The sequence below is a fragment of the Onychomys torridus genome, chromosome X, assembly GCF_903995425.1.
Source record: "Onychomys torridus chromosome X, mOncTor1.1, whole genome shotgun sequence".
Lineage (NCBI taxonomy): Eukaryota > Metazoa > Chordata > Mammalia > Rodentia > Cricetidae > Onychomys > Onychomys torridus.
Genome location: NC_050466.1, coordinates 115,557,801 through 115,701,979, shown reverse-complemented (window position 1 = coordinate 115,701,979; position 144,179 = coordinate 115,557,801). Strand labels below are relative to the sequence as shown.

At 38.9% G+C, this 144,179-nt stretch overlaps 1 protein-coding gene across 4 annotated transcripts; it reads left to right on the top strand.

The window, feature by feature from the left end:
• Window positions 1-28,447: 28,447 nt before the first annotated feature.
• Window positions 28,448-133,207, top strand: Pcdh19 (protocadherin 19). 4 transcript variants are annotated; one of them, XM_036174981.1, is made up of 6 exons: window positions 28,448-32,309; window positions 35,148-35,288; window positions 35,961-36,288; window positions 82,990-83,048; window positions 92,210-92,382; window positions 130,940-133,207. In XM_036174981.1, the coding sequence occupies exons 1-6, from the start codon at window positions 30,163-30,165 to the stop codon at window positions 131,527-131,529; spliced, it is 3,438 nt and encodes a 1,145-aa protein (XP_036030874.1). In that variant the 5' UTR covers window positions 28,448-30,162; the 3' UTR covers window positions 131,530-133,207. The 4 variants fall into 4 exon arrangements, with proteins under 4 accessions (XP_036030874.1, XP_036030871.1, XP_036030875.1 ...); XM_036174978.1 differs by having other exon boundaries at window positions 29,420-32,309; window positions 92,213-92,382; XM_036174982.1 differs by lacking the exon at window positions 35,148-35,288 and having other exon boundaries at window positions 29,420-32,309; window positions 92,213-92,382.
• Window positions 133,208-144,179: the final 10,972 nt, after the last annotated feature.

Genomic DNA, 144,179 nt, shown 5'->3' with positions numbered 1-144,179 from the left:
AAGAATGTGAAAACAATTAGGATAAACAATATAAAATAGTAATGTTTCCTAAGGTTGTACTTATCTGCAAGTTATTCATTTAATTTAAGTTACATATAAGGCATCATTAGCTACTGGATGATAGCACTTCCTGTAGGTAAAATGACCTCTGTAAATTATCACATACTAGATCATTTGAAACACAGTATTCTTGTGAGAGTTCAATTGAAAAGCTATAAAAATACTTACTTAGCACAGAATCTGATATATATTAGCTTCTCAACTAATGAATGGTATCAAATAAGTCGTTATTTCTACTTTCCAAAAGTGCTAAATACTGCACTAAGTACACAGATAGTCAACTATTTGTAAAAGGAGATTTCATAAATACACTTAATATACAAATTAGCCATATTTAATTGTAGTGAAAACACCTTCGTATATATTTTATTCCTCTGATGTCCCCACTGGCATCTTAGTCACATGACTTGCTTTTGTTTCCTGCCCTATCCCTATTCTAATTGGTCATTGTGCTTGCTTCAACTCTTTGGACAAAGGGAACGTTCGATAAGTACATAGCTAAACAGTTAGCAATTTGTTTGTATAAAGGTTCATTTCTTTTACATTTTTAGTTATTTATTTTTTTCTTTATTTCTCTGTGTGGGCATGTTTGTGCATGTGGCATACACATGTATGTATTCATGTGTATAGGCCCACCACAGGTCAACTCCGGGTGTCCTTCTCCATAGCTCTCTATCTTTGTGAGACAGAGTCTGTTCCTGGACCTATTGTTTGCTGTGTCAGCTGGAGTAGCAGGCCAGAAACACCATGGGGTCTGCTTGTCTCTGCAGTGCCCAGTGCTGGGGCTATAGAAATGCACTGTCATGCACAGGGTTTGACATTGGTGCTGGGGATCTGATCTCAGGTCCCCTTGCTTGCCTGATGGGCACTTTACTCACTGAACCTTCTCTCCATTCCCTAGAGGCTCATTGCCAATAGATCAAATTCCAGGATACCTCAATAACTCAAACACACATTACTATTATTCTATAAAGGGGACACTGAGTCTGAGGGCTATGGAAATCTGATGGTGGGGTTTCACAGCTCCGTGACAGGTTCAGTACCTGATATATGGCAAGCACTCAAAATTTAATTGAAAATAAAGAATGACTATTGAATTAATGTGTCCTTCACCCTTCTTACTAGATTCTTCTCTTTGGCACCAGTTTCTCAGCAGGGAAGTCCACATCCTTTCTTGGTTTTTTAAGTGCTTCGAGCCAAAGGCATTGCTGAGAGGCTCCTTTAGGCAAAGGCATCCTAGTTGAATGCCATTAAGCAAGTCTCTCAACAGAAGCAATTTGGCCTTTGGGTCATCTGATGCCTCGTTTTTTTCTGATGACTGTTCTGCCCAAGGCAGCAAGAAACAGAAGCTGCTCAGTCTTAGCTGAGTGGGCTTTTGTGCCTCTGGGTAGAGCCTACAGCAGGGAGGAGCCACACTTCCATCTCTGGAGATAGCAGTCTCTGAAGATGAGCTATGACTGAAATTGAGAACTTTCTTGCACTAATGGGGGTAGGGTGGAGTGGGTGGGAGGGAACCTGTTTAACACTATTAGGTTTTGCAGTTTGAGACCTAGAAATAGAATTTAGGTCTATTAAAAACAAAAACAAGGCAAAAACATTTGTTTTCAGGATAACTATGTGTTAGTGGCCTGGGCAAGGCAGAGGCAATTCTGTTTTAAGGATGGTAAGCATGATTTAAAGGGTTTTCTATTGCTTATAATAGGTTTTCATTTTTTGCTGATTGAATTTATTTGCTTTTGTAGCTGATGTGCGAGTGCCTGTTTGGGAGTGGGGTGTGTGTGTGTGTGTGTGTGTGTGTGTGTGTGTGTGTGTGTGTGACCTTTTTAACTTTGTAGCACTTTAATGCAAATGAAATTTAAGGGAGGGGGTGCAAGCAAAACCAACCTAACGACAATGAAATCATTTTCTAAATATGTTTACAATCAAATATCTCCTTCGATAATTTGATTTGTAGGAAATGGCAGAGTGCAGCATTTTATACAGAAGCTATTCAATAATTCATCCTCATCTCATTGATGTGCAGGCCTTTGGCTAGGTTGGCAAGTGCAATAGGTGCTCTGGCACGGGGGAGAAATTCATTTGAGCCCTGAAATCAATGTATGCCTTGTCTGAGCCACCTGTCTAATGCTGCTCTAGCCTGTGACTAGATGCTTTTCAACTTTATTAGACTCCTGGGCACTTCTTTCCAGTGGACTGGGGGACATTTGAAAATCGTATTTTCTCTTCATGTAGCTTTCTTGGGAGGTTACATTTGCACAGGCCTTATGAAGTTGTACAAATGATTAAATTTCTCTATAGAAATGTCTGGAAAAGTGATACTCAAGTGTGTCAACTTTGGGGGAGGCATGAGGAATTGGGGGGAAACCCTGGAAAGTGGCTACTTCAGGAATATCCTCCACCCGCTGAAAACATAAGTCTTTTGGTTGGTCACAGGGTCAAGAAAATGAATACGTAAGTATTTATGGGACTGAGAAACACCTAAGAGTCCCCAAACTAGAACCAATGGTGGCAGATCTCTTAGGAGTTCTCGGCAGCCTGGTCATAGTAGGGAGTTCCAGGCAAGCCAAGGCTATGAAGTGAGACCTTGCTTCAAAAAATGAAGAAAAATAGTGTTTTCTCTGGGATCTTGCACTCTGGTCATGGTTTCTCACAGAGCTCCTGGAAGAAGGGATATCCCTACCTTTAATGTAGAGATAGGTGAAATACTTTCTAAGTTATTTCCTGTAGGAGGAGGAGACAGAATCGAAGGAAGAGGTGGGGAGAATATAACCTAATGTATGCCCCGATCTCAATTAGGGTCCTAGAATCCTCAGGCAGGCTTGTGCCAAGGCTTTGGTACTCCAAGAAGCCAGACAGTGATTATGTCCTTGGTAATAATAGACAGGAGACATGACGTTTGCTATTGCGCTGCTGCTGCTGCTCTGAAACTTCGTGAAGCCATTGATCCAACTTCAATGAACCATAATACTATTGATTTGGTGTCAGATTGCTAGTAGGTACTTGAGTGACAGCCTGAGTAGATATGATGTTACATTTAAATTGTCCTTTTGTTTGCTTTCTAGCTGTCAAAACCCCTTGATAGAATGTGTGCTGCCAAGTGCCCATATAGTCCTTATTAGAGTTCAAGTGCCAAGAGCATGTCTTGCATCATTAAACAAAATGGTGGCTTGTGGCCAAATTCTATTGGTTAAAATGTGTAATATTTGGTGAGACTGATTTTTTCTGACTAGCTCAGGAAGGCATAGTGTTATTCCCTCTTAAACTGGAGAGGACTGACATAAGCCACTCTTTATTCCTTCCTCTTAGTGGTTGGTAACTGAGAGCCAAGTCATCTCGGTCACCTTCCTGGTTATGCTGGGACTGAGGAAAACTTTCACTGGGCAAGGAAATCTAGCTGCTTAAACTGATCTTGGGCTATCGCAGGAGGAATGGAGGAAGAATCAGCAAAACAAGTCTGACACTTTCTCCCCAGGTTCTAGAGACAAAATGCACCTCATATTGGCCAAGTTATGCGAACTAGTACCCTAGTAAGAACGTGAAGTGAGAAAAAGAGATCTATGGACTCCTGAAAAGCATTCTCTGATGGCTTGAAGTCAGTCAATATTTTTATTTAGTGCTTATGTATTGACTCAACAGACAACAGACACCATGCTTTGCCCTAGAGATGCAGGAATGAATTGCAGCATATATGTTGCCTGTGTTCAAAACATAATGTAGAGCTGGATGTGGTGGTTACTCCTTTAATTCCAGTACTTGGGAGGCAGAGGCAGGTGGATCTATTAGTTGGAAGCCAGCCTGATCTATATATTGAGTTATACACTAGCCAGAGATATATATTAGCACTCTGTCTCAAAACCCAAAAATAAAAAACAAAACCAAAAACAAAATCAAACTGAAAAATGTAGTTTAAAATGGATGGAAAGACCAAATAATTCCAATGAAGAATTCTAGTTGTACTGACATATAAAGGGAAGCTATATAGTCTATGAAGTTGGTGGGCCTGCAATTAAATTAAAATTAATTATTAAATGTATTTTCTTCTTCTGTAAACAATGATATTAATAGCTTGTAAGTTAATGAGTTATTGTTTGAATGAAATAAGATTGTACAGATTGAGATCCTAGCTCAGTGCCTGACACTAGTCAGTACTTAGAGTAATAAAGGCTGGCATAGTGCTGGTCCAGGAAAGCCAATGACAAGTGTACAAAGGATGATTAACAACAGTGAAGATTCATTAGCCATTAGGAGACTGTGCAGTAATAGAAGTGAAAAATGATGGCATTCAGGAACAAAGTGGGCATGGAGAGGAAGGGACAAAGGGTTATGTTACAGCACAAGAGATGATGTTGCTAGATAGAGATGAGCATAAGGAAAATTTTAATCATGTTTCTTACTAAGACAATCCAGTAGCTAATGGTGCTGCTCATGAATTAAGGAGCAAGAGGAGGTGATTTGGAATAAATTACATGTGAAATATCTGTGGAACATTTAAGTGTGATACATAACAAACACACAATTGGATATATGAAAACAGAGCTTAGCAGACAATCAGGCCTAGAGATAAAGACTTTAGAGGCATCACTATAATGATTGAAATTTAGACTGTTAGATATCTTACTCTGCTAAGGCTACTATAACAAAATACTTTAGTCTTGCTAAATTCTAAACAGCAGAAATTTATTTCTCATGGTTCTGGGGGTGCTAGCACATTTGATTTCTGCTGAGAACCTGTTCCTCATCACTATGTCCTTAAATGGAATGTCCGGGTTTCCTTGGATTCCTTTATAGCAACACTAATCTCATTCATTAATGCTGTATCCCTGTTCCTTACTCACCTCCTAAAACCCTCACTATTTAATTCTGTCTCATTTGAGGTTATGTTTTAGCATACTAATTTTGAGGGAACTACAAACAGCCAGAGCATAGTACTTGTGGAGAAAGAATGGAGGGGGAAGACAGTCAAAGTCAGTTATGGAGGCACAATTAGCCTTCTTTTATGATCAAGACTCTTCCTGTTTTCCCAAAGATAGATTCACAAGGTCCATTACACTTTTTGTAGAAGTTTTCTGTTGGCTAAACTGATTTCTAAGTGTCCTGTAAAATGTGTAGGTAGCTGGCATTTCAATATGCCTGTGTATTTTTTTTTAACAGATGGGAACAGAGAAGTGTAGTGAACTATCACAGAATTTTCAAAGTCACACAGCCGGTACCAAGCTCAGAAGTCCTTGTACACCTGCTTCTGTCAATTCCTTCTTCAGGACCCTTTTTGAAATGGAGCTGGCTAGTCCTTCGAGTCTGATTATGGCATTGTGAAACACACATGCCTTGATCACCATGCCTATAATGGCATGAATGGTTATTTAGGGTTGTTCAGGGAGGGAGGGAAGGGCAAAAGGTAGGGATGGAATGGAAGAGCTTTTTTTTTTTTAAGCATGAATTGTAACTGTAGACAGAGCATACAAAAAGAAATCTGTGGGAGATGATGGCACTGTGAGGCTGGAAGGCAAAGAAAGAGAAGTTGAAGGGAGGAGAGCTGAAAAAGGGGGGGGGACTTGCTGTTAGTGTAAAAAGGCACCAAGGAAAATACTGCTCAAAGAACCCAGCATGAAGTGAGAATCCCAGTAGACAAGAGAAACCGAGGAGGAGGAGTTTTGTGAGCACATGTGTGCTCAGCAAGTGGCTTGTTTATTTCCCTCTGTTTTTTCTTCAGAGATTTGTTAATGAAGGCCCAGCAGCAGGAGATGTGCAGTCCATTAAAGAATGACAAGGACCGCTAATCCAGGATTTACCTGGACCTTGCTGGAGGTGAAAGCCCCTGCTACTAAGTTATTTCAAGTGAATGCCTTAACTCAAGTCTGGATGAATTGTCTGGCTAGGCCAACTCTTGGAGTTAATACTTCAGTCCATGACAGTAGAAGTAAAATCCTGAACTGGGTTCCCATATTTGTTTAATATAGAGACAGGCAAGAGCCTGGAGTAAAAACTGAAGCCTCTGCTTGTTTAAGGAGACACGCTGAATTTGAATGAACTTCATTTTCTTGATTGAGAAGTCCAAGTGTGACCCCCGAATCACACTGTGAAGTGGAATACGATTTGTGCTGATCATAATCGCCCTCAGGGAGTGAACTTTAACCTGTTTGGCATTAGCCTGTGTAGGACTCACGCCCTACTGATTCTTTACTTTTCCCATCAGCCCCAGTGAATCAAGAAAGCTCAACTCTGAGCACCAGGAGGTTAAATACTGGTTGATGGGAATGTTTGCTTGGTTTCTCTGCTAATCTGAATGCTGGGAGCAGGTGCCTGTCTGGCAGTTCTGAGGCCTTGGACCATCTCATAACAGCTAAGTCATGATCCTCTAGCCCACGGCCTCTCCACAGGATCTTCCTGCTTGGCAGACCTGCCATGGCCTGGTAAACAGGGTTCACCAGCTAGCATCTGCTCTCTGGAAACTAGTCTGAGAGTCTTATCTCAGTCCAACTAACCTGCTGCAAATAGGCACTCAGCTTCTGATAGGATCGGTGGGAATAGGTCTTTGATTATAGAGAAAATTATTCAACTCTAAACCTCCAAATTGTATACCTTCTTCCTCCAAATCTTTTTTTTCATTTTTCTTTTTAAGAAATTTTCTATTCACTCCAATGCTATACACACACACACACACACACACACACACACACACACACACACACACACATGCCTCCTTCCACCCTCCAGCCCTCTTTCCCAAGCCACCCTGCATCCCCACATCCCCCAAATTGAGGCCCATGGGGAGTCAGCAGAGCCCAGCCCTCCAACATCTTTTTAACAATGTTTCCAGCTGTGTGTGTACCATGTGCTCCCATCATGGTCAAGCTGGCATTTAGAGGTTCTAAGCACTAAGTCTAACTCCAAAATAAAAGGTATATTAAACTGTAAAATGAGAGTAGAAAACTCAAAAACTTTGAATTTGCTTTTAAAAAACCAAATATGAAATTAACATTGTTTGGAATATTCATATAATTTATACATGGTTCCAGCTTGGCCCTAACTATAGCAGGGATGCCCCACAGAGGCTATCTGAATTACATATGCAGAGATTCTGTGTTCCAGAGCTCATAACTACTTTCTCCAACATATTTTAGAGGAGACTATGTCAAATAAATATCCCCTATATGAATGTTACAGTCTGGCCCTAGTAAGTCTATGCCATCATTCAAGATAGCTGTATCTCTTCTGGGAAGAACTAAGGTGATCCCAACTGCAAATACTGACCCAAATCAAGCCGAGTGACCTGGTTCCCTTTCAGTGCTTAAGTAGTGAAGTCAGTCTGATTAATCAAAGAAATGGACTGTTTTGACATCCCCAAGTGATCAGATTTACAGAGTTCTTATAGTTCCTTGAAAGTATGGCTTCATCAGCCAAAATCCTGACAGAGATGAAGTAGATAGTCCCTAGGTCCCATCTCACTCTAAGGAGCAATTGTCAGTAGATAGTTACTACGGGAGGTAGATTAGTTAGTTCTTTATTGAAGATATGGTCACCATCTACATTGTATGCTCCATGGAATGGTCTCACACCCACGCACATATGGACAGTACTAATTTGACATAGCTGGTTATCTAAAAAGCACATGGAGATGGGAGGGGATATATTGAGGAAAATACAGTGGTAGGTGAAGGGCCAAAGTGAGGGGTTGATGTGAATATATTTCATTGTATACATGTATTAAATCTTCAAAAATAAAGAAAAATTGAAAAAACTGAAGTGAGAATTGATGCCCATCTGTTGTTTGGTTAAACTTCTTCTACAATTTTTGCTTGGCTGCCTAATTTTCCTAATTTTTGTAGGAAACAGTTCTCCTAATTTGAGTGAAGCCATTACTAAAGAGTAGTAGGTGTTTGGAGCTGAAAGAAAGGATGGATTTTCTCAGTCTTGTGGTATGTTAGATCAATCCATCATTAAGGACATGGGGGGAACAGGGGAAACTATTCAAGGAATAGCCCAAAGGTGTATTTCTTGATTGTGTGTGTGTGTGTGTGTGTGTGTGTGTGTGTGTGTGTGTGTGTGTGTGATGCATTCCTTTTCATTTTAGTGGAGGGGAAAGTATCACTAATGTGATGTACATATCTTCCCACATGAACACATGGAACACCGACAACCTGTTTCACTGAACCAAGTAGAAAGAATGCCTCCAGCAGAAGGAAACTATAGCTGAGAACATTCCATTTATTCAACTTAACCTTAAAAGTCATTGTTGATTAGCTCTAAATAATGATAAACTTATTGGTGAGTCAGGGAAATTAAACAGTACACTGTTCAGTTTTTAAATGAGTCTGGAATGTACAGGCAGCCACTTGAAATGGCCAGAGACTGATCTTACAGTAGCCTTGGGTTTATTTCTATTCTATGGAGACTGCTAAGAGGAGGGTGCTTGGATGATTTGTGTTGTGGGAAATACCTCAAAGTCTATGCTTCATTATTGTGGCTTGGTAAGGTCATTTCTAGGATAGTATATTTTATTTTTCACAAGGGATTTTTTCCAAAACATGTTTATATTAAATAATATAGAATATGCCAGTTTGTTTTATGGAAACCTATCTGTACTTTTGTAGCATGGCTTGTTTCTGTTTCCTTTCAACTGCCCCTCGTATGGCAAGCAACCAACCACAAATACTATTTAAGAATTTGACTTGTATTTTTTTAAAGATTTATTATTTTATTTTATGAGTATGAATGTTTGCTTACATATGCATGTTTACTCGTTGTGTGTGTGTGTGAGTGTGTGTGTGTGTGTGTGTGTGTGTGTGTGTGTGAGAGAGAGAGAGAGAGAGAGAGAGAGAGAGAGAGAGAGAGAGAGAGAGAACTCATGGAAACCAGAAGAGGGCATCAGATCCTCTAAAACTGGAGTAACAAAACAGATGTGAGCAGCCATGTGGATATGGGGAACCTAGCAAGGGTCCTCTGCAAGAGCAGTAAGTGCTCTTAAAAACTGAGCTATCTCTCCAGCCCTGGTGACTTATATTCTTTTTTAACTTTCAATCTATTCTTTGTGTCTTTCACATAATATCTCCACATCATGTCTCCCAATCTCACCCATTTCCCTCACTCCCTGCCCCCCAAAAAAATTTAAAAGAAGAAAGGGGGAAAAGGAAGAAAGAGAGAATCTCATCATGGAAGCTGCAGTGTAACACAATGAGTTACATAGTAAACTCTTTTATCCATAGATTTTCACATGCAGGCATTCATACTGAAGAATCATTGGTTTGGTTGGAGGTCTGGACTCTGCTATACTATTGATTGATGTCGGCCCCTAATTGGGACTTCCTGAACATCCGATTATGCTCTGTGTCATGGAGATCTTGCAGCGCAGACCTGGGTCCTCAGGACTGACCCCTCCCCCAGTGCTCCAGGAGATCACACATGGGGTGGATGTTGGTGTGGGCTAACACATAACCCTGGTTCTGGGCCTGGGTAGTTGCAGGGCTAGTTAGTCGACCAGCTCTCTTTGCTACTTTGTCTTTACTACCAGGGTGAACTCTTCAGCATTGTCCTGGCTTGTTCACCCCTTATACCAATGAGTAAGCGGAGGGGCCATGTCTCCCCCTTTGCTTTCACATCCTCTGGGGCGATTCTCCTACACCTACACCTTCAGGGCCAGCTCTACTGCGTCGCCCAGGTAAGGTGTAGGGATTGCTCTTCTGAATGCTCCAGCTGATGAGGGGCAAGAACAGCTCTTCCCCTCAGGCGTTGATGGGGCAGGGGAGGCATCTCTCCCCAGCCCAAGCCACCACAAGACAGAGGAGAAATGCGCACAGATCTCATATGCTCACAACTTCTGGGCTGGCTCACCCACATCTCTGCCAACAGTGTCGGCTCTATTGTGCTGCTAGGTGAGGTGCATGGCCTGCACTCCCGAGCGTTGCAGCGGGCCAGGTTGGGGGTGGGTGGAGCAGGGACAGCTGTTCAGCTCTTATGACCTCAGGGACAGCTCTCCCTTTGACTTACATTCTAGAGGTCGGAAATAAAATATTTCTCAAACAGCTTCTAGGATTATAAATGTGGGTGCACAATTTCACAAGTACATCCCGGTTTTTATTTTCCCCAAAGGTACAACTTCTACTTGTGTAACAGGCAAGGACGAAGACAAGGCTGCCAATTTACTGATAAGGAAACGGAATCAGATTAAATGGCTTTCCTTGGTAGAATCGGTTGAATAATACCTTCTGCTCCAAAATTCATGCCTACTCAGAACCTGTGAATTAAGCATTATCTGGAAAGACTGTCTTTGCAAATGTAATTAAGGTAATTAAAATCAAATATTAGATTAAGATAGACCCTAAAAGCAATGAAAAGCATTATTGTAAAGAAAAGGAGGTATAGAGACACAAAGAGACCCTGTGATGGAAAGAAGTCCATGTGATATCTGAGACAGAGATCCAGCTACAAGAATGCCACCAAGGACTGATGGGAAGTGCCAGAGCTTAGGAGAGAAGCATGAAGCCAACACTCCTCTAGAATTTTCAGAGGAAGCATGGATCTTATGACAATTTGATTTGAGACTTCTATTACAAATTTGCAAGAAGATTTTGTTGTTTTAAACTATTCAGTCTATAATAATTTGTATGCCCTATGAAACGAGTTCAAGACTTCACACATAGTATCTCCATGAATTAAGATTGTCATTTCTTTTCTTTTTTTTCTTTTTATTGAGACAGGGTTTCTCTGTGTAACTTTGTGCCTTTTCCTGGAACTCACTTGGTAGATCAGGCTGGCCTTGAACTCACAGAGATCTGCCTGCCTCTGCCTCTCCACTGATGGGATGAAAGATGTGTGCCACCACCACCCAGCCTGATTGTCATTTTTAAAGCCTTAGTGCAGTCTTTGTCCTCCAAGATACTTTGATGCTGCTCTATGAATGCTTTCCTTCATATTTACTCATTCTCCTAAGTGAAAAAAAATTATCATTATTATTGGTATTTTCAGTATTTTGTGTTTTTAGGTTATGGCAATTGTATGGTTGTAGGTGACAGGTTGGAATGTTAAGAAGTCAGCAGTGTAAATCTTTCATAGATGCTGTCCAGAGGCAAAATTTGCTGTATCAGGCAATCTACGGTAAGTGGTATACACATTCTTCTCCTTTCATTTTCCCCACTGAGACTGCCTCTAAACAGAGCAGTAATAAACACTAGCTATCTCTGTTGGCAACCTATGATATAATTATGATAATGATGATGACAAACACTTATTAAGCACCCATGGTGCAAGGAATTACTTACTCAGAATACATGGAACTCTCAATCCCCACTGTCATAGTATTTATCCTAGTGCTGGCACAGAATGGGAATTGACAGTTTATGGCCTGTTAATGTTTTTTAACTAATCTGCTTGAACAACAAACCTAGATACTTCTGATTTTATTCTGGGAACTATTTTGTGCCAGGATATCATGATTATACTTTGATTGGAAACTGTAAAAAAATATGGATTCAACTATTCAGATGCTCCATAATATGTTGAGCACATAGTATTTTACTAATCAGGAAGCTGAAGCAGAGGAAGATTACATTCTCAGTGTAGGGGTTGAACAGTGACCCTCTTCTGTTTATGTCCACCCAGAACCTGCAAATTTGATCTTACTGGAAATAAGGAGTGTTCAAATACAATCTAATTTAGAAATATCCTACCATATTTGTTGTTCTGAATTATTGCAGTTGCAAGTTTTTCTGTACTGATTCCTTGAAGCTAGTAGCAGCCTTGATGTTTAAAATGCCATTGATAGTCCTAGGACCATATATCAGCTAGGAACAGTGGCACATGTCTGTAATCCTAGCTTCTTAGGAAGCTGAAGCAGAAGTATCATGCATTTGAGGCCACTCTACCTCTGGGCTACATGGGCAGACATTGCCTCAAAACAGGAGTAACTTCTAATCTACAACACTCAGGAAGTGGAGGCAGAAGGATGAGGCATTCAAGATCATCTCTAGTACATAGTGAATTCCAGGCCAGATTCACTGTCTCTTTAAAAAGCCAAAACAAAAACAAAACAAACAAAATCACTGGAATATAATAAATACATTTGGTTACATGGTGGTTTGAATGAGAATGACACCCATACATTCATGTATTTAAATGCTCGGTCAACAGTTAGTGGAACTGTTTGGGAAGGATTAAGAGATGTGGCCTTGTTAGAGGAGGTGTGTTACTGGGGATGGGCTTTGAGGTCTCAAAAGTCCAAGCTTTCCTAGTCTCCCCCCTCTCTGTTTGTCTTGTACTTGTGGATGCAATGTAAGATCTCAGCTACTTCTCCAATGGCATGTTGGGCCTGCCTGCTGCCATGGACTTACTCTCTGAAACTATAAGTTGCCTTGGTCATGGTGTTATTTCACAACAATAGAAAAAAATAGCTAAGACAGATTAGTAGAAGATAATTTTAAAATTATCTTTTATTTATTTCATTGTATATATGTATTAAACCTCAAAAATACAAAAAAATTTGAAAGATGAAGAAAATTTTTAAAAATCCATAATTTTAGTAATTTATGACTGACATTATGTTAGATATTTTATATGTATAGCCTAATTTAATTTCTGTGATATCCTTATGAAGTAGATAGTATTATCCTGTTTTAGACAAGAAAGAATGGAGAGAGAAAGAAAGACAGGTAGGATTGTTTTCAATCACCTAAAGCAAGTATTTCTACCTCAATGTATACTGTCAATCCTCAGGGTCTTATTTCCAATCCTGGGCTTAATTATATTATATTGTTATAATGAATCAGGTTTTTCTGTCTTGGTGGTTCAGTGTTCTTGAACCACAGTTAGGAGCTATAAATTTTTATATATACTAACAAATATTATCTTAACATGTACATAACTAGCATTATTAAATGAATAATAGTGTTGTTTGATTAAACAAATATAAATCATTAAAAATATTATTCAGTTATGAGTAGATGATAATGATTCATTGTATTAAATCAGTGGCTTCTACAATGAACAAACATTCTTTTGTGGGAGTCTGAAGTATTTTGATTAGGAAAAATGTCCGTATATTCATGAAGATTGGTGATCATTAGTATCTGAATTTGAAGTGGGTGTCTTAAACAATGGAGATTTATTTCTTTCATTTTATGAGTCTAGAATACTATCAGGTATGTCCAATTTTTTTTAACATTGTGACATGACATTGTTATTTGAGAACCATGAAGTAGAATTACTAAAAAATTGCAAAAATCCTGCAGATTTTTTTATGTTTGTGGTTTTTTTTAAGTTTATGGTTTTGTACTGGGCCACATTTATAGTTATCTTGGAATGCATATGTGTGTATGGCTCATGGGCTGCAGGTTGGACATGACAGTAAGGCATATTTCAAGTCTCATATTTCTAGTTATCATGGAGCTGGGTTTATTCTCTTGTCTGAAAAAAATTCTTTTTTTTTTTATTTAAAAGCCTGTGGATTTGTGGGAGGAATACTCTTTTTATGGAATGGGGTTTGATTTCTCAGGTACTAATACAATATACCAAGGTGACAGTAATGAATCCTTAAGCAGGCCTTTTGTACCCTTTACCAGTCATAAAGCTTAATAAAGCTGTGTGTTAGTAACCTAGGTCTGAACACTAGGACATGGAAAATCTAGTGGTTGAATGGCAGGGCATCTCTTTTTGTGAACCTCTGGGGGAATTACTTCTAGAATCCAGAGTCGGTGAACTTTGTAAGACCTAGGTTGTATGGGGAAGTCAACTGACCTTCAGCTTCCTGTTATCTTCCTGTGCTGCGATCTTGCTACTTGCCTTCTTATGTTCTGTCTATACTCCTAGCAACTGGTTTAGGGAAACTGTAGTTTTTCTTTTTGGCAAAATTTAGTTGTGGGTCATGGCAGAAGATAAAAAAAACAAAAACAAAAACAAAACAAACCAAAAAAAACCAAAAAACCGCATTTAGTTGCTTAGTTTACTACACTCTTTGTGATTAGGAAAAGTGTAATGATTCCCTTTTATAGATAAATGACTCCTAGTGCAAGACGGGCAGGCAATTTATTTTAGGCCATTTGTGCAACTATGACAAAATACCTGGGCCTTGGCAATTTATAAATAGCAGAAATAGAAATATATCTCCTAGTCTGCCCACTGGGAAGTTCAAGACCAAGGTGCTACAGGTTCACTATCTGCTGAAGGCTATTCTCTGCTTCTTCTATAATGCTATGCTGTTTGTCCTTCAGTGGAGACAAAGGTTGTGTAATCATATAGCAGAAAGGATGGATAGGCAAAATTAATTTTTAAAAGGCCTGTTTTTTTTTAAATAAATTTGATCACATTTGTGATAATTTTGCTCTTGTCAGACAATTATTTCCCTAAGGTTCACCTACTTCTTCTGACATGAATTTTGAGGGACATACATATTCAGACAATGGCAGTATTATAGAAAGGAGTGATCCTCTGAACTTTGAAGCTATCCCACCAGTAAACTCTAAACAAGCATGTGGATAGCACCAACATGGCATGATTTTCTAGGCCAATTCTTCAAGTCAAGCATTCTTTGAGTTCACATGGAAGACTGGTTGTCAGAGTTGGCCATTTGGTTTCTCTTAGATATGTATTTAATTTTCATTATGCCAAGGCAAGGCCTAAAATGAGATAAGCCAGGCTTGGAAAACAACATATATTTGGTAGAGTCATAAAATCTGACACAAGTGGAAATTGTAGAAGTCCACAGGAGAATTCTATCCCAGGATCTTCAGTTCCCAATACTATGTAAGTCCTTGTGACACACGTTTTTTATAGATATACTGTTGGATTTCCCAGAGTTAATAATTTTTCATTGTTACCACTAAGCTTTATATTAATCCCTGTCTCCTGATTTTTCCTTATTCTGCATAACATTTGGCTAATGGTCTTATTGTGTTCATTTTTCTAAAATCTTCCTAGTCTAATCTCCAGCAAACATTCTGAAGAAAATAATGTTTGTTTGACAGGTCATCTCTTGGCATTTATGAATTCCTGTCAATGCAGCCTGCCTTGTATGAACTGTAGATCCACCATTAAATGTTATTTCATCAGTGAGGCCTTTCCTGAACATGGTGCCATATAATTCATTTTTACTACTTCATTTTTTGTATAACAGATGAGAAAACATGCTCTAGAACCACGTATCAATTTTCTGGCTTTGGCTATCATTAAGCTATGCTATGCAAAACAAGTTGCTTGGCCCCTCTACATCTCAATTTCCTTACTTGTTTAATATACATATTAGTATGCTTTTCAGAGTATAATCCTGAGGAATACAATGCAGAAAGCATCAGGATAGTAGCTGACTGGTATCTTCATCCTCTCCCTTCTCCTTTCCTCCTCCTCCATCATCATCATCATCATCATCATCATCATCATCATCATCATTTGTGTCTAGTCTGTGACTTTCATAGCACTTGTTAATACTTGAATTTTCTCTAAGTTGGTTTGAGTATTTCCTTTACTATTCTGAATGTTACATTAGAAAAGAAGTCGTAGTTGCTTTCGTCATTCTTTCCACAGTGATTATCACACAATAAGAACTTGGAACTGTATCAGGCCCTTTGGATAAGTGAGACAGTCGATTAGCTTAAACGCTTTGGGAGGCCCCCAGGCAGTGGGACTGGGACCTGTCCTTAATCCATTAGTGGCTTTTTGGAGCCTGGGGCCTATGCAGGGACACTTTGCTCAGCCTGGGTGAAGGGAGAAGGGGACTGGACCTGCCTCGACTGAATCTACCAGGCTGAGCTGAATCCCCAGGGGAGACCTTGTCCCAGAGAAGGTGGGAATGGGGGGTGGATTGGGGTCAGGTGGGGGGAGTGGCAGGAGGAGGGAGGAAAGGGGAATCTGTGGTTGATTTGTAAAATTAAATTTTTTAAAAAAAGTAAAATAAACCAATCGGTGGTGGCATACGCCTTTAATCCCAGCACTCGGGAGGCAGAGGCAGGTGGATCTCTGTGAGTTCGAGGCCAGCCTGGACTACAGAGTGAGTTCCAGGAAAGGCACAAAACTACACAGAGAAACCCTGTCTCAAAAAACAAACAAAACAAAACAAAAAAAAAGTAAAATAAATTTTAAAAAGAAAGAAAAAAAAAAGAACTCAATGAACATTTACCAAATGAAAGAATGATTACTTAAGGCAGTTTGCCTAAACAATTTAAATATTATAAACCTTGTTCCTTCAGCTCCTAGTACCATAGAGTTTCCTTAAATAAAAAAAAAACCTCATAGATCTCAACCAATTGAGCATTTTACTTCAAGGAAGATTTGTTATAAACAAAATGCCAGGGCAACACTTGTGAGTGTCTGTGTCAGCCTATCCTTTTTTACTACGGTATCTGCCTGCTCCAGCTATTTTCAGCTAAGTCTACTAATGTGACTCACTTCTAGGCTCAGGCTGAGAGCAGCAGTCAATCATCTAAGCCATGTCTAAGACTTAGTCTAGAGTTCAAAACTATGAAGTTCCAGACATATTAACTAATTTAATATACTGAAAAGTCCCTTTATCTTAGTCCCTTTATCTTAGTGTGAATTTTATAGTAGATTAAACCCTCGTGTTATTCTAACCTCCAATTACTAGATATTACTTCTTTTCCTTTTGTCACAGGTAGCCAAATCTGTAAGAATCATGTTATATGCACTGTTCTGTTGACTTGTCCTATCCTCCGCTTCCATGAAATATTTTGAGACTTAATTCCTTGGATACAATGCCTTAGACTTACAAATGCCATTATTGCTATCTGCTCCTGCTACCTTGCATCTGAGCATCTTTGCTGGGGATATCTTTCTGTTTGCTGTGAATGTGTTTCTCTGATTGCTTGATAAAGGAAGTATAGTGTAGGCAGGATAAGGAGAGAGGAGAATTCTGGGAAGTAGGAGGCTGAGTCAGGAGATGCTGCCAGGCGCCACCATGAGAAGTAAGATATAAAGTACCAGTAAGCCACAAGCCACATGGCAACTTACAGATTAATAGAAATGGGTTAATTTAAGAAATAAGAACTAGATGACAAGAAGCCTGTCATGGTCATACAGTTTATAAGTAATGGAAGTCTCTGTGTGTTTGCTGAGTGGCTGCGGGCCCAGGCAGGACTGGAGAAAACTCCAGCTACACATCTTAAATTTTTCTGTTCATAATTCCTTTTTAGCCCAAGAAATTTCTATGTAACTTTGGGTATATAGGTATAGCTAGGCATATGAATCAGTTAGTGATAATAAATTACAAAGATATTTATTTCAAAACAATTTGGTACATTGATACATAATTTTACCATTTCTTAAAGATGAAGAATGTTTGTGTACTGAGGTGCTTGGGTTGGGGATTTAGCTCAGTGGTAGAGCGCTTGCCTAGCAAGCACAAAGCCCTGGGTTCGATCCCCAGCTCAAAAAAAAAAAAAAAAAGAAAAAGAAAAAGAAAAAAAAAGAATTAAATCTTGATAGAACCATGAAGGTCAGTTCAAAGCCATCCTTAAATAAACTGTTAAAGGCCAGGCTGGGCTTCATGAGGTCCTTTCTCAAAACATACAAACACCGACCAAACAAGTAAACAAAATGAATTAAACTTGACTAGATATTTGATACTGAAGGATATATCTTTATGCATTTATAGCTTTTGAATTTATGTTTATTTAACATTTTTCAGAATTTATTGATATTTTTATTTTATTAGGGTCAATACTGAGAATAATATTGCACACACATACAAAGTACAGAATAGCAGAAATAAACCTAGGGACAGTTCAAAATTGTTGAAAATTCTGTTCTGATCATAAACCAAAATTAGTTTAATGATTTTATGGCATTCAAGTCAGGAACTCAGGAAATAACTATTAGAATCAAACATTCTAGGCAATCATGGTAGCACACATCTGTAATCCCAGTACTTGGGAAGCTGAGGCTTCATTTTGAGGTTAACCTAGGCTATATAGTTAGTTGAAGGCTAGCTGAGGCTGCACAGTGAGACCTTGTTTCAAAATCAAACATTCTATCATAATAATAGAATCCAATTCAAAGAGATACTACTTTCATTTATGCTGAGGAATTATGGTAAGAAAATATTAAAAACCTTTTGTTTTCTACAAATATACCATTACATTTCTAAAATCTGAAAAAAATGTATGTATGGTTAAATCAATGCAACTCATAAGCACTGTTGTTCTGAATGTGAGCTGATGTGTCTCAGGAAGCATTCTTTTGTGGTCCACTGCATACTAGTGCATGTATAAAGTGTACATGATGTGTATTAAATGTGGAAGCTATAGTCAAATCTTGGGATACAGCAGGCATGTGCTGCCTGAAACACCTCAAATTCACTATACATTTTATTTTCAATTAATTTTAGGTTTGTATACATTCAAATATCTTGCACAATTTTGTTCAAATATCTTGCTAAATGTTTCACACCAGTGACATTCAGTCACAGAACCCCTTATAGCGTCACAACCCAGTTTAAGAAGCTAGGTCTTAAAATATCTGGGTGTCAGTGTGGCTACTGAATCTCAGTAGTCATTGTTCATTATGCTGCATTGGTGTACAGTGTACTGGAATTTGACTTGTGAAAGAAGTGAGCTACTCTAATTTGTAGATAAAGCAGACAGAGGCTGAAGAAGCCAACATTAATACTTTGACATTAATCACAAATCACAGAAATGATACTCAGTTGTTTCACCGCACCAAAGTCTTTGATGACACCACTGCCTTCCAGAATAAGTTCCTAATTCTTCATTACAGCAATCACTTCTGTATAATAGCCTGCACCTGCTCTTACAACCTCAGCTTTTCTTATCTGTTGTATAAACCTTTAATGAGATCCTTGAGGGCAGAGGTTTCTTCTTCTTTACTAGTAACCTGATATTTTGAGATTTGTATCTGTCAAATTGCATCATGGTGTTCTATGAACAGGACTGCTAGAGCTCAATAACTTTATGTTTTATGCTAAGCATGTACAATATGTAGTACTTTATGGCAATCATTTTATAGGCATTACCTCATGTAATCCCACAATTTTATGAAATATGTGATATATTAATTTGCCTAATGCCAGTTAACCAGAGAAAGGGTAGAACCAATACACGAATCCTGATCTGTGTATCCACAGAGCTTGTATCCTTATGACTGCACCACAACACTTCAATAATGTTAGTAGAGTAAGTGCTTGAGCCAAATTATATTCTTCATTGTTTCTTCAACACATGACTTATTGTAGCATATATGCCTTCATAAATACCCTTTAACTCATTGGAAAGGCATTCCCACAGCTTCTCTGTTACTAACCGCCCCTGTGCATCAATACTGAACATTTCTGCTCAGATAAATATATCATCGTGTTTGTGGTTCTTCTTTTTTAATATTGGCAGGCAGACTTGAAGCATGTGGAAGGCAGGATCCATGTCTCCAACTAATATATCTTGCCAGCACATGGTATCAAGTGTAGGCAGATCAATTAATATTTTCTAATATTAATTGAATATTAATTCTGGCTTAAAATTGAGATTGACCATTGAGTTTAAATTTATAAATAATTACAATTGACTGACTATCTACATCACACACAGATGTATCAGAACATGAAAACCCCTTAGTGTATTAGTATTGGAATGAACATTTGAAAGAACAGGAAAGAATTTGTAGTTAGTCACCATCATAACCATCATCCTTACAAAGCAATCTGTTTCAGAGAATGAATTATCTTTCCTTGTCTACTATCTATCTTAGACCACATCATGGGAACTTGAAGAAATCAAGAACTACTTGCCCACGCTGAACAAATTTATTTTGCATTTACAGAGTAATTTTCATTTATAAAGTGGCTTTACAACAATCTAATGTCCACTGGAAATCAAACAATACTGAACAGGAAACCTGGGAGGGCCTTCAAAGGCTTCCTGCCAAGGACAGGCTGCCTCTGGTAGGAAATCTTTGGTTAAAACTTTAAGTTGAGCTCTATTTCTCATGAGAGGATCAGATTTCATTGATCTCCAAGTTCCAAAGCTGTCCACAAACCCGTCTGTCCTGGATGTTGACAGCTATTTATTTCTTGGGGCAAAGAAAACTAAATTAAGTATCTTAATTTTACTCTCCTTAGCTAGGAAAATCTAACTTCATATTGGAACAGGTTAGTGGTCCACTATATAATATTCAGAACCCTGAATTGTAATGGAAGTGGGGCTTGCATGTTTCTATGTGTTGCCTGGAATGAACAAGGAAAGATTTGAAAGCCAGGCACAGTGACACATGTAATCCCAGTGCTAGGGAACTTGAGGCATGAAAATGCCAAATTTAAGGCCGGCCTTGACTATGTATGGAGTTCCTGTAGAAAAAAAAAATCATAATAAAAAATAAAAGAAAAAAAGATGTTAAACAGATGTTAAATTTGGTGTTATGAATTCTCTTGAGTCTTGATGGTAATTGCCACTGCTAGGGTCTTACTCCGGTGGTCTCAGACTATTAGATTAAGTATGCTTTATCACTGAAAAAAAACTGTTATATATTATGAATCTATGTATCTATATAATGTTTAATGAAGTAAGTTATATTCTTTCTATATTAGGAAGAAAAGTCTGGAGAAGATCATTGAAGAAAAGCTCCTTTTTCCCCTCAGAGATTGTCCTGATCTCTGCTATGGAGCATGCGATTTGATTACCTTGCTAGTCTTTGCTTTTATTGCATGACTAACAAAATTATTAATAGCTATAAAATTATTCAGGTCCTTAAAGATGCAGTCACTATCTTCTTATCTATGGTCCTTCACTTTAGTAGATTCTAGGTTGATTAGAAGTTGCACACTAGTTTTAATTTTTTAAACACATTTTCTATCAATTTAATTAAGTCCACTCTTGTTCCCCTACACTGGCACCAGAATAAGGGCTTGCCCGTCTCTCCCACCACATCCTACATGAGTGAAACAAATTGGATCCGGTTTTTCTCCTCAACTTTGGGCTGAGTCCGTCTTTTCCACTTTACTGTTTCTTCACAAGTGACCCTGCTCTTGACCCTGTGTTTGCAATCTGAGAGCTAGATGGGGGTGGAGAAAGAAGAGGATGTTCTGGAGCTTAGCAGATGGATCCCAAGAGCACAATGGCTTACCAGCCCTCCTGTGATTGTTGCCAAAACGCCTTCCTGTTTTCAAAAATGTCTCGCCCCCCTGCTCCTTTGTTTTGTTCTGCTAGGAGACTGCAGCTCTGATTTTGCTAAGAACCGAATTTGCCTTTTCAAGGAAATGCAACTGCTTGCTTTGGTGGGTAGCTTGAAAAAATTTTTTCTGCTTTCCCTCTCAATTCTCCTTCCCATCCCACCCCATGTGAACACCACTGGTTGGCTCATCAGCTCACGAAACATTGATTTCAGAAGCTGACTATTTGCTTTGGATTGTTTGGCTGGGGCTGCAACGAAGTCATTGATGGATCTCATTTTGAGCTATCATTCTGTCCACTCTATTCGGTCAGCCTTCCAGAACTGATTGCCTGTTCCCCCAAATGAAACTGCACAGCCAGACAGCAAGGATTTCTGAAGTTCCACGATTTCCCAAGGCAGAGAACATGGGGAGCTACACAGGCCTCAAGCTGGGCCCACTCCCCACTAAGATCATTAGTTCTCTCACCAACCCATCATTAGGCAGAAGACTTAATTTGTTCACTGCTGCCTAGGCTGCCATTGCAGGGTAGTTACTGTTTGGTACTGATGTTGCTACATTTTGTGATCTTTGCTGAAAGAAACCAGTGAAGCTCAAGGCAGTGGTATAGGACACTCTCCCTTTCCCTCCTAACTCCCAGCTTTTAGAAGAAAGGTCTTTGGCCTTCTATGGCCAATCTGACTCCAGCTGCAGGAAGCAGATACAAATTAATATGCCTTTCCCCCAATCCCAGTGTGCCAGGATGCAAACTCTTGGACCCCAAATTGGAATGCTTTCCCAGCTGGCAGGGCACTGTTTTCTTCTCACACACAAAAAAGGTGCATAAATTCCCTATTGCTGGAATGCTTTTTCTGTCACTTCTGCTCTGTTTGTCCCCTTTATGGTGCTCCCTCTGCCTTCTTCTGAGATCTCCCTCTTTCAGTTTACTTGCCACTGCCCCAGGGCTTGTCAACCTGAACAGATACTGTGCTTGGTGCTGTTAGTGGCATCTGTGACATGCCTTTGGTACTTACATTGCTAGCCTGGGTAATGTAACTGCAGCTGTCAAACTGACAGTTCTTCCGGTATATGGTATATTATTATTTTTCTTTCTTTCCTTCTTATGTTAGCATTAGTCAACTACTAAGTTTCTGAGTTTAATGGAAAATCAGTTGGTGGAGCATCTGGAACTCCTGGGAAGCTACAGGCTACAGGAGACTACTTCTAAGTTGTAGGAGAAGCTTTGGAAGGGTCAAGGGAAAATTTAGATCCAACCTGGCTATCTAGAATTAAAGAGTATACAATAACCTGAGTGCCTTGCTGAAATCATCTTTTGCCCAAGATACGTAAAGAAGCTCAGGAGGTTGACTCATCAGTTTGATCTTTTATTCCTCTTCTAAGTTGTTTTTGTTCTTATCACTCATTTGAACGAAATGTGACCTGGTGCTATCATGTATGATCCACATTCTTTCAGCTCCCACGCCCTATCTCAAGTCTTTAAAAGATCTGTTTTCTCCAGTTATGTTAGCACTTTGAAAACAAACTGAAAGAACGGACATATGTGCATATATGGTTTTCCAAATATATATACATTTGGAAAGCTGATCTTCAGGGCGTACTTTGTAGAGCTGATATTTTGATCAGCCCTCTTTCAGCACACTAAACAATTCCTTTCTGTAGTATCTCTGCTGCAGTTCTACTTTACTTCAATCGCCCTAGTAGAACTAGAACTGGCTTAAAGATAGAGAAGTGTAGGTTGAGAACCAAAAGCTCTGCTCCCATAAGGAGCACTAATCTAAGTGTGTTACACAGACACAGGGTCTCTGGGATCCTCGAAGTAGGTTGTGGCATCATGGATTTGGAGCAGTGATGAAAATTGTTAAATAGAAGAAAAATGCGTTTATCTTAAAAGAAAACATCCCTGGTTTTTAACCCCCTCTTCTTGTAAACATGCTGATCCCGTTGTCAATTTTTTTTGGTCTCTAATTTGAGGACCCTCGCTTTCAAGGTGCCAAAAGCCTTTCCTCTGAGAGGCTGTGGAATGTCACTCTTACCCTCCTTCTTAGTAGGGATGAGAGAGGCAGCAGTGAGCAATCTGCCTTTGAAGGGAAAGCTATCTGTTTTGAAATGTGATGGTGCTGGTGGGAACAATAACAGTTGGCATGAGATTGCACCTAGGAAACTGGCATTTGGGATCCACTTGGAGAGAATTCACATGAAAAGACAAAGGCTATAATGCTGAGAGCCCAAATGGTGCTGTCAGAACTTCACAGGTGATCACTGCAGGGTAGTGCAGAAGGTGTTAGGGAGCAGTGTCATTTATTGAAATGTATATGCTGATTTAGCCTTTGCTAATTAAATGGTCCCCGTGATGTGTGTTTATTTAGGGACAGTTATGAGTCTGGCAGCAGCAGGAGTTTGGTCCTTTGGGAAACAGAATTCCTAAAGAGAGAGTGCATAAGGCTTGAGGTCAGGGTTGACTCAGCTTCTCCAAGGATGCTGGCCTTGTCAAAATGGGAAGACTTGGAGTGATTAACAGCCTTTTAGTCTCCATTGTCCGTGACCTTTTCTGTGTTTCTTGGAAAAGGCAGGCATCAGGACCACAGTGAGCCATTTTAGCACTTAAGAACGCTTTCTGTATTTTGTTTATGTGCTGCAACTCCTGCTGTTATTGTTTTCCTTTGTAACAGGGCAAGGGTTGGTTGGGGCTTGGCAACAAGAGAAAGGAAAAAGTACAACAGACCTCAACGTCTTTTCTTGCCCCCCCCCCCGCCCCCATCTCTAGTTTTTCTGGTGTTCCAAAAGGGTCAGAAACAGCATGCATCATAGTGGAAACCACACCTCATTCCTGCTCCACAGGCCCACATCCCTGACTACTGCTCCTGTTGCCTTTGCTTCAACTGCCTGAGTCAGTGAGGGAGAAGGAGGGGAAGTCACTACAAATTGGGCAATCATTTGGGGTAGAAGGGATTAGAATTTCAGGAAGCTGTCAACATAATGAAGCCCAGTTTAGTTCTTTCTCAAGGAATATTTATAGTGTATAGAACTCCATGCTGTTATTCAATTAATGCACTGAATTTTAATCTTCACAGGGACAAGGTCCATCTTTAGAAAACTCCCTAGTCTCTAACACAATGCTGGGCACACAGCCAGCACTTGTTGATCTTACAAGGAAAGTGGTTGAGTTTTGTGTAATGAGGTCATCTTGGCAAATCACTGGATTGTTCTGCAACTCTGCTTCCACATCTGCAAAGAGTTTTTACCTCCCAGGGTTACTGTAAAGCTTCAAGAGAGGATGACTTTAGTGAGGACATTTTCCAGTCCCCCCCCCCCCCCCCCCCCCGCTTACTCCCCTTTCATTCTTTTATTTTATGTATTCTAGACAGTGTATGTCAAGTTAGAAGAGAAGATATGTAGTCAGGAAAAGTGAGATTGACTTTGGCTAGCTTTTAAGTTGAGCCTTTTTCCCCCTAAGAGAATGCTGCCAGGAAGCCGGTCAAATTATTTGGGGAATGGGATGCTCATGAGATGAAACAAAAAAATCAAGCCAGAAGACATCCAGTTTTCTGCAGCAAGGTCAGTGATGAAAAGAAGGAAGAGGTAGAGAGGCGGTGAGCAAGGGAAACTGGAGTCGTTTGAATGCTATTTTGGGGGAAGTGAAAAAAAATTTGGAGGGGAAGTGTTACAAAAAATTTTGTAAACGTATCTCAGAATTCTCCAGGTATTCAGTCCCTCATATTCTGGTATCTTAGTTTCTACCATCAATTTAAACTTTTCTGAACCAAACTTATCCTTCTGGGTCTTGGGGCAGCAAAGGTTACACTCACACATCAGCTTGATTTAAAGGTAAGGATCTCCCCATTTTTGTTTCTTCTATTACCATTATTGACTATTTTAGTGGCGTGCATGAAATTCTAAGGACAAAACCACAATTCCTTTACCAATTTTGATTCTGGCTCCAGTAGCCTAAGGAACTGACTTGGCCTAGAAAGCTGTGGCAGGCTGTGCAGCTAGTACCCAGAGCCTCCTGTGAACAGCAGTTAGATGAAAAAATGCCAGGAATAGTCACTAGATGGCGCTCTTGTGTCTCTAAAAAGGCTGAGGAGGCAGGGCTCCCTTCAGGGTTGAAGTAAACGGAAGCTAAAATGAACAGAACTTTCTTTCTGTTTTTATTATCTACATGCAGATGCTTTTATTCAGCTAGCTAATAAATTCCTGATAATGAAGGTGGTTTGGGGTCCCTCATTTAGTTAATAGCATTGTTGGAATGCAATAATCTCTGGCACATATTAGGAAAAAAACGAGTCAGAAAGCAAAGGGTGTTAGGATTATCTATAGACATAGAGTGGGGGATGGAAGAACTATTGTGTGTGTGGGGGGTGGGGGTTGTAACTATCACTGTGAGCTTGAGGGTGGAGGAGGTGATGGGAAAGAAGGGAAGCAGATACATACGCCCCCTGCCTCTCTCAGCATTTGGCCTTCTGTAAAAGCAGTTTGGTAACTGAAAGTGCTTTGGTGCTCTGCTTGGAATAAGAGGGGTGCCTGGAATGTGAGCAGTGAGCAGGAAGCCGGGGAAATGGTGCCATTGCGTTAGTGAAGGAAGAGGTTTGTCTTTGCAAAGGCAGAACATGTCTTTACAATGTGATTGCAATTACAAAGGTAATGACAGTCTACATGAATTGAATTCTCCTATTTATCTTTAAAAAGACAGCAGAATATAGACATTCTATTAGCACTCCCTAAGGTAAGAGGTCCGCAGTCTTCTTAGCTTGGTGTGTGCATCTTTTCAGATGCCACGGCAATGTTAATCATTTTACCTGAGTAATTCTTCCATTTCTCATTACCTGGGGGATTGTTAATGGCCGAGACTACTTCTCAGACTCTTTGCTCCCGCTCAATCAAGCTGTGGAGGCGCCAGTTTACTTTTATTGATCAGTGGGTTCCTGACAGCCTTCGCCACAAGGAAGCAGCATCATCCTTTTTTAACTTAAAGGGGAACAGATCGCCTTAAAGTTTACAGCTAAGAGCTTCTAAGCAATAGCATGAAAACATTTTAGCATGCTGCTAATTGTTCTGTTTAAATAGTCCCAGCAATGTTTTAGAAAGCTGCCAAACACAGAACTCACATCCCATGATCATATAGCAAACCCATTTTAAATTCCTTTTTAGACCTTTTTAATTAGACCAAGCTGTACTTCATTCCCACTCGCTGACATCAAAGGTAAATAACTATGATAAATAAAATGGAACCCTCCCTTTAGCAGCCCACGAGGTGTGCCCGCGCTGCCTGCCATGTTGTCATTCTCTTCCACTACTTGCCCATTTATTTCCCTAACGGTGTCTGCAGAAAACCAGGCGGGCCACGGGACTCCCTGAAGCCACCCGACTCCCTGAAGCCACCCTCTCTGCTGTCTACCCGCAGCTCTAAATGATCAACATGAAATGATTCTCACTGCAGATGCCTCGATTTTCTCTCTGATGTTCTGGGCTGAATTACATTGTAATGTGAAGCAAATCCCCACGAGGCAAGCGATCGGGCTCTTCCCCCTTGGCCCTGGCTACACTTTCAGAGGGTCCGGTTTCAACCTCACTGGCAATATAATTCTTTTTTTGTGGGAGGAAGCTGTCCTCCCCCTCCCCACTCCAAGGTAAAGGCTGCTAAACTAGCTCCTTTTGGATGATACATTCTTTTAAGCAGCTGGGTTGCTCTCGGAAAGAAGATGGCAGTTTTGAAAAAAAAAAATCCATTATGTGTCTAAATGCGTTTTTCCTTTTCTTGTTTAATGATTTTTAAAGGGCAAAAGCGAGTCTCATTTTGAGCCCATAGGTTCGGGCCAAAGTAGCTGAGCTAATTATGAGTTTGTTCAACCGAGACTCTCAAATAATAGAGACTACTAACTCAGAAGGAAGGTTTGCTTTTCCAAGAATTGTGAATTCAGAAGCTGTTCCCCATCCTCAAACTGTAATTCAAAAAAAAAAAAAAAAAAAAAAAACCAGGAAAAATTGTTCGTCGAAGACGCTTTTTTCAGCTCGCGATCTTAATTAAGAGTCTTGGATTTGGGAGGGGAGGAGTCCCCTTCTGTCTCTAGTGTGCCTTTGGTTCAGAAGGCAGCCTAAGCTTGATGTCAACCCCGGCCGGCCACACGGACCTCCCGTTTCCCAGCATTGGCACACACCGCAGCTGCCACCGCCGCCCAAGGGGAACTGGCAACCCCGGGAGAGACCAGGCCCCCAGGGAAGGCTGAGCGCCCACCACACCAGCGCGGGCTCACAGCTGCCAGGGAGCTTGGCTGACGTCGCGCCCACTCCACAGCTTCTATCCGGATCCAGGCTCTCCTGGCGCGGTGCGGCTCGGCGCGGCGCCGCGCGGCGCGGTGGCGTCCGCTCCGCTGGATTTCTTAAACGTAGTTTATTTATAGGGAGCTAAATTATCCGACAGGGTTGGGTGAGGGGTGAGAAAATGTATCCAGAACCCTTGGAGGCTCATTCTTTGAGCCACCGATCCCATTTGATTAAGTAGAGACCTGAGTGAGTCAGACCGGACCAACAACCGAGTCCCCAGTCTCTCTCTCTCTCTCTCTCTCTCTCTCTCTCTCTCTCTCTCTCTCTCTCTCTCTCTCTCTCTCCCTTCGCCGTGTGTGTGTGTGTGTGTGTGTGTGTGTGTGTGTGTGTGTGTGTGTGTGTGTGTTGGGGTGTTCCGGAGAGTGCAGCATCTTCCCAGTGAGGAGGGATAGGGATAATGGTTTAGGTGGATGGCGGCCTTGCTCTTGGCAAAAGTGAAGACACACTGTCCAAAAGCTTGATGAATGACCATCGCGGGGGCGCTTGCTCCTCTTTTTTCCACTACCAGAGAATAAGAGAAAACAGAAACAGAAATGCAGAACGGTGAGACAAAGGAGAGAGAAAGAGCGACAGAGGACAGAGAATGTTGCATTTAAGACAGAAAGATACGTGAGGGAGATAAACAGCAAGAAATTCAAACCCTCAGCTTTTTTCTGTAATCTCTGCAAACAAGAGATCAAGAGACGCTCAGTTCCTAGGTGGACTCAGCTTCAAAGGCAGCACACCTCAAGTCTGGACCCCCTCCCTTCCTAACTGCTTGTCCCATGCTAGTCAGGCGTCCCCCGACTCCCACAAGGGTTCTGCAGGGCAGGGTACTCTACTCGATCCGGCCGGTGTGTAAGTTTCCGGATGGCCCCGCCTCCCCGCCTCCCCCCGTCGCGCCTTGGTCCCGCCCCAAGACCGGAGCCCGCTGGGCGGCGCGCTGATTGGCTAGTGCCTGGCGTAGCCCCGCTCGGCTGCTCCGGCTCTCTCTTGCTCTCTCCAGACTCCGTGGCCAGTAGTTTGCGGCAGCGGGAGGAGGAGCAGCAACAGCAGCAGTAGCAGCGGCGGCTGGCTCAGAGGGGAGACGGACAAGCCGGCGCAGACGGCAGCACCAGCTACCGTTCACCATGCCTGGCTTGCCCGGGGGGCCCTGGCATCCTCTCCCTTAGCCCCTCGCGGGCCCGCGGTGCGCTGTCCTCTCTGGCATTCGAGCTGAGCCGATTCATCTGAGATCCGAAACCTCCCACCCCAGTCCTATTTCTTCCTGCTCTCTCATACTCCACACTCACACTTCCCATCCACACACTCACTCTTCCTCCTTTTGGCACATCCACGCACATCCCGACTCAGAGAGACAGACCTCCCTAGTGCGCTAGCGCCAGGGAGGGAGGAAGCCCTAAGCAGGGCAGAGGGACGGTGCTTCTCCTGGAGGAATGGGATCCAGACGCTCTCGCAAGTAAACTTTGGAGACGACAGAAACCGTCGACCCTGGCAGCTGCCGAGGCGGACCCCAGCGACATGCAACTGAACTAAGGAGGGCTTCCTTTGGCGGCGGCGGCGGCGGTCCTTGGAGCGACACCCCAGCCCAAACCCGGGGAGCCGAAGAAACCCCGAGTGCCCGCAGCTGCAGTCCCGCCTCTCCTGGCCGGTATCGTAGTAGCTTCCTTTCCTCACCTTCCCATTCCCTGTACCCTCCCCCCAGGGCAATTGGAAAGAGCAGGACTTTGATTTTTTTTTTTTTTGGACAAATTGCCATCTTCCCATTTTCATAAACTTGAGGCGGAGGCCTGGGCTGCGTCGGTAACTTTGATTTCCGTGATATAAACGCAGCCCCTCAACCGCTCTGTGGGAGGAGCCCTGTGCCCACCTCGGATCCCGGGCAGACGCGCCCCCCACGCCCTCGGACTCCAACCTCAGCGCCAGGGACAGTGCTCTAGCATCTCTCCCTTCCCCCTTCCTCTGCCCGCCCCGGGACAGCCCTCCAGCTCAGCCAGATCCCTGGGCTCCCAAGGATCTTGTCAGCAACTCAGACTTCTGCCTACAATCCCCTCCTTCTCTCCCCAACAGGCCTCGAAGAGGCCAGAGTGGCCCCCCCGGAGCCCGGAGGGCGCGTACCGGGCGGGAGCTCCCTCCGCAGTGAGCTGGGCGCGCTGGGGGGAGGTCCTTGCGCATGCCAGGTGCACAGACTACGCGCTCGCCTGCCCCAGTGCCGGTGCGCTGCGGCTGGTCGGCCAGTGCCTGAAAGGCTGAGCTCCCACAGCTTTAGGCGTCCGCGCCCCAAGTACAGTCTCGACTCTGCAGCTTGTGGCCGTCTGGGGCGTGCAAGCGCCACTCGATCCGCAGCCCTGCGCCGCTGCGGCCAGTCGCTCCTGGCTAACTTTAAAGGGGGAAAACTGAGTAGCCGGGCTGGAGGGAGGGGGCTCGGGGCCGCGCGGCGCTCCCTCGGCCCCACGGAGCCCCCGGACCCCCAGAAAGCCCCCACCGAGTCCACTGCAACCTCAGCATTGGAGCCCGCGCGGGTTCATCCCGCGCGCCGCCGGGCCGCCCTGGGCGGGACTCCTCCCGCGGCCTCCGGGGCCACGGGGCGCGCGCAACAGGCGGCCCGAGCCGGCGGGAAGCTGGAGCGCCGGCGGCGTCGGTCTCGGAGGGGTGTGGAGAGGCGAGGCCAGGCAGAGCCCCGCGCAGCCATGGAGTCTCTCCTGCTGCCGGTGCTACTGCTGCTGGCGGTACTGTGGACACAGGCGGCTGCCCTGATTAACCTTAAATACTCGGTAGAAGAGGAGCAGCGCGCCGGGACAGTGATCGCTAACGTGGCCAAGGACGCGCGGGAGGCGGGCTTCGCGATGGATCCGCGGCAGGCTTCTGCGTTCCGAGTGGTGTCAAACTCAGCTCCGCACCTGGTGGACATCAACCCCAGCTCTGGTCTGTTGGTCACCAAGCAGAAGATCGACCGAGACCTGCTGTGCCGCCAGAGCCCCAAGTGCATCATCTCGCTAGAGGTCATGTCCAGCTCAATGGAGATCTGTGTGATTAAGGTGGAGATCAAGGACCTGAACGACAATGCTCCCAGTTTCCCGGCCGCACAGATAGAGCTAGAAATCTCTGAGGCAGCCAGTCCGGGTACGCGCATCCCACTGGACAGCGCTTATGATCCGGACTCAGGCAGCTTTGGAGTGCAGACCTATGAGCTCACACCCAACGAGCTGTTTGGCCTGGAGATAAAGACGCGGGGTGACGGTTCGCGCTTTGCTGAACTCGTGGTGGAGAAGAGCCTGGACCGCGAGACACAGTCGCACTACAGCTTTCGCATCACAGCACTGGACGGAGGTGACCCACCACACTTGGGCACAGTTGGCCTCAGCATCAAGGTGACTGACTCTAACGACAACAACCCGGTGTTTGGAGAGTCCACCTACTCAGTGAGCGTGCCTGAGAACTCACCTCCCAATACACCCGTCATCCGCCTGAATGCCAGCGACCCAGATGAAGGCACCAATGGCCAGGTGGTCTACTCCTTCTACGGCTATGTCAATGACCGCACACGTGAACTCTTCCAAATTGACCCACACAGCGGCCTAGTCACTGTCACCGGTGCGCTAGACTACGAAGAGGGACACGTGTACGAGCTGGATGTGCAAGCCAAGGACCTGGGGCCCAACTCTATCCCTGCACACTGCAAAGTCACCGTCAGCGTACTAGACACTAATGACAATCCGCCAATTATTAACCTACTATCAGTCAATAGCGAGCTTGTGGAGGTGAGCGAGAGCGCCCCCCCGGGCTATGTGATTGCCCTGGTTCGGGTGTCTGATCGCGACTCAGGTCTCAATGGACGTGTGCAGTGCCGCTTGCTGGGCAATGTCCCCTTTCGGCTGCAGGAGTATGAGAGCTTCTCCACTATCCTTGTTGATGGACGGCTAGATCGTGAGCAGCACGACCAGTACAATCTTACGATTCAGGCTCGAGACAGCGGTGTGCCTATGCTGCAAAGTGCCAAGTCCTTTATTGTGCGCATCACTGATGAGAATGACAACCACCCACACTTCTCCAAGCCTTACTATCAAGTCATTGTACAGGAGAACAACACTCCTGGCGCCTATCTGCTCTCTGTCTCTGCCCGCGACCCCGACTTGGGTCTCAATGGTAGTGTCTCCTACCAAATTGTGCCATCACAGGTGCGAGACATGCCCGTCTTCACCTATGTCTCAATCAATCCCAACTCTGGTGATATCTATGCGCTACGATCCTTCAACCATGAACAGACCAAGGCATTCGAATTCAAGGTGCTGGCCAAGGATGGCGGCTTGCCCTCGCTGCAAAGCAACGCCACAGTGAGGGTCATCATCCTCGACGTCAACGACAATACCCCAGTCATCACTGCCCCACCCCTGATCAATGGCACTGCTGAGGTCTATATTCCTCGAAACTCTGGCATAGGCTACTTGGTGACTGTAGTTAAGGCAGACGATTATGATGAGGGCGAAAATGGCCGAGTCACCTATGACATGACAGAAGGTGACCGCGGTTTCTTCGAAATAGACCAGGTCAACGGAGAAATCAGAACCACTCGCACCTTTAATGAGAACTCCAAGGCTTCCTATGAGCTGATAGTGGTGGCCCATGACCATGGCAAGACGTCCCTTTCTGCCTCTGCCCTTGTCCTAATCTACCTGTCCCCAGCTCTTGATGCCCAAGAGTCAATGGGCTCTGTGAACTTATCCCTGATTTTCATTATTGCTCTGGGCTCCATTGCTGGCATCCTCTTTGTCACTATGATATTCGTGGCCATCAAGTGCAAGCGTGACAACAAAGAGATCCGGACCTACAACTGCAGGTAGAGCCAACTTTTCTTTTCTTTCTTCTGTGTTTTGAATGAGTAAGGTGTGTGTATTTGTGTCTGTGTAAAACCCTCAGTGCGTTTGTTTCCTACTTAAATGCATGCAGCATACTCACAGTGCTTCTTTGTGGAGGGTGAAAAGTTTGTGACAGTCCAAGTTGATCAATTCTTTTGATCTGACAATTTGCTGGAAGACAATCATTTACTGTTTGAATGGATTCTGTCACATAATGATGATGAGCAGAAAAGCAATTATCATTTTAAAATTTGCACAGCTGTCTCCAATGAAGTTGAGGTGGAAAAAAATGAGAGAGGTGGAGGGAGGGAGAACCAGAGAGTGAGAGAGGGGGAGGGGGAGAGGGGGGAGAGGGAGGGAAAAGAGGGAGGGAGAGCTACAGAGAGACAGATTTTTGTATTTTTAGCCAAAGTTCTATGTATCACGATTTGAGGGCTTGATTTTCCTGGAGCACAATGTTTTGCAGACAATGGCTGAAAGGAGATGGAGTACTGACAGCTGCCTTGTCCTGCTGTAGGGTTATACTCAAGAGAGAGCTGGGGAGTGAGAGTTTATGATGGGAAACAGAGAGTAGGAGGAAGAGAGAAAGCAGTGTGTGGGGAAGCAGGTCATTAGTGGTTTTTAGTGTATTCTTGGCTTGTTTTGTATCTAGTCCCCAGACATCTGGCTATACAAAGTGAAATTCGGTCAGGCATCTGTATATTTTCAAATATCTGCTTGGTTGGTGTGTGAAGACCAAACATCCCAATGTGAGACAAGAGTTTGCATCCAGATGTTTCTGTAAAATAGCAATTTCTGGACTTGGCTATGCTTTCCTCTAATGTGGTACTGTGCTGTGGCATTAAGATCTGGTTGCTACCAGTGGATGTCACTATGGGCTATTGTGTTACAGTTTCTCTGAAGTGTGAGTGGGATGTGTGTGTGGGTAGGAAAACAAGAGCAGAGGAAAAAGAAGAGAGGAGAGAAATGTAGACACTTGAATGGCATGTAATGTAATATTTTTTTTAAAGTCTTGATTAACACATTAGAGGTTCTTGTTGAAAACTTGCAATTTGATAGAAGAAATAAGTCTAAGAATTTCTAGAATCCTACTTAGGATAATGCATATAATTTTTTTCCAGCAGTGTCTCATCGAAACAGTTGAAAAAAGTTATTTTTATTTTCTTTACTTTGCTGAAAATGAATGGTGCTGCTATTTCCAGCCAAGGTGTGTGTGCTTGTGTGTGCTTTCAACACACCTACACATCCACTGTATCTTGTGCCATCTGTGCTTGCATGTTAATCGGTCAAAATATGTTCCTGTAGGTCCGATTTGTATCTGACACCATCTGAAACACACACTTCTGTGCATCAGAGCTCCCTGAATATGGAAGAGCCGTGCAATTCTTGTTTCCCTTTTACTATTCTCTGCATTACACAAGTTAGTAGACAAATGCTAACCACACATGCATATCAATCAGGTGCCATAAAAGAGCAGCTGCAATGCCTCATAAATGCTTTAATCCTGTTACTAGTGAGATGGCCGTGACTTGTCTTTCCTTCAGTACCAAGTCACTTCAGATGGGAGAAATGGAAATTAATATTGCTGTTACCTTTGAAACCTGTGACTGCCAATGGCGATCTTAATAGGAGAAAAATGCAGGGTCAATAAAATGTTATTTCTATGGAGATAATGATAGAGGGGACTCTTTTTAAGCCATTTTCTCAGAATAAAGTAGATGCATAAGACCCTTCCTACGATGAAAAAGAAATCAGCTTGAAATAAAGATATTGAAGGCTTTGCCACTTCTTGGTGATATATGACTAGAAGTAAGAGCTCTTTCTGAGAGCTTGCCAGGGAGATCATTAAACAAGGAAGAAAGCATTTGAATTGGGGGAAAAAGTGCAAATCTCAGTGCTCTCCAACTTCATCCAAATGTGGATTTTGTTAAGCACTCCTCACTGCTATGGCTTGCAATTAATGAAGTACAGTTTAATTAAATAATTGGTCAATACAGAATGGGCTGTGCAATGAATGCCTCGGCTGAATAATTGGATGGGGCATTGCCAAACTTACCCATCGTGGGTAAACAAAATGATTAGAACTTCCCATTGATTCAGTAAACAGATTAGAAAAGAAATGTAACCCTAGTCCGGAGGTTTGGGGGATTTTATCTGTTCCTCAGCCTCTGTATCATCAATTTGCCATCATTTCAAGTCAGACTGGGCAGAGAGCAAAAGGGTGAGATGAAATAAATTGCTTAGCTCTAGGTAGATACCAGGGACAGAGTAATAATTTGCCTTGGTAGATATGGGTAGATACACAAACTCCCTATCTGCTCAGACTTCTTAGAATCCTAAAGTTCAGGAGCCCACCTTTCTATACATGTGATTAGGCGGAGGTGTCTAGTTCTTTGCTCCTGCAGGGCCTTGTGAGATGATCTGCAATTGCTGCTTGAATTGGGCTCCCCCCCCTTTTGTATTCTGACAACGAGCTTTGTGGAGTGAGAATACAGACACACTCTTTCCCTTGTAAAGTTCAACCTGTATTATTTATTAACCTTATTGTTTTGCTGATTATTGCTTAGAGATTGAATTCTCAAACAATAAGCTGAATTCATTATGTGCAAAGTAATACATGACATTGAGAATCTGGCTACATTTTAATGTATTTCTTTTGACAAGTCTCTTAATGGTTGGTGTCTTTGGTGCACGTTCCTGGATCTGTGTCAGTGTTAATTAAATTGAGCTTTTTATGTTCCAGTTGCAGCACAGCTGCTTGTAGGTACACCTGAATGGAGAAGGATGCTGAATGCACTAACCTTTAAATTCCTTTGCAGTAATTGTTTAACCATCACTTGTCTCCTCGGCTGTTTTATAAAAGGACAAAACAGCAAGTGTCTGCATTGCATCTCGGTTTCTCCCATTAGCGAGGAGCAAGACAAAAAGGCAGAGGAGAAAGTGAGCCTAAGGGGAAAGAGGTAAAAAGGCATTTCCCCTCATTCAAATGGGTTTGGCTATCAGATTTCTCTAGGAGAGGAGGGGGAAGGGCGGAAAGTGGAAGGGAGCTGGGCTAAGGCAGGGAGGAGGGTGTGGATGAGCAGAGCTAGGAGCTGTTGGAGGTCTGAACATCTACCCTAGTCTAAAAGTGATCACTTTAATCGAAGAGGAAGCTGATCCATGGTGTTTGCCACACTACAAATTCCTGGAGGCAGTGGCGAGGGCTTTTCTTACTTCCCTCTGTCTATCTCCTTTTATGTGAAATTGGCACTTACTTTTTACTTCACCCACTATGTCCTTTGGGTTCCAGGGAAGCTTCAGATTTGAGCATTTTCATGCTCTCTCCCATAGGCTCAACTTTCCCCATCCCCCACCCCTGCTCACTGGCCACTCACAGTGAAAAATTCCAAATCTAAAGTATGAAAATTTCTTTAGGAGGGGTGGTGGGAGGTTAGTGCATTATATGAAGACTTCATGGCCCTCAGCTTGTTTTCGCATGCAAAAAGCACAGGGAGAAACCCGATGATGTAATGCGCCAGAATAAGGAGCTGGAGCAGAGATGGGGTGCAACCCTCTGGGGTGCTTAATGTTTATTCATCAGTATATGGTCTGAGAAGGTGTTATCTATTCGTGCTGCCTTTTCTGTCACATAGAATCGCTGAATACTCCTATGGGCATCAAAAGAAATCAAGTAAGAAGAAAAAAATTAGTAAGAATGACATCCGCCTTGTACCTCGGGATGTGGAGGAGACAGACAAGATGAATGTTGTCAGTTGCTCCTCCCTTACTTCGTCCCTCAACTATTTCGACTACCACCAGCAGACACTGCCCCTAGGCTGCCGACGCTCTGAGAGCACTTTCCTGAATGTGGAGAACCAGAATACACGCAACACCACTGCCAACCACATCTACCATCACTCCTTCAACAGCCAGGGCCCTCAGCAGCCAGATCTGATCATCAATGGTGTGCCCCTGCCTGAGGTGAGTGCGGCTAAGTAGTTTTGTGAGGTCTTCCAAGAACTCCTTCTGAAGCTGGTTGCTCTACCATGGGCCATTCTGGAGGCATACTACCTGTCTAAGCCCATTTCCATACTCAGCATTTGCTAATAGCGCCTTTTGGGACAAAGAGTGATTTAACACAGAGGGCTTTTGTTAAGGGGTGGTGTTGGGAGTCTGAACTCAAATAATCTGAGCCTTGACATGCCTTCATAATGTCCCAGTATAGCAAAAGAGTGCCCCACCTGTTGCAGATAGGCAGTTTCCGGTTGCCAAGCAGTGTTGAAAATGAGGGAAACCCAGTAATGCTTCAGTTCCAGTTTCCTCTCGTGGTTCATAATCCTAAAGCCACTCCCAACTTTGCTGTTTTCTTCTCATACTCCTGTGCTCTACCATCTTGCTGAACTATGGTTAAAAGGATACAAGCAATCAAATTTAAAAAGTCAGATTGCTGTTTCTTAGCAGTTCTAGTAATAATGTTTGACAGTTGAGGATGTGGAAACTGTCACTAATATGAATATTGTATGACGTAACCATGTATTTGAATTAACTCTTTCTCTTCAGTTGGGGTGTTTTCATGGAGGAGTTTTTAAAAACACAATATGGTCAAATGTTTGTTGGTTATGGAAATACTTTGGGAGAGTAGGGTGATAAACCAGTGATGGTGGAAGGGGCAGCAGGAGGGGGAACGAGTAGAGGGCTAAAATCAAGTCCTTAAACTGGGTTCATTTTCTGTGAATTGCTTAAATCCCTCTTTGGTTAGAAATTTGACACACTGGGAGACATGCTCTCTTTCTAGTCACTACAAAAGCTATTTTGTAGATTTCAAGTACACTTCAACAGATTTTCAGTGTATCTTTACAAACATCATCTTATTAGAAAACCACAATCAGATATCTTGATATATTTCTCTTTGATGGAAGATGAAACAAAGGTTCAGAGATGCTGAGAAACTTGTTCAGACTCAGAGAGAAGATCACACAGAATGGGAGGAGTACATCACCTTGCTTTGTACTTCTTAGTGTTTGAGTGGTACTTTCTGCCTTGAGAAATGATTCATACCCACATACCTAGGCAATTATGTGGACATAAAATGGACTTAATGTTTTTTCTTTTAATCAGTTTTGTAGGGCAAAGGATGCTTAGGACCATTTACACTGTTACATTGTGTCTTCTAGTTCCTCGAAAATAATTCCTAACAGAATTAATAGCATGGAAAAGCAGTATTTTTAACGAGCAACTCATAATATTCCACTGTTAACAAAAGCACCAGCATTTAAAGTACCTAACTCCAGAAACAAAGAGTTATTGAAAGTCTAGTATTATTTCACATAAACTTACTTCTAAGTATTAATGACCCTTAATACTGCTAGGGCCTTAACCATAGACTGCTTGGAGAGATACTGTGGACCACTAATAATTCAGTCAGAGATTGACAGGTAAGGGTTTGTAGTGGAATCAAATAGAGTATGATTTTGAATCCTGGAGTCACCTTTTACTATGGAACCTCTCTGAGTCTCTGTTTCCTCATCTAAAAAAGTGGGCACATCTGTTGTTGAAAGTTTTTCTAAGGAGAAATAAAACATGAATTGTAAAGAGTGTGTATGATTCATAGGTGTCTCTAAAAATGTAGAATTTCTTTTTTACTTGAAAATTAGAGAATCACCATTGGCAACAAGCTATTCACTTGAGTATGTCTCTCCAGGCTCTTATAACCAAATAGGAATTTAGGCTGGCTCTGTGTAGATAATACCTATAAGGTGGTGTAAGCAGACCATTGATTTGTAGTGATCATTGAACAATGAAGATGAAAAGTGCTACTATTGTGTATTTCATTGCTGGTTTGCTATTGCTTGGGGAAATGGACAAAAACGTATTGAATCCTGAAGATTTAGTGATCATTTTACAATCAATTCAAGTTCCTGAGAAAAGGGAGCCATGATGTCTATTGAATATGTGGAAGAAGCAGGAGTTAGCAACTATAATTTCTTGATTCATCTAATATCTTGGTGTCTTTTTGAGTTTATCCTAAGGTTAGGATAAAACAAAGAAGTTCAGAAGGCTAAAGTCTCAGTTCTGATTCTTTCACTGATATCCTCTTTGTCCAACAAAATTGGTATGCAGGTTTAGGTTGAGGTTACATGCACATTCCCAGTACATAGTCCTGGAGAGTTCATAGATAAGCATCCACCACGATATTTAACCTGTATCCAGCATGAAGTTTTGAATAGGGAAAACGACACTTGTCCTTTTCTTTCAAACTAGAAGCTGCTGAACATTGACTGGAAGAACAGGAATGATCAGTGCATTTATTCAGCTGGTAATTGTTGAGTGTACGTTCCTTGTAAGGTACTGCTGTAGGGTCTGTAGTTTCAAAGACAAAAAAACCAAACCAAACCAAACCAAAAAACAACAATGAATGAACTTTCTAGTGAGGCCAACGTATAAACAGGTAGTTTGCAATATGGGATGTTAAATGTTACTATATTGTGCAGTGGGATTCCTAGAATAATAATGTTCTGATGTATGTCCTACCTTTATACTCTCCTCATTAATTAACTAATCCATCCAAGACACAATTCATTTATGAAGCAATTATAGTACTGAATGATAAGTGCTATGATGTAGTAAGTAGATGATTCTTAAGTCATTACATTAAAATTATCCTTTATATTATTTCATGAAACCATATTTTGTTTGCTCATTAACTCAAACAACTATCATTTATTGCATGGTTAGACTGTGCCAAATATTGTATCTGCTGTTTGCTAGTGATGCAAAGATAAAACACTTGATCTTTGACATCAGACAGCTTAAGAGAAACAGACAAATAATACAGTTTCATTTCTGGATAATGTGCCTTTCCTAAGCACATGTGACATTCTTACTTTTCAAATTGGGATGAAAGGTGACTGCATATTCGATTCTTCTGTTGTGTTACCTTTTATGGCACACACTCCCTTTACTATTTGTATGGTCATAGGGCTTACTGGAAATAGTAATTAGACAAGTGAGTAGATTCAGAACTACTGTGCTTACCTACCCCTTGCTTCTTCCACTCCACTGAACTTTGAAATGGATCGCCATTGCATTAAACCAAATCACTAAGTGTTTTACTAATGCTCAGTGTCCCCAGCTATGTAACAGGTAGCTTGGATATTCCAAACACATGTAAGAGGAAAGAAACTTCTGCCCTCAGAATGTTCAGTTCAGCTGGGGAGCCAAGATCACTCAAAGGGTTTAACTGCCAAGCAGGCAACAGAAAGATAGCTTTTGACCACCTGTTCTCTTGTATGCTACTTAGTACTTCTTCCAAGGCAAGCCTGATGATAGTATTTTTATGCAAATTTGCTGCTGCACTATATAGGCTTGGTGCTAAATTGAAGATGGCTTTTGTTTGGGTGATGGGGTTCAAACCAAGAGCTATGTACATGTTAGCCAGATGCTCTCCTAATGACCCTTAGCCCTGAGGGTGACTTTTTCATCCATAAACCTAGCTGCCTTTGAACACTGTCAGATCTAAGAACATAGAAACAGGACCTTGAATGTGCTTCAGTAGTTTAGGTAAAGGGAATGGCACACTGGTCTAGAGAATTGGAACTTAGCTTCTAGTGGTGCATAGATAGCCTCCTATGGAACTGGATATGAACAGTTTCCTGTCCTCTGCTGTTGCTTGGGATGCCAGCTGTGGCAATTTTATGGTTTTGTGTACACATACAAGGGGGTAAAGTGGAAGGTGTCTTTGCTGTTTGCAGAAGGCCTTTTTTTAGAATTAGTGATGCTGTGCACCTTTTAAATATTTTAACTTGGAAGGTGAGATTCTCATTCCTTGGCATTCTAGTTTATTTAGTTTATAGACTTAATGTGAAAATGAGGTGTGTGTGTGTGTGTGTGTGTGTGTGTGTAAGACAGAAGAAAAAGAAAGGAGGTTGAAGAAGAAAGATATTAGGTTTGTTAGTTTGCTAATATTTTTTTGAAAATATCTGAATTTGTTCTGTGAATACCTTAGTGTGCCATGTTTTTTCTTCTGATGTTTTGTGAATGGAAGCATGAATAGTGAGTGCTGGCTTCTAGAAAATATTTTTCCTTTGCACATTAGCATTGTTGTATTGCTGTTTTGGTCAGTAGGGGTTCTAGTCATTAGAGGGAGCAAATAGAACTCATGGTTTTCCTGTGAAGAATGGAGATTTGGGTAGAGTCTGTCTCTTGACTTTCAGCATGGGTGAAGTGGTCCAAACACATTTAACCTTTGTGAGACTTGTTAAAATTTGAGTTTCTGATACTGGATGATTTGGAGAAGACAATTCTGCCTGGTGGATAGTAGGCAGAAACTGCCAAAGCTTCCGCATAGATGCAGAAGAATTCTGTTTTGATTTACTCTCAATCTTGATTTTTTCTCCTTGTGTTTTAGGTTGAAACTTTTTGCTGGCAAAATGTAGCATCTTTGATGTGAAGCATCCAAATGTGTGTGTGTGTGTGTGTGTGTGTGTGTGTTTGTGTGTGTGTGTGTGTGTGCAGTAACGTAGCAGAGGAAGAATCTGCAGAACAAGGATCTGTGTGACAGGCGGGAATGAATGCTTCCAGTTACTCTGCAAAAATGTTTGAATGCATGGCCATGTTATGGAAAATACAGAAAATAAAACATCATTTAGGCCTTGAAGAAACATTGGGGAAAATAATGAAAGAAATAGCTCAGCATGCTTTGTTCCTTAAAACAAAATAAAGTTAGGGATTTGCAACGAGTTGAGAAAAATTTGGGGCTATGGATAACCACAAGCCATTTAGACAGACAGCAGATCCAGAAAAGTGATAACCAACCTAGTAACTACGATGAAGCTAGTTTGGATAGTCTGGATACCACACAGTTTTACTTGCAGTTAAAGCAAACCAAGAAACCTTTCCTCCAGTGAGCTTTAGTTTTTCAAAAACATTTCCTGGTTATGGGATCTTGGATTCATTGAAGTCAAAGGTCAACAGAGTTCCCGAGGCTACAGGATGAAGCAGTGGGAAACAATGCATCCCCACAAAGCCTTTGGCTTTCTTCAAAACTCCAGGGCTCTGCTTCTACCAGAGGATATTCTTGGGCCACCCATTGCCTACTGTATGTTTACTGGCCCAGTTCACATCTAGCTGAGGCAGTGCGTTTCCCAGCGGGCAGCAGCTAGCAAGATGTGTTCCAGAATAAACTGTTCCTCTGTCGTCTCCACGCAACTGCTGCAGAACTGAGTTAGTTTACATTAGTATTTGCTAATTTATTATTATCATTCCTTATTGGCAATTAACTGGTTACCTGAGAGATCATCTCTCTCCCTGTACACCTTCACTGAAGTTGAGCTTAGCCAGAGCGCTTGCTAATGATCCTGAGATTTTTCTCCCCAGGGGTCTGGAGGCAGGACATTTTCCAGAGAAAGCTCTGGGGCTTTGGAATTCCTCTTATCACAGGACCATTGTGGTCCAACCTGCTTTTCTTCTGTTAGTCAGACTTGCAAAGTGAAAGTCCTGTCCCATTTCCTTCCTAAGCTTGTCCCATCAACGGCTGAGTCCATATACGGTAGGTGGTGTTGAAATTAGGCATACCAGGACTTAGAGGAATGAAAAAAGATGGAGTTACCTCCTAGCAAGACTAGATAGAGTCTTTCATTTTTGGCGCTGCCCTAGATCTGAGGTACCTGCTTGGACTTTCAGATGTTGACCCCTTTGCTTATGAGTCTTAGCTTCCATGGCTTAGGGGAGGCCAGACTTGGTTGGATAGAGTCTCAGATGTGGATAAATACAGGCATCTGTGTAAGAGTTCTGTGTCTGAGAGGTGGGAGGCTGGTGCTGGAGCGGCCATTTCCCCCACGGAGAAGAGGCTGGGTATCTTGACATGTGACTGGCCGGCCTTTAATGTGTGCTTGCTTCATTTACTTCAAACAATTGAGAGGGTTGAAGTGAAAGTCCCAGAGGGTCAGTTGTTTGCAGAGGGAAATGCTCTTCAAGTTTCATTTCCTGTTGAGTATGAGGAGTGATTTTTTTTTGTGCGGACTGCTTAGTGGGGTCAGCAGCTTCCAGTGTGTTCCTGCCTCCTTGGGTCCCCCAGAGGGACTATGAGCAACAGTCTCGTCACTGGTGAGATGGGTTTTGTCAGCTCCAGAAGCTTGGGTTCCCATGGAGAAGCCCTTTTGGCTCTCATTTAGTGTTTTGCTTTAAAATTTTGGCTGCCCCCCCATCCCCCAGCTCCATAGAATTCCTGGAATAGTTGTCAGAAGGGACAACTGCGGTCAAGAAAACGCGGTTGCCGAAAAGGCAAATGGCCTGGGCTTGGTGGCACAGCTGTGTCATCACAGCTCCAGGGAGCCTGAGACAGGAAAGTCCCAAGTTCAAGCCAAGCCTGGCCTACAGAGTAAATTCGAGACCACCCTAAGCAGCTCACTGAATCCTCATCTCAAAATAAAAAGTAAAACAAAGGCTAAGAATATATTTCAGGTGCAAACATGAGACCCTAGCTTCAGTACCCAGTACCTCCCTCCCCAAAGCAAATGACTTGCCCAGGCGCATATATTTGTGGCCAAACCAGACAGCAGGTAGCTTGAATGTAGTTCTTCAGCTTCCAAGTGCCTTCTCTGTCAGGACAGAAAATCAACAGTCCTCTTAGGAGCATCTAGAGATAAACCTCTGTTGGTAGGTGTGTTCCTGAAAAGCTGACAGTCAGTGTTTGTTTTGCAAATTAGATCCTTTGTTATCTAACCAGGGTGGCCTTCTGTATTTAAAGAAACCCATGGTGGATTCCTTCTTAGGGAAAGGGCCCTAATATAATATGAACAATCAGCTTTGAACTGATTTCCTTTGTAAGTCTGGAGTTTTACATATTTTGTTTGCTTAAAACAGGCTCATTAGGTGGCAAGATTGACATAAATGTTGAAAGCCAGGCCAAATTCCTTATTCCCTTGGAAGGTAACAGCGACCCCTGAATTCTCATGGGTTAATTCCTAGTTGGATTTCACTTAATTAAAAATGCAATAATATAATAGTTAAAATATATAAAGTGAAGACCAGACAGATACATGTCATGTAGATTTAATAAATGTTTATACTTATTTACTACAGATTTAAAAAATTGAAATAAAAATGTAGAGCTTCCCCAGTTTAGTCCAGCTACACTCTTCCTAAGCCTATGGCACAAACCTGCCTGGAATGTTTTTAGTTCTTTTGACCTTCTCTTCTTAAGTTTATTCCTTTTCCCTCTATGATGTAAACGCTCCTCAGGTTAATGAGGATTTCCTGGATTAGGTAGAACCTAGAAATTACTTTGAAATATGAAAGGATTCCTTTATAACTTTTGTTTAAATTGAGAATTTGGGAAGGGAGAGAATGGATTTTCAAAAGAAATGAGACCGCTAGACTGACAAACAAGTGTTAGGAGCAGCTACCTTGAGACCTGTGCACTTTTGGGATTTTAACAGACAAGAAGTTTGGTGTCGAGTCTGTGCGCTCCTTGAGCTCAGCATTAGTAGCCCAGCACCAGCGTTTCTTAATGTCAGATGCTTAAGCACTGTCTTCATGTGCATAGTCTTCTGATGCTCCATTAAGCCTCTGAGTGCCAGGGTGGCCAGTTTTCAGCTTCTCCCACTGGGCCCCATCTGGCTGTTGCTGTGTGGCAAGCTGCTCTCCTTCAGTACCACCAGTAACTGGCTTTGGCGGGCTCAGCTTTCTAGATTGTTTGAGCCTAAATTTGATTTCCAGAGCATGAAGGGCACCTCTTCTCAGATTGTAGTTTGTTCTTCTGAACAAAATGGATTCCCTGCGTTAAGATGGCAAGGGGAAAAGTTTAATAGAAAAATTAGATCCTTCTCTCTCTCTCTCTCTCTCTCTCTCTCTCTCTCTCTCTCTGCAGAGAACAAATTTTGCTTCTATCTGCCTTTATGGTAATTTTTGTGGGCTAGGCTGATCATAAACGCATCTATGATTTTTAGATCATCAGAGCCATCTTCTCCACTCACTTACCCTTTGCTAGCTGCCTGTGCGATAAAGACAACGCTACAGCTCACTCAAATGTGAGGCCAAGGGTATACCTTTCTGGAATGACTTTTAATTCAGAATTCTGAGTTAGACACTGTCAAATAATCACTGCTGCACATAAAGCTCAGCTTATGTATATCCTAGAGTGAATATGCTTAATTCTTTGGAAATTATTTCCTGAGGACTGTTTTTTTTTTTTTTTTTTTTTTTTTTTTTTTTGTTGTTGTTGTCTCTTATGAGTTTGTCTTTGTTTTAGACCCTCCTCTTTCTCATTAGTTCTCATGGTTTGGTTTGGAGAAGTCTGACTGGTTTAGACTGCCAAAATGTATAGGCAATTTGCTATAAAACCATTTCTGATGAGGATGCATGAGTAGGCAGACTGCCTGTAGTCACAGGCATTGGTTTAACCCTTGAGCAATTTTTGAATAACTAAAATCTCTGTGTTATAGCAGCAGTATTTGGAATTTGACACCTGTGAGGGGTGTTTGCATTTGACTACAAGTAATGTTTATTGACTTACTGGAAGACAATGGTGAAGACATGGGCACACTGTACTCATATGACTAGCACTGGCATCAACTGTGATGTTGCTGGACTGATCACTTCCTCAATTAGTGCTTTTCCAATTTCTCAAGTACAGATTTTTAAGTGACAGAGTATGTTGATGGTCACATTCATTCCTAAGAGCTTAGGAGAGAGAACATGTTGACATCAGTATTAAATAATGATTTTTTTCTTTTCATAGTGGGGTTTTAAAGTTGCAAAACAATTTAAAGTAGTTATATCTTTTTAGAAACAAATGTCAAATTCTACAGAAGAAACACCAATTTTCTTCATGGCTTGTGAGACTACTATTGGGGAATGTGTTCTTAGACCTCTAGGTCACTCTTTTTAATTTTGCCTCTACTGGTAATTCTTCAGAAATGAGAAAAGGGCGGTGTGCTTCATTGCATTAGTAGTGTGGTATGGGTATACTTGAAGTGGAAAGAAAAAGAAATTGCTTTTTCACAAACTGTGCATTGTGTGGTGACTTGCCAGAGAAAAGTTGTTAAAAGCTGGTGCGCTATCAAGGCTGTGACACTGCGTATTATTGCATGATCTACATCTGATTATCAGACATCCTCAAGAAGAGATCATGGCAAGTGGAGAAAAATCCGGAACTGCAAAGGTTTGTGACTATACATATTCTCATAGTTAGGGGCACCTGATCAAAAATATATTGGAAACTTGCAACATTTTGTCCTCTTAACTCTCTGAGCCTGGAAAACTTTATCGGTACTGTTCTTTCTAGAGTGTGGCTGACCCGGAATCACTGTATCCCCAAAGATAATGTAGCAATCTGCAGTCCTGTGATAAGGGAGAAGTACACTAGTAAAACAAAATTCAGAACCTCACAAAGAAGTTTTGCTTTCTTGAAACATTATTAGTAAGGAATTCAGAATCAAAGACATCAAGAATTTTGAAGAAGCCAAACAAATAGTAAATTATACTAAACCTGAAATAACATGTAAAGGGACCGAGTCAATGTATCTCCAGTTTCTCATTCATCTCATCTCTGAGGACAATTGTATGGACTTGTACAGTATTGGTTTTAGGGCTTCATAAAGCTTCATAAACTGCATTAAGGTTTGAGTTTATTGATATTAATGCCCAGTTTGTTGGTTGTATTGAGGGTAAGGAGCTTAGCTATGGCTAGTGACACTGTAGGCATGACTCTGTAGCTTTTCAATGAGGATAGCATGTTCTCTGTGCAATCGGTGTTGAGTATCAAGCACAAAACTTTCATCATTCAAGTATGTCTTTCAGTCCAATGCCATTTCTTTCATAAAGGCAGCAACGAATGTCCTCATCTTCTTTCAGTTCGCATGCACTTGTTCTAAGGATAAATAAGAGATGGACTCTTCTTGCCTGACCAACTAAGATTTTGCAGAGAAGATAAATTCGTGCACATATAAATTCTGCTATGGTTATCACCCTACCTAAACATTCATAAGCTGGAAGTCAGCGGGCTCTCCTTTCAAAGTTAGGTGTTCTTGAGAAAGATTGTGTGTATCTTGATAAATTATCTAATCGTTTATACTAATGAAGGCCAACATGATAGAATAAGCAGCTTTTTATTCTGTTCTGAGGTCAATCTAACCAAATTATGTAACTTCTAATACAATTGTTGGAAGCTTCCACTTGGAAAGTTTTCACATTTTAATACCTTGCAGCTGAGATAAATATTTCAGCTACAATTCATGTTTAACAATATGTTTCACCGATTTTCATTCTTTGTGGGATTTGTTGGCATGACAGGCAGTTCAGCTTGGCTTTGCTCATTTTGTTGTTTGCTATAGATTATCAGCAAAGAGCCAGGATTCAATAAAAATGTATTTTTGTTGTTGTTATTTTTAATTTCAGTTCATAGGAGGAGGCTAACTTAGCCTCACAGAATCAATATGGGGCACTTGGGGTTTTACTTGAGAGCCAAAAAAACGAGGTAGATTTTCTTGCAAACTGGATTTGATTCCAGAATTATTAAATCCAATTTATGTTGGAGGCTGGTAGATTGCATTCAGCAGGATTTGTGGCATTGTTTTCATTAAGACAATCTTTTTCTTAGTCAGTGGCTACTTCAGGGGTAGGGGAAGTCAGTGAATATCAAACTGGGAAGTGGTGTTTCTTGGGAGGCAGGTCAATTGTGTGCCATTCCCTGTGTACAGTGTCTGCTGTTTATTGACTATCTTTTGCTACTGATGAATTTAGACTTTAGTGGTTAAAGAGCCCTGCTCTTACAGGGTATTCACTTGTTCTAGATAAAACCTGGCCCGCTGTGATGATTTGCTTCTAGAGTCTAGTGAATAGAAGTACTGTTTAGTAGTTAGGCTCTTTTCAAAAAAATATTTTGGCTTGAAAACATCTATCCATTCAGCAGCCACTCAATATTTGTAATCATCTTCCTTTACCATTCTTGTACTCAGCTCTGAGAAATAGAAAGAATAGGAAGTACTTTCCCTCATAGCTTAGATGATTAGGGGTGATACAAAAAGAGATGTTACTCAATGGTGCTATGTAGTTAGTTGACAATCAAAAAAATATTATCCATTATATCACAACATAAATTTTTGCACAGTTTAAAGAGTTAAAATGAAAATAATAAAATTATTAGAAGCCAAATATCTCATTTTGAAAATGAAAATGAAGTGGAAATAGACACAAACCCAAAACACCTATAGCTCTGACTCACTATCTAGAATTTAGTAAAGTCTATGTCTCAGCAATTCATAAGTTAAATTAAAAACACATAAGCTGAGAAAATATTTTAAGTTTATACAGCAATCAAGAAAGTGTATTCCATTTTTGTTTTATAGCTTTATTGGAGTTACTTGGTAAATTGAAGTCTTATACATTTAAGGTAAATAACTTGATATTTTGATGTCTATATACACTGTGAAATGATTTCCATAACCAATCTAATTAATGTATCTGCCATCTCATATAGTTGTCACCTTTAAAATAGTGAGAACACTTAAGTCTTACCCTCCTGGCAATGTTAATATAGGATGCAGTGTTGTCAACTATAATGGCTCTTCAGCACATCAGACACTAAGAATTCATTTTTATAGTCAAAACTTCATACTGTGTGGTCAGTCTCTTCCTATTTTCCCCACTCACAACCTCAAGTAACTATCATTCTATTCTGCTTCTATGATTAAAAACTACATTCATTAATTCTTCAAATATTTGTAGAGTGCATACTACATGCTAGTCACTACTCAAAGCACTGGAACTATAAAAGTGAGCAAATGAAATTTTTGGCTCCCACAGAGTTTACATTTTTATGAGTAGAAGCAAATAAATAAATAAATTTAGATGGTGACATGAAAAAATAAGAAAGCATAAGGACTGTTTTAGGATTTTATGACAGTTTTAGGAAGTTCAGGGGGGACACATCTCAGATAAAGAGACACAAACAATATACCCTTATATCAAAAGAGCTGCTACAATCAATAAAAAGGCAAACATTAAGATATTTTTCATTAGAGATGCTATAAGATGGCAATAGATGTGAAAATATTTCAGTTTTTGCAATCAGATAATAGCCATGTCATTTGAAAATATTTCAATTATGTTAATCAGACAATAGAAATGAAATGGCATTATTAATTTTTAATTGCAAAAATGATGCATGCATATTACTTAAAAGATCAAGTAATAAAGAAGTATATGAAGTATTAAGTTAAAGTCTCCACAACTTTATCCTCAACAATTTATTACTTAAACCAATCACAGACAATAATTTAATAAGCAGTATTTCAAATTTTACTTATCAAATGAACAAAGATTAAAACAAAACAATACTCATGGGTGCCAAGGACATGATTAGGATATACTGCTGCTATATAAAGTATAATCAGTGAAATTCATGTCTTTCTTGAGGGCAATTTGGCAGTGCATATTAATAGTCTTAAGATATCTATTTCTAATTTTGTAATTTATCTTAAAGAAAAAATTTAGATTTGCATAGGAATTTATGGTGTTACAAGGTGTTAATCTCAGTATAATTTACAGAAATTGGACATTGGAAATATTCAAGTTATCATCTTGTGTGAATGACTCAATATATACACATACATTAGAATAATGTGAAGGGCATAAAATGATTTCTATTGAATGATAGAGAAAAATTCTCATGATCTACATTAACTGGAAGGAAACAGAACAGAAAAGAGAACAATGCACACACATTGGCTCCAATTGTTTTGAAGCAGAGAGAGATGTTACCAAGCATTAATTTATCTGAACTGAACATACACAGGTCTATTGTAGGATGCTGGAAATCAGGTTATAATATTTATACTATGCTAATTTTCAAAATTTTCTACATTCAATTGAACATGCAATTTTTTTAGGGAAAAGCCAATTAGTTAAAAAAAATAGACTGTACAGTATTAAGACCAATGAGATGACATAGACAGATTGTATAAGTTATTTTGAGGAGGCCTAGAACAAATATGTTTCTTATTTTCATTTTCAATCAAATTTTGGCAGTTTTTCCTCTTACATTTCTTCTTTTGGAGGTTTTTCTCAAATAATAACTGATATAAAGGACTACATTTACAACTAATGATTTTCTTTAACAGTCACCTTTAAAATGTGGGAAAATAGTGTTAGGAAAAATATTTTCCACTTTTTTCATACCCATATGTATATTCTTGTAAAACTAGATTGCTCTAGGAAGCTTTAGGCATTTGGTTTAAATGTTTTAAGTTTTAGCTTTAAAATAATAGCTGTTAACTACAGCCTACAGCATTATAAGGACCACTTTAGGCAAAGACTTTGTCGCCACTCAATGAGTACCCAATGGATAATTTGTGGGTGTGTTCTTTTTAGTATTCTGTGTTGTTTGATTTCATGTTCCTGCTCCTTAATTCTGAGACATACAGACTATTCTAAAATGATAGGTCAACAATTTCATACAAAAGAGAGGGAATTAATGAATTGGTGGTCATTAAGATGCTGAAATTTAAGAATCTGAACAATTTTCCGTAAGGTAGAATGGGTTCAACCATTTTAAGAAAGACAAAATCATTTGATTGCTTCCCTAACTAACTGCAGTTTTGAAGGCCAGAAATTCAAAACACGGCTTCCTTGTGAACAGTTTTTCCCCCTCATATGGAAAACCATACACCTAAATGTAAAATGTTTACTTTGGTGGATCTCTATAGATGGACTTCAAAACTATAGAGATATTATGAGAAAAATTCTCATGGAACAAAGAAACCACATACAGATGCTACACCCATTACCCCAAAGCTGACAGAAGAGAAACCTGCAAGGCACCACCCAGATTCTGAATGAAGTGTTTGACATTTTTTTTTTTCTGGAAAACACTTGCAGCCTAAAGATGTAGACTATCCAATAGTCTTCCTTAGAACTGTACTTCTTTTATGTGCAGCCATTTAACTAAATGACTCTAGATTTGAATTGTAAGTTTGTTCTTGTTATGACAAGATGCATTTTATTGAAATAGTGATTCATTTCACTTTTCATGTGTGATGGCACAGAAGGGACTATAAATTTAGGAGCACCCCTCCCCCCATTTGAAAGTCTCTTAAAGTAAAATTATCTTCACTGGAAGAAATATTGAGAATGTTAAACATTATGAAGTGATGTAAAGAAAAGTTTAATATTTTTCTTTGTGATGAGATGATGAAAGATTTTGGATTAGAAGAGAATTCCAGGAAATTAAAATATTTGATTGCTTTTAAGCCTGGTTTTGGAAGAAGTTACTCTAGTAAAGCAAAGGATAAAAGCTGTAATATTATGTAAATTCACATCACCAGTAAAGTAAATATAAAACTCTGTAATATGATGACATAAACATAAGGGAATTTCTTTATTCTCTTCTTCTGATTCTATTTACGCTTGTCACTTACATGTTGATATCTACATGATAGATACGAAGGCCCAGTTCTAAACTTGTTTATGGATCCTGGATAGATCTAAAGGCCTTGCTGTACCACCTATCCTTCACCCTCCATGGCTGCTGTTGCCCAAGAACAGACATGTTGTACCTGAGAAATTTTGTATACTAGTGCTAACATAAGGGAGATGAACACATATAGGAAATTATGGATACACAAGAGCCCCTTTCAACAAATGGTGATTTTTAATGTGTTGACATCTTTGAAGACACATCTGTTAATAACATGAGGGAGTATGAATACATTATAGTATTTTGTTTTTATTTGACAATTATTAAGGAATATGTTGCTCTCTGGGAGGAAGTGGGTTGGATCCTACTATCTTTCATGATTGTTTTTATTGGTTACTCAATATGAAATCAATTCATGTCGATTGTGAAATAAATGAAAATTTTAGTAATATTTGAAGACGTTAAGTTACCCATAATTCTATTCCAAAGTAGACACATTGACATTCTGCTCAATTCCTGAGACAATACAAATGTCCAGCAAATACAAATGTTGTTTAATTATTGAGAAAAATTCAATGGTTTTAATGTTGAGGTTTTTTCTTTTTATCATTATCTTATATTGTGAACATTTTTGGAGGCTAGATCATATTTATTCACTGAATTTCTGAGTAAAACCATTGAACAACTGTTTTTATTTATTAAGAAATCACTTTACACAGAGCTGTAAAATCTTTTAAAAATACACATGTGCATTTTATAAAAAAATGCAGATTATTAGAATGGGGGAAAGCTGCTTTGCTAAGATATGGAATCCAAGAGTTATTATTCATCATTTCCAAAGGACAAGGCAAAAGTATGAGTTTTGTAGTGCACACTGTAGGAACTTTTGTATTTAAGTAGAAAATATCTCTAAGTAAATTTTATAGTCATTGAATTATATTCTTATGTTACACAGGTAGGGCTTGCTTTTATTCACTCTTTAACATTTAACCTTGAAGCTATTTAACTTTTTAAAAATTTATATTATATGGATAAAACCGTGACAAAATCCTTATACCGAAATCATGTTGTGCACTGTGTTTCCTTAGAATAAATTCCATAGAAGTGAAGTTGTTTTGATCTAAAAGTTTAAAGAGTTTTGGTTTCCCCCCAGAAATGTATATGATCTGATTTTATCTTAGTCATAAAGCATTATTATCATCTTTATTTTTCACTGTTGGGGATCAAACCCAGAGCATAGATCATGCTAAGCAAGAATTCTACCACAACCACATATAATCCCCCTAGTCATATAATTATATTTTAACTATCACTGTTGAGATTGGGAAACTGGGGGAAACAGGCAGTCTTACATATTCTTGTTTGGAGTTAAATTGGTACAAGTCCCAGTGAAAGACAATTTGTCAATCTCACTCAAAATTGCAAATACACATACCCTTTAACTTAGCAATTTCAGGTTTAGGGAATTCATTATACAGACATGCTTGACCATGTGCATCATGATATATACATAATATATAAATATTATATCATTATTTATAATATATACAATTTGAGATAGAAAAATAGGAAACTGTGTTTAGTGGTAAAAAATAAAAAACAGTGTTTTATATATTGATACACAAATCTCTTTAAATATAATGAATATAATAAAGATTTAGGAAATGTACAGCATAGTATAAATTCATTTTTAAAAATAGGGGAAAAAGAAGATAGATTTTGCTGGTTTTCATATCTATGAAAATGTATGTAAGAACAAATGGGTAATTAATTAGAGTAGGTACCTATTGGAAGAATAAAAACAGAGAGAATAGGAGATAGAGTGGGAGGAAGAATGATTACATTCATAGATGAAAATATGTATCTACTACCAGCAGATGAGAACAGGTGCAGAGAACCACAGCTAGACATTATGCAGAAAGAAAGCCTAAATTGGAGGTCTTCATCAAATCTATCACCCTAGAGCTGAGGGAATCCTATGGAAGAGGAGGCAGAGAAATTGTGAAAGGCCTTCTCAGTCAACTAAACAAGATGTGTATGAGCTCACAGATACTGAAACAACAAGCACAGGGCCTACATGGGTCTCCACGATGTCCTCTGCATATATGTTACATGAATTAGCTCAGTATTCTTATGGGACCACTGACTGTGAGAACAAGTGGATCTTTGACTCTTTTGCCTGTTCTTGAGAGCTTTTTCCTTGTGTTGAGTTTCCATGTCCAACTGTGATATGAGGGTTTTTGCTTCACCTTATATTTTATTTTGTCATATTTGGTTATTGTCTCTTAGAAGCCCATTCTTTCCTAATGAGAGACAGAAAGGGAGTATATCTGGAGGGGAGGGGTGATTGGGGAGAGGAGTAGAGGGAGGGGAAACTATGATCAGGATATATTATATGGAAAAAGAATTTTTCCTCTATTTTCAATAAGAGGAAAATGAGAAAATGTGTATTTCATTTAGTTTTGATTTTTATTTTTGTTTAAAAATTGCTTTGTTGTTTTCTATTTCTAATAACATATCAATGAGGAATAATTTATATATATGTATATATATATATATATATATATACATACACATATACATCTATTTAAGGTAAATCCTTTGTCTTGTTAAATATAAAACATTTTATTCAGTTTGTTGTGGGACTTTTTACTGTGAGATGAACCCAGAGCACCATGCTAAGCTCTATCACCTAACTACACTTTTTTAGAACGTACACATAGACAACATTTTATCCTCGAGTCTGTGATTTCTTCCGTTGCTTTTACCTTATTCTCAATTCATATGCAGCATTTCTTCAAGTACTTTTATAAAATTTATTGTGCATATGTACAGAATTAACAATTAGAGCTGTTTGTGAATGATCAATTAGTTGATTCACTGATATTTATTACTCTTTACCCTCCATTTTCTGATGCTTCTAAAAAAATTATTCCTTAAGTTTTTCTATAGTCTAGGGACATTTTAAAGCTATCCATATGTTTTGAATGGATCTCTTGTTGTAGTCTTGAACTGCCACCATACTGTTTTAATTATTAATACCTTATCACAAATTTTTAATAGATCATGTGGAAAATTTCTTCTCATTCTTGGTCTTTTAAAAATACATTTTAGTTTTTCTGTTTTAATTCTCTCAGGTGAAATTTGAAATCATGTTAAATATTAAGAAATATTGTATTAAGGTTTTGACTTTAAAATGCCCGACAAAACAAATAATTGGGAGTATCACATCTTTTATTTAGTCATGTTTTCTTCTAATGGCATCAATACATTTACATAATTCTCATTACTTTTTTGTTAACAGAGGTGTCAGAGTCTGGAGGAACAGTCCTGATTTATGTATCAACATTTTGTCTTAAGTACTTCTTGATTTTAGACATGGCTTGCCATTTTAGGTGTTCATGCAATAGTTATTTTTGTTTATTGAATGTCTGTTTTTAGAAGTTAAAATCAGTAGCTGAGTGACTGTACAGAAACTATATTCCCTTTGCTTCAGCTTCCTCATTTATAAAATAAGAACAATAGTGACTACCTCATAGGCTCACAGATTATTATTTTTGTGTGTGTGAGCGTTCAATGTGAGTGTTGAAGTGGCGTGCACCTAGTAAGCCTTCAATAACTGTTTAGTACCTATATTTGGCAACATTTCATTTTTCCCTAGGAAGGTATTCAGTTTTTTACTCTCGTCTTAAATGAGGTAAATCAGCAATGCACGTTAGTGGGACAACATCATCCACTTATGAAAATAAGGAAATTTCCATTTATTTTAGTAATGCAAATAAATTCCAACCCAGCACACCTTTTTGTATGAGGTAGAAAAATTTCTTTTTAAATAACAGCATTTATAGTGGCTCCTTCAGGGTTTCTCATTGTTCTTTACTGTAACGCTTTTTGATAGTTCAGTTTAAAGTTGGAGAAGGTCCTACATGAATTAAAGTTAGCTAGATGGGCTGGTGAGAAAGCCAAAGGCCCTTCTCTGATGTTATCCCCCTTGTATTTTCTTTCCAGAATCAGTGGATATCAATTTAGGCCTTAATATGGCATTTTCCAACCTTTCTCCTATGTGACTCTGTGCTGGGCATCTCCATTAGCTAGGAAGCTCTGGAGATGGCAATTTCATGGACCACTGGCTTGGGGTTGTGACCTGCACTTTAATGAATACTGCCTCAAAACCTTTCTTCTCCTGTGACCTGCTGGTTCTGCAGACCTGGGTTCTGTTTCAGGGCCACTGCCTTTTCTTCTTGCTTTCATGCAAGTGACTTGCAAATGAATTTTAAAAAGCTAGTTCATGGTGAAGAGCTTGTGTTCCCAGGAAAATGCTCTGTCCCAGACACATCTTTCTTCACCCCAGGACATGATATTCTACTAGAAATACTTCATACCATGTTCTTAGTTCCAGGATAAAATATGGCAGTGGCCAAGAGCAGGTACTCGAATTTCACTTTGGCCACTTGGGGACCAATTTATACTTTAGGGAAAGGCCAGGAGCTTTGGTGGAGGGAGGAGAGCCAAAGCTTGATTCTCTTCTACAATGTTTAAACTGGATGAAGTGTGTGAGTCTTGAAAAAAAAAAAAACACTCTTACTACAAGTAAATTGTTGCCAATGAAATAACAGGTAGCCGAATAATAATTTTTCAAGATCATTCATCAGCTGCAACACATTCACCATACTAATGGAAGATGTTAATAATACCAGGCACTATATACATGGAGACTCTCTGTATTATCTTCTTAATTTTCCTATAAATCTAAATGTGTTCCAGGAAAAAAGAAAGAAGCTTCATGTATCAGAGATACAAGTGTTTTCAGGGAAAATATATTTTGGATTGTTTTAAAATATTCTAGCCAAAAAAGAATTAAGGGGGAGATAGATTTGAAAATGATTCATGAAACATTAGTAGTTATCTAAAATGAATAGTGAGCAAATGGAGTTTTAGGTGAATTAGTCTGCTTCAAGTATTTTTTTAAGCAATATAAATAATCAAAATTGTTTAAGCCTAGCAAGCTCAAGGCCCTGGGTTCCATCCTCAGCTCAAAAAAAATTGTTTAAAAATACCTTAAAAATAGGTAGTTTGTTGTAACTATTTCCTACCTGGGTACTCTATAGTCCTAATACAGCAGTTTTTTTTTAAATGGTTATTTTCCCACCAGATGCAGCTGTGAGTACCAACCACTTTCTGTTCATTTAAGTGCAGGCTGCCTTTTCCCTCTTCTCCAGCTTACAGTGTTGTAATCCGTGCACATATGATTAAAATGCTATCCAAATGCAGCTCTAGGTTTCCTTTGAATTTGTGCTGGCTTTGTGTACTGGCTAGGTTGTTGCTTTGCTCAGAGTAAACCTCAGCTGTGCTGTAGCTATTTTCGACGACAACTTTCTAGTTGCTTGTGTGTAATTGCCCATATTACATCATCCTAACTATTGTGAAATGTACAAAATGCAAAGCTTATCTAATGATTCACACCAGGTGGAGAGCTCTTTTTGCATGTCCTTTTCAAATCAGTTCCTTACAATAAACAGATCACTCCACTTGATTCTTGTTTTCTTGTTCAGGCCAAAGGTAATTTAGAGATTGATAACAATGTACCAAGAGAGAAGTGGATTGTATACATTGTGCCCTGTAACACTGACAGTCTACCTGAAATGTTCCATAGACCGTGTTTTCTCTTAGTGAAAGCAAAGAGCCACGGGGAGAGAAACTCCTTTTATAGTAAATCAAGTCAACATAAACTCAAATGAAGTTTAATATTGCTGTCTTGAGTACCGGAGGGGGAAATAAAAATCTATCTTCAGGGACCAGAAGAATTTTGGTCTCCCTGAGGTTTCAGTTTGCCAGAGTTTGTTGTCTTTTACTATGATGGGTGCATGCCATACAGAAGGTTTTAAATGTTTCCTTTGGTGCAATGTGGTAGTCCATTTCTAAGTCAGGCATGTGAAGTTCCAGTAAGTTCAGATATTCTGGCTTTGCCGTAAGATTGGTAAACATTTGCAGGCTGGGTAATATCATGTAATTACTCACCTACTAGATAGAAAATGAATTTTACAATAGTGTATCTTTGGCCTCGAACTTTAGAAATTGCACAGAGAGCCCCGTGTAAGGCAATTGTCTTAGAGATAAGGACTCAAAACAGGCAAAATTTGAAAGATCAGATATAGATCATATAATTCTTAACCCTTTTTTGTTGCTGCAAAATAAACTTTATGAATACTGTATGTGATCATTAGACCAAAGGAGAGTACCTAGAACTCAATATTAATTGGTTTGGTATCAGCTGGTAGCCTGTTTGCAGGATACAATGAAATTGTATTACCAAGATAATGTTTTATCAATTCCTTGGTTTGCAAAATTAATAAACATAGCATAAACACTTGCAGTGATAAGTTGTTGCAGAGAGAAATGTTTCAATTTGGAATTTGAAAACAAAATTAGAGGTGATTGAAGCAGAAAGTAGGCTGTGGCATAAAATTTCTGCCAGCATGTCTTAAAGTGCTGAAATATATCTGGGTGTTGGAGAGGAAGGCTACCCGGAAAACAGAGACTTTAGGGGAGATGTTTCACAAAGCTTTCTTAAGGGTTGAATCAACCCCACTAAGTTTTTTATGCTGATTGAGTTATGTTGGTTTAGCATGGGTATATTTATTTTTTAATTTAATGCTTTTCTTCTTTTAGAATCTAGATACTAGTTAAACAGTGGTAAGCAAAACTGATACGACTCTGACTTTGTGGAGTGGGAAGATAAAACTCCACCAATAAAAACGTTCAATATCATGAGAAAAATGTATACATTCTTATGAGAGAGAAGAGTAGGCTGATCCCACTCAGTCCAGGGAATTGGGGATGTCATGTCGGAGCTCAGCCTTCAAAGGTGAGGCCAGAGGTTTTAGGCTTGCGAGCTGTGATAGAATGGCATTGTGGTTGCTCAAGTGTGGATCTGGAATGAAATCTTTGGCCTCGCCCCATGAAGTGATTCTCTCCTCCTGTAAAATGCCCTGAATCAAACACATTGGTTATGAAAGTGGAAAGGAGCTGAGGCAGGAAGGTTGTGGTTCCAATGCCAGAGTCTACCATGAATTCTGCAAAAAGCAAATTTATTCCTGAAAAGCAGCCGTGCAAAGAAATCTATTTCAAGACAAAGAAAGAAGCAGCCTGCAGCCAGCTTCAGATGGCTGATTTGTAGCGACAAATCTTCCACTCTCCGCTTGGTGGTCTTTGGTATTGACACTCCTATGCCTCACCCCATGTTGGTGGGTGGCATACAGATGCAGCTCAGTGAATAGGCATATGTGATACATGCAAGGCTTAGCTAGTCACATTAGTGATGTGGGATCAGAAAGGGGCAACAAAGCATTTATGATTATTTCCTTGACTGCTCTTGATACTAATCCAAGAAACTAGTTTTCAACCCCTCACCTTCCAACCAGACACACAAACTGCAGACTCCGAAGAAGAAAGGCTTCTTTTCTTCCCTATTTTCTGCTTCCAGTCTCAGTTTCTTGTATCCCTTAACTTTTTTTTTTTCTGTGAAGTTCTGCTTGAAAGTCAGCAGAGGGCGCACAAATGCACCAAAACCCAGCCTTTATTCCCTTGGCCACAGTAATTTTATTGTCTTTATCTCATCTTTACATTCCTCAGAGATAGGAATGCATTCTTTCTTTCTTTTTCTTTGTAATATTTCCATCAAGGACAAGCAGTTTCCCTTTGTTTTGTAAGGGTGGGTCAAGGGTACTGTCTAGATAACCAGAGGGGGAAAAAAACTGTTCCTGAGATCTGGGATGAACTCTATGCATGTGCATGCCTCCCTCACCCTCCTTGTGTGTATGGTGTGTGTGTGTGTGTGTGTGTGTGTGTGTGTGTGTGTGTGTGTGTGTGTGTGTGTGTGTGTGTGTGTGTGAGAGAGAGAGAGAGAGACAGAGACAGAGACAGAGACAGAGACAGAGAGACACAGAGAGGGGGGAGGGAGAGGGAGAGAAAGATCTTGGGAGTTACTAGTACCCTACATGACTGGTTTGGAAAGGACTTGTTTTGCTAGTAGCAAAGCGGAGGACAGTCTGGGCTCCTCTTTGCTTCCCCCCCAGCTGTTGTCCTGCTAGCAGCTGCCCCGCTTCCTGACATATCCTAATAATGAGGTTGATGTGGCCAGGGGGAGATTCAGCTTTTTCCCAGTATGACTTCCTCATTGAATCTGCCCCTTGCTGCACTCCACAGAGGATTGTCTCCTCTTAACAGTGTGCCCTCTTCACTTTGCCCAAGGTCAGAGTATCCAGCTGTGGTCTGTCTGTGTCCAACATCACGGGCCACAGAGAAAGATCTGCATATGTCTTTGCCAAGTCTATGGATGATATGTGAGAGGCAGGAGAGAGGTAGTGTAAGTCCCTACAAGGGTGTCTTTGCATGGCAGTAGTGATGAAAATGGAGACTTGTTTGTGTCAACGACACAATCAGAGAAGACAGCCAGAGCTCAGCTTCAGGGAGTAGGGAGGCATGCAGCTCAATGCAGTCCTCTGACAACAGCCCCCACACTTCACATCCAACTGCCCCAAGCAACACTCTCCTTCTGATGTCTTAACCTGACTTTTGTTCTTGTCTGCTCAAATGGTTCTGATGCCACAAAGAACTGCCTAGCTGGTGGCTGTTACACTGTCTTGCACGTCAATACAAGTCCAGGATGCTTTGTAACCAATTAGTCTCATAATGATAGTTACATATGAGGAACAGGTATGATTTAGTTTATCATATTCTGCTTACATATAGAATCAAGAATTGTTATGGCTGCTCATGAATAATGGTCATGTCATCTAAAGTCAATTTTTTTTTCATATAAAATTTCTTACCATGACTGAGCTCGGCAAAGAACTGTATTGGAGAACAGATTATTAAAAAAAAAATCGGAACTATTTTCCACTATGTTTCTCAACTTTTCCCTTTGGGGCTCTAAGGTATCTGCTCTTTCTCAGAGGTCTACTTGGGCAGACCACATGCTAGATTCTGCACCTAAAAGAAGCACTATTGCTTTGTGTGCCAGCAGAACACTAATAAACACAAAGGGCATTTACCAAGTAACTGTTTGTGATGGAGTACTTGCTGCCAGCTTGCTCATTTTTGGATGGCTTTTGCACAATTCAAGCAGTATTGGGAGTTGGGCCCAGGCTGCTTCTTGGTCTAAATGAACAACTTCAGAAAAGTGTTTGTATAGTCAGGGTCATTTTGGCCTTTTCAAAAGACCTGCCATCCTATGCTAAATACTCATCCTGCTGGATTATGTGTTTTTAGAACAAAGGAAACTTCCAGTGACCAGTCTGGTTAATCACCAAAGCTTATTCCCTCTTCACTACTAGTCTGTATTGGGTTTCCTTCTACTCCAGTACATTGCATTTCCAATCACATCAACCCCTATTAGGCTGTCTTCCATTCATAGTAGATTAGATTCCCTTACACCTCACTGCCTAGCAGGATTTTTCTCTCCATAATGTATAGAGTATTAGGTTCCCTTACATGGGTTCCTGCTTCTTCAGTTGTGTTTGGTGTTGTGTAGTATCAAATTCTTTATCTCATCAACAGTCCCCAGGTTGCTAATTACACACTTGCATATTCACTTCTGTTGCACATTCTCTGATGTGCAGCTCTACACAAGCTCTGACCTCACACTTTAGTACCTCAGGCAGTTATGCCTGCTCACAGATTCAGTTTACTACAGCTGTGTGGAATCATGCATCTGTGCATCAGGGTCTATGCTGAGTGATGCAGCATTTATAAAGGAATGCAGAATATCCTATGTTCTCAAGGAATGTAATCTCCTGGAGTGAGGCAGGGCAGAGCAGTTCATAAGATGAAGAACTCCTATATGAAGGGTAAGTGTTGTCTTTATTTACTTTCTAGAAACCATTTGGTATTTGGCATAAAGCCTTTTAAAAGGCAGCTTGTTCATTATAATGACAACCCCGTGTCTCATAATGAAAAGAATTAAGTAGTACAGTTGAGTAAAAAACATCTAGGAGAATCCACTGAAGTTACTGATGGAGTTGGGGTAAAACTGTTGAGTATTTAAAAATACTTTCTTAACAGTCTTATTTTCTTAGGGACTTAACACAGCGTGAGCGCTCTAAAAGATAGTTATCAGGCAAAGAGAAATAATTCATGTGTGCACTGTTCTCTAACATGCCTCGACATGCTTTGACATAAAATATTGTGCAATTTTATTCATCCCTGGAAGTTAAGGATAAAGAACTAATACAAAGTGGAGTGAGTCATGGTTTCCCACAGGCACCCAGAAGTGGAAGAAGTGTTAGCAGTTGTAATTTTAGCTCTCAAGAGTCTCAACTTGGGGGTAAGCTCACAATCTCACCTTTCATAGCAGTGTGACTGTTGTCTGATTCCTTCCTCATGTTGCTTCCCATTCCTTGACCTCTGTGTCAGGCCTTGGTCTGGGTTCCTTACTGGGGCATTCCAGTAATTACCACCAATGAACCTTCCTTTGCTGTATTTGCTGTAGTTAAAACAAACAAACAAACAAACAAACAAGTTTACTGGCAACAAAGGGATGTGTTTTGTGTCTCTTTCTGCCAGCTCAACTGGAGTGCTTCATTAATGCCAAATTTCTAATTTCATGTGCACTGTACTCATAGCCTAGTCTGAAGTTTGAAATAACAAATAATGATTTAGAAAGAAACGTAGCAGTAATTAACGTTATTTGACGTAGGCATTAAATAAAAACATAGATGTTGGTTGATTATTTACTGCATTTATTTATTTATTAATGATTTATTATTTTATGTGCATTGGTGTTTTGTCTGCATGCATGTCTGTGTGAGGGTGCCAGATTCCCTGGAACTGTAGTTATAGACAGTTGTGAACTGCCGTGTGGATGCTAGGAATTGAACCCAGTTCCTTTGGGTGTTCTTAACCTCTGAGCCATCTCTCTAGCTCCTACTTTATGTTTTTATATATTTTTTTTTTGAGACAGGGTCTCATTATGTAACCCTGGTTGGTCTGGAACTTACTAAATAGACCAGGCTCACTTTGAACTCAGAGACTTGTCTACCTCTGCTGAGATTTAAGTGCTGAGATTCGAGGCATGCAAGACCACCCAGTTTACTATTATTTTTTTAAAATATTTTTTTCCTGATTTTTCTTTATTCTAGAGAATTTTATACATGTATAGAGTGGAAAGTAATCATATCCACACCTCAGTTCTCTCCTCCAACACTTCTGTGTTATCCCCAAGGAGACCCCTCCCAAGTTCATGTCTTTGTCTGTTTTGATAATTTCCTGAGTTTATTCAGTGCTGCCCATATGTACATGTATGTGGGGCCACCCACTGGAGTATGGGCAACCTATCAGAGGCTACATCCTCAGAAGAGAATGAGTCTTCCTCTTCTGACAGTTCTAAACCACCATAGCTCCTCATCAATGGCTGTGGCCTGGGGAACATGTCCCCTGTTTATGCCAGAATTTTGGCTGGTCTGTTCTTGTGCAGGTAACCACAATTGTTGTGTGTCCATGAGTGCGATGGTCACATCAGTCCATAAGACAGTTCTCCAAAGCACTCCTTCCCAGTCTCTTGCGCCATCTTTTAAAATCCCTGGAAAGAAAGGAACCAGAAAATTAGTCAGAATGGAAAGCAACCACTTCTTCAATATATGCAGCTTTTATATCTACTCAGATATAGTGCATGTCCAAAACACAGAGTATAATATCCATATTTCCTAATCTAACTTGTTTAGTGTAAAGAGATTTTACTAGGATGAAACATGACACCAACATTCAGAATTCATTTTCCAAAGGTCTGCTTCTATTTAGAGCATTTGGACCATATCATTGTTTCATTAGAATAACATGTTCATCCTCAAATAAAATGTCATTTTGTTTGACCATAGACATCACCAGTAAGATAGGGAGATTTTCTTTTTGGAAACTTACTTTATTATGTAGGCTTCACATGCACATCTCAATATAAACCTTCCCCTTTTCTGAATGTTGTTCCCAAACCGTCTCTGAGCTCCTTTTGTGCAATGCTGTATCTTCCTAATCTAACAAATACTACAACCATGATGCACACTTTCATAACTCAAAATATTTCATATTTGATTCTCTTTTGAATCCAAGACTTGTGACCCTAATATATGGAGTATAAATTCAGAGAAATATGTAGTTGCAAAATACCCTCACTATTTCTTGGATATGCCTTCTTTAACAGCAGAATTTCCCACTTTTCTCCTTCTGTTCCTTTTTTATCTATAAAGACCATAGAGTCAGTCAGTGTCTCAAATCCAGCCACCCCCTTCACATTAATAGCATAATAGTGAACATTCTGTACATTGCCTGTGACTCACATAATCACCATGCAAAATGCATCATTCATAAATTGTTTAGTGCGACCTTTTGCACAGTAGCACTAATTATTATTATCACAGAAGCCCAGTAAACTAGACTGGTAATTATCAGGGATTTATTTGAATGGACAGCTAAGCTATTCTTGGCAAGTTAGTCAAAGCAGTTGTCATGACAGCCATACAAATATGTCTTTTGAATTGGGTTAATTAGGGTAATTAATATCTGTTATTTGTCCCCCTTTTCCCAAGGTATTGTCTAAGTGTTATCAAAATGGGGGAGGTAAAGTTTGAACAAAAGTTTGAATCCTTCTATGGAAGCTACTTTTGAAATGAATGAAAGCTGCCCACCCTTCAGAGGTGGCTCCCCTAGAGAAAGCCTTATTTTTGTTGGATCTCTTCCTACTCCTGGATGTTTCGGAGTCAGCAAGCACAAGCCACAGTGAAAAGGGATGAAGAGGAGGTAACCAGTCAGTTCCCTGAGGCCACTGCTTTCCTTTCACTCAGTCACCAGTGAGAGCTCTCAAGGGACCATCCCTCTGGCTTCCACTTTTATCATAGCCCCGCTTTGTTCTTGTCTCGTCTAGAGCTGTCTTGCCTTACTCTGCAGTCTGGCCACAGTATCCGTTTTCTTTCCTCATTTTTTTCCCTCACAAGGAAGTTGTGAGGTTTTCTCACCTGGGTTTCTGCCCCTCTGAGGCTTTCCAAGTTTTAATTTTGTTGGAGGCCTTTTGTATGTAATGCCTTGGGGATCATCTGATGTTGCTTGACAGTGGGTTTGCTCTTTTTTTTTTTTTTTTTTTTAAAGAAGCAAACAGGATGTAGCTGTGAAGATCTTCCTCCCTTTGTTCTCCCTTCCCAAGTAGATAGACTCAAAAGTCCAAGTTTCTTCTCTGCATCTCTGAATGTTAAGTTGTTTTCCTGCTGTTAGTGCAAAGACAGAGGAAAGAGAGATTAAAAAGGAAATCAGTTTCCTTTAATGAGGTCATTCTTTCAGAGGATACTATTGTTCATAAAAGGGATTGGAGACTTCTGGTAATGGTTTTAAATAGCAAATTTATTTCTTATGTCTTTCGTAAAATAAGAAGGGACATGAGAAGTGAAGAGAACTGAAGACATTATTTCAATACGTAGCCTGTGTCACTTATTTTTCATGTATTAACTGAATTAATCTTTACAACAACCCTAAGAGCCTGGAGACGGCTAGTATCCTGGTTTGATATTTGAAGAAACTAAAGCATGTGTAAGCTGTGTAATTTTTCTGATGTCTCACATAATCAGGACTTGAGTCAAACCAAGTCTTTGGTCCAGAGTACTTTGTCTATACCAGCTTGAACACAACTCACCCTGAGTTTCTAAGATTTTGCAAATTCCAGGTGACTTGTTCATGAACAGAAGTCTTTCTTCCAGTGCCATGCTAGAGTCTCATGAGCAGGAAGAGGCAGTCGATCTTTCTGTTTTATATATAGGTGCCCTGTTAGAAAAGACAAGGTAAAGTGTTGCTAAGAGTGTCTTGGCAGTACTCACAGAGTGCACAGGTGGGGGTGGTTAGGTTCTCTCTGAGTATCCATGTCCTAGTAAGTCACTTATCATGTCCATGTGCTTACATGTTTGAAAGCTGAAAATAGGAAAGAAAGGGGAGGGATTTCTAGGACCGTTTCTATGATGTATTTTCACCAAATTAAAAATAGGTGATTGTATTTTGCATTTAACATTTAAAAATTTAACACGACCATTTGCCTAATACATAAAGAACATTCATTCTTTTGACAAATATTTATGGAATGCTTAATTTGTGTGAGGATCTGTTTTCAGGCCTGTAAATGCAAGAAATAAATCAACATAGATTTCTAACATCACACAAACATTCTAGTAGAAAGACAGGGACATTATAATCAGTAAGGGAAAAACAATGCGATTTTGGAGAAAAATACACTACCCCCAAAAGGAAAAATACAACCCCCCAAAAAGGTGATAGTGAGGAGTAGAGAACAATTTAAATGGACAGTTAGGGAAGTCTTCAGTAAGTCTTAATTTTGTTTCTTATCACTTTGCACACACTCTCTCTTCTGGTTAGTCTGATGTTTCCCTCACTTATTAGTGCCACTCTTATATACTCTAGTGTCCTACTAAGCCCTTTTAAGGACAAAAGAGATGTTACCTTTAGAAATACAAAGCACAATTCAGGAAACGATCAAAATGATCACACAGATAATTGCTTGCAATCATTCTAAGTGTGATAAAAAGCCATAGCAAAAGGCCATAGGTAGACCACCCGACAGTCAGGCTCACTGAGCTGCAGGGGGAGGACTGTTGCAGGATATGACTGCAAAGAGGCAAGCTCTAGCCAGATTAGGCTGTGAAGGGAGATCCAGCAATTTGTGATTTCAGTTGTATGGTTGCCATAATTGCACAGAGATACCATAGACCTTTAAACTAGCTAATCACTGGCATTTTATTTTAAACATGTGCTTCTTTACACAAACACATAAACACATAGCCTGTTTTTGAAGCAAATGAGAGTCCTTTGGATGTGGTGAATTTTGGAGCTGCTAGAAAACAGACTTAGGAGGAGGGTAAGCATTAATGAAGGTAATGGCTGAGTTTCACAGTAGAGTTACTATTTGTTTTTTCTTGTTCTTTCGTTGTGCCTCCAAAGCTTCAAAACCTTTTAAAAATGAAAAAAATTACAGCACAGAACACAACTTTTTTATTTTTAAGCTGTGGAGAGCAAAGTATTTTAATGAGGAAATATATTATTCTCCTACAAAACAAGGGCTAATAGTCTGGAACTGGTACTTTGGCTCCCTAAAAAGTCCAACAAGACAAGCCAATTATGGACTCTGAAACATTTTTATTTTTAGTTCCTTGTAATAGCAATTCATTCTCTGTTATGGTACATTAACTGGGAAACCAGTTGAAATGAGAATTTTGGCACCTTTAGAATAATTGACTATATTTACTGAATTCTTAATAGTGCAGAGAGGTGAGTGGGCGAGACAGAAGAACAAAAGACTTGTCCAAAGGACCTGCATATATATAGAAGTTTGACTTTCAATAAAGGCCAACAAAATGGGTGTCTATGGAATGTAGTTCACCTGCTATTTTTTCCTTTCAGTTTATTAAGTAGGCAATAGATTAGTTTTGCTGCTTTCTGTTTTTACTGTGATATGGAGTTGTTTTGGTGAGCAGGATTAATTAATTGTTTATAAGTGAAGATCTGAAAGTCTACATTTGGGCTTATTGATGACATATATACTGGCCTGTTCACTTTCCTTTTCTGCAGAATTTCTTTTGTTTGACAGATTGGTTACTTTGCCTTTTGGTCTCCCTTTCCTTCAGTGTCTCTACTTGCCTGTCTGGTGATCATTTTTGGAATTAGTCTCTGATGCCAATTTAGAGTGGAGTTGGTAAGGAGTCTTTGGAAATGTAGATATGCTGTAATGGAAGGGACAGCTAAAACAAATGCAACCTTAGGTCTCATTAATGAAATATATATGTTTATGTTTATGGGGGCCATCAGCCCCTCTGAAGTCTTTCCTGATCAGAATGCATCTGGACAATGATGTTCATTTCTGGATGCTTTCTTTTAAGTGGAACACTCATGGACTATAAAGAATGTTAAACAAGGTCAAGAAATGGGGAAAGGGTCTTTTGTCCACTGTGTGATTGGGGGACTTACTCTTCTCTTGTGAAGTGCTCTATATCACATTTCTTTATTAAAATGTGAGTGCTCACTACTGAAGATAGAGGTGTTCTAGGAGGGTAGGACTGGTTGCTGTTGTGCTGTTGTCCATCTTCTTGACACCTGCTGCAGGTTGAATGTACTCCTCAACATTAATGTGCCAGAAGCTTAATCCTCATTGCACTCCCATGAAGGGGTACATCTGAGAAGTCCTCAAATCACAAAGGTGAAGCTCTTGTAAGTGGATGCATACCTTTATTGTGGGAGTGTGTTCAATACTACAAGGATTCTTTTCTTATAGAAGGACAAACTTGTCCTGCTGTTGCTCTGTCATCATGTGATACCTTCCATTATGATATGGCAAGAAAACCTCAATCAGGCACTGCCATTCTGTTCTTAGATGTTTCCGCCTCCAGAATTGTAAAGAAATAAATTTCTGTTTTTTATACAATTTCCCAGTCTTAGGTATTCTGTTGTACAAAACAGAGTAAGACAACACCATCTGCAGACTTACAGTGGCATGGTTTAGGGGCTAGGAAGGAAGTAATGACTTAGGAAAACCTTAGATGTTGACTTGTTTTTCCTTTAGAGATACTGAGAACTGTACAACATAAAAGATGTCATTTCATACATGTGTATAATAGTGTTTGATCATGTTCACCTACTTAATTAATGCTCTTATTTTCCCTGCCCCTTTTCCCATCTCTCTAGTAGCTACATGGGAGAAAAATTCAAGGTTTCTTAGTGTCATATTTTCCTTTTAAAAAGGCACATGTAGTAATAATGGCAATAAACCTGAATTATAGAAGAAACATTAATTCATGAAAATAACATTTCAAAAGGCAAATCTTATTAAATAATTAATTGCGACAGAGTCCTTATTCTTTTTAGAAAACATAGAACAGTGAGCAGTCACTCATACTTTTATTTATTCATTCTCTATCTTTTCATGTCTTTTTAGGCACAGCAGTAAAACTTGGGAGAAAGAAGAAACAAAAGTAATCCATGTTTGCACAGCAACACACTATGTACATTTTTGACCAAAGGCCTGTAATGGACATAAAGATTCTGTCTTCAGAATCTTCCAGACTCTGCTATTCATACAGAGAAGGCTCAGGGACACCCTTCTGTCTAGACATTGTGTTTGTCAGTGAGACACAATTTCTCTTGCATCTTGTGACTTTGCCTTGTTTAGGGCATTGTATAGGATGAGGTTTGTAGATGTGACACACAGTTCATTGGACAGTGACAGAGTGATTAGGACTCCATCAAAAATGGAATGCACGAGGGGGCCCCAATAGCACTTAAGTTTCTTTTTGGAGTAAAGACACAGAGCTAGCCAACCAAGAGAAGAACCGAAGGGGGGAAAAAAACTATAAAAGCCTAAACCATATATAAAAAGAGAAGAAACTGCTGTCTCTTTCCCAACCTAATACAATATTATTAACAGGTGGGGCTTATAGTAGGTAAAGTTATGAGAGATCTACTTTTATGAATGTCATAGCTGTCTTTACTGGTAGGGATAAGAGCCCATCTGACCCACTGGGAAAGTGAAGGCCTGCACCTACAGGATTCTGCCAGAAAGGGCTCCATTCCCCTCTTCAATCTTGGGGGCTAGAGTAAGTTTTAAAAGAGATTATTCAAGCTAGGGTCTACTTGTCTCACGACTCATCCTTATGCAAAGGCTGCAAAAAGAATTTGAAAGTCAAGAACATTTGACCATTAGAGAAAACCTCTACTGGATCAAAAATAAATCTCTAAGGTTTAATTAGCCAACCCTTTGGACATTGATTTTTTTTGCCCTAGTATGGAATTTAACTTGTCCTCCAAAGATTAAAGAAGAGTCAGCCCAAATCCAGCTGGATTTGTGGCTCTAGAGAGGTCCTTGATTTTGTTAAGCATGGCTTATGCTTTCTCCCTCCTCCATAGTTATCTAAGTCACAAAATCAAGAATTAGACCTAGAGCAAAGCACTCTTCTTTCAAACCAAAGGTCATTCCCAGTTCAGTTCTTGCATAGGTTGCACATATCTGAAGGAAGTTTCCATGGTGCATGCTTTCTAGGGACAAGGACTTCTTCTCTGTTGCTTTCTTTTTCTCTATATGTACTGTAATTGTGGATTTTATGTTTGTTTTGCCCCTGCTCCCAACTCACATATTTGCACCTAAGACCTAATACAATATTATTAACAGGTGGGGCTTTTAGTAGGTAAAGTTATGAGAGATCTGCCTTTATGAATAGGATTAGTGTCCTTATAAAAAGGCTTAAAGGATTATCTAGTCTTTTCTGCCTTTCTGCTTTCTATGATGTGAGGACACAGTATTTATCTTCTTTGGTGGGGGTACAGCAACAAGGTACCATTTGGGAAGTAGAGAATAGCTCTCATCAGACATGCAGTTTTCTGGCACCTTCATGTTGGATTTCCTGGCCTCCAAAACTGTGGAAAACAAGTTTCTGCTCTTTGTGGATTGTTTGATCTTAAGCCTTTTGTTAGAGCAGTGTAAACATACTCAGATACCACCCACAGAAGCACCCACAGCATTGCATTGTAATTGCCTCTTCATTTACTCTCAGCTACATGACATTAAGTGTGCTCCTTAAGGGCAGTCCATATCCTTAGCACTGACCAAGGAGTCTGCACCTACTCTTAACAGGATCTGTTAAATTGCATAGACTTTTTCAGCTTCAAGCTGTCCTAGCTACCATTTGTTCTGCAGTCATCAAGGACATCCAGAAAGCAAGAAGCAAAGCTTTTTGGTTGTGAAATCTTGGAATGATTTATCTCTTTTTGCTTTCTCTTCCACCCACTGATTGCTTCCATCTTCCCCTTTGTACCAGTGGATGCCTATAGTTTGTACAAATGCAGATCTTAAACACAGTGTAGGAACTCCTGTGACTTTAATGTCTTTTGACTTGGGCTGGTGGCTTTGTCATCATACTTAGTATTATATAGTACAGTCAAATCTGATTAATCGAGACTAACTTGGAGGAAGGCCAGTCGGAAGTATAGATAGAAAATAAATGCAATCTTATTTCTTTCAAGTTCATAGAGTAATAAGAAGTAGATTAACAAAGTCCTTGCCAGGATGTTTTGCCAAGTAGAAGTCCTTGGACCTGTTTTAATGAATAAATAAGAGCGATGTGCAATTAACATATTTATTATTTGTAAATTGCTTCTAAAGTACTTTAATTTATTCTCTTAAGTAGTTTAAACACTTCCCCTGTAAACTTGTTTACATCACAATTTGCCTAGTAAACCTTCTAAAAATTGTGTAAGGCAGTCTGTTTCTATCTGAATGATCATCAAATATGAATGAGTGAAGACCCAACCACAAAGGTGTGACTCTCATATGGTGAGTCACGTAAGCCTGTGGTGGATGCTATTAGGAAGTGGGCAGAACAGACTCTTCCTTTCCTACCTAGTTGTTAGTTACCCACAGTTACCTGCCCAGTCCTATTCTGAAAGGAAAAGGGCTTCCTGGATGCAATATTTAGCATCAGTCCAGCCACTGCAGCTAGCTAATGCCGGACAGTTTCCACTGAGGCAGTTAAAATGAGAAAATTTACCTTTTTGATAATCTCCCTATGATCAAACAACCCCCAGTGGGCAAAACTAATAGAATATACTATATTTTGATTGCAGTTTATCTCCAGCAATTATAGATGAGCAATTTAAGTGGCAACCAAGCAAGTTGTTTTCTAGAATGAGGGTGTATTTCAGAGAGCTTTATCATTCCACATCTCCCAATCACTAAGCTAAAGACAGTTTGTTTCCTTGGGTGGATCATATATTCTCTTTCTACAGTTTCTCTAGGCACAATTAGTTTTCTTAAATGACAGAAAATTGACAAAAAGTGACTTATAAATATCATTTGCACTAAATTTTACTTTTTTTCCCCACAGGAAATTTAGCTGAGAGGACTTTGAGCACTAGGTTTTATTCTTCTGGGGCTCCACTGGAGAAATAACAGGAGAGAGCTGGGCAAGTGGAAAGAGATGAGCTATGATGTCAGTGTTGGAAGAGATGAGTTCAGTACTCAGGCCTAGGTTTCTAGTAACTAGTTGTGCTGCATTTGGGTGGTTGGAAGATCCTCATAGGCTTGTTATCTTGTGTTCAGAATGCTGAGGGCGGGGGATAAATCGAGGGGTATAGAGAGGGAGAAAAGAGAGGGAAGAAGAGAGATAAGATATTAGATAATTGCTAAAGTTATATTGAATTCTAGTGACCTTTGAATATATGATTTTTGTCTTGGTCCTGAGATGGAAAAGGAATTCTTCAAAGTCCACAGTAGACAGCATATCATTGTCAGGATGCAGTGATGATTTTAAAACCTTTCCAAATGACTGCATTTGGCAACCAAGCAACTGAAGGCTCCATCATGAGCTGAACAAATAATTAATATTGCATAAAGAATATATTTCTTTAACTTATGAAAGGTAGATTTCAAAAGGGACTATAGATTGAAAGCAAAAGCAGCAAATCCACCAACTGGGCTTCTATTTCCCATTCACTATCACTTTAGGATGGGAACCCATGGCTTGGCTGAGGTATAGCCTGCAGTTCTTTTTTTTTTTTTTTTCCAGAGCTGAGGACCGAACCCAGGGCCTTGCACTTGCTAGGCAAGCACTCTACCACTGAGCTAAATCCCCAACCCGTCACTATAACTTTAGAGGGTGTACTCCTCGTTTGTTAGTAACAAATGGAGGTCACTAGTTTGTTTGTTAGGCTTATAAATGATACTTTGAACAAATGAATATGATGGAAAAACAGGGATAAGGAAACATAAACTTCAGGTTTTGACTTAAGCCGTTCCTCCCCCCTGTTTAAATTCTTGTGAAATGTTCAAACATATACCTGTCTCAGAAATGAAACAATCAATCTGGAAAGAGCATACAAAACTTAACATTCCCAATTCAATCCCAGGAAGAGACAGGTGAGAGATATTCCTATTCCAGATGGTGGTTAGTCAGCTGACACCAGTCTGTGAGTGCCTTCTCTGTGCAAGTAACTCTGACAAGCCCCGAAGACATAGTCCTACCCTTGAAAATTATCTTGCCCAGTGTGGGTAGTATGTAAATGAACAACACAAGGTATTGTGTGATCTGAGAGAGGTGAGTATGGTCTATAGGTCACTAAGTGTGTCACATTTCAATACTGGAGAATGCTGAGTCACAAGCTGACAGCTTTCCTCTATATTCTTGCTGCCACTAGAACTTCCTTTGGTGATATAAATGGTCTACAAACAGAATCATAGCCACTAGCTGCATGTGACTATTGAGCTCTTGATACCGGTTACTATGACCAAAGAAAGAAAACATAAACTTAATTGCATTTTTGTTCATTTAAATTCAAATTGCTGCAGGCATCTATGCTATTATATAGTGCAGCTCTGAAGGAGTGGGCTCATAGTTGGTCCTGAGTGGTCTCTGGTGCAGCTGTCCAGTCCTTTAATCCTGGTTTCCTACCCACAGACTATACTAGCCTTGCAATGGCTCATTTCCAGCTGACAGCTCTGAATTATGCATGCTAATGTGCTTTACTTAACCCTGGGATGAGGTTTTTTTTTTAAAGAAAAGATATTCTGTGACAGTTAAATCATAACAAAGGAAGGAAATGGGGCAAAAGAAAACTAGTATATAACAGCTTTTAAAATGTCTCAAAACTTGCCTTTCACATGATTTTTCATAGTGTTAGGTCATTTCTGCTCTCTTTAAACTAGTTCTCATTCTTTCTCTCCCCCCTTCTCTCTCTCTCTCTACACACACACACACACACACACACACACACACACACACACACACCACACCACACCATATACCACAGTCCTCTATGACAAGAGAGATTGAAAGATTGTTCACCGTATTTTTTATCGATAGAAGAAATAGTACAAGAATAAGATAATATATCCCAGCAGGAAAATGTAAAAAAATGTATTCACATTCTCAATGAGAATTTAGTTAGAAGTAGAAATAAATATTCAAGAGAAAACAAGTTTATGAGCTAATAAGAAGACGTGACACATGTCTGTGGAATCACAGCTTTAGAGAGCATTTGCACATGCATTATTCCATTCGACCCTAATAACAACTTTATCAAGCTGGGTGGGACAGGCACTTTCTTTTTCCAGTTTATAGTAGATTTGTAATTTAGGAAACTGAGAATTAGAGAGAGTCCATGATGTTAACAAGCCTAACATCTAGTAAGAACCATCTTTGCCTTTATTTCAAAAGCTTTCTGTTAGTTAAAAAAATGTTCTATGATCTTTTCTAAGCTTAGAACCATCTGTGTAAACTGTCTCCAGGGTGACTTTTGCCTTAAATGTAGCTGGTTATACCAGGGAAAAATAATTTAAACATCTAAACACAACATATACTATTATTTCCCTCATGAAAAAGAAAAAGTGTGTGTGTGTGTGTGTGTGTGTGTGTGTGTGTGTGTGTGTGTGTGTTAAGAAATAACTGCCACATCTATTTGTACTGAGTGAAGCCCAGACCAAATGTCTTTTACTAAGTGGACACAAGATCTGGGCACAGTATAACATACATGTCACCTTAGCACTCGGGAGACAGGGGGAAATGAGTTCAAAGTTGGCTGTGATTACATGAGACCATGCTGCAAATCAACAAAATAGAAATAGACACAAATATCAAGCTATCCAGAATGAGGAGTGGGTGTACTAGTTAAGAATGAGTAAAGCCAAGGAGATCTAAGTCTCCTTGGAAAACAGATCTAGGAAGAGCTGGGGAGGGAGGTGGCTAGACAATGCAGACAAAAGAAAGGAGACATAAGGGACCTGGGCTGATGCGAAGTTCTGACACAGCACAGTTTTATGTTTCTGACAGTGGTTTTTTTTTTTTTTTTTTTTTTTTTTTTTTTGTTTTGTTTTGTTTTTTCTTTTGGCAGTTGAGTTTGGAATGCTTCCTGGTTTTTGCTGCTGGGAATCTGATGATAGAGGGAGAGTGAGGAGGCTCTCTCATTATTTCTTAATCTTCCTTCGGGAGGAAATTGACGTAGTTGTGTTCACTGCCCTTGGACTTGTCATATTTAAGCAGGCTGGGGATATTTTTTTTTCTTCTAAGGAGTGTACTCAGTCAGCCAGTCCTAACTACTTCCATTTCATTGCATTTTCCAGGATTTTAATGAGGTGTGGTCTGGTGGTGTGAGCATGGGACCTGGTGTGAACAGTCTCAAGTTGTAGTTGCAGATGCTCAGCGCCTCTTTCTAGTAGAGGGGGAATCTCTTCACTTCCTATGTCATGCCATTAGTAGAGTTAATAATATTTATTTAGCTCATAATGGTAACAGGAGGATTAGCTAGTTCATGTTAGCAAAAAGACTTTCAGGAAAAGAATGGTAAGTTTTATGCATTGTGTTCATTTTCAAATGCTAATTCTTATTAATAGGAGGCACCTGCTCTATTGCAGTCACTAAGCACCTCACAGAAGGCTTGCTGGCAGAATGAGAAGCAAAATTCTTCAGTCTTGTGCCGTGAACTCTGTAAAAAATGTAGCTACTGTCAGCCCTAGTTTCCAATGTGGGTATGTGTTTTTTGCCTGTCTAAAAATAATTTCTCTCCTTCATGGTTTCTGTAAGGCTTAGTAATTCCCCTCTCTCCAGCAACCCTTTATATTTACCATTACTAGTGCAGAATGACTATTGTGTCTCAGCTGTGGGGGGAAATGATCCCTTTCCATGAGAGCCTGTTAAACCCTCTGGAAATCATCTGATAAAAGGTTCCATATAAATACAAGGTGCTTTAGTAATTGTTGTGCTTTTGGTTCTTTCCATAACTACATTACAGATTGCTAATACTTTGACAATTTCAAGCTGCTGATAAAATTAGCCATTTTGTGAGATGCAATAATGGCCTTCTGCATGCATGGCTGGCAGAACTCCACATCAGATGGTAGCCTTTTGCTGAATCTCTGTCTTCAATTCAACATGTGTCAAATTCTATGTGCCCTCCTCCTTCTCACCCCTCTACCATACAGAAAATGAGAAGGTCTGTTAAATTTGGGAGGACAGGTAGGGGGTTTTTGAGAATGAGTTAACATTTCCACCACAACTTTTGAATGTGCTTATTACTTCTCATTTACAGCTCATAAAGTTTCTCCCCCTAATATCGATTTCCTGCAATGCTTTCTTTCCATGCTGAAAACTGGAGGCTACTGTGGGTTTCATTCAATACCTAATAATTTATATAGAATGACGTGCCTTTTATTTAAACTACAGTCATAATTAGGAGGCTGCCAATGTTAAGCAACCGTGCAGCCCCAATTTTGAGAAATGTTTATTGTGCCTCATTAAATTTGAAATTAGTACTTGAAAATTCAGAAATAATCTATGTATATGCTTGTGGCAGAAAATACATGTGAATGCTCTATGTGTACATGCTTCTCTCCATTCATCCTGGTATGATGAGAGTCTACTTGGTTTTCCATAGCAGTAATTAGAATATCTGCAGCAGAAGAGAGCCGTGGAGGGTCTCATTGACCCCAAACAAGAAAATGATCTATTGTATCTAATTAGAAAATATCAATATTAGAAACTAATGTACTCGCTCTTTCTAAGATGGGAGATTGCTCCATTGTTTTGTGCCAGCATGGTCACATATCACAGACTTGAGCGACAAGCTGGTACAAGGGAAATGAGTTTAGAGTGAGTGCTGTGCCAAAGGCTGATCCTCTTTCACTTTTAAATAAGCTTGTGGAGGCAACTGGGCTTTAAGTGATGTATAATATAAATAATGGGATTGGGGTTGGAACTGAATTTGGGGGTGTTGTTTTGGCTCACAGAGACAGGGCCACCTGCCACTTACCTTCCAAATATTTTGAAAGTCTTTTCAGCTGACAAGGCTCACTCCATAGAAATTGTACTCTGTAGGCAGCCAGGGTTCCATAGTTGCTAAGTAGCAGGGAATTGAGGAGCTGGTAAAGGAGAACTTAATGGAAAAGAATGGACCACCTCAGGTTCTGAGAGTGCTGGGCCTTCTCTGAGCCAGAGGAATTCAGGATCCAATGTAACTCATACTGTGGATCCCTAATTGTCATTGCTGGTGGGAGGTCTTATATGGATTTCGTTTTCTTTGTGGTTTTTGCAGTATTGAGGATCAAATGGATTTATTATAAGCTGTATCCAGTTTTTATCATAGCTTTTGAAATTGAAACTACTGTATAAATTATAGCAAGTTATTTTAGTTTACATTCTCAAGATGGTTGTCATTGCCTTCAAGTGACAATTGAAATGCTTACAGAGTTTCCAAGGAAGGAAGTTACTCATTCCTTGATCCCTTAACACACATGACTGGGTCCTCCATCTGGGTCTGGGGAACCATCTTAGTTAGTGTGCCAAGTGTCAAATTTTTTCCTTTGTCTAACTGATAGACTACACTCTACTCACATCTTCGTTAGAAGCAGCCAAGCAATGTCACTCTGAGTAAAAGCAAGTGTGAAACAGGCAGGTTACTTCACTGATGATGTTATGAGTCTTACATTTGTTTTTCGTTTCAGGATTAGGTAACAGCAGGAACAGTGTTCCTGGTGGTGTTCTTGTCATCCTCGTTGTTAAGGCATGTTCCAGCTGAGTCGGTATTTAAACTGATTGTAGTTCTTATCCTGTGTGTTTGTTTTCTTGGCTTTTAGAGGGATGAAGGGTAACAGTTGGCACCTGCTTGTAAAGGACTTTGATATTTGTAGATGAAAGCATTCTGTGCTAGTACTTGCCTGCAAAATAGCTTTAATGTGTTGTAACTCCATATTTGGGATGGTGCTTCAACTCCAGGACTTTCTCACATGTGGTTGGTTGATAGCTACCTAATCCTTGAGTTGAGTTTTGTTTATGTGGGATGATGTAGTTTGCCTTCCATGACTTCATTTTGTTTACTCTTAAACCTGTGTCTACTCATACTGTGGCCTTATTGATTTTGTACTTTTATGTACAGTAGGCATTAAATGGCTCCAGAGAGCATTCTATAGGCAGATCCTGTATCAGAGTGTATTATGTCTCATCAAAGACTTAGTGATAGTTTCAAGAACCTTATGCAGAAGCCTGTATTTGCTTGTCTGATGGTACTACATTCAACCCAGTCTTTCAGCAGGACTTTTGCATTAGAATTGCACAGATTACTGTAGAAAACTAACATGCTACATGTGAAATAGTCACAGACATTGAGAAAATGTATAATTGCATGTTCAATATGTAATCAGCGTGTGAGACCATGACAAGCATATGAGATGATAAGTAATGGACATACATTAGACTTGAGAGAAGGTAGGAATGAGGAAGGTAGAAATGAGGAAGTGAAGGCCTTTTATTGGATGACTGTTTAACTAAGGGTGGATTTGTTCTGATTTAATGCTAATAATAACAAGGAATCACTGCAGGACTGGAAAACAGAAGTGTTGTGATGACAGTAGTGGGCAAGAATGATTATCCAAACAGCATTTTGCAAAATGGGTTGAAGCATAAAACAACTGGAAATGAAGCAGCAGTGGCAGGTGATGCAGACTGTGGAGATGGTACTAAAAGAATCTAATAGTACTAATCATGATCTGGCCCTAAAATCTTAAAAAATTTATGATTGGTAGGAGAGAGATGTTTCTTACATTTATGATGTGTGTTATGCACACGTAACAACTGCAATGGCCATTTTTTTCTATGTGAGTCACCCACCATGATCAAGTTGTTAAGATGCTATTTAGTTCTATAAAATACTGATGTAATTCCTTAGATTGCATGTACAGTGCTGTGTATACAGTTATAGACATGTATGTGCAGGTAGCTATGTGCCAGTCTCACTGTGTGTATTTTATCAGTCTGATGATCCCTGGAAAGGTCTGTTAGCTTGTGAGCTCCTGGAAGACACGGGCTGTTTCTTACCCTTAGTGTTTGGAAAATAATTATTGAATGGATGAATTAATGAGTTAATTCATAGGAATCACTTTGTTTAGAAGCCTAGACATTTTGAGCTTGGAAGGGAACACTAAGATCGTTTTGGTTATTCTCACTTTGAAGGTGGATAGGTTAAATTCTTTAGGAACATAATGATTGATCCAAGGTCATCTGTGAGTGAATGACAACCATGGGTAGAAATTTAGGTTCCCTCTTGAAAACACACTGTTCTTTATAGTCAAATTGTGTGTGTGTGTGTGTGTGTGTGTGTGTGTGTGTGTGTGTGTGTTTGCCTGCTTGCACACCTGCTTGCAAATACGGGCATTTGTGTGTCAGAACTGGACCTTGGGTATATATAAAACATGAGATTTACTGTGGTTAGTAGTTGTCTTTCCTAGTGATAGGAACTCTGGGATGCTGTCTTTTATTCTGCTTCCAGTAATTCCTATTTTAACTGTTGCTGTGTGGATGAATGAGTCTTTGAATACACGTTCTAGCTGGAGGCATGTTGGCTTTATCGCTATGCAGAACTTACATTTTTTCATTTTTATGTGTTAGGCATAGGAAGCAGGAAAAAGTCATTTTTCAATTCATTAAAAAACATGTAAAAGGACGGTCATTTAAATATCTAAAACAGTATTCAGTTTTGTAAAAGGTTATGGGTCTTTTCATCATTGATCAGTGGACACAATTATCATTATTGGAAGTTAGCTGTTAAGAAAATAGGCAGCAATTTAAAATCATTTTGCTGTGCATCTGATTTGGGGTTTTAGTTTCAAAGTTTGTGTCACTAAGATGACTTAGGAGTTAACCATTTCATAAGAGTGAATTACAGTTGCTATGCTTTTCAGTTTGGTGGGAATTGTAAGGTGCAACATAAAAGACTATTTATTTTTGAAATACAAACCTTTAGGTCTGAAAATCTCTGTTTTAACCCAAGCATCTGAAACCTTTTTATAGCTTGTTGTAGTGGCCTGGGGATTTGTGCCACTGGGCAAAGAGTCTAGTCCTGGATATTTGCATTTATTGGGCTTCTTTCTCCTTAGGGTTTAGGTCTCTTCTAGTGATAAATGTGGTGCTGAGAGAGCCGCAGTCACTCTTCCAGAGACTAGGGCACAACTCAGTGAACTGTAAAAGTAATCCAAAATGACAATTAAAGTAGGGCATTCTCTGCTACCTTGAGGGCCTGACAAAGTGGAAGTATTTGACTTCTGATGTGCCAGACTTATTAACATAGAAACATATCACCCACCCCCAAAGTCTCACTCCAAATTTCCTATATCCAGAAGGATACTGAGGAAGAAGTAGCAAACAAAGAAGGTGCCCAGGCAGGCGAAACACACAGCAATCACAAAACCCAAAACGCTGCACAAAAGTCCATCTATTGAAGGCCATGTAATTTCTATTTTAGAACCTGTACATCTCCATGCTCTCTATTCAGAACTTGTTAGCTCATTTTTTAGACTATGCTCAGACATTTGTTTCCAAGAACATGGCAGAGTAAAAACATCCAAGGAACAATGGCAAATGAGTCCTGAAAAGCAGCAACACTTAGGGTTCCCCTTCAAGTTAAAGCTGTGAGCTACCCAAAATAGTGTTTTGGGGTCTTTGAGGGTAGAGTTTAATCCTGCACATCACGGTATTTTATGTTTAGATGGGTACTCCCAGATAACCAAGAAAAGGTAAAATCATGCTTTTTATACTATGCAGGGGAATTTGGTGATACATTTCAGAAACGAATAGGAAAAGTTAAATTAATAATGTAGTTTCAGTTCTTAAAGGGGAAAATCCCTAACCTCTGGATATCTCAGCTATCCAGAAATATTCATTCTTTAATAGCTGTAGAAAAACCAAGGTTTTACTAACTCAGGACCAAGAAGTCTGCTCTCATTGAATTTCTAAGGGAAAAAGGCTTCTAGTTAGAGAAAGAATTTGTGAGTGTGTTGGGTGATTTTAAAAGTGACATATTTCCCATCAAGACTAGAAATTAAAGTTTGCTTTTGACCCATTTTTAATGTCAAAATTACATTTTCAGAAACAAATGTTGTTCTTGTCTCTTTGCTGTGTTTCTGTGTTAACCTGGCTATCTCATTAGAGATGGGGACATTTCCTAGTGAAATTAATGTGACATTTAGAGAAAAATCTCTCTCTCAAGTATTTCATGTTATTTGCCATTTAGAATACTTAGAGATGGAATTGGAATAATGTCAAGCAAATTTTGATTAAATAAGGCTAACCAGGAGCTAATATATTCACACACAAAAGTAAAACTCTTATTATTTCTTGAAAAGTCTGTTCCTTCTGTGGTTCTTTGTCCAACATTGAGATCACCTTGGCAGATAAACTTACAGTAGTGCTATCATATAATCAATTGGTAGCACAATATGATAACTGGCTTGTATGAACAAACATGGGACATTTTGCCAAAGGCTGTAGCTAGTTCTTTGTTTATGACATTTGAACTTCAATATGGAGATGCATTTGATTCATCAGGGAAACTTTAAAATGAATTCCACAACAATTATCGCAGCATCTTTCATAGATGGTACTTTTGAAAAAAGTTCCTGAGATGATTCTGATATGCACTTAGGGCCAAGAAATACTCATTTAAGATGTGCAAGCTGTTCCAGTTCATTAAGACAAGATGGTTTCTTTCTCAGGGTGCTCTAAGTATCACTCTTTACTCCACCAGATGAGGAAAAATTGATTCTTTTAGTGTACAAGAATTAGATTTGAGTACACATCTGGACCCCGTGTGAGACAGAATGTCTTTTGTACATATATGTGTATGTGTGGCAGGCTTGCATGTGTGTACAGGCCTTATACATTGAGGCATGCTCCTCACTGTACTTGGAACTCAGGGTTTCAACTAGTTAGCATGATCTGGGTATTCTCTGTTTCTGCTTCCCAAAGGATTACAGGTAGGCCGCCAGGCCCACTTGGCTTCTATGTGGTCCCAGGGCATACAGAGTCTAGTCTTCATGCTTGCACAATAAATGCTTTACCTGCTAAGACATCTCCTCAGTCTCAGCTAGAATTTTTGATGCTAATAAATATAGATCCATAATATAATAGGCCTTCATGGCCAGTTAACTCAGTTGTTCTGAATGCAGTACTGAAGCCAGTAGTGGATTCTGTTCTCATGTAAATGATTCTGTTGTGTAAATTGTTCCTGTAATTGCAACCAAGCTACTTCTTTAGGGACTGAAACTGACTGTAAAGGCAAAAGACAACGGATGAGGTGGAATAGCTCCATTCATTCTGAGAAAGTTGGTTCAAGAATCTGTTTTACTAGGATGCAACATGGTCCATCTGCTGCTTTGGATAACGGAACATTCACATTTGGAGTTCAGGATTCACAAGACTGGGAAGTTTACTCCTTAAGTTTAAAGAAGAGGAAAGGTAGAGGAAGACGATCAAGTTCAATGATATTTTTCTACCTTGAATGTCATATCATACCTGCTGCATCTGTCAGTGGTTAGCCAATTTGTGAACCTTGATGAGTGAGGAGAATTCTTAAGATCATTATAACCAAGACTTTTAGAGTTTTCTCTTCTACTAATTCATTGACAGTGAGTGGGATACCTCATGGTGAGATAGATTATTCCCTTAGGAGTCAAAAATAATACAGTCATCAGAGCTAACATTTGCATGGTTAGTACTCTCTGCTCAAACATGTGGCTTGTTTAACTTCTTGTTAAATTGAGTATTGCAATGACTATAATAAAACAACCCACATGTAACACCATTTTGCCCGTTGTGTTGCTAAAATGAATTAAATCGAGTGTTTCTTAGTTAAGTGACTTCTGAATAACTTATTAAAGCAAATGCTGAGGTTATATTTCCAACACAGTCTTCTCCAGCAGTCACTTTTGTCACAATCTCAGCATTCACTTACTAATCAGGGAATTAGAAATGGACTGGCCATTTTTATTTTTATTCATTTGAACTATTTCTTCTGATATCATCAGAAGTTACTTGTGTTTACACTAAAGTTTACACTAAATGTATCTAAACATTTAGACAGAAACAGTGTAAATAGATAGTATACAGTCTGTCTTCAAGTGAGGTCCATGTAGGGAACATGGCCATGTGTGGACACTGGTGGGTTTTTGTTTCCTTCCCGGTTCTCTCTCCTTTGATCCTCCCAACTGTTTAGTGCCAGCTTCCTACCTATTCTCTAGATATCTGGGGCCCTTACCAGGACGGTTGGCTCGTTAGTGTCCATGTGGTAGCTGGATCTGCTAGTACCTGCCTCATTTTCTTCTCTATCAAACTGTGAATCTTTGAATGTAAGGACTGCATCTAACAATCTAGTGCAGTCAGTGTCTGACAGGTAGTCATCCGAAAAGAATCTGCTATTTTGTTCTCTAGACAGCTATTGTATTTCCATTTCCAGGTGCTTCCAGTTGAAGGAATTGCAGAAGGCCTCTAAAGAATGGTGGGAATTGCTGAATGGCAGGATGAGGGACGAGATGTGTTTGGGCATTTGGAGTTCATACAAAGGTTCAACAAGAGCTGTGCTTTTAACATTGGGTGTAAGATCAAGTTTTCTAGGACAGTGACTTTAGTATAGATGTTTCCTTGGTTTCTACCCATTCTAAAGCTCCCCCCCCCCCCAATCTGTCCAGACTCCTGGTGCTCAAAAGCTGGTTTCCCATCTCTTTCATCTTTCAGGTGCCCTGCACTTGCTTTTGTAAAACCCTTGCTCCAACCAGCCACTGTGACCAGATTACAGTAGAGTTTTAATGATAGGAACTGAGACAGGGCTTTGCTTGCAAACTTCATGTTTCACATGAAAGACTTTGGTACCCCCTGTGGACTGCCCTTTACCCTGTTTTGGGCATAGTACTTGCTTGCCTTTGTATCTGGGATAAAATGAAAGCTATCCTGTGTAACTGATGCTGAGCAAATGTCTTAAAACAAAGGGAAGTGCAGCGTTTAAATCCACAGTAGGGGATTACCTTGCCGCATTTCCATATCTTTGGAATAAATATTTTAACATGTTAATTATCTACTTATAATAAAAATACCTTTGAACTTATAGTCAATTTGATGCGCATAAAATGGTCTCCACTGGGGAATGGGAAGCAATTAGTTTCTGTAACGATTGTGAGTCATACTGTCTCTTGTATCTAAGTGGTTACATGGTCAGTAGCCAGCCATATTCTAGAGAATGTTTGTATCAAGTCCACCCTTGTCTGCAGAAATAAAATGCTGCTTTTGGAGGGCCCTTGGGGGCCCCAAAGAAGGCATTCATCAAACTGTTGCCCCATTACTGCTTTGCACAGTAAAACAGTCCTTTTAAGTAGAACATTTGGACTCTTATTATGAATCATCTTTTAATCTTTTTCTTTCTCATTGCAGACTGAAAACTATTCCTTTGACTCTAACTACGTGAATAGCCGTGCCCATTTAATCAAAAGGTATGTTGGTTTGCTTTCACCTTCCTACTGCTTAGCTTGATTTAATATAAAAATACCCAAAACATTAATTTTTAAGAACTCTGCTCCTTTGGATGTTATGATGAATGCCTACGTGCTTATGCTAGGAAGTGTGGGAAATTTAGAGAAAATATAGAAAGTAAGGATCACTGTTAATTCCCTTACACAAAGCGAATCACTGTTGGTATTTTATCATATTTATTTCCATCAAAACATACGCAAAATTGAAAATGAAATTGGGATAACATAAAATATTTATTGGTGATTTTTGAATCAATGTTAGAAAGATCAGAAAAATTACAAAACTTTCAAAATCATACTGATGTCCAAATTTTTGTTGCTATTTAGTTAAATAATAGGAGGCCTCAACTTTTGTTCTCTTGTGGGGCTTGTAGTATGTTCTAAGATTGTTATTATTTTGACAGTTTTTAAAATTTAAAGATATCTAAACGACAGATGAAATATCTTTTATAATACTTTCTAGATGAAAGAGGGAAAGAAAAATTTCCAACTTAATACTTGTCAAGGCATTTTGAAATGTTTTGGTTGAAATCTGAAATTTGTATGATTAATTGGTTATAGCTTAGCTATATTTTGAGTACAAAGCAGAGGTGAATATTGACAAGATTCCACCTGGTATGGTGGGTCCTAAATTATTGCAATTGGGAGGAAGATGAGATTAGGAAACCTTCTATCAAGGCAGAACTAAGCAAAGGAGAGAACTTGTTGTGCAAAAGTAACCCAGAAGTTGACCATTCAGATGATGCCTTTATTGCTGTTTCATGTAAATAGCCCCTTGAGTGGTCCAGTAGTTATTCTGTAGTTAAAATTGAACACTGAGTTTTGTTTGTTAAAATAATAGCAATAAAGCAGAGGAAAAAACAAGGTATAATAGAGCTGTAGTGGGAAAGATCTGAAAATTCTACTATTTTGCTGACTGTAATCCCATATATTTATATCGCTGTAAGAGTGGGATTCCAAGCAAAAAACAAAATCCTTGCTTGTTGTACAAGAAACTTGAATTCACATCTGATTTAATTTATGATGCTGCAGTAACCCCCAAAACTATGGTAGATTTATCTATATTGGCTTAGGATAGCTTGTGACCTTAAATGATGTTCATTAGTCATCGTGAAATGGCTATCCTTATATTACCAGTCATAGTATAACTCAGAAAATTTTGGAGTTGCTGGGAAGAATTCTCTGGACAAAAGGTAAGGAATTGAAAATTATCTAAGAAATTTATTTTAGGAAGAAACAAAAAGCCTCTTTGTATGTACTGATTAGAGGGGCTTTGCAGGAAAATACTGCTTTGTTTTCTGCTACAGGACTGTTATTTTCAAAGCTTCTTTTTGAACTGGTAAAAACAGTGGCTTGCTTGATCCTTGCAGGTCTCTGGAGCTAGCTCATTCTGGGTACCTGGAAATTCTCTGACTAGGTTAAACTGATAGCATGAGACTGATTTTCATAGCCTAGTAGAAGGCTCAGACTCCTGGGGACCCGCACATCTTAGATCAGCTCCAAATATCCAACTTACAAGGCAGACTTATGAGATAAAGTCTTATATTAAAGCATTTAGCTTTGGGGATACATGTATTTCCACAACAGCTTTGAGACTCACTGGAACATCTGATTTTGATTAATCACTTTACTTGTATTTTTTATACACCCATGCGCACAAAAGCTATATCCTGGACTGAATGAGTTCTTGGAGGAAATATCTCCAGATGTGGTCTGAAATCAAAGATAGTAGTTCATTTAGCAGAGACCACCTGATTAAGAGGAAACATCTGAAAGCTAGGGAACACACACAATTTTATCAGTTTCTTTTTATGGAACTGTGACAGTTTTGGGAACCCATGAAGGTCTTAGAGTGTATGGGGCCAGTTGCATTTAGAGAAATGACAATCCCTAAAAAGATACAGGATATTTTGTGTGCTATCTTTTTCAGGAGAATAACCATTACAAGTGTAAAATTGGTAGGAAATGATAGTGGTGACTAATATTAACACTGATCCCAAGGGTTCAAGCCGTGGGAAGTGATCAGCCAAGACGTTTAAGAGATGTGTATGTTTTCCTGAAGACCCAAGTTTGAAAAAAAGCTCCTGGACAGGAAATTCTGATCTTGTCATCAGTCTTAATTTTATTAGCAAATCTCTGAATTTTTGAAATGTCTGGCAAAGTTCAGCCTAACTCTTAGAATTTGTTTACTATACATTTTTTTCTCATCTTATATTTAATCTCTAGCTATCCAAGGACACTTCTTGGAATGCTGTTTTGGGATTTCTTGGCCAGGCTCTTTTTTAAAATTTTCTTTATTAAGATTTTTTTTATTCATTTTACATACCAGCCACAGATACCCCTCTCTTTCCTCCTCCTGCTCCCCTCAAGCCTTCCCCGCCTGTGGGAGAACTGCCCCCACTTTACCCTGGGTACTCTTGAGGAGAGAGAGATAAGAATATATCAGTAGGATGATAGGCCTAGCCAACAAGAAGAAAGACAGAAATACAGGATAGTTTTGGGAGGACCTTGGGTCAATACCCATCGGCCGAGAACTTTATTTAAAAGATATTTTTATAACAATGCCAAGGGGCAAGGCAAAAGACCTCTCCCTTGCTAGATTCAGCCAGCTGCAGACCCTTCCAAACACCTGGTAACCATGCCCGTGGTCAAATTATCCCCTTATGCAACCCTGCTGGGTAAAGCAAGCTCAGATTCTCTGACCTTGAGTAATTTGGGCCTCCACACCTCCCAACCACCCCCTCATTCCCTCCTCCAAAAAGGTAAGGCCTCCCATGGGGAGTCAGCAAAGGCTGGCACATTCAGTTGAAGTAGGTCCAAGCTCCTCCCCCTGCATCAAGGCTGTACAAGGTGTTTCACCATAAGTAGTAAGCTCCAGAAAGCCAGCTCATATACAGGGCTAGATCCTGATCCTACTGCCAGGGGCCCCTTAAGCAGACTGAGTTACATAGTTGTCTCGCTTGTGCAGAGGGCCTAGTCCAGTCCCATGCAGGCTCCATAGCTGTTGATCTAAATTTCATGAGTTCCCACTAGTTTGGTTCCATTGTCTCTTTAGGTTTCCCCATCATGACCTTTTGATGCCCCTTGCTCATATAATCCCTCTTCTTTCTCTTTGACTGGACTCCCGGAGGTTGGCCTGGTGCTTGGCTGTGGAATCTGCATCTGCTTCCATCAGTTACTGGATGAAAGCTCTATGCTGACAGTGTATTCACCAATCTGATTACTGGGGTAGACCAGCTCAGGCACCCTCTCCACTTAGTAGTAGACTTAATAGTAGTCTAAGCTGGCTTCATCCTTGTGGATTCCTGGGAACTTCCCTAGCATCAGGTTTCTTCCTATCCCCATGATGTCTCCCTCTATCAAGATATCTCTTCCATTGCTCTTCCACTGCATCCCTCTTCCAGCTGGACCATCCCATTCCCTTATGTTCTCATTCCCCATTTCCTACCCTCTGTTGCCCCACATCCCCCAGTTTACTCAGGAGATCTCATCTATTTCCCCTCTCCTGGGTGATCCATGTGTCTCTTTTAGGGTCTTCCTTGTTAGCTAGCTTTTCTGGAGCTGTGGGTTGTAGTCTGGTTATCATTTGTTTTACATCTAGTATCCACTTATGAGTGAGTACATACCATGTTTGTCTTTCTGAGTCTGGGTTACTTCACTCAGGATGATATTTTCTAGTTCCATTCATTTGCCTGCAAATTTTATGATGTCATTGCTTTTTTTTTTTTTTTACTGCTGAGTGTATATGGTGTATATGTACCATTTTAAAAATCCATTCTTTGGTTGAGGGGCATCTAGCTTGTTTCCAGGTTCTGGCTAGAAACTGGCATTACAAATAATGCTGCTATGAACATGGCTAAGATCAAAACCACTGATGACAGCTTATGTTGGAGAGGATGTGGAGCAAGGGAAGCACTCCTCCACCGTTGATGGGAGTGAAAACTTGTACAGCCACTTTGGAAATCAGTATGGTGGTTTCTCAGAAAATTGGAAATCAGTCTACCTCAAGACACAATGATACCACTCTTGAGCATATACCCAAGGAATTCTCAATCATACCACAAGGACACTTGGTCAACTATGTTCATAGCAGCATTATTCATAATAGCCAGCATCTTGGCCAGAATCTTACACACAGACACTTTTTTTCTTTCACACTTGTCTACATTTGATAGCTGAGTACTGAGTGTCATCCCTGGTCCTTTTTTGTAGCAGTCAGGATTTCTACATGAAATAATAATTTGGATGGGACAAGATGCATTTCATATTTCTGGTATAAGAACAAAGGAGTTAAAAATACTACTGAAAAGACTCATCAAGAGAAACATGGGAGGAATAATAATTATTTCTGGTCAGTTTAGGGTTATGGTCATGATTAAGTGATTTGATAGGACAGTCAGTACCTTGACATCTATCTTCTATTTTCTCATTTTCTGTATTGGCATCCATGTGGGTAGTATCAATAGAAATCTAAAGGGGAACAAGGTTTCACAGACATTAATCAAAATGGAAAAGCATGAGGAGTCATCTGGAAGGAATAAAGAAGGTCTATGGCATATTCCCCATAATTTTCTGTATGGAGGAATTCCAACATTATATCTCTGAAGTTTAATATTTTTCCATAACATTATATGCAATCTGAAGATATACAGGAGGTGTTTTCTGAGAGAAGCTCATATTATCAAACTAAGTGAGTTGGGAATTTTTCTGAGTGGGATTTCCTTCCCACTATGTTTGTATCCTTGCTATCTTCTCAAAGTAAGGAATGCCAGCAGTGCTACTTTGCCGCAGCTGCACCTTTCTTTCCTCAAGCCTGCTCTCTGTGCTGGTGGCAAATATCTGCTCCTGTAGTGCTATTGGATCCATATCAAGCAGAACATGAGGCTGTAGCCCAAAGAAAATCCAACAGTAACTGAGCAACACATCAGAAGCACTTTAGAAAGGAAAATGAACCCTGGCTTCTAAGCTGCATGGTGGTTTTCTTTACTACCAAAACTGTCCCAGAGTTCTATAGCATCTGGTATGGTGCCATGTATATAGTAAGTATTTGGTATATGTTTTTCAGATAAATAAGAGAAAGGAGTGGAAGGAAACATCATCATTTTCCCATTAAAATAAAACAGCAGTAAAGCTTTCTTTTAAAACAGCAATTTCTAAACAATCCTGTGCATTGGCAAAAGCTGTCTTTAACTCCATCCTTAGAGAAGCTTCCATTTTAACAGGTTCCAAGGTGATTAATGGCAAAGATGGTCCAGAAAACACTCTAGATTACACATTCCTATAGCCAGTTACAATACTCTTTTGACTTTCTCTTCTCCATTGCAAATGGCATTCTCTATGTATGTGGGATCATCTATTGGAGATATGACTGGTATCCTTTCAGGTTCTTCTATCTTTTGCAAAAGTCATATTTTCAAGGGCACATACAGGTTAGTATTAGTGTAATGTTCTTTCATCAAGCATGTAGACTCACTCTTGTGTAAAGAACCCTATTCTAGGTGTTTTAAACTGAACTTGTTCCTCTGCTGGGCACCAGAGCCGTAATAGAAACATTTGCATTTACAATACCATTGGAAACAGGTGCCCCTAATTTATTGTCCCACAAAAGTTGTTTTACAAGTCTCTCATCTCCCAAGAGGTACACAGGTAATAAAGCAAGTGAAATCAGCAATTTTTATGCCTGACATAAATTGTTATTTGTTTTGGGTGAGTAGCCATTTACCAGGCTGTTTTACTGTTTGCAGCATCTTGCTCCCTGGTTCTTAAACTGCCTTACACAAATCCATTCATTAAGCCACTAAATGTCCTTACAAGATCACAGTAAGTGGTACTTAGTTTGTCAGATGGGCAAACTGATCTTTAAATGAGTTAAATGTCCTGAGGTTTGAGAGGGTAGTGGCTCTACCTTTGATTTTTCTTCTCTTGCTCACACCAGCAATTCCTTAGATCCTAGTAGCTAATCATTCACAGTTTTAATATTTTATGTTATTTTTTAAACCTGAAACAAACAAACAACCCCAGAAGCCCTGAGGTAGATTGTAGCATTATGATGCATATAAAATAGATGACCAAATTTTTAAAAAGCAGATCTAAAACCAATTAGGAGAAGCGAGATAGAGATCACCAGCTTCCAGGGAGATAAGATAACTTGGTGCAATTAAACATTATGCTTAGCTTGAAGATTTTGAGAAGCCAAGACAAAATGAAAAGTGCATCAGGTCATATAGTTTTTATCCTTCAATAAAGCAAGGACACATATTTGACAGGAAAGACATTTTTCTGTTCCCAGATTTTAGAAGAAAAAGAATGATGGACAATGGCTGACAGTAGTTTACAGAAGATAGGAACATTCATTAAATAAATATAAAATTTTTATACCAATCTCATAAAATACCATAGCCATACATACTATTTAACTGTGATGTGAATGAGGCATTATAATACAGAATAATGATCATATTAAATAATGTTAATTTCATTGGACACCTATGTCTATCTGGCTCTTCATGCAAAGTATCTCACTGAGTCCTCAAAATGGTCATGTGAGGGAGACTTTATCAAGGCAAGGAAATTGATGATTAGATATGGAGCCCAGAGCCATATAAACAAAGTGGCAGATTGCTGGTTATCACTTGCCTTAATGACTCCAAGTTCAGTGCTTTCTCTTGCACACTATGTTACAAGAATACTGGTGAAAAAATGTAGAACAGTTGTTTTAACTGAGGGTGATTTGGCAGTGTCTCCCTGAAGAAAATTTTCATTATCAAACTTGGTGGGGGTCATCACTAGCATCTAATGGGTAAAGGTCATTAGGCCCATTAAACATCTCATAATGTACAGGATGTACACAACAAAGAATTGTGTGACCTAAAAACTCAATAGTGCCAAGATTAAGAAGCCCTATTATAAGGGATGGCCAATTACATTTGTCTTTAGACTATTTCATTCACCATCATATATCTCAAGCAAATTTTGGCAACTGCTGAAATGCATTTAATTTAGACTTGAGTTCTTTGGCTTAACACGGCAGTTTTTGTGCTGAGGATTTAAAGAACTTTTCATTATGTTTCAGAACTAGATGATATAGGTTAAAAAGCTAATATTTGTTATAAAAATGGAATAGCCTGTAATATCATCTAGGCAGGTCATTTTTTCTCTCTCTTGAGGTATATGAGTGCTTGTAAGCAGGGCCAATTTTTGTTTCTAAAATATAAACTTTGAATCTACTTAAACTTTGGATTAGTATATACAGGAAGCCATAGAGTCTGTGCCATGAAGCTAGAAATAGTGAACCACTTTTAAATCATGAGTTTCCAATTGGTCTTTTTGTCCATGAAAGAACTGTAGGATTTTCTTAAATAGACCTGCGTTCTGATAGCTTAACTGGACTGAGTTATCTCTGTGACATAATTGGCAGAGTTGAATTAACTGGCCTGTTGAGTTATTGGATTTTAGTGACTTTGATGCTAAGATGTATTTTCTGAAATAATTAACTAATAGGACAGTGCTTTGCATAATCAAACTCTGCATTTTGTTAAAATCATGGCTTTCCAGTTACTACCCTCTTGATCTTTTACTTGTTTATTGTGTCAACAAGCATTCAACATCCAGGTTGGTCATGTGTTAATTTTCTGTGTGCTTCATTTAGGACAAATGTGCAGAGTGACAGTGTATCCTTGTGTCCACGGCATAGCTTTTTACCATATGTAGTGAATGTTCTTATGTCTCTGAAAGAGACATCTGTGAATGTTTAAGTTTTAAGACTTTGATTCATGTAGTTGTGGAAATCTTCAGGAATTCTGTGCTCTGTTACCAATAAGCTAGAAGGCCAGAGAAGAAGACAGTATAATTTGAAAGCCTGAGTTAGAGACCCAGTTGTAGAGATTCTAGTTTGAGCCTGAAAACCTGAAAATGAGGGGCACTGAATATGAGAAAATATTGATGTCTCAGTTCAAGCAGAAAGGATATTCAACCTTTTGCCTATTGTTCTTTTCAGGTCTTCAATGGATTGGATGAGTCCCACCAACACTGGGAAAAGATACATGCTTTACTCAGTTCTTCAATCTAAATGCTAATCTCTTCAGCTAACCTGCTCAAAGACACATTCCAAAATAAGGCTTACGTAGCTACCTGGATCACCCTTGGTCCAGTCAAATAGACTCATAAAATTACTCCAAACACGTTCCAAGCACCAACAGTTTCCTCAGCTGCTGCCAGTCCTGCTTTTCTTTGAATTGGTCCCTCAAAACTGACAAGGGAGCCATGGGGCATGGCAGTTTAGGTTTGTAATCCCAGGATGCAGGAGGAAACTGATGAAGTTCAAAGGCCAGTATGGGCTATGTATCAAGTTCCAGGCCAGCCTGGGCCACAGAATGAGAGCCTGTCTTAAAAACAAAACAAGCAATCAAGCAACCAGGAAACTGACCTGGTTTCTCCAACTCTGATCATCCTTTTAATTTTAATTACACTACCTCAATTTCTGCCATTCTTGCTTTTTATAGTTGACGATTAGTAGCTATCTCTAGAGAAGCAATTTACATACTAGTTAAGATTTTAAGCACTGAAACTTGACAAGCTGGGATTGATCTTAGATGTACTACACTTTTTTTTCCAGTGGTGTGACCTTGGGCAAGTTATTTAACTTCTATTTATCTCTGTTTTCTCATCTACAAATAATAATATTATTAACACCTTTTTCTTATACAGCCTGAATGGCTTAAAAGTTAATGTTGACCTCTTAAAACAATAACTCATGAACAGTAATTTCTCAGAAAAAATTGACTATTTCCATTTGACTTTAACTGTATCAGAATAGAAAAACTGCAATGGTGACATTCTTTAGAAGTGGTTTGAGATTTCTATCTTCTTCCACCTCACCTGTAGTGAAGCACTAAAAAGAAGCAAATGAAAGTATTAGCTGGATCAGCATCCAATATTGATAACCTCTCTGTGTTGTTATGTTCCATTATCTTCAAACAGAAATGTCTCTTCTCCATATTTTACTGTTTTGGACTATCTAGCCATTGCTGGCCTCCTGACAGAGCTGACATCATCCTGGCTTGGAAAGATTTTAAAAATCAGATCTATCACAGTTGTAAATTAACGTACTTTCTTCAACCCAGCAGCTCCACCTTCAAGGACCTGGAGGGCAACAGCCTGAAGGATAGTGGACATGAGGAGAGTGACCAGACTGACAGTGAACATGATGTCCAGAGGAGCCTGTACTGCGATACTGCTGTGAACGATGTGCTGAACACCAGCGTGACCTCCATGGGATCTCAGATGCCTGACCATGGTAAGGGATGGACAATGTTAAATCGAAACTGTATGTTCCAAAGAACCCAGAATTTTTCTAGACATATGGCACTACTTTACTGCAGTGCACATTATGGAGGTATTCACTTAGCTCACATGTTAGCAGCATCTAGGGAGTTTTGAGGCATTATAACATCTATCAGGATAAGTCTACCTCCTTATGTAATGTTGGGGCATGGGCATTTTATAAGGTGATTAAGGTGACTGGATTCACATTCTTTTTTTAAAAAAAATAATAACTGCATTGAGCACATAGGAAGTAAGCAGATGCTTTCTCATCAGGAATAAATGGCTTTTATGCCACAGTCCATGTATTCAGCTAATCAATTAAATTGCATAGAACACAGCTCTAATGAGACCAGAGGGGTGGGATTTATTTCTCTACTAGTCTGGCAAACTTTCCCCAGAGACCCTGTTCTTTGCCCATAGATTATGTAGTCTTTCCTGAGGATAGAAATTGCTAGACTTTCCATTTCACCTATAGGACTGCTATTCCAAGGCCATAAAGCTACTGCAGAAATCCATGTCATTGGATATAGGGGAGATAGGCTAAGAGAATATGACAGAGTCAATACAAAGCCTTCTGGTATTATGAAATGAGTGAGTCGCAAAGCACATGTCAGGAGCCACATCATCATGTATGCAGAGAACTTATAAGTATGAATCCAGGCACAAGTACTTTTAGGAAGAGATGCTCTTTAAAACTGTGATAGGCAGAAACCAGAGTATGAAAACACTAGGCAGAGTTCAGCGAAGGCAGATTGTTCATATGGACTTGGGCACAAATGTCATTTTCAATATTTTACTGATGTAAACATAGTATGCAAACAGCCTGTCTTTTCTAATTAAGAAGTATGAATTCAATTTGGTGTTTAGGCTCAGTGAAGCTTCAGAATGCTTGGCTATGTCTTGAGAACAGCTAGCCTCATGCTCAGCTGGAAGCCCCACTGTTAAAAGTCTTAAAGATGAGAAAACAAAATATGGTGATTGCGTGCTGGTCTTCAGCTGTCTCATTTCACTGTAAACATCATTAAACTCTTTTGTTTTGGTTTTCTAAATGAATCCAAAAAATGCATGATTCACAAAACAAAATGTTTTTCATGGAAAAAATTAGCCACTGTAGATTCTATTAAATTGTCAGATCCATTCTCTCCTCAGGAGACTTAAGTGTCAAAGTCTATAATATAGAGAGGTCACTACCAATTGTACCCTGCTTCTTTCCTTAATTGGAGAGTGGTGACATCTGCAGAGATAATATACTTTCTGGGAAACCTCACTATATGACTGAGGATGAAAAATTAAACATTTATATAGCTGAAACAGAGGCAATTTAATTCTCAGAGGATGCAGACAGATATGTATCATTTCCTACTCATGTGTATCTCAAATAAATGCGTTCTTCATTTAGATCAGAAAGGTTTTCTGTTAGATGCTCTCTAAAATGAAATGACTCCAGGAAAGAAAATAGTTGTAATTGATTCTCACTTTATGCCTGGCTAGACCAACATCTGTTTTAATTTTTTGTCACATTTCTGGAGGAAAACAATATCAGTGTGCTGCAGCTAGATGTTCCGAGTGTTTCTTACAAATGGGTTGCATTATGTACTGTGTAGATTGAATAACATCAAGAATATTAGAAAAAAATATGTAACAATATCCGAAGACTCTCTTACATACAAAAATGATGATTTCACACACACTCATGCATGTAGACATATTTTTTCTTGGTATATACCATTTTGACAATACCTTCACATTTTTTATTATTTTATTTACATGTTTTTATTTTCATTTTTTTTTTTTATTGTTCCAGTGATGGCTACATTTTGAGCCAATCCTTGACCTGGTCCTTTCTAGTTTGAGTGACAAAAGGAATTGAACTCTTGTTTATATCTCAGTCTTTACCTGTGATACCCCACAACTTCTGGTGATTCTGTTAATGATGTGTAACTGTGTATTCCAAATCGACTTTAGGCTTGCCACAGGAACTGTGTCACCAGCTAACTTGGGTTGATTGTATCACTCCAAAAAAATAACAGCTATTCCAACCATTTAACATTTTATAGCATTTGTTGTCTCAAACGTGCATTCATGTAAGTGCATCCTATTTTATCCTCAGGCTCAGTAGTTGAAAGACACTCACTGGGTGAATTTGCTACACATTCCTGATCTTGAACTCCTCAGGCAAAATTCTGAATCTTTTAGTTTGTGAGAACCAGTGCAACATCACACCACTGTATTGACAAGTTTGGTTCACCTTGGATGTCATAACTGTGGGTCTTCCTTACAACATTTCTACTTTTAACATTAGTATTGCCCCCTTTTCTGTACATGTGGGGAAATGTGTTTGATGGGAAATCCCAGGATTATCAAAAAATGATTTTATGCAACCATTATTTTCTCCTTGAGCAGGCAGGAATGGCTTTTTATATGGTCTCATATTGTATTGTCAATATTTTAAGAGGTACAAATTATATTTGGTCCACTCTTTTTGAGATACACTGGAGCCCTAGGCTTCATTGTACTGCCCCAAGGTTCTTCAGTATTTTTATAACTTTGCTACAGTATAAGAATGCTCAGTGTGAATGACAAGGTGATTTTTTTCTGTCTTCAGTAAAGGCCCAAATGTCTTAGTTTTCAGTAGCTTTTCTATGTAACTTTTCCTAGGCATAGGAACCCCAGATCCCTATGTTCAATGAAGGAAGGAGACTAAAGGAATTTCAAATTCAAAGGTCAAAACCCTAGTCACTGGCAAGTGTGGATTGCATTTTGATTATTTCACATAAACGTTTTTGAGCTGGGTCAGAATGGTAACAAAGGGATGGTAAGAGCCTCTGCTTTCTACATTACATTCAACCCTGGCATCTCTCTTAACAAGTTTGAAACCAGGTCAGGAGGTGGGTGAACATGCTGAGCTTAATTACCTGGTTGCTACAGAATTCCAGATTTCCTGGCATCCCAAGAATTAACATGGCTTATGTAGGTTTGTCCCTAGTCCTGTGCATCTTGTGGCTTCCCAGAAAGGAAGATAATGGAACATTTTTAACATGTGCTTTCTCTTGACACACTGTGCTGTTTAGAATATTATCTCTCAATTGCTCTCAAAGTACCTTGAGAACAAGGAAGTGTTGTCACATTTGGCAGGCTTATCTTCTGACTTGGCTTCTGAGGTGATTTGATGCTGAGCTTGGGAATCACAATCACATCTCTTAACCAATGCTTTCCCTATCTGATTTTATTCAGTAAATTTATAGCCTTTGTGAGAAGATAAGAATATTGACCCCTTTAATGCCTGAAATTGACAAGTAGGGTGGAGAAAGATGGCATTGGCTCATGGTTTTGCTGCATAATTAAGAGCATTGCCAGATTGAATCTCTCCTTAGCCAATGTTTCTTTGACATGAGTAGTGCTGGGGTTAGTAGACCTCTTGCTTCCCTCCCACCTTTTTTGCAAGGTCATGTATGGTGATGTGGATATTGCATTGTGCTTAAATGTGTAATATGGACATGAAACTGAAGTTTATGGGGATCATAGCTTAGAATCACACACTAGTTCCAATCCCAAGTAATTTGTTTCAAATCACACTCAATTTCATTCCTTGTGATTTTAGTTATTGATTATAAATTCATCTACTGAAAAGATGACTGCAATTGCTTTATTATGCACCTAATTTGGAGTTTGCTATAAGACTGAGTTAGTTTCCTTCCCATTCTAATTGGTATCAAATAGAAGCAATGCACAGAAATTCACAGTGATGTTTATCTGTGTTTTACCTCCAAACACACCCAAATGCAAGATAATCATTGCCTTATTTTGGAAAGTGTTACATTCTTCTGTATTTTACTTAGCTTATTTATGAAGCTTATCACTTAAATATCACTCAACATATTTTCTGTGTAAAACATGGATCAGAAGAACTTGATGTGCATCTAATATGACCCCTGCTACAAAATCTTGATAAAAATGTCCCACATTATTCATTCCATGCACAGACTAGTGTCAACCACAAGTATATTAAGGTGTTTGCACCCTCAACACTCTATCACCAATGTAGAATTTCATTTTCTTAGCCTTTTAATGAAATTATAATTCAGTGACTGAACATCTTTCTTTATCTCTTTATCTATCCCCTGACTTACCTCTCACCTCACTAAATTTCCAAACACTCATTTCAATTAATCTCTTGGCAAAACAAGGAGTTCTCAATGGAGAATAATTTGTGACATTGCAAAGCAATGTGATACTGGGCTCCAGAAATTGTAGCATGGACCAGATGTTCATAGAGTAATTGAAAATTCCATTTTTTCAGAATAGCATTTGCTGTCAAAAAGTTTTATCTTTACTTCAACAAAGAGGTTGATTAGATCCCCCTGGATCTGAATTAGCATCTTTGAGGCTAGATATACTGTTTTGCAATTCATGTGGTTATTTCTTCCCTAGTTTTGTTCCTATAGAAACTTTTAGAAGTATCTTCATCTTCTTGCAAATGCACCCATTGAAATGTTTAATTACTTGGACATAGGATCATGTTTACAATGTTGCTACATATGTATCTTTCAGCTTCATTCATTCTGCCCCAGGTAGAATAGAATTTTGATATTAAGAAGGAATAATACATAACAAAACACTTTAATACTTCATTCAAAATAAAAAAAATCACACTATATTTATTTATTATGTATTTGAATGTGTGTGTGTGTGTGTGTGTGTGTGTGTGTGTGTGTGAGAGAGAGAGAGAGAGAGAGAGAGAGAGAGAGAGAGAGAGAGAGAGAGTTCAAGCATTTCAAGCATGTAGTGACAAACATGTTACATGTTCAGGTCAGAGGACAGGACAACTTGGGGAAGTTGATTCTATTCTTCCACCATATGGGTCCTAGGGATTGAACTTGATCCATTAGGCTTGGTATTGATCCATTAGGATAGGTAAAAATCTATACCTATTGACCTATCTTGCCATTTGTCACTAAACAATATTTTTGAGGTGTATGGCAATGTTACTCTGCTGTTATTGACTACCAAAATACCATATTTTTACTTTGCCTTATTTAGGGTCTCTTGAGATTACCTCAATGATAAAATTGTTAATATTATGCCAATACAAAAGACCAAGGAATCTTATTTTATGAAAACATCATGAAACATATTTCTTGATATTCTAATTTTACACAATAATATTAGAAACATTTTAAAAATATACTTGCTCTGAGGTTGAATTTTCTGATAGATTTATTGCCTTGCTGGCTTGTGGGTATTCAATGCCTTGTTTCCAGTGTCAAAGATAACATTGAAGTTGGGAAGAGAGTTGAGAGGTGGAGCTTTTATTTATTTCAACCACATTTTTTTGTATTAGATAATCAGATCCTTACAAAAGCATTATTTATATTTTATTGACAATACAGTCATTGCAATGAAAAGTTGGTCTTAACTAGTGGAAACATCCATGATGTTAGCACTTGTTCAATAACATTATTTTGGAATAAGCCTTTTGATGAAAGAATTTATTTTTACACATTTTCATCAGTTTTTCTATACAAGACTTAGGAATAAAACCTGCTGTTTATCTTCTTTCAGATAGGAAAATGAATTGCATGTGTGTGCACATGTGCGTTCATGAGTCTATATACATGCACATAAACACACACACAAATGTTTTTAACGTCTGGAGTTTTTAGTTGTTTCATACTCAAGATCATTTGAAAATTTACTATTTATACAACTTATGATAAAAGATTCATTATTCATCTAAAGAATGTCATGTGCTATCTTGGTTACCTTACATTATGAATTTCAGTGTTACTAAGCACTAGAGAATAGAGGCTATACAAAATGAACTACTCAGAGTTTGATTCTGTAGGAGTTTATAGACCAATAGCACAAATGGTCCAATGTGGAATAGACTGCCATATGATCAGTGAAGAAATCAATTATTTGAACTGGAAAGCAACATGCATTTTAAAAGATACTTTGGTATAGTGGGATCACATTGGAGAAATAGCAAGAAGCCAGACCCCAAGATTGTATGATAGATAAAATTATGCTCTATTTGGGTGATTTGCTAGGTGAGTCTTTTCCAGATGTTTCATGCAAAAGTAAGATCTGTAGGCCAGGAAGAATAGATATACTGCCAATAGGGTAACAGACAAGAGCAAAGTAATAATGTCGGCTTCTTAAAATTTTCCCACTCACTACCTTATTTCACTTCTAAAAATGTTTAAAGGACTTGAAGTATATGTGTAAACCAAGTAATTATACAAATAAAACAGTTCCTGTTACTAAATCACAGAGAATTTTGTTTTAAAAGCATATCTTACCATTTATTAAAAATGAAAGGAAATTTGCATATGAATAATATGAATGTAATTATTTATTTTTACTTAAAGAGTTAAATATTGGATGAATATTTTATACTGCAGTATACAGAAAATGTATCCCTTTCAGAGTTGACAAAGACTTTGATTTTATAATCATCAATAAAGAGAACACTACTTTGCATAAATACATGGTACAAAATGGCAGAAGTATGTTTATGCCCATTTCAGAATTCTTCAGTATTATGCCCTAATCCCAAGTCAAAATTCATTTAATAATTTTTAAAAAAATGAAATTCAAGTCAGCAACTCTACCATCAACTTTCAAAATGAAATATTCTAAGGCAATATAATTAAAAATATACTAATTTGATATACTCTGAGGAATGATGGTAGAAAATTGTTAATTAGCTTTGTTTTATATGATTAAGTCATGAAGTTTCTAGAACAGTGTAATAAAAACATAGAATTTCATACCATTTGATATTATGACCAAGGTGCTTCAGGTAGTGTTAGTTGGTGTTGAGTGATATCATGGTATGCACAGTACGAAGTGTGCATGTTGTCTTTTAGGAACCAGAGCTGCAATGCTATTGCAGGATTTAATGTGAGCTAGCACTGCCTGAGACACCTTGGAATCAACATGTGTTTGACTCAAATTGATTTTTGGTTGTTGTTGTGTGTCCAGAAACATTTTATTATTGTCATTTTTTTAATAATCTCCACATTCAGTTACATGAACCTATATAGGATTGTGACCCATAGTATAAGATACTATAATATTGATTGCTTTACATGCTCAAAAGATGCACTAAAATAAGAAGATCATTATCCTTTTTGAAACTTTCTTGTTGTGTAAACTTATTTCTGTCTACAACAACATGACTAAGAACCATAATAATCTACCATGATAGAGAAGCATGAGTCTAAACATGGTATTTCAATATTTGTATTTTTCTGGTTCTTTCCCCTTTACTACATTTACTATGAAATAAATATGGGGAATTAAGTATGGTAACAATTTTAGAAGCAATTTAAAGTATATCAGAATTATATATCATCTTTTTATTATGTGGACACTTATGAAATGGCTTTTCTTTTGCCATACATATATTTCTTTCATCAAGAATTACGTTTTCCCCTGGTGTTTATAATCTCTGTCTTCACTTTGAGCCAGGGAATGCTTACTGCTTACTTGATACATCCACATTAAAAAGGTAAATTTTCTGCAAGGAAATGTTTTTACTTTTTTTTTTTCCTGTAAGACTTTCTACACAATAAAACTCCAGTTTGGAAAAAAATAAAACAAAACAAAACAAAAAACAAACACCAAGTGCCGGGTCAGACAAGGGTTAAGTTTGCCTTTAGGGCTATTAGAAGCATTGCTCATTAGAGTTCTATACACAGGCTCTTGTAGAAGGTTTTGGAGGTCTTAAATACTCTAGACTTTGGTCATACATGACTTTCTAATACTTGAGGTGGGTGGAAATGACAGATTTTTTTTTTTGTAACTGGGAAGAATAATATCTAAAAAAAAACAACCAATTATCTGCTAAGTGTAGAGAACATAAAATTGTTCTTCAAAGTTACTTGAGAAAAAGTGTCAATGAGGGGCTGTGGAGATGACTTTGTGTTCAAGCATGATGGCCTGAGTTTAAATCTCCAGAACCCATGTAACAATTTGGGTATAGTTTCCCAAACCTATAGCCCAGTCAGTGTGGCAGGGGCAGAGACACAAAGATTGCTGGGGCTTGCTGGCTAGCAGCCAAATTCCAGGTTTATCTGGAGACCCAGTCTCAAGGGAATAAGGCACAGAACACCTAACACCTTTTTCTTGTCTCTATGTTTGTGCACAGGTGTGCATACTATCCTTCTTACACATGTGTGCACACCTACCCCGATATATATATATACACACACACATATATATACTATATAATCAGTTAACTAAATAAAATAAAAAGAATGCCAATGGTCTCTAGGGTAGACTATGGGTAGGTGGCAAATTCAAAATGGTATTGTGGGAGATTTAAGGTTTTCTGATGAACTCTGGACATTACTGAGAAGTAAGCAGGTCAGAGATTTACTTTGAGCCTCTAGGTGTGTACAAGCTGGCATATAGCAGAGGTGACTTGAAGGGCACTGGATCTAGGAGGTGCTAAAGGAGTTTATCAGAAAATGAACTCTGAATTCACACTGCCATACTGAAGAGGCTTTTTGAGAGACACTTTGTCTTTTAAGGGTCCCTGTAATCAGAAATAATAGTTAAACTCTGTTATCCTTCACAAGTTTTGGCAACAGTAAGACTGCTAAACAAAAAATAATAGACCTTGTTTAATTGTAAATTTTGTTGCTTTTAATCTTAGTAATACCTACTTCAGTTGCAAATGAAAGTACTTGGAATTCTGTCTCAATTTAACAGGAAAAATTTCAATATAGCTGATATTGGAGCCCTATGCACAAGTTTATGGGCTCCTAGTCCAACTGGTTAAGCCATAGGGGCTTTCTAAACAGTAGCCTAGAATCTAGTCTGTAAGTCTTGTGGGAGTATAATTGAAATCTGGTTTGAATAAAAGGATAATTTATAATGCTGTTCCTTTTAAGAGAAACTCCATAAGGTTATGTTGCTCTAATTACCTGGGAAAACTTTGTAGCCCTGATTCATTATAGCAAGGCAACTTCCCAGGAGTTAGTTTGCAAATTCAAATTCCATGCCAGAGATCTATTTTCCAACTTCTCTGCTGCCATTCTTTCTATCTCTATATTTTTCTCCACTTCTAATAGATGACTTGCTTTCCTCTCTGCTCTTCGGTCTGTAAAATTACCAACCTGTGTGAACAACAGATATTTCCATTTTAATACATTGAAAAGAGGGAGAAGCGGAATGATGTAGGTTCCAAGATATTTAGACTGGTCAAACTGTTCCAAGCCATCACCACCTGCTGTTTTTAATCATTAATGAGGCTGTCAGTTAGCTTTAATCTGGGAGATGAACCAAAAGAATGGTTTTGATTTTAATTTAATTGAAAAATGAGCTTATTGAAACAAAAAATGCCTCCAGCTTCTAAGAGTCAGGTTGTACCCTTCTGATAAAGCAAGACAAGTTAGAGATAGAAACTGAACTATCATTGATATGCAAAAGTAAATAATTTTAAACTTGGGAAACTTTTGTTATTGCCATGACTAGTGAAAATTTAGCCCCCTTAATTCAAGCATTTATTACATCCCACAGACACACTGCATATAAATATCTGTTCCATTTTTCTTTCTGGGAGACAAACTGATGTACAAAACAGTCGAACAGCTGTATTAATGTCAGAATACAAATTGATGACAAAGTCCAGAGTGCAATTCAAAGTACAAATTATTTTTCTGGACTCAATGCTCATCAAACTGTTTGTACATTTCAGAAAAGTTGAGTGATTATCTGTGAGTTCTCTTTTAAGCCTGAGTTTTTGTATACTGGGTGATTTTGCTTAGTGGCAAAATGAAAACTCAGAAATACAATGCCTAAGCACCAAGTGAATTTCAAAGAACTATAGGCATATCTGTGTGTAGACTGTCAATGTAGAATGTTTCATTATACCTCTCTGAGCTTCACCAAACACTTTCAGATTTATAATTGATTTAAACTGAAATTGGACGTAAGGGAATCCTTCCTTCTTTGATGTAGAAAACATTAATATTGGGCCCCAGTTAACTTGAGTGTAGGTACATCAAATCACACTAGTCTTCTGCTAACACAGCAAGTGAACACTTCCTGAATTCAGCTGCTAATCAATCTACTCAGCTAATGAGTCTGTAAACAGACTGAACTACAAGAGCAGGCACCAAGAAACCAACATTTCAAACTCATCATCTCCTATTTATCTTTTGGTGTTTACTTTGTGATGCCAATTAGTGACCTTTAAACTATCTGCTCAGTCTTTTTCAAAGAAACACAGGTTACATTAAGGATTGTGTTAGTATAGTGTTTTTCATTGTGAAGGAAAATGACCATTTAAGTAAAGCTTGAGTGATTATATTTTTCTGTCTTGTCTTTTGGACTGAATTTCTCTTGATTGCTTGAGTGAAGCTCAAGTTGTGTTTTGCTTCCTGTGGGACAATGAGCCAATGAATGCATGTTGTAGTTTTGGAAAGAGTAAACATCTTTAAAGTTGAAATGCTCCTTAACTCAAAAGTGATAGGTTTTCAGATGGTCTCGTCCACCATTCAAAATACTGTATTTGCACATAGAAGATGGAAGATAGTATTATTTATCCCATCTAGTTCCATAATTCCACTCCATTTGGTATTTCCAACACTTGAAAATAAATATATCATTAATGAAATAACAGTGTGAACATTTGAATCATGTTGGACCCTCTGTTTTTGCTTATCCATCTCCAGCACCTCTAACTGGTTTCTTTCTTTTGTATTCTAAATAAAAAGCTTCTAAAATAAATGATTTACAGATTCTGTGGGACTGAATATCTAGATGAGTAAAATCTCCTAAATGAGATTTATAAAGCTAGACAATGTCTTACTTGATTTAGAAAAGGAGGACATCTTCGAGGAGAACAATATTAATCATCACACAGGACCCTTTAGAGCTTAAAATTCTTATACCAGAAATGTATTATTTATCCTTTACAGCAACTATAAGTGGTAGAGAAGCATAGAATTAAAAAAAATCCAAAGAATGAGAGCCATTTAAAGTGAGGAGTAAAGTCAGACCCTTAGTAGACTGAGAAATGTACAGAATGTTAGAATGAAATGATGAGAGAGAAATGAATTAAGGCACACATATCTGTGGTTGAAACTAAGATTGATAGGGATATAATGAGATATAATCAAGATTTCCTTTAATATATGTGATGTAACTGCTTTTCATTGGAGTCTTCTAGATAGACAGTGACCTATAAATATGGGTTTTACCTGTTGTGACCTGCTCTAATGAGTGAATACAAATACTTTAATACTACTCCATGCTGGGAAGTAGTGATTAAAGGCACATGCCTTTAATCCCAGAACTCAGGAAGCAAAGGTAGGTGAATCTCTGTGAGTTTGAGCCCAGCATGGTCTACAAAGTAAGAGTTCCAAGACAACCAGGGCTTTTACACAGAGAAACCCTGTCTCAAAACAACAACAACAAAACAAAAAACAATAATAATAAAACTCCACAATATTCAAGATCAACATTGCCAGCAGTGCCACATAGCATAGTGAAAATGAATACAGACTTTGGAATATGACAAATCTAAGTTCCAGGTTAACCTTTGACAATTGGTGTCTGTGGGCCTCAATTTAGTTACTCATTTGCAATATGGGAGAATGACAGAAATTACCTATCAGGGTAGTTGTGAGATGATTCAGGTAAAACACTTTGTCTATTTTCTGCCAAATAGTAAGTGTCCAAAGCATAAACAGTAGATTGAGTCGTGAATTAGCCTCTCCATTTTGTTTGACATCAGCATCTCTGTCCTTCAAAACTCCTTATCTGCTTGCTGATGTCTGGAATCCTTTGAACAGAGCTTGGCACATTGCATTTTATGACTATATTTCAAATTTCAGGCATCCCACAGGAGGAGAGTAAATTCATGTTTTCAGATTCATTTTAAGGTGTAAATGATTTCTATTAGATATTGTTCCAAACTGGGGGTTAGGTAGAGATGTAAGGAGGATGATTTATAGACATTGAATAGTCTTAGAGGAGAGAAATGCATAGAAAAGAGAAGCCAGATAACCTCACCAGTTTACCCAGAGCTATTGATGTCCAAAAGAACATTTGATAGTTGTTACTTGGTTTACTCACAGTGAAATGTGTAGATGTTAGAAAGCTCCATTCCCTGTCCAGTCATTTCTGTGAAGCAGCTTCTTGAAAGATTATAGGATGTCCATGAAAGATTTGAAGTGAAGTCTGGCCTAATTTAAATAAGAATTTCATATATTCTGGCATCCTGGTGACATAAGCAAATCTCTGGTAGTGGTACCTCTACTTAGCCTTTTCTAGGTCAAAAAATGTACAGCTAAGATCATCCATATTGGTCTTGTCTGCTCTCCTCTTGCTTCATTGCTATTAAGCAGCTGGTAAGTAGCAGATACCATTGTGATTCTTTTGTTATTGCTGTTCCTACATCATGGTCAGACTTTGACAAAAAAAAAAAAAAAAAAAAAAAAAAGAAAAAAGAAAAGAGAACACATCTTTCATTTCTAGTTTTCTTCTAAAAAGTCAAATAAAGAATATAAAAAATCCCTTCTGTTCTTTTTCCTCTTCTAACAATGCACCGAAAAATGCCGAGCTCCTACCTGAAAGGTCATATCTCCTTGCCATATGAATGAGCTTACAGCAGATCCATGGGGACACTGTAATCTGAGAAATGATGGGAATTTATGTACCTTTGGATTTCTGTCTTTTTTATAGTGGGAAAAGTGAATTTGTTAATGATTGAAAAAAAATAAAACCAAAAACCTTTCAACCTCAGGCTCTTACAAAGTTTTAAAATCTTAGGAGACAGCCATTCATTAAATAAAATGATAAATGAAAAAATAATTCTACCCTTGCATTCCTTATAGTTGTTTGTCTTGTATTACTTTAAGTTATATGGCTTAGCCTTACTGGTTCTATGCTATTGAGTCTAGCTAACAGGCTGCAATTTTGCAGCATAAAGTGTTTTGGATTATGAAGGACCTTATGATGTATTTACATTTGTCAATATGCAAATGTTGAAAGGAGGGACAAAAGAGAACTGTGTGCAATTAAGGCTATGCACAAAGAACTTAGAACACAGGGATCACCACCATGGTTTTTAAAAGGCAGATTCATTGTGAAAATAATTTTCCTTTCATTGTTTGACATTCCATGACAAATGTAGCTGAAAGTACATAACTTCTGTAGACCTAAAAATCTAAATCCATGTGCTATAAGCAAAATATTAAAGATAATTATAGGTACCTAAAATATTTTTATAGCACGTAGCTCAGTAGGAACAAGGGCTTGCAATTTCTATATTATTTGTTTATTATGCTGCCTTGGATAAGTCACTAACCTCTCAAAATTTCAGCTTATATGTTTATGAGGTATAATGATGAACAGTATGGCTAAGATCAATAACTATGGTGATGTTTATATGCATCACACTTCTTCTTAGGACACTGTAATTGTGAATCAGATTGCTAGATTGCCCCCTCCCCTGTTCTCTTCCCTTTCATGTCCTGTTGACCTGGGTGCTTTCATCTCAGTGTGATCACATTTACCAACAAGGGCACTGACCTAAGAGTCAGGGACATCAGGTTCTCATTACACTTCACAGATTAATAGCTGTGTGACTATAAACATGTTATATGCCTGCTCAGATTTCACATCTGTGTAATGAAGGCTATTGGTAGAATTTTCCAGGGAGATAGGTGGTGAGAATTGAATGAGATAGTAATGTATGACAAACATTTAGCACGATGCCTTTTTATTAGTAGGTACTCAAAATGGAATTGCCAAAAGTGAATCATTCTTGATTTCATCTCCCCTATATCATCCATGTGTCTTTCCCACTTTATAGTACAATCAAAATAGTCCTGTGAGTAGCCTTGCTTGGTCTGTGCTGATCTCTTCTTTCCATGACGCTCTGCTTCTATATCTATGTCCATGATTTTTGCCATGCTAATTCACAGCTTGCCTGTTTTTTAAATGCAGGAAGAGAGAGGGGCTTGACAATTGTTAAAGGCCTTCCACTGGTGAGCTTTCTTTTATCTGATTTTGGGTTCAGGGCACAACCTTTTCAGATTCCTGAGCACATAGCCATTTGCCAGTGGGTCTGTAATGAGTGCCATATTCAAGCTAACAGATGGTATGGTGTGCTTGCTTTGAGGGGTAATTGTTCTTTCATCTTAATTTCCTCCCTTTGGCATTCATTTGTTGGAATCAGCTCAATGGCAATGTCATAAAGCTTGGGGTAAAAAATCAAATTGAAATGGCAGGTCACTTGTCTATCAAAAAATAGTTAAGCTAAAATCTGGTGAAGGTCTACCAGAGAAGAGGCTTTTAACCCTGGTATTAGGGAGCAAATAAGTCTTAAGGGTACAATGGACTTAATTCTCAGTTCATTCCCTTTCCTAGTTGTTAAATGTCTCTGTTTTCCTTAAAGATTGATGAATCCCCCTGCTTGGCTAAAAGGTCATACCTCTTATAGTTCATCTATTCTTCTGAAACTAATACTTCAATCCCTTTCTTCTATGGTCCACTGCTTTTTTTTTTTTTTTTCGGTCGAGACAGGGTTTCTCTGTACTGCTGTTTTAACTATAGTCTCCTCCTTCCCTTCCCTCTATATACTTTTACCTTGATATTTCTTGTCTAGGTCTTTCTCTATGCCTCCTGTCTTCAGGTTAGCCTTGCTATGCTTTTTGTGTTGGCGGACAACTTCTTATACTTCACTTTTGTAGGAAATGGAGAAACAATCAATGGCACAGAAAATTTTTGCTAATTTTTCCCAAGTCAGTTATCCTTTATTAAACATTTTTTGTGACTTCTTTCATATGGTTGAGTTAATTCCCTTCGTACTTCTTCCAGTTTCCCACACAGGTCACAGGGGATCTCAAATGTGCACGTGTTCACCAATTCATTCTAAATACTACCAAACATTTAAGCCATCTAGCAATATTTCTTCCCCAGGGAAGTTCTCATCATGTCATTCTACACATTCTAGTTGTGAAATGATTGACCGTGACACAGAACATAGATCAGAAGAAAGTTTCTGCTTCCTACATATGTGACTCCAGGGTATTATTTTTCTACTTGAAGTCTCAAAGGCTACTGGATTGGCAGGAAGTTTTCATCATTGGTATAAAAGGGCTGCCTCCTCCAGTTTGGAAGACATGTTGCTTCAGGAAAATGCAGCAGCACCTAGCATGATGCCAAAAAGATCAAGGAGTAAGAAGCATTGCTATAAAATGAGGGAAATAATGGGCTTGCTTTAAATATCCCAAGGGGCATGTTTGATAGTACCAGGTGTATCTACTGCATTGGCATCCTTATAGTTCCTGGTCTTTCACTTTCTTACATTTTATGTGGCACTTGCCTGCTTTGTTATCTGTGTCACTGGCAATCCCATGTTCCACAGCATAATATGCCAGTTGAATCACAGCTTAACTCTTCTTGCTTTCCTACTCTATGCTTGCTGGTTTCTTACTCCCATTGGTGTCTATCCCATTCCCACGCCACATCAAATGCCTACTAAAATCAGTCTTTAGTTTCTATTCCTTGTCATTTCCTCTGACTTGGGCTCTTTTGGATCAGACTGCTCTATTCTTTTTTGGCCTATTGGAGTACAGCTTTCCTGAGGCACAGTCATTCTAGATTTGCTTTTGTTTTGTTGAGAAAAGATCTCATTCTGTAGCTCAGGATGTTTTTTTTTTTTTTTTTTTTATTTGAGATCCTCTGCCACAGCCTCTCTAGAGCTTTAAGAATACAGGCATGGACTGCCATGCCATGCTTTTTTGTGTGTGATAGTATATATACTGGTAACTTGCAAATGACTATTTCTCAATGATGATGCAAACATATTTTTCACCTTGTTAAAATATACCATGGTCACCCTGGATTTCTAAATAGCCATTATTGTATTTCCCCTCCCTTTTTTGTTTGTTGTTGTTGTTGTTGTTGTTGTTTAGATGGGGGAGGGGAAAGTCCTGTTTAAGCATGTGGATTGAAGTTCTGGATCTGCACTAACTCCCTGAATGATCTCCAGGACCTTTTTGTCTCTGAGCCCCTCATTCCTTTATCTGTATTGTAGGGTTGGTAATTTAGAGGGGCTCACTGTTGCTAATGTCCTATTTAGCATACTAGAATTTATTTAGCATGAAAAGGCTATTGGGGGACTCTAAGTTTGAACTTTTCTCTGTTTCTAAAGGACAAGGCAGGTCAGAAAATCTGACTCTTAGTTATGAGTCTTTGGGGTCTAAAACCCTTCCATTATTATGAAGGATATGGAGATAAAAAAATGTAGGTTGTGTTAGACATTGTGAGAGTCTTCCTCCTTTTGGCTTTCATTTGCATGTGTTTAGCTTTCAAAGTGTGTATATTGGTGCAAGTGGTCCTCTTTTCTGTGTACATCCAATTCATGTTCTCATCTTCCTTCGCCATTTCTGAATAGTTGGCAATTTTCAACTTAATTAGGTCTTTCCCCTAAGTGAAGAACACAGCTGTTTCCTCTCTGATGCTTTGGCAGCTGCCTCTAACTTTCTCAAAATGGAATGATTAGCTCTTTCCTTTGATTTCTTAACTGGCCATTAGTTCAGGACTACTAGCCCATTTCCTGTATCTTAGACCTACCCAAATCCTATGGCCAGAGTTGCTCCAACTTACCTTGAGGGCCTTTAAATCTTTCTGGGACTTAATCCATATGGTATGTGGGGCTTTATCAATCCTTCAGAACTGCATTTACCTTACTATTCTTAGTAATTCCACTGCTTAGCCTTTGGAGATACTGATCTATGAGGAAAACTTAGCCTTGCATCCATGGTTTGGTTTGAGTGGAGAAATAGAAGGAACTATTATATATATATATATATTCGAATTAAATAGGCCTCTCTACTTTGATTTTAAAGAGCCCTCTTGCCTATCTTTCTGTTTTAGTTTTATGTACCTCCATTTTAGAAAGTGATTGCTGCTTTCTCTAGATGTTGTTTTTTAACCTATGCCCCTGGCCTTTAATTTTATGATTTCACTTTGTTGGAATTTCCTCTTATCGTGACTTTCTCTTGCTTTCACAATGAAAGTCAACTTCTGTATTCCTCCTCACTTCCTTTCTCACATTATGCCCCCTGCTAATCAATGGTAAAACTTTCTGTACTGTCAGCTTACTGCTGTGTAATGATATTTTATTTTTGCACCCCAATAAAGCTTATCTGGGGATCAGAGGAAGAAGCCAGTCACTGTATTAAACATAGCACACACCTTTAATTCCAGCATTCAGGAGGCAGAGATCCATTCAGATCTCTATGAGTTCAAGGCCACACTGGGACCAGAGCCGAAAGTGGTGGCACATGCCTTTAATCCCAGTGCTAGTTAACCATAGAGGTCTGGAGGGCTGGACAGACAGATAGAAAGTGATAGAGCTGGGTGGAAAGAGGAAGTGATGAAGCTGGGCAGAGAAAAGAAGTAGGATGGCAGAGCACTGAAAGTCATATAAGGCATGAGTATACAGAAAGTAGCTCTCTTGGGCTGAGGATTTCCTAGTGGTAAGAACTTGTGGCTTGGCTTGTTCTATTCATATATTCTCCAGGCAAGCTTTATTTGTTAGAGCACAAATAAAATATCACCACAGTGCTGCCTTTCCAAATGTGAGTGGTACAACCTCTTTGGTTTGCCTGATCCAGGTGCCTCATTCAATTTAATTCTTTGTAAATAGCATATTAGGCATCTTGTCAATATTTCCTGTCTGAAGTCTATTTTTTGAATTTGAATATATTCTGCATATGTGTTTCCTTCCATTAAATGACGAGATCTGTAACAAAGACAGTGCCTAGGAAGAAAAGCAAGCATGAATGAAATAGCATTTCTCACATTTTCTGGTGTATGCAAGGTCCAGTCTTTGACACAATTGGATGGATCATGTAACTATATCTGTGTGCCTGCATCTTGCCTCTACTTGAGAGCCCAAGCACCAAATACTGTTTGTACTGTTTAGGTTTTCATAGTTTCTCCTACCACTAATGCTTCTGCTCAGAGCCCTGTGTTCACATCCTTTATTTGCTTCTTTCTTACTATCCACATAAAAATTTACTTGTTCAGTGCTCAGTTTCTTCAAGGTCCTAACCATTTCCAGGGACTTCTTAAACAAATTGCTCTCTCCTTTTCAAATAGTACTTGCATCTTAATGTAAATCCAATACAAAAGAATGACCTTGGTGGCATTTGGGTCATTGGTGTAGTCTAATGTGATGATGTCTTTAAAAGAAAGTATTTCTTAGCATCCTTTTCTTTGTATTCCACTGGTAGTTGGAAAAATAGTGAAGGATGAGACCAGTTTGGACTCATAGCTCCTAATGAGTTAGAGTTTTCTCTATGTGTCTGTAATTGCACCTAAGGTGTATTGAATTCTTCTACATTTCTAGACTTTTTTTTAAAGCTCACTGTTTTCTTCTTTTTTCTTTTAATCATTCCATCAACCTCAAGGTCAGTCTTGTTAGTCTTTCTCCCAGATTGGAAAAACATCCAAGAAGTCATGGTTATTTTAAGTAACTTCCATGACAGTGCCAGGAAGTCTCAGAGCTTGGATTGCGAGGCAGTTTTGCTCCGCAGTCCACAGTCTAAGACTCTTTGCTAGACTGCCCTTTGAAGGAAGGTTCCCTTTCACACAACTCAACTTCACTGAGAAAGGCTGGCTTCTTCTGTTCTGTGGAGGTGTAAACTTTCCCTTTGATGTGAAACAGGTTAAGTCTTGAGTGCCTGTAGTAAATATGGGTCATGCCCCATTTTTTCTTGAGAGAATTTTGCCTTTGGGTAAATGATTGGAGCAGAAGTGTTTGCCTTTTTTTTTAAACCCCCAGCAGTTTGCAGTCTTCAGCACTTCCTGTGGCTTTAGGCTCTCAGCACACACAGTGTCAAGCTGGGATCAAACTTACACCTTATCTTTTCTTTACTTTAGGCCTTAATGGGGCTGTGGGGAGGGCTCCTTGGCATTGTTGAGCAGGAATATGACAGCTTTCAGGTAGGGGTTCCATGAAGGGGAGAACAGACTGGCATGAAACCCTGCTTCACTAAAGTAATTTACTCTGTCATTTTTAAGATAATGATAAAATGAATTCTGAAGTGGGTGGTCGTGTTTTTTGGTAGTACTGCTGTTCCATCTGGAGGAAGTTATCATTGGCTGCTGCTTATTTAGTAGCAGATAGAAAGCCTCATGCCTTTGGGCTGCCACAATCATGATAATGAACATTCTGTTCAGAAGGGGAGCATTCAGACTCTTTCCCAGTCACCCTTATCATGACACTGGGAATTTAATACATTCATTTATTCTTCTTTCAAGAAATAGGATTAAATTCATATTGGAGCAGGGAGCAGTCTTAGTCTTCTTTGCATGATCTTCAGGGGCTGTGCAGTTCCAGCTGTGTAAACATGATTGCAGACCTTAGGTATTGTCTAGTGGGGGAGGATTGCAATTTGGGTGAGGCCACCATGGCTGGGATGGAGCCAGACATTCTTCCACCCACTTTAGTCCACACCCTGCAGGGTCGGCTTGCTCAGCTCCTAGAGTCAGAAGTGAAGATGGGGCATCTGGAGTTAATTACACTGTTATAGCTTCATGTCTGTGAGGGATGAGAACTAGGCAAGGGTTAGGAAAAATCATATCCTCATGATACTGCACTTACAACAGTAGGAAACAAAGAAATGGCAGGTATTGGACAAAGTATGGAAATGTAAAATATTAAATATTCCAAAAAAATCTAAAAATGCCTGTTAAAACTGCAGCTCAATTTACATTCCATTTGTTCTTCCTTGTGGTCACAGGAATGAAGGGTGAGTAATATTTAGTTGATTGGAGAAATTTTTTTATTATTATTATGTGTTTTAATTTTATATATTAGCCATGGGTTCCCCTGTCCTCCCCCTCCCTCCCCCACCCCCACCTTCCCCCCAGTCCCTCCCCTCCATTCCCATGTCCTCCAGGACCAAGACACCCCTGGGGACTCATTTAAACCTGGTGGATTCAGTACAGGCAAGTCCTGTCCCCTCCTTCCAGGCTGAGCATGTGTCCCTGTGTAAGCCCAAGGGTCCAAACAGCCAGCTCATGCACTAAGGACAGGTCCTGGTCCCACAGCCTGGGTGCCTCCCAAACAGATCAAGCTATTCAATTATCTCACTTATCCAGAGGGCCTGATCCAGCTGGGGGCTCCACAGCCATTGGTTCATAATTCATGTGCTTCCATTCGATTGGCTATTTGTCCCTGTGCTTTTTGCAATCTTGGATTCAACAATTCACGCTCTTGCAGTCCCTCCTCCTTCTTGACAGTTGGACACCTGGAGCTCCACCTGGGGCCTAGCTGAGGATCTCTGCATCCACTTCCATCAGTTATTGGATGAGAGTTTGATTGGAAAAATTTAATGTTGTAACCAGTAACTGGAATCAGCTTTGTTCTTTAGATTTGTTTAAGTTTTGAATTAATATATAATTTTATAGACCTCGAAAATCTGAGCATTATTATTATGGAATAAGTATGATTTCTTCAAAATAAATGCAAGTATTATTGACCATCCAATCCTTCCACCATGCCTCTCTCCACAATTGTACAGGAAGTTGGATCTGCTCAATTCAGTAGTCTAAGCTCTAGTGATTAAAAGGCAAATAAACATACATAGGCCTGAGCTCCAAAATATGAACTTTCTGAGGAGACAGTAGGCTTTCATGATGTAGATTTTCCATCTTATTCTTGGGAGAGATAATCACCGGTTAAAACAGTGATAGTTGGATTCCTAATGGGTATGGATTTTAGGACATATTTGTGATCAGGGAAGAAAGAAAAAGAAACATTACTTTCTCAGTACACTGAAGTGGCATTGTATTTAGGTGTAAGCCAGTTGATGATATTCATTCTTGACACAACTTGTTATTGAAAGACTTCCTTCTGATTGGATTTGAGCCTGCTCCATGAGAGGAAATTCTTGGTTGGCACTACACACTTGGTGAAGAGCCTCTGGTTGAGGAAGCCACAGGTCCAGGGTTGGTAGGTTTACATACTACTGATGCTTTGCTAAATGAACAAATTCTCTTCCAAGTACTTCTATTTATACTCAGCGATTAGTGATCCTCTCAACCTTAGTCTGGGAAGCTTCTTTTTGCAGTAGGTGATAGTTAATGCAGAGATTCATTACTGGACACAACATTGAGAATGAGCCACACTGAATACTCAACCCTAAATGGGGTATCTGTATCAACCCCTCCAAGGCCCAGGGAGCATCAAAGAAAAAGGGAAGAAGAGATTATAAAAGGCAGAAGATGGGGAACAGTGGCATGACATGTTGTCTCAGAATATAACAAGGCTGTTGCAGTCATGAACACACAGTAACTGTGCACAAGGCCTTCACATACAAATAATGCATGAAAGTAGGAAAGTGCTGGTTGGGAAGAAGGGAGTCAACCAAAGTGGGAGGGAAATAAGGTAGTAATGGAGATGAATATGACCACAATCCATTGTATACACATTTGGGATTGTCATAAATTAAAAAAAAGCAAGATCATTTTCCTGAGCCATTCATTTTAAATCATTGTCTCTGAAAATATTCATAGGATGGGAAGCTAAGAATTGAAAAAAGAATGTTGTGTTGATAGAACTCTGAATTTGAGTCCTACCACAAGAATTAAAAAGTAGAAAGGTAAAAAGTTCAGTAAATTACTGTTGATGATCAATATTGGAAGGTCAGTGAAGTCAGAGATTCACTAGAAAAATTCACACATAACAGGCATTCTTTTGTTCAATAGCTGTGGGATTCCTAAGAGATGGAAACATGCCTGCAGAGTACCCAGCAGGAAATCTAGGGACATCTCCATCTTCCATCATATTCAACTGACATGTGGGAAGTCTTGTCAATATTGTCCATGTGTTGCCTCTGGAGCTTCAAACTGAGATACCTATTAACTGTGCTGAATGCTGTAATTGTTGCATGTGCAGAGCATTCTATAACACTTAGCTGGTGGATGCCTGTCTGAATCATTGTGAGCATTATGTGTGCCATAACAGCACTGGAATTCCTGCAACTAAAAGGGAAACACATTTGGCTTGTACTTAATCCACAATCACTTACACTTAAGCTATTGATAGTTGATTGGGATCTGTAGCACGCTGGGTTTGTGCCATAGACTTCTAAACATATTTGATGGGTGGAACAGACAGGGAGGCTGTAGGTTTTGGCAAGCTGTGGCTCCCATTAGTCAGGCTGACTATGTCTGACACTAAAGATTCCAATTCACCAAGATGAAACTAACTTCTTTAGGCTTTGGCTGATGGCCCAATGATCTTGACATCAAGGGCAAGAGAAGGCCAGTGTTACATTAAGCCATGAGTTTCCACTGAGCAAATAGTTGAGTAGTTTACTGAATAGCCTGTTTTTTTCCTTCTGGAAAAAATATAAAATTTATGGCACCATTTTAGATATTGAAGACATTGCTAAGATTTAAAGTTTGTGTTTTATGGCAAATGTTAAAATGTGAGCTCTTTCATAGGGTATGCAGACTAACTGTATAGTTAATATTCCTGTCCTTAAGGTTTTTATCTTGTAAGCAGTGTTGGTAACATACCCTCCCTACTAAGGACATTCCAGACACAGCTGTTTCTAATAATAGGAGGGTCCCCACAGAAATATCAGGCATATTCTGAATGGTCTTTGGTGGAAAGGAGGAAATGTCTCCAGAAAATGGACTGTTTCCATTATCAGTGGTTATCCTGGCAGACACTTGCCCATTACTGTTGTCTTTCATTGACTCCCTGTAGCTCACGGAGGTATGAGTTTTTAGCAGATAAATCTGCTATGACAAGGAAAGGCCACAAAGCTGAAGGAAGAGAAACGAGGTCTGAATAGAGATTGTAAGATGAGTGGATATTTTGGTCACAGCAGAAAGGAGCTGAACACTATGGAATGGAGACAAGGAAGATGAGATCAGACAGATACAGAAGATGAGAATGGGAATTAATCCACAAAAGTACTTAATTTTTAGAAGTTGGAATAAAAGTTTCATTGAGCAGTGGAAGCTTCTTTCATGCAGTATCTATGAATATGATGAAATTTTGTAAAGACAGTTCAGTCTTAAATACACTGTGGGAGCTGTCAGTGTGCAGTTCACGGAATTGTTCAGTTTAGTGCATAATCCATCTACTATTCCCCTGTTCTGAATAATATGTGGGGTGTGGTCAAAAGAAAGTAAATAGTTCAGATGGATGATTTACTCTGAGGTGAGTTCAAGAGCTTTCTTAAAGAAAGGGGAGATGTGAGCATCTTCTTTAACCTCGTCTGTTAGTTTTTGTTTTGTTTTGTTTTGATAGAGTCTTGCTATGTAGCCTGGCTGGCTTTGAACTTGTGAGCCTCCAGCCTTCTCTCACTCTGGTGATGTCATTATAGGTGTGGACTTTCATAGCCAGCAACATTTACTTTCTATGTAGTAGAGGATGGCCTGGAAATGCTGACCTTCCTGCCTCTACCTCTTAAGTGGTGGATGATAGGAGTTGTAAAACCATAACTAGTCACATCTACTTACTGGACAATCTATTTGATAGCTCTCTTCAGATTTTTCTGGCTTCTTCAAAGTACCTGAGTAACCTCTGAAACATTTAGGTACTATGATTAGTTTTAATTTTAAATATTGGTTAGTGTTAATGGTTTTTTTCTGGACTTCCTGTGTCTAGTTGGAAGGTACAGAAGGAAGGTAAGCTCAGTCTTCATGCCCTTAGTAAACAGACATGGCCAGAAAGAAAGGTTGTTTTTAATGGTCATGCACACAAGAAAAGACATTTTTGTTTTAGTCTGTTAAACAGCATAACAATTCTTCTCAAGCACTGGGTTCACATGTGTCTTTTTTTATTTAAAAGATTTTTTTTCCATTTGCATACCAACCACATTTCCCCCTCCCTCCCCTCCTTCAACTCACCCCCCACCTTCCCCAACCCCACCACCCATCTACTTCTCAGAGAGGGTAAGGCTTTCCATGGGGAGTCAATAAAGTCTGGCATATCAAGTTGAGGCAAGACCAAGCTCCTCCTCACTGTATTGAGGCTGAGCAAGGTATCCTTCCATAGGAAATGGGCTCCAAAAAGCCAGTTTATGCACTAGGGATAAATCCTGATCCCACTGCCAGTGACTTCAAAAACTGCCCAAGCCTCACAACTGTCATCCACATTCAGAGGACCTAGTTTGGTCCTATACCTAGTTCTCCATCAGTCAGTCCAGAGTCCATGAGCTCCCACTAGCTTGTGTCAGCTGTCTCTGTGGGGTTCCCATCATGATCTTGACCCTTTTGCTCATATAATCCCTCCTCCCTTTCTTCGACTGGATTCCAGGAGCTCCACCTAGTGCTTAGCTGTGGATCTCTGCATCTGCTTCCATCAGTTACTGGATGAAGGTTTTATAATGACAATTAGGGTAGGCTGGTCTAGTTGGGGGAAGGACAGAATGGGAGAGCAAGGAAAGAGATATTGTGATAGAGGGGGCCATTATGGGGTTAGGGAGAAACCTGGTGGTAGTGAAATTCCCAGGAACCCACAAGGAAGACCCCAGCCAAGACTCCAAGCAATAGTGGAGAAGGTCCCTGAACTGGCCTTCCCCTGTAATCAGATCAATGACTACCCTAATCGTCATCACATGTGTCTTTTTAATGGTGGTTACACAAGGAATTAGATTCATTCCAAACAGTTTGCCCACTTTTGTCTTGGTAAAATGATTACTCATGTGTAGTCTATTGAACTACCATGGATCTCCTGTATTGGGACAGACAACAGGGTGTTAAAAATATAAACTTTTCAGTTTGCATAAACTCTGTACAAAACTTTGAACTCTGAAGAGTGCAAAGATTTCCCAAGAGAAGAAAATCATTTGTCAGTGCCCTTGGTAGTGTCCTATAAACATCTTATCCAGGAAGTTATGTGAGCATTACAACTCTGTGTATAACTCCCCTCCCGTGTGTGTGTGTGTGTGTGTGTGTGTGTGTGTGTGTGTGTGTATGTGTGTGTGTGTGTGTGTATGTATTCAGAGTGTTCTTTGAATGCTTCCTGAAGTCTTCTAAATACAATTTTTATATGTCCCTTTCTCTTCTTTCTTTTCAAAGCTTTCCACTCCCAGCCATTCCCAGCCCAACCCATTGGTTCATGGATATTAGATTAAAGAACTGTGTCACATCTTAATATATGAGAAATGATGATCTTTAGTTCTTTAACTCACCATCATTTACATTTTTCCAAAACTAGTTATTTCATCTGCATCTTTAGTGATAACATAGATTAGTTTCTGTCCACAACTGATTGAAACAAATAAAAAAAAAATCAAAGTTGAATTAAGGGGGTAAGAAAACTCTAGGGCCAAAGAAGCTTTTTCTGTAATTAATAATTTCAATTTACTCAGAGTATTTTCATGCTAAAGTCCAACATTTCGTGTTAAACACTTCTGCACCTTCTGTCTTCTGTCTGCCAAATTGGAATATCAGAGAATGGAAATCATGTAGGTTTGAATGAAGCTTCCAATTCTCTACTCCCAGTGTTATCTTGTTTTCTGCCCAGATTGCTCAAGGCTTTTCTCACCACTGCATGGAATTTGCTCATTAGCCCTATGTTTCACAGATTCAGTCATGAAAGATACACATTAACCAACAAGGGGAAAATGCAGTAAGATCGGAGTTTAGGAGATGCAGTCTTTTGGAAAAAACAGATTATGCCAAGGGTATCTGCCAATGGGCACAGAATTTAAATTTATGAGTCTAATTTTCAGCACTATTTTGATTTGTTTTCTTGTCTTAATTTGCGAATGGAAATTACTGTTAAGAACTAGTAGTGGCATAGGTGGTGGTGTGGAGTGGGGAATGGTTCTTATGGTCTGGGCTTACTATGTATCAGTTACTACAAGATATTTTTTCTAGAACTGTGTCAGTGTTTTAATTCAGGTTATTTTAGCCCAAGAGTTTTCTGCTACTCCTGTGGGCATAGTTTTGAGTCAACTCTGGGAAGGCCCCCACAGCTGTGGCCCAAATAGATAGCAAGGCTTCTTCAATGCTCTATGGAGCTGCCATGCTCTGCATCAGTGAGGAGTTAGGGAAAGCTGATGGCAAGGAGGGTCACAGTGAATCACGCATGTGTTGAAGGTAAAAGGACCACTTCCTTCTGGATAAGATCATAGGGCAAATGTAGGATATCCTCACGTTTTCTGACTTCCTCAAAGAACAGATTAATTGATCTTTCTTCTGAATCTGTAAAATTGATTGTGAAGCAGCACCTAATAACATACAGCCTGCTTTCCTCTAAGTTGAGTGATTAAGTGGACAACTCAAAAAGAATAACTTTTGTAGTTTTTAAAGAAAAGAGCAAAAGAACAAAATTGAGTACTGTCCATAAGAGACGGATAATGACAAATAAACAGAAGGTGACGTTTGATCCCTTCAATTTTGGTATTCATTATTCATAGTTATTATTCATAAATTCCAGCACAAATGTTAGGTCTGCACCCCAGTGACACATTTGCATTTTATTAAGTTGATTTCTACCTAGTTGTGCAAATAAAGATTTCATGAGTTGAGTGCTCTTCCTATGTTGCTTATCATTTTCATATACTTACTTCTATATGTTTTACATTATTATCTCCACCATCTATTTCACTATTCCACCCAATATTCCACCCCCCAAAATTTCTAACACAGAAAAGTGATATTTGAATATATTTCCCTAAGGCAATCAATTTACTTTTAATTTTTCTGGAACTAAGCTTTTCTTTGTTTCAAGAAAGAAGGATTGAAACTGCTATAAAATGTATTTGCTTGCAGAAAGATATGTGAAATGAATTTTTTAATGATTGTGCTGTTTGCCGTACCCAGGAGCAGTGTCATCACACTGCAGCATTCCAGATGGTTGCTGAGTTACACTGAACCATCGAGATAATGCTCAAAGTTTCTGCAAGGCTTCTGTTGGTAACAGATAGCTTACCTTAGGTAACTAACAGACACTAATGCCCCAATATTCCTGCTTACTACCAGTGATCATTTCCAGTGATTACTATTCTGCTAAAGACACAGCACACTAGCCCTTTGAATCACTGTAAATGACGTGATTGGTTTCTGAACATTTTCTTTTCAAAGCCCAATGAGTGATTGGAGAATTACCAACATAGTCCTTTAATTTGCCCTGTCAGTCCTACAAACTGTAGGGAATTAAAAAAAAAAAAACTCTAAGGAATTTGAAAGTTACAATTGCAATATGTTTATTGACTCATGGCCAGTATTGTCCTTTTCACAAAACCAATTGTCTTGGGACTTAACTGAAGGAAATGTTAAGGAGAACCCTGTTGCTGGATGTTCCTCACACCTCCAAAATTAAATTTTCATTTTAAAAATGGAAGCGTTTTGTTTTCAGTGCTGGGTATCAAACTCAGAATCTCCCATATGCTAGGCAATCATTCTTATTATTAAGCTGTGTTCCAACTCTGCTGCAAGGGATTTTTTTTCTCCTGGTTAACCTGCGCTGTCTTTTCTTGCTTTATCTGCCAACATTACTTATGCTATCCTTACTGCATGTTCTTGTCTCAGGTACCCAAAAGCTCAAATCTACCACAAAATGGCTTTTGTGCAATTCCATAATGTATTAGTAGTTTGTCTATTTTTCTGGGGAAACCAAATTACAGCTAAGTTTATATTCAGAGCTCCTGGTAAGCACATTGTAAAGACTCCATTTTGCAAGCAGCATAAATACTTTCTGAACATGCGACATGATCTGATTGTGTTTAATCTATGCAAAATCAAACAAATGGATTGAATTCTTCAGAGACCCGACTAGGTTTTGTAAGATTCCTACTTGTATGGGCTAAGGGGCTTAATTTTGTGAGAATCTTACAGTGAGACTCTTGAAAGCAGTCTCATGTCATTCAGAAATACAGTATCTCAGTGCTCCACATTGTAGGAAATAATTCAGGACCTGTGTCATCTCATATTTTATCTATAAAGGTGCATTTTCAAATGGTTTCTAAGCACTTAGATGAAACCTAGCACTTTGTCACATATTTTTTTTCCATCACAGAAGACAAATACAAAGATCTTAGTCTACATAATCTCTGCTTATCTCAGTCACTGTCCCCATTTCTTATTCCTCTGCCTCAATTTTCTGGGTAGCCTTTTGCTTCATTTCCTTGCTCCCCATGTATCAGCACAAATGGTTTATACTTATACACATCTCGATATCTGTTCTTTGTGGACTGAATTGAATTGAGCACCAGTACAAAAATGAAAATGCCAGGAACTATTGTGATTGCCAAAATTGCAACTTAGATCATGTGAACTGCACATGCCACACTGTCATCTACCCTAACTATTAAATTCTCAAGCACTTATACTTCAATATGTTTTAACTTTGTCTCTTCAACCAGCTCAGCACTAAAGATTCCTCTGAAGATAATTCGATTTCTTTGAATTCTGAAAGAGCCATCTTTTAAATCCATTTCCATGTTTTATTGGTGCTAAGTGAATTGCAGGTGAACAAACCATGAATAAGGAGAAAGGGCTATGTACCACTTGGCATCAGAGGCTGGCTATTGGGTGACATTTGATAACTAATGCTGATCTGTCAAATTGTCTGGGACAAGGTTGGAATTCATCTGTCTTTTCAGCTGTCTTCCCTGTGTCGAGCCCAAAGTAACCTTTATAGAATTCCCAGTGTTTATCATCCATTCTGCAAATGCCATGATAGGCTATTAGGCCTGGCTTTTTCTCCCTCTTCTGGCCTCTGTTTTTGGCAGCATCCCTTTGCCATTCTCAGTAACTTTGTTTTGACATCCCATTCCCACCCTCACCTTTCTCCACCAGTAGCTGTTTTTATTCTTACTCACTCCATAACATTTGGTTCCCATTTACTGAGTGTACTTTTAAATTACCAAAGGAAAAAGATTGTCTTAATTTAATAAAGGGCCCTTTTGTTACCACTGGCATTTCTTAGTGTGTATACCTGAATAAATGAAAAATATAAGGAATTTCCTCCATGTGATAAGGACTGGTTTGCAGAGAACAAACACTTTTTGACATCTGTCAAATAATTTGACATCAGTATTTCAAATGTCAATCACAATTCTGCCACTTCACTGATTTTTGCCTGCTGTATATCAGGGCATAGTGCTATAGGACTAAGGGATGCTAAGAAGTAGGGGGCTAGGGAAGTGGAGAACAAAATGAATGATTTGGGAAGGAATCAAGGCAGAGGGTAGTAAGATACAAGTAGCTATTTGTAGTAAAATCTGTAATTCAAGTTTCATCAGAATTAGACTGGCCACAGGATGGCTTAGTACTATTGGCTCCTAAGTTTGTAAAACTGTGCCAGCCCTCATGGATGTCCCTTTACATGTTTTGCAGATGGAATACTGTCTTTTATGGTTAATTTTTTACTTTATGAAGTGAGTGTAACTCCACTCCCCTATGGCTTTGAGAAGTTGTCCTTAAGTCTTTATTGAATTTTGTGAGATAATTAGAAGGTACTTTTCTCCTTGTATCTGAACATCCAAGCAAAGCCAGTTCTCAAAATATCAATCAGATCCAAGCAAACACAGAATGTCTGAGTTCCACAGTGTTTCCTGCTCTTAGCAGTTCATCAACATTCCTGCTTACCCCCTTTTCACTGAGCCCATTAGCACTTTGAGTGCTGTGTCGAGTTATAGAAACAGAATAGATGTTCTTTCTTCAGAGTCTGAAGGATTTGAAAGCGCCTTTAGGAACTCTTTCTAGAATAATTCTTCCTTTTGGTAATTCCCCTGCATAATAGATTGATACATGAACTTTGTTGTGAAGTCTTGTAGTATTTTTTAGTAATAATTTTGCCAGAGTATACCAGACTCTCCTCTAGATCTGAAAGACTTATGTTAGGTCATATTAGTCTTATATTTTTATGGAAATCAATGACAATTTTTAGATGTTAAGAAACACTGTTTGATATTGAACAAAACATTCAGTTTATAATCTACACTTTCAAACTTAGTTAAAAGTTCATAAGTTATCACAGTACAGTACCTGCTAACTATTACTAGTATAGAAAACTTCCAGGTTGAAACAATTATATTTTCAATTGGTTGTAAAATGTGTACTAGATCTCTTTAGAACCACCCCAAACCACTTGTCACTTGAATAATGTTTCTCAAGTTCCACTTTTATTGCCCTTGACAAAGTGACACAGATTACTTTTTAGGTTTCTAAACTGTTACTATTAACTAGAACATTTATTTCCAATTTCAAGAGTTGCATCAATGCTATAGTATCTTGAGGATCAATCTAGATTTCTTTTTGTTTTTTTTGTTTATTTTTTTTTCTGTACTTTTTATCATTCCATTAATTTAAACTGTTACTCACTATTACTCTGTAATGGTCTTTTTGCTACTTTTATTGGGTAGGGAAAATCAGACTGGCATAGTGTTTGCTCATTTAGAGCTTTAAAAAGTAAGCAAAACATGCATAACTTAAACAAGTAATTTCAAGTGGGATGAGTGCTATGAAAGGGAGGTCCTTTGAACCCTATTTTAGTCTAAAGCATGGTTGAGTGATTCCGTAGAATGTTGAGAAAGTGAAATTCTAGTTGGGACTTCAGGAATATTGTTATCCGCCATGAATTGTGTTCATGTATTGGAAATGAAGACTCCACTAAAGAAAATAAGTAGCCTAAATAAAGGGGAGTTTATTTTGCCTCTTATATAAGAGGAGTTCAGATCTGATGAGGTAACTATAGATTTTCAGTATCCCAAGGTCCTTGTATCTTTCTATTTTCCACTCATAAGGCTCATGATTTTCATAGAGTTACTGCATTTCTATTAAGACAGATACTGTAACGCCTTTAATCCCAGACCTTGAGAGGCAGAGGCAGGCAGATCTCTGCGAGTTCAATGCCCAACCTGGTCTACAGAGTGAGTTCCAGGACAGCCAAGGGTACACAGAGAAACACTGTCTCAAAAAACAAAAATAAAAATTACATATATAGCTGTAGTCACTATGATTCTGTTCCAGATAGGACAAAATGGGAAAAATAAAGACCAATAATCTCACAGATAAACTAGTTCTCTTTCAAATTTTCATAACATCCTGCCTTCATAAGGTTGGTTTGGTCTTAGTTATATGATCACACCTGTCTTGAAGGAAGTCCAATGAATTTTTGAAAAAAAAATGAAGCACATTATCATCCCTATGGAAGTGGGGCTCTATGATAAAAAATACATAGTTATTTCTAGTTAGTTTTTTAAAATCTCTGATTCAGATAAGTAGAAGTTACTCAAGTAAGATACCTATCAAAAATTGTGTTTCATTTGAAGGTACTTTTGTGTAAATGTGAGTGAGTATATGTTATGTGTGTGTAGGTGCTCATGGAGACCAGAAGAGGGCATTGGATTCCTTGGTGCTGGAGTTACAGTCACTTGTGAACCACATGATTTGAGTACTTGGATCCAAAGTTGAATCCTCTGGAAGATTAGCAAATGTTCTTCACCACTAAACAATCTCTCCTGTTTACCCCAAATTGTGCTTTCTTGATTAGGCAAAGGTGACCAATTTTAATGGCACTTACCTTCTTCATAATCTTTGCAACAATGCTTTTCCTTATATTTTACATTTTAAGTAAACTGACCCAGTCTTGGTTGTAGATTGTCTTGCCCATGGGCTTTTTGCAGAATAAGTTATCTAGGTGAGTAATGGTACAATCCAGGAAGCTTTTCTGATTAATATATCACTTGTTTATATGTTGGATTACTGTCACTACTTAGAACCTGCAGTAGTTGGAACTCACTTTACATTTTCTTATCTACAAATCACTTCTAAAGAGGTAACAGTGCTCTTGCAACTGTAGCCCTGAAATATTATAGTGCTGGATTTCTGTATATGATCATTAAGGTCTTTGAGACAATGACTAAAACTTTGAATTAGAATAAAGAACTAGTAGTGTCGTTGACCACATTCATTGAGACTGGACACCAATAAAAATCCACCAGTGCCTCTTAGCTCCTCTATTCTTCCAGGACTCTGAAATCTTAGCAAAGTCTGAGTTGGCTTTTATTTCTTTGGATGGGACCGTGGATAGACACTATTGTTGCAGCACATTGTTTGTCTTTATCTGAAAAGACAGATGTTTCATGTCTCAAAGACAGTAGCAATTGCTGTACACATTTTTGCTGTTTGTATAAATAACATATTCTGGTTTTTTTTTCTGTCTGAATTACTTCTTTATCCATCATGACATAATTGTTAATGTCTGTTATACTTCTCACAAGTTTGCAAGAATGATGTTTTGAGGATTTATTTATTTGTTGCCAGATGCTTGGCAATTCTCTCATTAGAGTCCTGATAACAAATAATAACAGAATTATTGATTACTATGTAGATTTCAGGAGCTTTTTCTCTGCTTCTTCTTTTTGTCTTTAAGTTAAGACTTCTATTACACTGTGATTTATGTACCCATTTTGCATTTTTTTTTCTGATTTGTAAGACCTGGGGATAACTTTTGAACTAGTGGGGACAAGTTGACAAATTCATTGGTCAACCTTAGTCATGTGTATGTTTGAATTAAAACCACATGACTTGGGACTGGAGAGAGAGCTCAGTGGTTGAGAGAAATTGCTGCACTTGCATATGAGCACTGAACTCATGTTCAATTCCCACCACCCACATGGCACCTTAAAATCATCTGTAACCCCAGGTCCAGGGGATCTCCCACCATATTTTGGTCTCTTCGGGTACCAGGCATGCATACAATTCACTTACATACACAGAAGCAAATCACTAAAACACATAAAATAAAAAAGAAATATATCTTAAAAAAAAACCCACCTGCCTTCACACATTTGTGCATGGCAGTGAGTTTGAATCATCACAACTATTTGTGGATTTTAGAATCTTACACTTTGCCTAGATAAAGATGTAAGTAAATATCAAGTCACATATATACTTTTAGGGGAACCTTAGCAGAGAATTGGTAAATCATTAGCCTTTTTAAGCAAGAGCCAGCATCCTGATTATTTGTGATGGGTGATACAAAATGGCTCCTCTCTAGTTTCACACCTGTATCCAACACCCAGCTGTTGTAGTTGTAGGCACATAATCTTTACCAATACTCATCTTTTTCTTTTGCAGTCTATCTTTATTGATAGCCATAGGTGGGTATTTTTATTGTGTTGTTCTCACATTTAATATTATAGTGAATTTCTTTTACTAAACTTAAATTATGATTTGAAGTACATTTATTCTGTCAGTATTAACTATGACTTCTCATATATTGAAAATGGGTATAAATAATTTAAGCTAGGTTAGATTTATTTTAATCATATTGACACAAATATCATGCTATTTGAAGCCAACATTGATAAATTGAAATTCACTATCTGTGGTACATGCTTAAGGAGACATAAATATCTGATTTAAATCTCAAGTGAGAAATTATTAATAAATTGATCTTTTAGATTCATATAGTTACTTGAATAAGTGAGAACAGTGAATATAAGTTCACATAATTAATCTAAGAAAATAGTGTATCATTCTGTCTCATGTACAACTGAGATGGACTTAGCAAGCTTGGTTAGTATGCTTAGAATTATTGCATCATTTTGAGGGGGCTGTGTTAGTTCATGTTATTTTGTTTTTGTTTTTGTTTTTGCTCTTTACTCTTTTCAGGAGGCCTGCCACCCAGCTCCCAAATAAATCACACACAGAGGCTCATTGTTACTTATAAATGTCTGACCTTAGCTTGGCTTGTTCCTAGCCAGCTTTTCTTAAATTATCCCATCTGCCTTTTACCTCTGGGCTTTTACCTTTCTCTTACTTCTGTAAATCTTTTTTCACTCTTACTCTGTGGCTGGCTGAATGGCTGGCCCCTAGCATCCTCCTTTCCGTGTTCTCTTGTTCCTCCTCCTTCTCTTGCTCCTTTTTCCCTCTCCTCCCACTCCTCCCAGATTTCTCCTTCTATCAGTTCTTTCTGCCTGCCAGTCCCACCTATACTTTCTCCGGCCATTCAACTCTTTGTTGTCCATTCACCTCTTTATTAGACCATCAGGTGTTTTAGACAGGTAAAGTAACACAGCTTTACAGAGTTAAACAGATAAAACATAAACAAAGGTATCACACATTAAAATATTCTACAAGTTCATGTTTTTCTCTTCCCAGACAGTGATTCCTTTTCATTTATGTAGTTGATAAGCAGAAGGCTACCCTGGTTTTTGCAAAGATTCTTCTGAGAAGTCTGATTTACTACTTCTCTTTTCTTTGATTCATAACATCTAGGAAGCATTTTTATTTCTTGTCAATGCACGGTAGAGATCCATGTTTCCTTATGGTGTTCATTTGAAGCAACCTAGAATGGGGAGGAAACAACATACTTGGATTTGGGGGTAACACATGGATGGGATTCTGCTGTTGCATGGTGGTGAAAACAACTTTATCTCAAAATTTAAAGAGAGCTCCCTCATAGTAAACAAAACAAAACTGTAAGAAATAAAAGGTTGATTGCATTGGGCAGAGTCTACTTTACAGTGGGTCACCACTGTTATACTCTAGAATTGTGAGTAGCCTGTAGTAACAGTTTAATGATAGGCTATAATCTCCTTTTTATTTTTTAAATTTTTTATTTTTATTTTATTTATTTTTTTTTTTGAGACAGGGTTTCTCTGTGTAACTTTGCGCCTTTCCTGGAACTCACTTGGTAGCCCAGGCTGGCTTCGAACTCAGAGATCCACCTGGCTCTGTCTCCTGAGTGCTGGGTTTACAGGCATGTGCCACCACCGCCCAGTTTACAATCTCCTTTTTTTTTATCTGCTTACATGATCATGGCTCTTTGGCTTAGAGGCCAAGCCTCTCTACCTTTGTGCCCTGATTTAAGAACCAAAGGAACAGCATTTCCATTGCTGGAATTTTTTTTCTCCTGGGTTCTAGGGATACTTGATTTGACTTATAGAAATGGGAGTCGTGGAGGCCCTCAAAGGTTTCCTAGTGAGATCTGAGCCTGCTTTACCCAGCAGGGCTGCATTAGGGGGTTGCTTGACATGGTTACCAGGTGATTGGAAGAGTCTACACTTGGCTGTGCTAGGGGGAGGTCTTTTGCGCCACCCCTTGACCTTCTTATAAATAGCCCTTTAGAAGAGACAGGATGGGCCAGTGGATAATGATCCAGGCCCTCCCGAGGGTAGCCTGTGTTTCGATCTGTTTCTCTTCCCTCTGTCCTTCTATCTAATATCTCTTATCCCTCTCTTCTTAAGAATTCCCCATCATGAAATGTGGGAGCCAGTCTCCCAGCTGGCTCCCACAGGAAGTCAAATATTGAACCGTGTTTATTTTCCCTTCTTCACCATCTATCCCATCACCCCAAAAACTGATACTTATTTTATAGGTGTTACTTGAAAAATTAAGGGAAATATGTTAAAAGATAAGGTATTCTTATTTAGAAAACTTCAAAGCTGTGCATTTTGTTGTCCTGTAACAATCCTGGAGCCTCCTGAAGAAAGCACAGGATTTAGAGAAAACCGACAGGACGTGTATCAGCTTTACCATTCCTGTGTTTGGAGCTTATATAAAGTGCCTTCTTTGTATGTGCCAGCATATTTTTATTATTTTCATATTTTATGCCTCCCCAGGAACATACACATGTTGAATTGTGATAAAGTAGTAGATGGCATCCCTTGGAGTTTGCAAACCCTTCATTTTTTCACATGCATGGCTATTCATGCAGTCATGATGTAAACCTGTGCTGGCGTCTGAAGAATTGTCCTACTTTTTTTTTAGCAGGCAGTATTCTTGTTGGTGATGATGCTAATTTGTTATTTGTTTTCAAATATGCAAAATTTCGAGTGCTTCATTCTTCAGCACTGAAATGGTCTGGGAAATACTCATGTTAAACATGTTGGTAATGTTTTCACCCAGATACACAGAGTTTTTTCTTTAGTCAGATTTTAAATATCTTAAATGAGATAAAATGCCATGTCCACAATTGTCTTCACATTTGTACACAATATGGATAAAAATCTTGGCTATCTACTTCCAGTGGCTTTTCTCTCCCATGCCATTTATTTATTTATTTTTTAAATTAAAGAAACACACACACACACACATGTGTGCAAGGCAGGTGTGTTATATATAGACTCATTTCAGGCAAGCCCATTATATGCTAGCTTCATACTCTTACAAAAATGGGGTCACAGTATACAGTTCCAATTTTTATGCTCTATCTGTCTCTCTCTCTCTTTGTGTTTGTATGGTAGACATACATATACTTAATTTATATTCATTCACATATGAATTCCTTTGCCTTTGTGTTTCTTCTAGCCTTCCTACCTCCTCCAGTCCTACCTCAGGGTTTTATTTTTATAAATATTAATGTTTCATATTGTGAAGCATTGTACAATATGATGAAAAATTTCATTAGGTCATCCTTATACAAGAATGTCATAAACATCAATTAAGCTGGAAAACTAGGGCTATACACAAACCATTTTAATGCATATTTATTCATTGATCAGGCAGTTGTTAACCCTTCATTCATGCTGTGGTAAAGTAGTCTTCGCTGAAAGCTCCTCTGAGAGCCAAATAAAATATTTAGCCCTGAGTGAACCTCAGCTGGAAAGATAGAAGTATGTTACTTTAATAACTGTGAATTCTAACTACTATTGAGATCTATGGTAGGACTAAAGCAATCAACAAAACCTTTATGTTTTAGTGGCATGGGATGGACTGTACATATTTTTAGAGTTGTCTTTTAGTTAAGTTTTTTTTTTCCTGTGAAGAGACACCATGACCATGGAATTGTTATAAAGGAAGGAAAACATTTAATTGGGGCTGGCTTACAGTTTCAGAGGTTTAGTCCATTACAGTCATGGCAGGAATCATGGAAGCATGCAGCCAGACATGGTGCTGGAGAAGGAGGTCTACATCTTGATCCACAGGCAGCAGAAAGAGACTGTGTGCCACACTGTGTGTAGCTTGAACATAAATGAGACCTCGATTCCTGGCTCCACAGTGACACACTTCCTCCAACAAGACCACACTTACTCCAATAAGGCTGCACCTCCTAATAGTGCTACTCCGTATGGTCCAAGTATTCAAACACATGGGTTTATTGGGGCTATACTTATTCAAACCACCACAGGGGCACACTGTGATATGTTAATGCACATATATAGCATGTACTAACTAATGTAATAAACATTTTGATCTTCTTGTTCTTAAGAGAGACTTCAAGTCCTCTGTTTCTTCTAGATCGTCTCAAATATACAATAGGTTATTGTACATTGTAGTGCTACTGCTGTGTGTTAGAACACTAGAACTTGTGCTTTTGTGCCTACTTCTATCACACCCCCCCCAATTCTGCCTTTCCTAGTTTCTAATGGCTACAGTTCTATTTTTGTAGCTTTCATACATGAAGGACAATATGTGGTACTTGTTTTTCCAGTCTTTGCTTATTTTGCTCAATGTAATGTCCTTCAGTTTCATCTACTTTATCTCAAAGGATAGGATTTCATTTTTATTTATGGCTATAAAATTTCCAGTAAGCATCCATACCATGCTTTCTTTATCCATTCCTCTGCTGATGGGCAGTTAAGGTGCTTCTGTATCGTGACTCATATTAATAGTATAATGATATACTTGGTTTTGCAGGGATCTTTTTGATTTTGCTTTTTGAATATATGTCCAGAAATGAGAGGTAGATTAGTTTTTCTGTTTTTAATTTTTTTTTTTAGGAACCTTCTATTTTGTTCTCCCTAATAGCTGTTGTAATTTGCATTCCTACTAGCTATTTATATAATGTTAGGAAGTAGGTCCTTAATAAAAGTGAAGATTAAAAAAGATAAATAGCTAGTTTGTGGCTAACTAAATAACACCCAATATGTAAGAGGTGTGTGTGTGTGTGTGTGTGTGTGTGTGTGTGTGTGTGTGTGTGTGTCTAATTGAAGCTTGTGAGTTCTCCAGAAGGAAGGAGTCACAGTGTATTCCTTCTTATGGGAAATCTAGTCATACTGATGTCATAGTGAAGTGATTTCTTGGGGGAAGTGGTGGTCAAAAAGAAACTATGTATTAGGTTTTCAAAAAGAGTGCACAGTAATTTAAATGGAAGCACAGTATTTCACTGGGAAGGTGGAAAGGGGTTGTGTTCATCAAAATTATGGGCCAGTTTCTTGGATAACACGAGTGTTGCTTCCCCTTCCTCTTCTGCTGAATGCAGTTTCAAACATAGGTGATTTTGAGCAGTAGGTGTTGATAAAATTGCTGACTCTCCACACCTTAGCACTGAGGATAAACTTTACAAAATACTTTTTCATTATAACTTGTTTCTTTTAGGATTTTTGTTTTGTCAGCAGTGGGAACAGCAAGGATCATTTAAAAAAGAGTAGTGTTTAGAGGGAGATCTATAGCTTTTTAAAAATCCATTTTTTTTTCACACTAGTCCCTAAAGGCAATAAAAGACTATTCAAAGTGCCATTTCCCAAGAGGGCCTGTGGATACCAGAGAGAGCAGAGGGGGTTGAAATAATTCCCCGGAAAAGCTGATGAAATTGACATCTTCCTTTTTTTTTCTTATAGACCAGAATGAAGGATTTCATTGCAGGGAAGAATGTCGGATTCTTGGCCACTCTGATAGATGCTGGATGCCTCGGAATCCAATGCCTACCCGTTCCAAGTCTCCTGAGCATGTGAGAAACATCATCGCTCTGTCCATTGAAGCTACTGCTGCTGATGTTGAGGCTTATGACGACTGCGCCCCCACCAAGCGGACTTTCGCAACCTTTGGAAAAGATGTCAGCACCCACCCGGCTGAGGAGCGGCCCATCCTGAAAGGCAAGAGGACTGTCGATGTGACCATCTGCAGCCCCAAAGTCAACAGCGCTATCCGGGAGGCAGGCAATGGCTGTGAGGCTATTAGCCCTGTCACCTCCCCACTCCATCTCAAGAGCCCTCTGCCCACCAAGCCTTCTATGTCTTACACGGTCGCCCTGGCTCCTCCAGCTCATGATCTGGAGCACCATGCCAACAATGGCGCCTCTCGTCCTTCTGAAGCTGAGCCCCGTGGAGCCGACTGTGAGAAAGTCATGCGTGAGGTCAATCCTATTCTGAAGGAAGGCCGTGACAAGGAATCTCCTGTTGTGAAGCGTCTGAAGGATATCGTTCTGTAAACCCATCTGGGGCAGAAAAGAGAAAGAAATCACACTGGCTAGTGAAGATTCAGCAGCTGCTCATTTTAATTGTTCACCAATGGTTGGTTCTCGAGTGGCTGCATTGTAGAGCTTTCCCTAAATGTATTGTGTATAAGTGACTATCATTCCGTGACAATCCCTCTCGTTTCAACAGGCAGCAGGGGTGTTCAGTTGGAGCAAATTAGCTTTGGCTTGAGTTGTTCATGGGGCCTTGATGTTGGGGAAACAGAGGCAAATTCAGTTGTGAAAAGTATTATGTATTAAGTGTTTGAATTTATATATTTTTATATGTCAAAATGATAATATAAATCACCATTGTTTGTGAAGAATTACATTTAAAAAAGCAAAAAGAAAAAAAAGAAAAAAAATAACTCTGGACACCTTTAATAAGCTCGCCACTGTTTTTTGTAGTGTAGACAAGTTATTGGTCATTTATTGTGTACTGTTCATTGATGCAGTGATGTGAAATCGAGCCCCCAAAAGGTTGTTTCTGAAGCTCGAGTCCTTCCCAATGCCGATACTTTGCTGTGGACGCCCCTGCTTTAAGAACCCTTTTGCTAGCTGTGCTGTTGTTGTATTTGATATTGCAAATTGCTATGTGTGTGGTGATGGCAAAAGGCTTTTAAAGGTTGATGTTTTCTTTTCTTAAAAAAAATAAAAATACAGACAAAAACAAAATGCAGAAAACTGAGACAGCAAATGAACGAGCAACACCACACCTAGAGGTTGAGTGCTTGTTGGATACTCGAGTTTTTTAATCCGTGTAGTGATTGCTCACCACCTTGCAGAGGATTTCTCCTGCCTTTCACAGTCTTCTGCCCCGGTCTGTGTTAGATCATTGTAGAAAGTCATTTTTGGATATGCTGCTATCTACTTTGCAGTTGTCAGAAATACTGTGCTGAAAATTTTATGAGATGCATTATTTTTTTTCTAATATTCAGACCCTGAACAGGAAAGTTACCCCTGAAATTATCAGTTTTCAGCCTGAGAAATTCCTTGTCTCCAATCATCTAAAACTCATGCAACATGACTGAGTCTATTTTGAGATCTAAATTAACATCTCTTTAGACACACACTTCCTGATTCAGTGTTTTCCCAATCATGATTGGAATTAGATGGTAAAGCACATCATGGGCTGGAATTAAGGGCTCCATGTTGCTCTTTACCTTAGGCTTATAAATAATGATAGAGTAAGCAGTATAAAGTGTACATTTAAGAAAAGACAGGTACTAACATCACTAATCTAATTACTGTGCCTTCTAAACGGAGACACTCAGACACTTGAACACGTCTTTTTATGACTAATACTTTTTTGATTAAAAATGTGAACAAGAAATTATTAAAACAAAATCCTTTAGATTTAGCTGACTCTTTTTTTTTTTTGCTGTAGGCTAGGAATATGCCTTTTTAAACTAACAGACCACCCATTCTTTTAGTTGTTTTTAACACTGCACAAATGCCCCTTTTTATCATCTGTCAGTTAATATTCACTAGCCAACATAGTATTCTTGCAGCCTAAGAGTTCATTATTTAAAATAAACTAAAGAAACATGTCATCTTTGCTCTACCTTTGTCTTAAAAGAATTGCTTCTGAAGAAACAGGTTTTTTGGTTTCTCTCTCTCTCTCTCTCTCTCTCTCTAATTTTTTTTTATAATTCAAGAACACTTAGAAAGAAAACTAGAAGTTAGAGCACTAGAATTCAAAAAAGAATTTATTTTCTTAAGTTTAGGTAGATACAGTCAGCTCTTTGAAATGTTTTCATTATTTTTACCTGAGTTCCTAGCTTTATACATTACTAGGAATACTTTCTTTTGTGGGTGGTGGGAGGGTTGTAAGGGAGGGGGTGGGTAAGGCACTGGGCATGGGGTTAGGTAGAGGAGAAGATTTCTGGAAAAATAAAAGGAACCTATAATGAAGCTGCAAATCCATTCTTATTTCCTATTCAGTGCTGAATACTACCTCATGCAAAACATTGGGTTGGCTGCAAATTTCTCCCAGACACTGACACAGTTAGAGACCTTTATGTCTCCTTTTGCTTCATTTAATTTTCTCTCATATATGTTCTCTTATTCTGGTTTATTTCATTTTGGTGTAGTAGATTATGAATTTGGTATTTATTTTTCCTTCCAAGTGACTATTTGATTAACATATTCAACTTTTTTTAAAAGTGCCCTTTAAGTTAGCATGACTGCCTATAGAATTTAGACTGATCTTCGCCATGATCCATTTGATATTATCTTGGTAGCTAGCACCTCAAGGCCACTTTGTAGTTAGATTGGATAGCTTTCTGCAGGTGGATTTCTTACTCTGCTCAGTGAAAACTAGGGTGTTTGAAAGATTGTGGAAAGTGGAAATGGAATATTGGAATGTAGAAAGGCCACTGCCTGCCATGGGTCTTACCAGCCAATTAAAAACAGTGGAGCAGTGGCATTTTTTTAAAACCTTTTTCTTTTAAAGTAACTATGATTCTTAAATTTTGTCCCCAGAATTTAGTTTTAGTTCCAAGCTATCTAAAATCATTGTTCTCAGTGGGCAGTCAGATTTTTTGTTTGTTTGTTTGTTCAGAGAATTCTCATTAAGGAAGTATCTTTCCCCCTCCAATTGTCTGATGGAAGTGCAAGCACATCCTAGGAGGGCTTTGTAGGCAGGTTCTACAGGCAGACTGTGCTTGCATACAGGACTTTTGTGCAAGGATCTGAAACTTCCCATGGAATCGGGATTCTCCCCCTCCCTTTTTAACACATGAAGAAAAACTACCGAGGCCAGTGGAGCAAATATTTTTTGCCCTTTCTTTCTGCAAACATGTTACACACTTAAACTTGGGAACAATTTTAGGTCCCAAGTCCTAGGGAGTTCTTATTCTGATGTCCCTTGGTCATGAAGTGTGGCATGCTTAAAAATTTTCTGGCCAGGTAAACTTCTTTATTTGGTATATGGAATCTAGTTTGCATTGATTGATTGCTTTCTCCCAAACACAGAAACATGCTGTTCAGTAAGAAATGGGGAGAAGTGATCCACAATGCCCTGTGGAAACTTTTTCTTTTCCCTATGCAGACTAGTAAACCAACTAGTTCAGAATGAAACTTAGTATTTCATCGATCCTCTGAAGCCACTAGAAAAAGTGAGGGTCTATCATGGTACTGAATAGATAGTGGACTATGGAATCCAGGAGTTGCTGCAGAACAGCAGTTCTCAAAGTATCGTCTCAAAGCAACATCACTTGGGAACTTCTTAGACATGATAATTCTCTATCCCTTCCTAGAATGGCTGTATAAGAAATCTGGAGGATTTGGCACAGAAATCCATGAGTCAGTTGCCCACTCAAATTTGAGGGCTTGTTAAAGCACAGGTTTGTAGAGCCTAATCCTTAGAGTTTCTTAGTTAGTTACTTTGGGGTAGGATTTATTTTCCTATCTACAGATGCCTACATGAGACAATGCTCCAGAGGCAACTTGCTTCATAGGACTAAATGTATCTAAGATGGCCATTTATACAAATTTGTTGATATGGTGACCAACTGATCACTAATGAAAGATGTAACTCTGAACTTTGGAAATTGAGACTACACAGAGTACCTTCCAGATCCTGTTGTCTCAGCATATGTCTATTAGACGGGAATTCAGATGATTTTTTCCTCTATACCTACCATACCACTAAAAACCAAATACAAGTGGTCCACTCGAAGTAGAAAAACAAGGAGTGGTTTGAGGAGAGGCAGGGGTGGAAGGGATAGTTCTTCTGGGCATCCAAGGTGGAGAAAGGATTATTACTGTACATAATCCATTTTATGGGGATCATTTTGATGCCAAATGTTCCCCCAAGGCACTCTCGACAAGTCTGGTCCACTTGGCTCTTTTCACAGGGTAATAAGACCCTTCTGACTTTGAAAAACTGGCATAAATGAGCTGAAGAAGTCCATTGTATACAGTCCTAGTGTTTGCCTTCTTGGTAAAATTACATTTTAAGGATGTCATTTCATGAGTCAAATTGTATCTGCTGACACTAAAGTGTATTGAGATGTTGTTCTTTAGTTTAAGTATGTATCAAAGTAATATTCAAAGGGGATGTATGGGGGTGGGACTGGGACTGGGTGGCTTTATAATGATAATGAAATATTCCAGAGCAAAACACATTGTCCTAATGAAGTTGTTGCAGCTCTCTTTGTTTTCTTGTGAAGCTGGAATTGGCCTGTGGGTCACTTGTTGTGCAAAAGTGAATTAATTTCAAATAGGAATCACATTGCTTTTGTAAGACAAAGAAAATCAACCACCTTGTCTGAAGTATACATTGTAAGGCGCTCTTGGTAAAGAACAACCTAGAAACACCTGACCTTGATTGGAAAGCATTGTAGGTCATTAGGGAAATTTGATGATGCTGACTGTTGCTCCAGCTATGTTGGCAATTAAAGATGACTTTGTTACTAACTGAATGTTGCTGTCAACCTTAGCAAACAAACCAGCTAACACCTTCACAGCATCAGTTAAGTAGATGTTTACTGGCACTGTCTGGCATTCAGCTGAGGAAGGCTAAGATACAGGCTAATGACCAAGAGCCAGACTAGGTCTAGCTAGAAATTCAGCAACAAATACCTCCTTGTGCTATTTGAATGCTAAGGTATTAGTTGCAAAAGGCTTATGCCTTCGCTCCTCTAGTGAGGGGAATGAGCCTGATGACACTATTACTGTTTACCTGTCAAACCAGGGTGGCAATTTAGAAGGATGCAAGTACAGTACGTCTCATTAAGCAGTCTCTGTTGCTGATTATATGAAGATGAAATGGTTGTATATGCTGATCTGTATGTTATGTACATTTTCACAGTGATTGAATCATTGTAAAAACAAAAAAGACAAAAAAGAATCACCACTCTGTCTATTTTATGAAGATGATAAAGCAGCTTTATTAAATTATTACAGTTCTGTTTTAAATGGTGTTACCTGCCACATTGTTTCCTTTTATCTGGTGGTTCTCTGTTTCCCTCTTAAATGTGTTTTCTCTGCTTCAAAAATTTAATGCATTTTAGTATTAAAGGCTATTATGGAAAAAGTAATGAGTTTTTGGTGAAATGTGTCTTGGAGAGTGGTTTTTTCCCTTTGATTGTGGGTGGAAACGTCTCAGAACTTAGAATTAACTAGCTCTTTGTAGGGGCACTGATGTTCAGGCAAAGACTTTCATTTGCCTTTCCCATTTCAAACAACTTTCAACTTCCTAACTAAGGGGCTTCTTTCTGGAGTCAGTCCCCTCTTATTTACATTGTAACCCCTCCTGTTGCCAGCTCTATCAATACTGTTATGGAGGGAGGGAAACCCATTTCACATCTGGGATGCTGAAGATTTTCCCAGGAGCCACTTAAAACAAGCACACTAAAATTATCCTTTAGAATAAATCATTTCGGGGCAACTGCACAGTGGGACTTCTCTGCAGAATTAATTTTTTAAAAGGGCAAGCTTTAGTTGAAGCTGTCATTTGGGGAAAAGGAAGTGTAAAACAAAGATGACCTGGCTGCCCCTTGATGCCTCCAGGTTTGAAAATGAAGCATCAGGAGAAGCTCTGACTTTGTACATAACAAGGCTGCAGAGAAAGTTCCAACAAGCTCTCTTTATTCAAACAATTATTCTGTAGGACTTAACATTTGAGCTGCAAGTATTCATTCTGGCTACAACTGGAGGGGGTGTCTAGAGAAAAGGGGGCACATCAGACCATTACAAATAGTGCCTTTAGTGGTTAAAGGCTAAATTGCTTCAGCATGACCTATTCTTTCCAGACAATTAAAAGTGATCTCAAGGAAATCCACTGTCTTCCTGGATCTCCATCTTTCTGTTATCTCTGCTCACCTGTATTAAATTGAGATTGTATCTTATTCCCCAGAATTAGCCCTGGAGTCAAAGCAATAGACAGAGATTTGGCACTGCATTTTAATAGATGTTTCATCAGAATGCAAACAGACATGCCGGAGCACTGGAATAACATACACTGGTATATGTACAGATGTTCACATGATCTCACAGATGGAAAGACATATTGAAAAGAGACTGGTGTGTCACTGGCCTGGAAACAATTAAGGCACAGGATGTCAAAGGAATGCTTCTGGGTTAGTCTGCACCAAAAGCACAAAGAAAACAAAGTTCTTGGAGTGTTTTCCATCTACTATTTTTTTTTTTTTGAGTGGAGAAGGAGAGACAGAGCAAAAAAGTCAATTCATTCTTAGGAACAAAGAAGAGAAATTAAATGATGAAGAACCTTCACTTGTATAACAAGACATACCCTAGGACATAACAATGATCACTGCCTAAGTATGGGAAACTAACAGTATTATATAAGCATAAACTCAAATACATTCAAGTTTAAAAACAAAAACACTAAATTATCTGCTTTTTAGTGGGAACAAAGTACCTGTAAGGAGCTATATGTGCAATATTGGCATGCTGTGTGTGGCGTCCATGAGAGTTGATGGCTTTTGGGGTATTCTCTTCTAGCGTATGGAATCCATACTGGAGACAAAAATGGGCCTAACCACTTTCATTATTTTGGTTTGAGGGTGTAGACATGATTAAAGATGTCCTGGATTCCACTTCCACCACTTGGAAGGTGACAGGACTTCAAAACAAAATTCTTTAGCATAAGAGCATACGAATGTTGCCATTATAGTTATAATCCTCCTAAATCTTGGAAAGTGGCTCTTACACTTGCTTGACACTTTAATTCTCTACTTTTTTCTTTGTATTTTTATCAATGTATATTTATTATACAAAACAACACACTTCATTATAACATTTCTATATATGCATATAAGGTACTTTGAGCATATTCACCTCATATATTATTATTTTTTCTCCCAACTTTTCCCCTTTCTCTTCCAAATCTTGGATCCTTTTTAGTTTCACATACTTTGTTTCCCTATCCACAACTTCTACGAATGAAAAAAACCAAGTAATACTTGTTTTATGGGAGTGGTTTATTTCACTTAATGTAATGTATATAGGTCCACCTATTTCCTCGAAGGATCACATATTGCTTTCTTCTTTTGGCTGAATAAAACTTTATAATGCATATGTACCACATTTTGCTCATCCATTCATTTTTTGGTGAGCCATAATTTGCTATTGTGCCATGATAAATATGGGAATGCAAATGTATTAGTTACTTTTCTCACCGTTGTGACAAAATACCTAACAAGAAGCAAATTAAGAAGAAAAAGGTGTGTTTTGGCTTACAGTTCAAGGGGATACAATTCATTCTGGCAGGAAAAACATGGCAGCAGGAACAAATGGCTCCTGGTCAAAGTGAGGGAGTAGAGTGATGAACACTTGCTCTCAGCTCACTTTCCCTTTTTTATTTAGTCTAAGACTCCAGCCCATGCGATGTTAATGCATATTTGGGCCAAGTCTTCCTATGTTAATTAACTTAATTTAGATAAACATAGATATGCCCAGGGATTTATTTTCATGGTCATTCTAAATGACATCAAGTTGATGATTTGTTGGGACCCACAGAGGTTTCCTAGTGAGATCTGAGCTTGCTTTACCCAGCAGGGCTTCATTAGGGTATGGCTTGACCATGTGCATGTTTACCAGGTGTTTGGAAGGATCTGCAATTGGCTGGACAAGGGGGAGGTCTTTTGCTCCACCCCCTTGGCATTCCTTTAAAAGCCCTTTAGAAGAGATATAAGGGGCTGGTGGGCTCCTCTATATTTCTATCTAAATATTTCTCACTTCTCCCTGCTCGAGTACCCTGGGGGAAAATGTGCCCCCCCCCCCCCCCCCCCGCAATGATTAGCCATCAATAGCAGATATTTCTTTTGTATGCTGACTTGGATTCCTCAGAGTATACACATGTTCTCTTGTACTCATACACACACACACACACACACACACACACACACACACACACACACACACACACATCCAGAAGTGTTATGACTATTCTTTAAAATTTTTTTCTGAGTAAACTCAATGCTGATTTCCACAGTGACTGGACCATTTTTAGTGTGGAGAAGGAAGATCGATGGGAAATGGTTAGACAAGAATCTCTGTTACCTGTAGTTCTTGGTGTACTGGATGTAACTTGTGTTTTACAATCTTAACTTCCTCCAGATGCCCAAAGCCTTGACTTCACTTTAGTTTTCCAGGTCCTCTAGTATGGATCTTTGTCTCAAACCAGGACGTTCCTTTCTTATAAGTATTTCCACTGTTTCCCTTTTTACTTTCTACAGTTTAGCTTTCTCTGGATGTTCTAGAGCATTAGGGACTAGTAGAGAACTACTGTGTGCCAAACACTTTATAAGCAATATCCTCATAGCAACTTTTTGTTTAAGCATTTATTTATTTATTTTTTTGTTTATTTTGTGTGAGAGGGTATGTGCATATGTGTGTGAGTGCAGGAGCACATACTGCTGCTGGCATGTAAATATCAGAGGAAAAATTGCGGGAGTCAGTATTTTTCCTATCACTACGTGTGTCTTGGGGACTAAATTCAGGTCTTCAGGCTTGGTGGTAAACACCTTTATCTACTGAGCCATTTTCCTTTCTCAGTTCAGTATCTTGTCCTCAAGGCAACCTCGTGTGGGAAATGATGATATCTCTATTGTACATACAAACAAATTGAGGCTCGGCGTGCTTATGGGAGACTTTTCAAGGAGACATGATTACTAAATAGAAGTGCTAACATTCAAAGCCATGACTGTTTACTAAGAAAGTATTACTCTCTTCAACTGCGCTTGAGGAACCAACAAGCATCCTGATAAGTTCTTCCTGGACAGGGTTTTAATACTGGGTGCTAATAACTTAAGGCATTTATTTATTTATCCTAGAAAAACGCAGAAAATTTGAACAATCTTCAGGATTGCAATGTCATGTCTCTGAAAAATGATTGTCACAGTGGGAATTTCAGGACAGGGTGCTTTTGATCAGCCTCCCAGGCATCTCCCTACTCCTCTACTCAGTGCCTCCCTTTCAAATTGCATTAGTCATGCATGGCAGGACTGTGACTCCTTTTAGAGCCTGTGCACTCTAGCTAGTCAACAGCCCTTGAAATGAAGGTCTGGTAACCCTATATTCTTCTGTCCCTCTGGATTTCAAGCAATCTGTCAAGGATGTATTCATGTGTGTTACAGGTCAACACAGCTGGAGTCAGTCGCAATATATGTTCACAACAGGGCTAGATTAGTTTTTTAGATGCAGAAAGTTGGCAGAAGATGAGAGAAGTTAAAGGCTAAAAAGTAGGGTACTAGTGTTGATGGGCATGGAAGGCATGTTTGAAAAAAAATTGAAACCACAGAGCATTATAAGGAAATACATCATAAAATAGAAAAACTCAATGAAAAAAAATGGGTAATTCAATTTTCAGCACTGGGTCACCAGAAACATGAGTTGTTTCCACACATGCTTCACAGTTCATGTGGAATTGAAGAGGTACTGATGAGTCCCCAAGATCCTTTTGTCTGGTTCCCACAAATCAGCTGGCATCCTGATATGTACCTAAACTAGGAAGTGAGTTCAGACAAAGGTAAGTGGGAAGGAAAGAGAAATATACAAGCCTTTGGTAATGAATAGAGCAGCTTCCTAAAGGGGCTCCCATATAAAGAGTTAAAAAATGCACCCCTCATTTAATAGTTCCTGTTATTGAAGTGTCCATATCTAGCACGACTCAGTGGCCTACCACTTCCTTAGTACTGAATATAGCTCTAGGCCTGTCAGAGCTGAGTTACCCAAAATACTAAGCACTGAGATGCTTTGTACATGCTATAATAATAACTTTCTTCCTCTCTCTCCTTCCTTCCTTCTCTCTTCCTTCCTTCTCTCTTTCTTCCTTTCTCTTTTTCTTTCTTTCTTTCTTTCTTTCTTTCTTTCTTTCTTTCTTTCTTTCTTTCTTTCTTCCTTCCTTCCTTCCTTTCTTCCTTTCTTTCTTTCTTTCCTTTTTTATTCTTTCCTTCCTTCCTTTCTTCCCTTTTTACATATAGCAGAAAAATATGGCTAGATCAGGGACTAAGAGAAAGGTAATTTTGCCTCCAAATCAATATTCAGGAACTGTCCTCAAAGTAGCTGGTCAACTTCCTTTATTCCCCACTGTAACCACTGTGGTCCAGACATCCCTCATCTGGGTAACTGAAATCATTTTCTAACGTGTCTCTTCTCATTCCTCTTGTCCTCTCTGTCACATGTTCACACTGCACCAAGAGAGATTTTGCTAAAATACAGCACCCATTAAATCACACCTCTGCCTAAGATCTGTCAATGGTTTTACTAAGATGAAATATAATTTCCTTAACACAGATTACAAGAGTTATTTTCAATTTTTTTGTCTGCTGCATATAGGAAGAAATCCATTTTTACATCACATATTTATAGCTGAAATGAACATTTCATAAACAATACTTATCTTTGTTACCTATGTTCTCAGATTTTTATTCAACTCTGAACACAAAGTGTCAGTTTTTCCTATAAAGGGCCAGATAGTAAATCTATTAGGCTATCTAGGAATATGGTCTCTGTTGCTGGTACTGTGCTTTATCATATTGTTGTAACTCCAGGGACTCTGTGAATCCCCCAGAGAAACACCCCCTTCTCACAGTGCAGAGTATCCCATCCTCTACCCTGGGTAGCAAATGTTCCAGAGACATGTTGGTGTCACTCAATGCCTTATTCCAAAGTCCTAATAGTGGATTGTTTCACATCAACATTCCTTTTATATAGATATATTATTATTTTAACACTTTCCCCTTGAAATACAAATGAAGCATTTAACATTGATTAGTGAGCCATGAGCTATGAAAGAATGTTTCCCATCACAAAAAGGGAAGAAAATCAATGAGTCACATAACAAACTGTGTTGCTCTTTTTCTTTCTTAATATAGATAACATTTACATGAATGTATATAAATAAGTACACTGGGTAGAGTATAATTTAACACAAAGCACAATCTCTATCCTCACTTTTCAAGACTATCCTTTTCTAACAACACAACCCAGAAGGAGAAAAAAATACTTATATTTCATAGCACATTAGCTTGACATTTTTAGATCATGTTATCTACAACTTATACATCTTGAAAGAGAATGTTGCAGTTTGAATCTTTCTGTTTTGCTTTTTTTCAGAAAATCATTTTTTCATCTGAGATGTCAAGCCAATTACTTCCCTCTTCACCTGACATTGCCTTTTTTCCATCTGTAAGCACTATTCTTCCTTTAACCTTCACAAGCTATACCCAGTGTCATTCTGCTCTGATCTCAAATGCCCTAATGTGACCTCCTTAAGCATAGACTCATTGTAACTATTGCAAACTTTAAGTACATGGAGGAAAGTGGCGTGTCTGCATGCCAGACTCTGTGAAGAATGGATTTGTACATAGGGTGGATGCTTGGGAGAAGTGTGTAAGATTTGTTATGATTTATATATAAAAAGTGAAGTAGTGAAGTAGGACAGTAATAGTGGTATTTAAAAAACAAAACAAAACAGAGGGATGGATAGATGCTTAGTGGTTAAGATCACTTGCTACTCTTGAAGAGGTCCTGAATTCTGTCCCCAGCACCCACATGGTGGCTCACACAGGGGATTTCACACCCTTTTCTGGCCTACTCCAGGATCACATACACACTGTGCACATAGGGTCATGCAGGCAAACCACTTATACCCATAAAAAAACCTTAAAACAAAAAACTTTGCATATTTTGTTACCTGATTTGAATAGAAGATGGAAGGATGTGGGGAAAAAAAAGGTTGCCGGGAGCTATCCCCAGCTGTGGATGGGTCCTGCAGAGGGTATAAGGAGTAGGTGGGAGAAGGAAGTGAGCCAGGCCATGGTAGATGGGAGAATCTTGCAGCCTGACTGACTAGCAGCCAGAGTGTTTATTTATACAGAATTTAGTTATCAGGGATACATTCATGATGTTTCAAAACATAGATCATATTATTTTTGGTTTTGGACATGTGTTTCACTTCCTTTTGCTCATCTTTTAGTCATCATTAATAAACTATGACAGAACAGAGTTATTATTTCCAATCATTTTCCCTCAAGTTTTGACATCACTAATAAACAGAGCTATCATTCTTATTCATTAAACCCATAACTCAATTTTTGAGAATCTAGAGGCATGCGAAAGCCTGTGCTCAGGCTGGTTTCTTTGGTTGCTTCAAGGACACTAGACTAAAGCAAGATCTTCAAACACCCTGGGCATTTTGCAATGTCGCAAGCAGTGTATTATTAACTCTTAGTGGTCAGAGTGCCCAGGAAATATCCTCAAGCTAAAGCTTCTGCAGTTATTATTCAAATTCTGATATAATACAATCAATGTTCACATTTACATCCTTATAGAATTTGTCTATATGTCTAATCTTGGCATTCAGTTGTTACTTGGTCATATGACATTGTAGTGGCTGTACATGAGCTAACTTCTAAGAGAGGGAGGTTCTAATATCTCATTCTTTCATCATCTTTCCACTCCATACATTGATTATCAATATGTCTCTAGGTAGGGTAGAGTTGTATGCCATGTAATTGTCTGAGTGTACAGTGGGAAGAGGATTGTAATCTGAACTGTGGAAAATTCCTCTACTCCACCAAATCTTGTTGACCTTTTAAATTTTACTTTTTTTTGAATATCTCGTTCCTGTGTAAGTACAGGGACAAATGTTT

Coding starts and splice junctions, on each gene's coding strand:
- Pcdh19 (XM_036174981.1), top strand. CDS start 30,163: ATGGAGTCTCTCCTGCTGCCGGTGCTACTGCTGCTGGCGGTACTGTGG. Junction 35,289..35,960: donor GTGAGCCTAAGGGGAAAGAG/GTAAAAAGGCAT, acceptor TCTGTCACATAG/AATCGCTGAATACTCCTATG. Junction 83,049..92,209: donor CGTGCCCATTTAATCAAAAG/GTATGTTGGTTT, acceptor TCTTCAACCCAG/CAGCTCCACCTTCAAGGACC.